The following is a 137,710-nucleotide window of genomic DNA, read 5'->3' on the forward strand; positions in this document are numbered from 1 at the left end:
AAAGCACGGGAGCCGTGCAGAATGTCCTTTCCTGGCCAGTGGGGAACCCCAGGCAGGATTAGAACCCTTGGCCTCTACCCAGGTGCTCTTCTGGCACTCTCACCTGCTTGCATTTCTTCACTCTGCCCCCTGCCAGGCCGTGAGCCTCCCCGATGAGCTGCTGCCCATCCCCCGGCCCCAAGGAGTGGGCCGCTTCTCCCAGCGCCTCGTCCCTGCTGGCCTTCTGCACCCGCAGGCTGGCTGTTCTCCTGCCCCAGTTCCTGGCAGTCCAGGTGGCGTCCCGCTGGGCATCTTCCTCGTGGGGGATCCGACCGCTTCCCCTGCAGGGACCTGCACCCGCAGCAGGGAGACTGCCCTCCTCCAGGTGGCTGCAGAAGCTCCCCGAGTCCAGGAGCCGGGAGGACTTGGGGGCCCGCAGGGAACAGGACTGCCAGAGCTTCTTCCTGCCGTGGGTCATGCTTGCCTGGGGACCCGACACTGCCAGCGTGACACAGCTGGTGGCCTGTCACAAGCGGCTCAGCCGGGCAGGCGGATGGGGCTTCCTTCCCCTTTCACTGGTGATTCACCCTCAAGTGAGGAGGAGGAGGAGGAGCTCCTCCCTCCCCCCACGGACCTGAACCCTGTGGACTTTCTCAGCAGGCCTTATCTGGTGATAGCCACGACCCAGAGGCCCTTCCGGGTGTGTCAGCAAAGGTCGGAACGTGCCCCTTCCGTGCGGCGGTGCAGGAGGGCAAAGAGCTTTCCCGGCCGTGCGATGGGGGAAAGCAGCAGTGCCCCATTTGGAAGAGCAGCGCTGCTGTGGTGTGCTGGTGGCGGGGCCTCGGCAGTGCCAGGAGATGGCGCGCAGGGTGGGATGTGCAGACCCAGTCCTCTTGGCAGAGGGGCTGAGGCGCAGGCCCCGACCCGATCTGGTCGCCACATCTCAAAAAGGACATAGTGGAAATGGAAAAGGTGCAAGAGAGCGACTAAGATGATTACGGGGCTGGGGCACCTTCCTTATGAGGAAAGGCTACGGCGTTTGGGCCTCTTCAGCCTAGAAAAGAGACGCTTGAGGGGGGACATGATTGAGACATACAAAATTATGCAGGGGATGGACAGAGTGGATGGGGAGATGCTCTTTACACTCTCACTTAATACCAGAACCAGGGGACATCCACTAAAATTGAGTGTTGGGCGGGTTAGGACAGACAAAAGAAAATATTTCTTTACTCAGCATGTGGTCGGTCTGTGGAACTCCTTGCCACAGGATGTGGTGCTGGCGTCTGGCCTGGACGCCTTTAAAAGGGGCTTGGACGAGTTCCTGGAGGAAAGTCCATCACGGGGTTCGAGCCACGATGCGTGCGCGCAACTCCTGGTTTCGGAAACGGGCCTGTCAGAGGCCAGATGCAGGCAGGGCGCCGGGATGAGGTCTCGCGTTGTCTGGTGGGCCCCCCGGGGCGCCTGGCGGGTCGTTGCGAGACGCGGAAGCCCTTGCCCGACCCGGCGGGGCTGCTCCCGCGCTCTTCGGAGGCGCCGCACGGGCTGGAGCGGCACTCGCAGCGCGGGGCGGGGCGGGGCGGGGGGCGGCGCTGCGGGGTCTCCCGGCCCCCCCGCGGGTGCGGTGCGCGCGCCTCCCGCCCCCCCCAGCGTCGGAGGGCGTCTGCGGCGCGGCCAACCAGCGTCGGGGGCGGGCCCGCGAGCACGCGGTGGGCGGGGCCGGGCGAGGGGGCGGGGCCGGCTGGAGCGCGCGGCGTCCGGCGGTGAGTAGCGGCGCGGCCCCCGAGGGCTCCCCCGCCCCGCGGGGCCTCTGCCGGAGGGCTGTGGGGCGGCCCCCCGTTCCCCCGCTCCCAGCGCCCCGCGCTGCTCAGGCCGGCTGCAGCCCAGCCCCCCCAAGGGCTCTGCCCCCAGAGTGGCCTGCGGCGCCCCCACCCGAAGGCTTCTGCACGCCCACAGACCGGCCTGCCCGGCCCGGCCTCCCCCTCCCCACACTGGGCTCCTCGGGGTCTCCCCCCCACACCCCTGCCTGCTGCCCCCCACGCAGAGTGGCCTGCCGGGCCCGGCCTCCCCCCCACACTGGGCCCCACAGGGTCTCCCTCCCCCCCCACAACCCTGCCTGGTGCCCCCCACGCAGAGTGGCCTGCCGGGCCAGCCTCCCCCCCACACTGGGCCCCACAGGGTCTCCCTCCCCCCCACACCCCTGCCTGGTGCCCCCCACGCAGAATGGCTTGCCGGGCCCGGCCTCCCCCCCACACTGGGCCCCTCAGGGTCTCCCTCCCCCCCCCACAACCCTGCCTGGTGCCCCCCACGCAGAGTGGCCTGCCGGGCCCGGCCTCCCCCCCACACTGGGCCCCTCAGGGTCTCCCTCCCCCCCCCACACCCCTGCCTGGTGCCCCCCACGCAGAGTGGCCTGCCGGGCCAGCCTCCCCCCCACACCGGGCCCCTCAGGGTCTCCTTCCCTTTCCTTCGCTGAGCCCCTGAGGGCCGGGGCCGGCCCGTGCCAGAGAGAGCAGAGGGCAGAGGTGTGTGGCGCAGCTGCTCCTCCAGCGGTGCGCAGCCTCCGCCTCCCGTGTGCGCACCTGGCACCGGACAGTCCCGCCTGGAGGCGCAGAGAGCGCTGTCTGGAAGGGCTGCCTGGCACAGGCTGCCACCCGCTGCTTCCTGGCCCAGGCCAAGGGCTCTGGCATCTGGCGTGCGCATTGTGTGGTGGGAGGCAGGTGGGTGTTGCGCCACTTGCGGTGGAAGTGGTGGGTGTGCGCTGGGCCGCCTGGCCCTAGCGTGCAGCTCTGAGCCTCTGCAGCCGGACCCCCTGCCTGGTCGTGCTGCTCCTGAGAGGCGGGGCAGAGGTGTGTTGGCAGCACCCACCCCCTTCCGCCTCCGCCGGGCCTCTTGTTTGCCTGTCTGCAAACTGTGCCCTGCTTGGCACGGCCTGGCCTGGCTGCCCTTGCTGGTTGCTTGGCCTGTTGTTTTGTCTTTCCCGGCCTCCGGGCAGCCCACATCCAGGCTCCGCCTCTTCCTCGCTGGGGGGCAGCAGTATCACCCTGCAGGAACATGCATGCTCAGTGGTGCTGAGAGCGCTTTCTGAGCCAGCTGCTGGCACGGGCCGGGCCTCTCAAGTCTCTGCACGAAGTGTGAGCCGCTCGTGGCAGCCTCCTGGATGGCTGGAGCTTGGGAGGAAGCAGTGCCTCTGGAAGAGGCCTGGGAGAGCCTGGGGAGGGGGCGCATGTGAGCCTCAGGCGAGGTGGGAGTCGGTTCACGCACCTGTGCGGCTGCACCCTGATTTAATGTGGTGTTCTGCACCTGGGAAACCTCTGTGCCTCTCCTTAAACTCTGTCACTGTCTACCTGCAGGTTTTGGCCCCCCCCATGCGTATGAAAGCACGTGGGAGCGTCTGACGGAGGAGCAGTTGGAGCAAGGAGCGAGCGAGGCCTCCAGGAGTCAGTGCTGCGGACAAGTCCTAGCAAGGTGCAGTCTGCTGGGGGGGGGGGTGCTTTCTGGAACTGCGTTGGGATTTGGGGGCTGGAGGGAGTCTTGAGTTTGGGGACAGCAGCCCCTGCCTCGCTTGCCCAGGGCTTAGCGCTCGGTCCCTGGCAGCATTTGCGGGCAGAGGCGTTGGGTGACTGCTTTGCTGACTGTGGAGAACAGGGAAGGGAAGGTGGCAAGAGGAGACTTCGCCAGCTGGTGTGCAGAGCTGGAGTGTTCCTGCCCAGCCAGCAAGCCTGGAGGCAGAGAGTAGTTTTGGGAGCTGGCCAGTGGGCAGAAATGGGGGCTTGTGCCAGGGCTGGCTGCCACCATTTGCAATCTCTGCCTGGTTGTTGCCTGCAGAGCAGTGCTAGGAAGGTGGCAGGCAGAAGCGAGGTGGGCACCTCTGGATCACAAATGTGCTTCTTTACAAAGTTGCTGCTGCCTGGATTGCGTTGGAAATATTCTGGGCACCTTTGAAAGTCTCCCGTCGGGGAGCACCACCGCCCGAGTGCCGAGTTGTTGAGCACGGGATGGATGTCCTTTCCAGGTGCAGGATTGGGCCCTGCGCCTGGCAGACGAGCTGTGCAAGGGGCTGGTTGTCGGAATGCAGCGTTCTGCAGCTTTCCACCCCGCGTCTTATTGACGACTCCAGTTTCAGAGCTGCAGCCCCAGCTTGTCAGAGTGCTTTTGTGGGGGGCAGGCTTCAGCTTGTGATTCTCATGCTTCTGGGGGGAGGAGCTGGCACGACTGTGAAGCTGAAGGGACTTTTGTGCTGAAGTCTGTTGTCCTTCCAAGCTGCCACCTCCTGGCGTTCCTCCCACTTCCCTCTTGCAGCCCTCGTGGACTTTTGTCTGCTTGGAGGCAGGCCGGATCTTTCTCAGTGTTCTATCCCCAGTCTTGGCTGGGAACTGGGAGGTTTTGTGCCAGGAATCCCTTGGAAATGGCACGCCTCCGGCCTGGCTGTGCTCTGGGAACAGCAGGGACCTGTTGCACTGCAGCGCATGGGCGATGAGCCCCCAAAGATATCTGTTCGCTGTGCCAGGCTGGCCATATCCTCATGTGAGGGAGAGGAATGAGGATTTAGCCGCCTGGGGCAGCTTTGTTAAAAGACCAGCCTAGAAAAGGCAGGGCCGTATCAGCGGTGGCCCCCAGATTTTGTCTCAGAGATGGCAGAGGGGCTGGCCGTGAGCTTCCCAGGGTTGTCGGTCTCTGGCCGGACCTCACATGATTGGATGCCATGGAGTAGCAGTGTTGGGGGGCAGTTGCAGGAAGGGGGATTGGCAGCTGTTGCTTTTTTGTCTTCCTTCTGGGCCTCTAATTTGAACTGGCCGCTGTGAGACAGGATGCGGAACCAGGAGGGTCTTTGGCCCGGTTGAGCAGCTCGTCTCCTACGTTCTTGTGAATGCGCCATGCAAAGGGTGCGTATTTGTGGCTCAGCCCAGTTTTGCTCCAGGTTTGACCCCTGCAGCATCTGCAGGTCTGACTGGGAAAGAACTTCCTCTGCCTGAGACTCTGGAGAGTGGCTGCCGGTCAGTGCAGACCAGAATCCTTCAGCAGCTGCTGCCATGTTGTTCTGGGGCTTGGGCCTGCTGGGCTTGAACAGCAGCCAGGGCTGGGGGTCCCAGAGACCCCCAATTCCACCAGAGGCTTTGGTGTCGGAGGTGTCACTTTGGCTTCCCCCCACCCCAGTCTTTACTTGAGCCCCCTCAGTTTCCCAGTCAGCCTGCTGCTTTCTGTGGTGACACCCCCTCTGCCCTCCTCCATGCCTTGCTTCCTCTTTAGAATCATGGAGGTTATCTTTCCAGCCCCCTGCTCAGTGCCGGCCACTACTGCCCAGTCCCTGACGGGTGGGGGGCATTCAGCCTCTGCTTAAAAACCTCCAGTGTGAGGGAGCCCACTGCTGCGTGGGGCAGGCTGTTCCAGGGCCGGACGGGACATGCTGCCTTATTTCTAGCCTAGGTCTGCTTCCCTGTAGTCCCAGCCCACTGGCTCTTGCCTCGCGCCTGAGAACTGCATGGCGCACATCGGTCCCTTCTTCCCTCTGCATCTCCAGATAGATGAGGGCTGCTCTTGTATTGTATCTCCTGTTAGTATTCTCTTAAGCATACCACCCCCCCCCACCTGAAATGATCTGGCCCAGGCCCCTGTCGACCCCCTCAGGGAGGGCTGTCAGTGGCTTAGTGCTGGTGCCTTGAACCAGAGGTGTGGGGGGGGGGGCAGGAGCGAAGACAAGCACAGAGCACAAAGTGTCTTGCGCAAGAACAGGGCCTGGGCGCTGGAGAAGAGGGTCGGGGCGCGGAGGGCGGTTCACCTGGCCTGCTGAAAACACAACTGTGTTGGCAGAGACCAGAGACCTTGGCGGGACCCCAAGTAGCAGTCGCTGCCGCCTGGGGCCAGGACTGTTGGGGAGCGTGCAGGAGGAGTGGAGACGTTGATCTTGCTGCTTTCCAGGCATTGCCAGGCTTGTGAGTGAAGGGTGGCCTGGCCAGTTGTGCCAGTTTGTGTGCAAGCCAGTATTCAGCAAGCAAGATTTCAGAAAAAGATGTTGTGTAATTTGCTGTGCTGTGCAAATAGGGCAGGAGTTTTTTTAGCAGCCAGAGGGCTTCTAGTTGGGAGGCCTGGATGAGGAGACATGGCCCAGTGGGCGAAGCTGAGACCTGGAGTGGCAGGTGGGCTGGAGCCTGGCCAGCATTAAAAATGGCCCTCGGCTCATTTCTGGAAAGGCAGCCCCCTGGAGGGCAGACAGCGAGTCTGAGCGCTGGGCTCGCAGCATCGGGGAGCTCCACGGGATCGCTGCCTCTTCTGCAGCTGACGGCACCTGTCGTGGCGCTTCAGCCTGGAGTTGAGTGGCTCCTGTAGTGATGGGTGCTGACAGGAAGCCTGATCCTGCTGTCATTCTGTCACTGGCTCCCTTACTCGTCTCCTTGCCTGGGATGACTGCCTTCCTCCTCGGGCAGATGCCTGCCTGAATGCGGAACAAAACCACCTCTTGGATCGCTCTGTTGCTGGCTCCTGCGCACAGTTCAAAAGCGTGTCGTCCAGACCAGGGCTGAAACTACAGGGAAGTAGATGGAGGATGGAAACGTGGAAGGACTTCTTCACTGCCTGCCTGCCTCTTGTAGCTGTGAACTCTCCCTCATTGGAGGTGTTCAGCAGAGGCTGGGCTTCAGGGCAGCTGCCAGACTGGGAGGGGGGGAGATTTTCCAAGCACGACAGGAGCTCATCTTAGTCTAACACAAGAAGTCAGCATTCAGTATTGACAGGCTGGCTTTGTAACCCACAGGGGGGACAACTGCAGGGCAGTGCAAAGAGGAGAATACAACAGAGCTCCACAGCAGGGGGGAACACACAAGCGGGAGGGTGTGTTGCTCCAGGGGCTTGAAAAACTAATTGGCTTCACGAGGAGCCAGAATAGACTTGCTTATCGGAAGCCCAGTATCGCAGAGAAGGCTCCCAGACCAATGACAAGAAACTCCTACCTGCAAGTTCCAAAATTTCTCCCATTTGGGCCTGGCCTATGCATGTAGGAGAAGTGGCAGAGCCCTGCGGTCCCAGAGGAGACTGTACCACTCACAGTCTTGGAATTCCTCCTGCTGACTGGATGGCACAAGTCCCAGATCCTTTGTGGGCGGGAAAGGGGGCAGCTTGGCTCTTGCCCTCTTGCTGGCTGGGATCCTCAGAGAGATTGGTTTTGGAAAAGGAATCTTGGCTGTGCATCAGGACCCAGCTTCTGAGTGCTTCGAGAGACGTTTTGTGCCACTTAAGAGCCCCACAAATGCATTTTTCCTGCTCTTCTTCCTCCCCTCCTGCTGGGCATGTACAAAGAGAAGCCTGTAAGATCCCCGTGTTCACTAAAAACGTGCTTTTCTCTACTTTCTCTCCTCCCCCCAATCTAGTTGTGTCTTTGTTCCCACAAAGGGGCTGAGCATCTTCTAAATTGGCTGTGCGTCGCGAGGCTCTGGGCCTGTGGATTTTAGAAGCCATTGTTGTCAGCTTTCTCGTTTAAACCGTAAGGTGGGAGCTCAGTCTTAAGCACTTTCAAGGGAGCTGACGTGAAAGCAAGCAATTAAATTGGTAGCGATAATTAATATATTATTTTGAAAGCCGTCTAGTATCCCTAAGGAGACCCCTGGAATGAGAATAGTGGCAGAGTTGCCCAAGGATGAAAATGAAAAACAAAGGCCAGAAGCCTCACCCTTTCTCAAGGCTGCTTGTTAAAATGACAATATAGAATGCAATAAAGAGCCTGAAAGGCAGCAGACAAGCAAAAACAAGTGAAACAGCCAGAATGCATAAATCGGAAGCAAGACTGGCAACTAACATGAGCATGTTTGAGGCAGGCTGCCTCTGACTGCCAGATGCAGGGGAGGGCACCAGGTTGTGTCTGTTGTCTTGTGTGCACCCTGAAGCATTTGGTGGGCCACCGTGGGATACAGGAAGCTGGACTAGATGGGCCTGTGGCCTGATCCAGTGGGGCTGTTTTTATGTTCTTAACTACAATTCCCAGGAAGCCATGCAGGTCTCTTGTTATCTGGTGTGCTCCCTGAAGCATTTGGTGGGCCGCTGTGAGATACAGGAAGCTGGACTAGGTGGGCCTGTGGCCTGATCCAGCGGGGCTGTTCTTATGTTCTTAACTACAATTCCCAGGAAGCCTTGCAGGTCTCTTGTTATCTAGTGTGCTCCCTGGGGCATTTGCTGGGCCGCTGTGAGATACAGGAAGCTGGACTAGATGGGCCTGTGGCCTGATCCAGCGGGGCTGTTCTTATGTTCTTAACTACAATTCCCAGGAAGCCTTGCAGGTCTCTTGTGATCTGGTGTGCTCCCTGGGGCATTTGCTGGGCTGCTGTGAGATACAGGAAGCTGGACTAGGTGGGCCTGTGGCCTGATCCAGCGGGGCTGTTCTTATGTTCTTGTGTTTACAGAGGCTTGTTGAGGAATGAACCTTTTTCAGCTGAGAATGAAGAAGGGAACTGTCTTCTTGGGGCAGGGAGTTCCGTAAACGGAGGTTCCCTCCTGTCACTGCAGTAGGCCTGTGCCTGGCGGGGTGTGGAGGGGGGAGCCTCATCAGAATGACCCTGAGGTCTGTGAAGCTTCAGGTGGTGGGAGAGGAGCAGGGCCCCAGCCCTTCAGGCCCTTTAAAAGTAGTGGATGCCAGCGCCCTCTGTGACCCACAGCGTAAGCAAGCAGCCAGCAAGGCTATTTGGTGACGCGGCAGATGCGTCGCAGGGTCGCAAAACCTAGCATGCCTCCGAAAGTGCTTGCAGCAGCCTGGTGCACTTGGCCCTAGTTCCTGGGCAGCCTTGCCTTGAGCATGTGGCAGCCGTCCAACCTTGATGGGACTAGTGCAAGGGGAGTCCCTGCCAGTCGAGTGCACCCAGTCCCAGGTGTGGCTCTGTAGGTGCGTTGGCTGTGAAACTGCGCTGCCACTCCCGTCTGCAGCCACTCATGTTTGCAGGTGCAGTCAGCCCTTTTCGGGATCCCTTCTGTTTCAGGGGAACCTGTGCAGGAGTTTGGGGTGTGCAGATTGGCAAATGGTCCTGGAGGCAGGTGGGGAATCTGAGAGGAAAAGATGTGGCCTGCTCTGGCCTCCAGAGGGCGATGGAGGGCCGTGTTCCAGCCCTCCGCTCCAAGAAGAGCCTTGAACAAGCTATGCAGGTGGAGGAGACGGCAACCTTCTCTTCCTCAGCAGGGAAAGGGGGAGAGAGGTGCTTGCCTGCGTGCCTGCCGTGGGCCTCTCCCTCTGCCAGCCTCGAAAGCCAACTACTCAGCTGCCAGCGGATCTCTGGGGGAGAGCAGACCACCTTGCCACTCTCTGGGAGAGGCTTCTCTAGCGCAAGGCTGTCTGGCTCCTCTCTTTCCCTTCTCCTGATAAGGACTTGCTCAAGGTGGCCGAAGGGGCAAAGCCAGCAACAATGGCAGATCCAGCCAAAGGGCAAATTAAAAACACAACTGGTTCCACAAGAGCAGCTGCCCAAAAGTGCAGCGCTTTGAGCACCCTTGCAGGGGCCGCTCTTCCCTCCATGGTTCTCACGCAAGGCCTTGCTGCAGGGGTGGCCCTGCCACAGGGGGGTTTGCTAGAGTTGTGTGCAGCTCACCGGAAGTGAGTTTAGAGGTGGGTGGATGTCAGTCGGGATGGGGGTGGTGGTGAAAAGGAGCTCTCCCAGACTCCTCAACCAACCACCCTACAAGTTCATTCGCAGGGGGCTGCGAGGCTGTTCTAGGCCTGCATCTGGAGCTTCTGGTTGCGAAGCCCCCTCCCCCCAAGGCCAGGGAGAGCTGCTGAGCTGAGCTGCCGGGGGGACGGGACGGGACGGTTATTTATTTATTGATTAGATTTGTCTTCCACCTTTCTCACCCAAGGGGGGTTGATGGTCTTGCTCAGCCCTGGGCTGTTCTAGGGGTTCTTGGGGAGGGTCTGGGGAGCAGGAACCTGGAGGCAGTAAGCTCTGGAGCTTCTCAATCCCTGGCAGTCACCGCCTGGCACCAGGACAGCAGCTCCCAGACAGGGCAGTTCATGGAGGACATCATGAACTGCAGGGTCCCAGCTCTCTAGCCAGAGAGCATTGGACAGGAACCTGGAGAGAGGGAGCTGGGAGGGGGACTGCAGCAAGGTCCTCTGCGGGCTCCCCTTTTTGTGTCCCTGGAACGGTGTCAGTCCGGTTCCGCTGGGGAGAGTGACGTTTCCTTCTTGGCCTACGCAGTCATGGTGCTCCTTAGCTGGCCAAGCCAGTTAATCTTGCTGGAGCCTTTCCCAGGTGGAATGTACCCTCGAAATGAGGACAAACCAGTCCAGCCTCCTCCTTCCTTGTGCGGAGATTACCTGGGGAGTGGGGGAGCGGGCTGGAATTTGAGAGCTGAGGTCCCTGCTAGCTGGGCTGTTATCTGCACAGGAAGCAGGGTGAGTGCAGCTCTTGGCTCGGCCTGCAGGACTCGGCTAAGGTGAGTGGCATCCGGTGTCCTGCCGTGGCTGAAGAGCCAGGGCCCCGTGGAGCTTCCATGTTGAAGGGGGGGGGGAAGACAGGGCCTTGGTTTTTTCCCCGTGCCCTGCCCTCCGCTTTCCTGGCTGGCTGCTGGTGAGCAGGACAGAGCTTGGGGCGTTATTCCTGTTCCCTGAAACCTCTTTCTGTGGAGGCCGAATGGGATGTCCCTCTGAGCGCCAGTCTTGCTGGCAGCGGCGCTCTTGCTTCTGGCCAGGGGTGCTGCTGCGGTTGGGCAGGTGTTTGTCTGGCGCTAAGCTGCAGCCCCGGCCTCCTTCTCTGCAGCCTCTGCCATGACCTAATTATATGTGGTGGGGGTTCTGGGGCAGCAGCAAGGCTGGCATTGTTGGCAAATATTTGTGTCCCACTGCCATCGCTTGCCTTGACCCCTCCAGCAGCCCGAGGGAGGCTGTCTGCTTAATGATTTGTAAGTGGGCCCTTCCTGTGCAAACGGGGCTCGGTGGATAATTAACCGTGAAGGGGGAACTGGGGAAAGTCCAGTCCCAGCATGGCAGACCTCCTGCTGGCTCAGCACGTGGAGCCTCTCTCTGCAGAGGAGCCAGCTCTGAGGAGCCGCGCAGGCCTCCTGCATGTCCTCCCAGCGGCCCATCGGACGCCTTAGGGAGCATACAGGAGACCTGCAGCCAGGTGTCTTCCCTTGCACCTGGCATGCAGGACAGCCCACCTTTAGAACTGCCAGGCTGCATGTGCCTATCATGGCTTCTCACCTGTGATGGTCCTTTCCTCCACAAATCTGCCCAGTCCCCTTTTGAAGGTGGCTTCGGGCGCCGTCGCTGCATTCCGTGGCCAAGAGTTGCACAGATGGGTCAGGAACTATTTTCTTTGTCCTCTCTTGCCACTCAGTTTTAGTGGCTGTCCCCTGCTTCTGGTGTTGGGTGAGAAGGAAAACCACCCCTCTGTCCACCCCTGCATGATTTTGAATGCCGCTAGCCTTGTTCTGTCTCCCCCCCTTTTTCCAGACTGAAGAACCTCAAACACGGTAGCCTTTCCTCCTCTGGGAAGCACCCCAGTCCACTCATCGTTTGGGTCACTCTCTTCCACACCGTTTCCAGTTCCATTATATCTTTTGTGGTCAGTTTGGTCCCCAGGCATGTCGGGGGGAAAAGGACTCAGAGAGGCCTTGGTCTGCAGCCCTGGAGAGCCTCTGGGTCTAGTCTTGAGCAGCCCACACTGGCCAGGAGAGACCATGGCTCTGCTTCTGTCCAGAGTGGCCTGTTCCAGGGAGTCGGTGCGGCGTCCCTATTCTGCCTCCTTCCACGTGCAACGGAGAAAGCACGCCTGCCCCCCTTCAAGCTGTCCCTGGCTGTGGCTGCTTCCTTGCAAGAGAGCCCTTTGGCGGGAATGGAGACCGCCACTCCTCCTCCTTAATCTCCCGACATATGTGCCGGCTTGAAAGTATCCTCCTGTGACTGCTCTGGGGACCTCTGGCTGAACCCGGCTCCCTCTCAGCCCCCGGGGAGTTTCTGAGGATGATGAGCTCTCTGCACCTTTCGCTCTCCATCCGTTCCAGCCGAGGCAGCAGCGGAGAGGCTCATGGCAGGATGCGCCTGCGGCCGGAGTGAGCGCTGAGGCCTCTGCCTGCGCTGCAGCGCGCTGCCTCTGCAGATGGAGCAGGAGCTGCTGCTTCGGGGTGGCGCTTGCATAACGGGCTTTGCAGAGCCGTCGCTGTCTTGGAGAGACGGGTGCCGCTGGAGGGCATTGTGGGGTGGGGGCCACACTGTGAGCCGTGGCTCCCTGGGGAGCTGTGGAATCCCAAAGAAAAATCTTCTGCCTTGTAAAATGTTGTAGCCTTAAGGAGGAGCTGCGGCCAACGGCCCAGGAGGTGAAGGGAGCTGCTGCTCAAAAAAGTTGGGAACCGCTGGGCAGGGGACCCTTTGTCCGGCTGGAGGGACGGCACAGCTCTCCGCATTTGCGGGGCCCGCCCAGGGTCCCCTCTTCCTCCCTCGCCTCCTGGTCAGGGCTGGCTGGGCTCCCATGGTGGGCGAGGAGCACTAAGTGCTTCAGAATGTGCCCCTGAATACCCGCCTCTTCTTCTTCCACAGGCGTTGTTGTCTGACTGGGGAAGCCTTTGCTGGAGGGTTAATTAGCAGATGGATTAAACTGGCAAACCGGCCGCATTGGCCTCAAGGCGGGAGGGATGGAGACTGCAGCCCCGGAGATGGAGCCGCCTGCAGGAGGCGCTGGGCTCAGCCCCGGCAGAATTGGAGGGAGCCGGGGTCTGGCTGGGGGGAGGGGGAGGCTTCCTCTGTGCCTGAAACCTGCCTGGTGGTCTTCCTGGCTGAGGCTCAGCTTTGATCCAGAGTAACCGTCAGCTGGTGCTTCTTCTCTGAGGCTGCCCCCAGAGGAGCCATTATAGAGCCGCGGCACTTCCAGTCAGATCTCTCTAGTTGCAACAGGGGTTCTTCTCTCTCCTGGGGGGCCACCAATCCCGGCGGCCAGTAAAGAGGCAGAGGACCAGGCGGTAGCCCAGCGGGAGGGGGGGCTAACACTGGACCGGAACAGCAATGATGATGTCTGTGGCTCTGGTGGTGGGGCTGCGTTCGCAGCTCAGGCCCCCCTGAAGAAGGCAGTGGTGCCTGTGTGGCCAAGCTCTGGCCTTCTTCCTTCTGCTCCCTCTTGCCTCCCCGCGTTTCCAGACGTAGTGCCTCAGCCGGAAGGACTGGGCGCGTTATTTAGGGAGGGGTTGGGGTACCGGGCCCAGGTCGAGCACAGGTCTTGCTGGGCTGTGCTGTGCTGAAGGCCCCCCAGCCCACCTCCTCCTCCTCCCTTGCAGTGTTTGGCTCCTGGCCTGCCGCTCACTGTGACTCGTGTTTGCCTGGCTCCTGTGTGGCCTGCGCAGCTCCGTGCAGCATCTCCACGGAAGAGCTCAGAGGTTCGCAAACCGTGAGCCGCGGTTCCTGGAGAGCTGCGGAAACCAGCCAGGAGACACGTGAAACCCTCACAGAAAACCCCCGCCCTGTTCAGTGTGTAGGACTGTGGCCCTAACGGGGTGCTGCTGCCAACAGCCCAGCTGGTCAAGGAGCCTCCAGTCAGCAGCGTTTAGGAACCGCTGGCATGGCTTCAGCGCAGTCCGACCCTGGCCGCCAGGGGGCTCCGCAGCAGGATCCTGGAGGGGGTATGTGCACGCCTCCCCACGTTCTGCCACGCAGGGCCTGCAGTGTCTCCGCGTTCTCCCGACCACCTTCGTCACGAGAGGCATTTGCACGAGGAGGAGGAGGAAATCTCCCGTGGCCTGCCTTCTGCCTCTTGCACCCCTTTGCAGCTGCCCTGTCCGGTCAGGTCCTAACAAGCTGCACGCACGGCTTGAGCCAGCAAGTGGGGCTCCGACAAGGCCAATTGAACTCCGCCGACACCGATGTGTGCTTAAGCCGCCCTAACAAGGCAGCCGAGCGTGGCTTTTATGACTGCGCTTTTCTCTTGTCTGCCTTGTGACGGGAATCTCGCGCTCTTGTGAAAAATCCAACTTGGCAGTGGTGCACTGCGAAGGAACGGCTTGTGCGTGCCCATGGCCCCCTCCCCACAGCCCTGGCCCCTGTGCGGCAGGCGGCCCGTTAACGCCGCTCCGTGGGATTTGCGACATAATTCGCTCATTAGCACGCTCCGCGCGGCCCTCGGCAGGCTTGGCTCCTCTCAGCTCCGAGCAGAGCCTTCTCTTTCTGGGTTGGCGGATTTAATAGATTGCTTGCAAGGGAGATTTGAATATTTCTTCCCCAGCCCCCTGCACCCCCTGCCTCTGCAGTCTTGACAAGCGCCTGCTTTGTTGTTCTGCCTGCTCCCCTCAGCTCAGCTCGCTGTTTAATTTTGCAGGGGCGGAAAGGGGGAGAGGAAAAGCACGTTTTCTGGTTTATTTTCCTTGCCTCGGATGTTGACAGCTGTGTTGGAGCCTGGCAGATGGAGGGGAGCCAACGGGGTTATTAGAGCTATTTATTTGTATTTCTGTGGCGCCCGGCGGAAAATCAGAGCTCCCTGCCGTGGCGCTGGAGATGTACGGCACGCAGGCCAGGCTGTGCTCCTTCCTGGGTCTGGAGGGATGCCACCAAACTGCCACTGTGGTTGCTTGTGCCCAGTCAGCCCCCCTCTTAAAGTGACATCCTCTTCTCTTTGGCAGGGGGGAGCAGCTGCCCCTCCTCGCCCCAGCATGGCTGCGTCTGTCCCAGCGGCCGCCGATGTCTCTTCTGCATCTTTTTTGCAGAAGACTGTGAACCCTTTGGGGATGGGGAACCGTTTCTGGATTTCTCTTGCTGCGTAAACCTCTTTGTGAACCACTCCTGTACGCAGGTTGGCCCTCGCTATCCTTTCCCAGACCCTCCTTTGATACGGAACCTGTGAATATTAAGATCGGCTGGGGGGGGGCTAAGAGGGCCTCTGGACGTGTGCCTCCAAAGGCCTTCCGGAGGCTTCTGAGATCTGTGTGCGGTCTCCCCGCACCTCAGAACACTTCCTGGATCCAACCAGAAGACTCCACGCTGGGTGGGACCAGTGGCCAGAATTGGGGTCAAGCTCTGTGGAGGAGGTGCGGCCCCTCCTCCCCAACTCAGCTCCCCTACGAAACTGTCTTGTCTTGCGTGGAGGCCGCTGGTCTTGGTGAGGGAGCGTCAGCCAGATCAGAGCTCCTGGAGGCCTTTCCGAGGCCTGGCTGGGGGTCAGATCCAGTCCCTCCTTGTGGCTCGCTGCAGAGTCCTGTTCTTCCAGTAGATGATGTGTGCACAGTGAGTGAAGAGGTCGAGGCTGCAATTTGTTCTGGGGGCTTCCAGGTGGCAGGTCTGGGGAGGATTGCCACTCAGAGTGGGGGGGGGGGGAATGAAGCAGCTCTGTGCCTCAGCCAATCCTAGAGCTGGTGCCACCATTCGCTTCTCTGGAGGGCGCATGGCCCAGAGGAGCTGGACTGTGATTGGGCTGGGAGACCTCTTGGCTGAAGGCTTTGTTCTTCAGCTGGGCTGCAGTCCCAGGCCCTGTTTCAGCAGATGATGAGACACCCTTGGGAGTGCCTCTGAGTATTCACAGAGAGGCTCTCCAGTCCAGACCTCTCTCCCTCCCTCTGGATATGGGGTAGGAGATCTAAGCACTGTGGAGCACAAGTCTTCTAATGTTTGAACCTGATTTTGTAGATAAGGGGAGCAGATAAATCTGGAGGGTCATTTGATTGCTTGGAGGGGAGGGGGAGGAGTGGCCTTAGGGTTAAGTCGTGGCCTGCACTCAGTAAAATGAAGTCCTTGGAGTTTCAGATAAGAGAGGATCTGACCTCCTGAGCAAGGATGCTGAGGGCCCCTGAGTCACCCCCTGGCCGGCCAGCCAGCCTCAAAGGGGTCTCCGTGGCCTAGGAGAGCTGGGGCTGCTGGGGAAAGCTTCAGGGGGCTCCCATGGCCTCTCTACGGACTTGTCTGTGTGCTTTCCGAAGTCTGCTCTGCTCGGAAGCCTGGTGCAGATAATAGGAAAGAGGTTGGCGCTTTCTCCCTCTAATGAAAGCAAGCCCTGGGCCAGTTATCTCACATGCTGCAAAGCTTGGGGGTGTGGCAGAGAGTCGGGATAAGCCATCGGATCAGCAGCTATAGCCCCGCCTGAGAGCGGCACGAAGCCCCCGCGCGGCCTCCCCTTTGGTCAGTCTTTCTGTGTGCCCCACGGACTTGCCCTGCGTTTTCCGGTTGGCCAAGAGCTGCCAAAGGTCAGCAGCGATTCCTCTCCAGGCTCTGGGAGTCTGCCAGGAGCCCAGAGCCTTTGTTGGCCTGGGGAGCCCAAGACGGGATTTTCTTTCCGGTGGAGAGACCCAAGTGGGCCGGTCCAGGTTCTTCTTGGGGTAGGTTGTGCCTGCAGACAGCGCCTTGATGTGTGGGGAGGAGCTTGAGAATCTCTCCTTGCTGGGCCAGACCCGACCCCAGGAAAAGGCACAGTCCCGTCTCCTGCCTCCACTGCAGCCTGCTGGGAAGCGCACAGCAAGGCGTGAGACAAGCAGCAGTTGGTGTTTGCAGGTAGACTGCCCCTGGACAAGGGGTTGGAGAGGCAGCTTGTGGCAGGGATTTCTGCAGGGCAGTTTCCTGGAGGTGAGGAGGCTCCTGCCTCTGCCTGTCCTGAACCCGACTGAAAGCCGGTGGCAGCAGGGTGACCACAAGCTTTAACCATGCAGGAGTGGGAAAAGAACACGTCTCCCTCTGTTTTCCCCTCTCTGTGTGGTTCGTAAAGCCAGGATATCAACCGTTTTTATCTCTCTCAGTTGTCTTCATAGTCACTTACTGCTGCCTTTGTGCCTGCTTGTTGGCCGTTGCTGCATCTTGTAATGGTGAGTTCCATAGGCTCTTCCTGCATTGCATTGAAGAAGTTCCTGGTCTTTCTTGCCTGCCGTGTTTGGCTTCTGCTGAACAGTGTTTGTGTTGCGGACAAACGGATAATTCCCTCCCGCCCCCCCGCATCCTCATTCAAAATCTTTTCCAAACCTCTGTGTCGGTTGAGTTAATTTAGAGCTGTCTCATGCAAAGTTCTCAACCAAGCTGAGGAGGTCTCTGGAGAGGACTTGGGCTGAAGAAGCCCCAGGGCGTGTGTGTGTGTTGACTGCAAGAGGTCAGGAGACTTGTTCTGTGGCTGCCTGGAGAAGGGCTCTTGCTGGAGGCAGTTGAACCAGGCAGGGTGAAGCTGCGCTCAAGATTCCTGTGGCTTTCAGGACAACTCTGCTGGGTCCGGATCAGGTGGAGGTGCTGGGAGTGCTGTGCTTGCAGGCCGTGACGGTGCAGACGGGGCTCTCCGCACACCCCCCGAAAGCGTTCAGGCCACAGCTCCCGTGTTTGGCCCTCCTCCTGGGAGCCCAGCCGGGGTCAGTGGCCAGAGATGCCTTTGGCCGCCTTCAGCTGCGTGGCGTGCTGTGCCGTGACCTGGAGTCGGCCTCACCTGGCACTCGGACCTCCTGAGCTGGCCACCTCCTGCTTGGGTTGCTGTAGTGCGCTTCTAGGTGGGCTGCCCAAAGGCAGCCTCCAGAGTGCTGGCCTGGGACCGATGCCACCGTCCCTCTCCCCCCAGTCCAGTGAGGGCTCTGGGTTCCTCGTAGTGCTGGCGAAGTCTTTTTGATTCACTTTCCAGCTCAAAAGTTCTCTGTTTTCCAGAGGAGGGTGCCAGCCCTGTCCCAGCGCCCACCGGCTGCCAATCTGGTTTCCAGGCTTGATCCAAGTTGCTTCATCCCAGTCCCACACACCTTGGGAGCAGGGTCCCCCAGACCTTCCTTGAGCACGGGCCTTCTCCCTGCAGACACCCAGGTGGTGGAGCGCCTCTGTGAGGTTGCTCGTGCCTGGCTCCCTCCCCACCTGCGCTGGGGGGTGCTGTTCAGACGGTTCTCTCCCAGCAAGCCTCGTTTTGGGACGTGTGATGTGACACTTACCTGCTGCTCCCTGTATCCTGATGCTGTGATAATGAGCAATAATGAAACACCTTTGGCTTCACAGAGAGCTGCCTCATTGTGCAGGAAGGTGGGGTGTAATTTAATCAACCAAATCAATCCAGTATCACGCTTCCCACAGCGCGCAGGCTGGTTCCTCTGCCCAGGCAGGCGTGAAGGCTGTGTGCCTCCCTGCATTGTCCCCCAGCACGTGGTGCTCTGAGATTGTGCCTCTCTACGCGTGGACTGCTGTGAAGGACTCTTCCCCCTCTCCATCTGAAACTCTACTCCAGGTTGCCTCTGCCTCCTGAGCAGCCCTCCTCAGACCCCCTCTTTGCCTGGTTCTTTGTGAGGGTCCTGGTAACCCAGTTCTCAGTCTCCAGCAGTGGCCAAGCAGGTGGAGGGGGTAGGGAGCTGAATCCTGGTCCATTTTGCCCAGCAGCACCCATGCTAGATTGCAGCAGTGGCCCTCCAGGATTTGGGGCAGGATTTTTTCCTCCCCCCTCCCCCAAGATGCTATTGTAGACTGAGCCTGTAAGGAGAGCTCTGCCCCGAGCCATAGCAACTCTCCCCTTTGGTGTGTTGTCCAGGAGCACGAGGGTCACATCCCTCTCCTGTGTCCCCAGCACTCCATGCTGAGGGGTATACAGCTTTTGTCCAGGGAGGCTCCATTTGCCTACCAGGCCCTGTTTACTGGTGAACCTGAGCTGCACCTTGTTCAGTGCTGCACCTTTTTCTTTAAATTCACCATCCCTAGGCAGAAAGTGCCTCCCCTGGGTCTGATGCTGTTCTCCTAACCCCCCCCCCCCAAACACACCATCTTCCCTCTCTTTCCCCCTCTCCAGACAGCACTTTGGTTCTCAGTTTTGAAAGTCCTAAGGTGGGTTGGGGAGTGAGGAGAAGACTCAGAGGGCACGCTTGGAGAGACGCTTATTTCGGGGGAAGAGGAACAGAGGCTGCTGCAAAGGGGGGGTGTTTGACGCAGGCTGTGGAGATACCCTTGATGATAATGGGTTGTTTGATGGTTTTTAAATAGCTTTCTCTGGAAGTTGATCAGGAGGGTTGTGAAGGGGCAACCCTGAGGGATGAGCAGTGCAGGCTTGTGGCTGTATTGAACTTCTCCCTGACAATGGGGCAAGAAGAGGGCCCTGTGGGTTTGTGGATCTGCAGCCCTCTCTGATTGGCTGCCCCTTGGTGTGATGTCATCCCCTTCCTTCTGTGATCCCTGATGGGCCCGGATCGCCTATGTGACTTGAACAGAATGTATTGTTCCCCTGGGGGCTGGGGATAAGAATAGGCCCTCAGTTTGGCTGTACTTGTCGTAAGAGGCGACTAAACAGCCACCGGGTAGATGGGACTCGTCAGCCTGGGAAGGCAGCTCATCTGAGAGAAGGAAAACTCTGATCCCAAACCTCCACTGCCTTGTGGCTACATCCAGTTATGGAAAAGGCTTCAGGAGTCAACCTGGAGGTAAAATCCGGAGCCGGAGTCCCTGAGGCAGTTCATGGCTGAACACAGTCACGTTCTGGCAACTCCTGCGACGCCGCTGGAACCAACCGTATTGGCCTCTGCCTTTCCATTGAACCATTTCAGCGACGTGGAGAGGGGGGATTTGCTGCATGGGTAACAGCCTATCCTCCATACCTACTTTACCCAGGCTTCGCGCACTGGAGAGGACACTCTGTTCCAGAACCACCATTCAAAGCGTGGCACCATAGTCTTCCGAGACTGAAGGATGCCAACAAGAGAATTGTTTTTGCATCACCTGACACGAGACGGCCCTGGAGCGTCTGTTTCCAGTGCTGTGGCTCCTCCGTGGAGCTGTTCGCTCTTGGATTCCTTTTTCTATTGTTAAGAGATAAAAAAGTCAAAAAACTGGGTTGTCTCTTGCTTGCACTTCCTTCCTCCCAGAGGCGACTGCTGGCTGGCTTTCTGCGCTCCCTTGGTTGCTCGTCCCATTCCATGGAGACTGTGACCCAGTTTCGCAGCTTGCTGGGGGAGGTGGCAAGGGGTCCCTGCCATCACTGGGCCCACCCCCTCCTCCTCCCCCCTTTCAGCAGATGTCTGGGGCAAACCAAGCAGGCTCTGTACCAGCTGGGAGGGAAGCTGCCCCCCTCTGTGATCCCTGGGTTGAGCCAACCCGGGGGGCTGCCTGTCAACATTAGAGGAGGTGGCCAAGGTGAGCCAAGTGGGGGAAAGGGCATGTTTGAGTGGCTGGTGGAGGGGGGCCTTGTGGGCACAGAGTGCGAGACACGCGAGGCTGCCTTTCCAAAGGTTGGGTTCAGCCGCTGCCTGAAATGCGTAGTTGAAAGGTCAGCTTGCAGTCTCTCCTTGTTTGGGCAGCGGGTGTCTGTTTATTTTTAATTTAGTTGAAATATTTATGCCCTGCTTTCTTATTATACAAGGCTTTCCAGAGCGCTTTACTTAAATTCTGCACAAAGTAGCAATGAGCTCCGTCGTTCAGCCAGATCCCTCCCGCCTTGCAGCCGCGGAAGGTCAGAGGGGCCAACGCATCCAGGCAGCACCCCCCAGAAGGTGGCAGAGGAGGGGTGCTCTTTGCTGTTCCGCTGACTTAGGCGACCGCCTCAGCTGGCCTCCTAGGTGGGCCGGCCCAAAAGAGCCCTGCTGACCACTGTCTTGATTCAAGCCACCTTAAGAGCCTGCCCCCAGGTGTCTGGAGCACTGCCCCCCCCTCACCCCCTTCCCAAACTACGCAGCCTCTGGCTGGGGACTGCATCTGCACAGGGTCTCCTCCCCCCCCCCCACTATTCCTTCCTGTGGCCCTGGGCCTGTGGATGGGGTGCCTTCCTGTTCCCCCCTCCCCACCTGGCCCCTGCCTGAAGGGATGACCTCGTTGGGGAAATCTTGCTTGTAGGGCAGTTCTGAAAAGCGTTCCAGTTCTCCCCCTCCCCCCCCAGTAGTGCTGAGCTCTCCTTTTCATCTCTTGGGCTTAATTAGCAGTTCTGGGTGCTGCCTCCCCCACCCTTCTTCTTTGCCTCCGGGGCACTGGGATGAGTTGCTAACAAATTGCTTCCGTGGTACTTTTCTCCCCCAGCAGCGCTTGCTGGAATGAGGGGGTGGTGGAGAGGGGGTGGGGGCCCAGGACCCCCTGGCACGTGCAAGGCAGCTCTGCGCTTCAGTGCCGTTCTTGTGGGGTGGGGGGAGTGCGAGGAGGGGGCGTGCTGCGTGTGTGGAGAGCAGGGTATCTGTAGAAAGAAAGGGGGCACGCTGGACTCTTTCCCGAGATGGTACAACCAGGAAGGAACTTTATTGGTTGATCCAGAATATTTCCATTCCGCCTTTCCTCCCGTCAAATGGGATGCTTGAGGCAGCTGACGGAGAGACTGGATTACACACTGCAGTAAAAGGCAGCAAACGGGGCTGGGGCTGGGGTGGGGGCTGCTGCAGGGTCAGAGGAAAGAACTCAGGAGGCCCCATCAGATTCCAGCGGCTCTGTCCTGAACTGGAGGAGGAGGGCGGGGCTCACCAGTTGCCAGCTGCCCCCTCCTGCAAGGGGCCGGGCAAGTTGCCTTTTCCTTTCAGAGAGAAAACTGGTGCTTAAACTGGTTGTTAAGTAGAAGGCAAGCGGCTGTTCAGGTGTGGCTAATTTGTCACTTGGTGACTAAAACCTGGGTGTGGGTTCCCAGGACCGGAAGGCAGGAGCAGGGAAGCTGGCCTGGTAGTCCTTGTGCTGGAGCAGGCGAGAAGGCTGGCTGGCTGGCAACTCTTAGTCTCCTGCTCAGTATGTCAGCCAGCCTGCCTTGCTTTGGGATGCTGCTGGGAATGCAAGTACTAGTGTTTATGCAGCAATTAGAGCCCCCTTAAAGACCCATCTTTTTGGAATAAAATGCTTCTGTTCTGAAGACTAAGTGCAGCACGTTTGAGTGACCAGGGCGTGTACTTCAAAAGAAGCTGGGTGCTGCTGGTATTGCAAGCAGACCACGTTATCCTCAAGGGTTAGGTGGATGAGGCTGGTGAAAGAGGGTGTGGGTTGCATCCTGCCAGGGCTTGGGATTTCCCCCTAATCCCCCCCCCCATATCTCTCCCTGATGATTGTGACACCTCCCTCTGGACTTGCCAGTCTCCCCCTGTGTGCTCCTTGCAGGGGAGTAGGGTGGAGAGGGTGCCTGCCTGCCTTCACTATCTGCCAACTAGCAAATGGACCCCAAAGGACCAGTGAGCGGAGATCCCTCTGTAGGAGAGTTGAATCAATGCCCAATCGGGTAGGAGGAGTTTCGGGGCATCGCGGGGTGTTCCCTTCTAGCAAACTGTCCTGTGCTCTGTTAGCGAAGGATGTGGTGTTGTGTAGTGGCTAAGGCAGAAGGAACCTCCCTGGCTCAGATCTCGCTACCTGTGCTGTGATTCCCCCGGGTGTCTTCGGCAGCCTCTCTTCCCAGCCTCAGCTGCAATTTGGACTGCTTAAGACAGACCGTACTGAACTGCTGTGAGAGTTGTGTTAAGTAGGACACAGGAAGTGCTTTGCAGACTCAGAAAGTGTGATACAGGAGTGATGTTGCGATTATGATGTTGATGAAGAAAAGTGTGCCTTGCAGTTCTATCTCTCGCCCTTGGTTGCAGGGAATGTTTGGAAGGCTTTGGACAAAGGGTGCTGACCTGTCCCTCTCTTTCCCTGCAGATGCTGCAGCTGCGTGTCTCCCAGGGTGGGGTGGCCTTCCTGGCCCTCCGGAGGCTCCTGCGATGCCCAGTTGCCCGGCAGAGCACCCAGCGGGTGGAGTACAAGCCCATCAAGAAGGTGATGGTGGCAAACAGAGGTGAGACGGGGGGGGGGGGGAGAACTGGGGGGAAGCTGACTCCTCCTTTGGTGCTGAGGGCCCCTGGGCCAAGCAGATCCTGGCTTCCCTTCCTGAGGGGCTCCTGCTGCAGTCGCAGGGGGTTCCAGGGAAGGCAGCCACTGCCTCTGGCAAGGAGCACCTCCCCTTGGTGAGCAGCCAGGGTCCACCAGCAAGGAAATGCCCACTCGGCTGGCAAGACCCTGTCCCTGCCTCCCTTCAAAGGGCCTGCCTTCAGCAGCAGCTCTGGGAAGGAGGCACCACTTTGAGGCGAGCCCCGACCCAAAAGTGGGTCCTGAGGAAGCCACCTGTTCCCTCCCTGTTGTGGAGCAGGAGAGAGCAGTTGCTGCCGAGTGCCGCCCCCTGTGCGCGGTCCCCGTCCTTCCTCAGCGCCTGGCCTCTGGCCAAGCGAAGGAGGCAAAGCGCAGGTCTCCTGAAGCAGTGGTCTTCAGCCTTTTCTGTGCCATGACCCCTCCCCTCCAAATACAGTATGACGCTGGGAACCCACTGCCGATCCCGAGCCCCGATCCGCCCGTTGCTGCCCACCCCACTTTCATTTCCTCCTTGCTTTCACAACTGCTCTGTGAGGCAGCGGCCTGAGCAGGGCCGACCTTATGAGCGAGAAGAGGCTGTGCAGGATTATTCCAAGAACTCGGTTTTGGTGAGGCAGGGCTGGGACTGGGTCTGGATCCAGAACCTCCTGCACAGGCTTGGAAAGGCTGCTGTGACACCCCTCCCCCCACGAGATTGAAGAGCAGTGTTCGAAAGCCGCTGGCCAGCGCCTGGCCTCCTGAGACGATGCCCTCAGGTGCCTTGGCAGGCCTCTTCCCTCCCGAGCGCCTCCTTCCCTCTGAAGAGGCTGATAAGCGCTGAAATATTCAATAAAGCAGCCCCTTTAATGAATCAGTGGCCAATGGATTGCTCGGGGCAGCTTTTCCTTTGAGCCGCAGTGGCTGGCTTAACACTGGACCGATCGAGTTCTGCAGCTGCCCTGTTTGCCAGGGAAGCGCTCCTGACGCCCGCCTTTTCTGCTGCAGGGGAGATCGCCATCCGGGTCTTCCGCGCCTGCACCGAGCTTGGAATCCGGACGGTGGCCGTCTACTCCGAGCAGGACACGGGCCAGATGCACCGACAGAAGGCGGACGAGGCCTACCTGATCGGTCGGGGGCTGCCCCCCGTCCAGGCCTACCTGCACATTCCCGACATCATTAAGGTCGCCAAGGTGAGCGGCAGGAGACGGGCCCGTCTTCACTGGGCACAGAAGCTCCCTTCGCCACACGGTCTCACCCCCCCTGCATCTCCAGAGGCTATCCTGGAACTCTTTCCGTCTGGGGCCACCTCCCGCTTTGCCTCCCTCTGACCTGGAAGAAATTGCAGTGACGTCACATCACCGCAATCTTTTCTGGAACCGTGCTGGGAGTTGAAGCCTTTCCCGGCACGATTCTGTGCTGCTCTGTACTGCGTTCCTCCTCTCCTTGGATGAAAGGAAGGGGGTGGCCCAGAGCAGCACCGAACCATCCCAAGAGTGGCTGCAACTCACAGTGCAGGGCTGCTCTGGGGTGAGGCTTTCCTTTCCTCCCAGAGCAGTGCAGAATCATGCCCTCAGTGGTTTTGCAACCTGCAGCCACTCTGGGTGCAATTCTGGCTGTCTCCTCCTTCATCAGGGGTTTTTTTTTTTGAAGGGAAGGAAGCCAGCAAAGCAGCTTCTCTGGCTTCTTTCTATTTGGAAAAAAAAGATAAAAAACTGGTGGGGAGTGGCTGGTGGTGCTGCCCCTGCAGGCATGGTGCCTGGGGTATTTGCTCCCCTTGCCCCCTATTTATACCACAGATCCACCCCCCACCTCTGGGCAGCCCCGGCACATCAGAACAGGTTTTCAGAAAGTCCCCACGGCTGAGTCTTCAGCGTATGGTGCTTTTGGGAGAGGTCTAGGTTGGAGGGCTGCAGGAATAGTTCTCTGCAAGCCCTCAGTGAACCTGCACAAGTAACTAGAAGACCTCTCTTGTTCTGCCCAGTCCTTGGTCTCGGCCTGAGATTGCTGAGAAGTAGGTGACGTTACGGACCTTTTCCCTGGGCACTGGCTGAGCTGCTCATTTGCAGAGTTCTGGTTGCAGCATGGAAGGGGAAGGGAAGGGGTCTGTCATGGAACATCGACTGTCCAGCGCAGCTCTTCTGAGAGATGTCAGTCTTTTCTCTCCCCCCCCCCCCCGAAAAGCTTGTTGTGAGGGAATGAAGAGGCAAATGTAGAACTCAAGGACGAGTGAAGGGCATATCAGGCTGGGGGGGCTGGAGGGACACATGCCACGAGGTCTGCGGTGCAAGAGGAGCCGTGCACTGCTGGTGAGGGGAGATGCAGGGAGGTGTGAAGGCCTGTCTGCCTCCTCTTAATCCGGAGTGAGTGGCAAAAGGACGGGAAGCAGGTCCTCGGTCTGTGTACGTTGCCTCCCTAAGCAAGCCGGTGCACCCCCTGACGTGCCTGCATCCTCACGCCTTAGTGCTCGCCTTGCCTCCAGGCTTCTTGTTTCTTGGGCACGTGCAGTTCTCTGTCCACAAATCTTCACCTTTTTGTCTGTGCATCAGTGGTTTGGTGTTGCCATGCCTTTTCTGCCCTCTCACCACACTGTGCCTGGGCCCTGCCCTGATTCGCCCCGCCCTCTGATAAGATCCCCCTTCATTCATATTCACAAGTGATTCTTGAAGGCCGAAGGCCGAGTCAGTGGGCCCATGGCGTCTGCTGGGGATCCGTCCCCAGACCGATTTTTTTTTTTGCAGATAATGGCATCTGCGGAGAGGCCCAACCCCAAAACCAGAAGTGCCTTTGAGAGGCCCTCCGGTGCAGGCTCGCGATCCACTTTGAAACAAGTCCTTGGATCTTAAACCTGGGGATGGTGAGGGTGGACGGTACACACTTTTCTGGGCCTAACGGGGCTTACTTCTGAGGAGACACGCACAGGGTTGTGCTGCAAACCACATTGGAGGTGCCTAGTTGGAAGGGGAGTCTCAGCCAGCCCTTGCGTTATTCCTCGGCTTTTCACGTTCTCGGAAAAGCGGGGAGAGTTCACTGATCTGCTAACAAGGAGCGTGCTTTGCAGGCTGGGATTGCGCTGTGCTGGCTGCGGCTGGAGCGTGGCCTCGTTAATTATGAAATATTTAGTACAAGAGCTCATTTGCCAGGCAGCCGGTGATTTAAGGGCCGTTGCTGAGAGCGGAGACCTTCCTTCGCAGCAGTGCCGCAGGTTGGCTCCTTGGCCCTGCCAAGGGCCTCACCGCTGGAAAAGGGGAAAGGCGCCCTGCCCCTTGGCAAAGCACATGCTCGGTTATGCCAGGGGGAGGGGCAGGAATTAGAATTCAGCAGCCCAGAATCGGGGATCAGCAGCTCCACATTTTCTGTTCTGGTAATCGCATGCAAATGAGGCCAGTTCTTCCTTGTTTTCTCCAGGACTGTCAAGAGGTGAAATAACTTGCAGAATCGGCGTTGCTTAGTGTTTGTGTGAAGAGCCATCAAGGCATCAAGAGTGTGCTGGGGCAGGCCCTGGCTTCCTCCCAAGGGAAGCCACAAGGGGGAGATTGAGAGTCAGCCCCCCTCCCTGTCTGCGTTCCCCTCAGCTGGTGCTTGGAGGCAGACTGCATAACCTTTGTGGCTGGCAGCCGCTGATGCTAGATTTGCTCTGCCTGGATTTGTCCTGTACCCCCCCTGGAAAGCTATCATCAAAGCTCCTAGTGGTCACCGCATGTTGTGGTAATGAATTCCACAGGCTAATCTTGTGCTGTGTGAAAAAGTCCCTCCTTTTATCCGTCCTAAATCTCCTGCCGTTCCACTTCATTGGATGATCCTGAGTTCCAGGAGTGAGGGGGGAAAAAAACCCCTCTGTCTATCACATTTCTCTCTCCACACCATGCAGAACTTGATAAGTCTCAATCATGCCCCTCCCAGTCCTTACAATCACCCCCCCTGCAAAATATGTTCAGCAAAAACCTTTCTGTCAATCACATTTCTCTCTTCACGCCATGCATAAGAACATCAGAACAGCCCCACTGGATCAGGCCATAGGCCCATCTAGTCTAGCTTCCTGTATCTCACAGCGGCCCACCAAATGCCCCAGGGAGCACACCAGATAACAAGAGACCTGCATGGCTTCCTGGGAATTGTAGTTAAGAACATAAGAGCAGCCCCACTGGATCAGGCCACAGGCCCATCTAGTCCAGCTTCCTGTATCTCACAGTGGCCCACCAAATGCCCCAGGGAGCACACCAGATAACAAGAGACCTGCATGGCTTCCTGGGAATTGTAGTTTAAGAACATAAGAGCAGCCCCACTGGATCAGGCCACAGGCCCATCTAGTCCAGCTTCCTGTATCTCACAGTGGCCCACCAAATGCCCCAGGGAGCACACTAGATAACAAGAGACCTGCAAGGCCTCCTGGGAATTGTACATAAGAATTCTCCTGGGAAAAGAACATAAGAACAGCCCCACTGGATCAGGCCATAGGCCCATCTAGTCCAGCTTCCTGTATCTCACGGCGGCCCACCAAATGCCCCAGGGAGCACACCAGATAACAAGAGACCTGCAAGGCTTCCTGGGAATTGTAGTTAAGAACATCAGAACAGCCCCACTGGAGCAGGCCATAGGCCCATCTAGTCCAGCTTCCTGTATCTCACAGCGGCCCACCAAATGCTCCAGGGAGCACACCACATGCAGAACTTGATAAGTCTCAATCATGCCCCCCCCAGTCCTTACAATCACCCCCCTGCAAAATATGTTCCTGGTTGCTGGTCCCTCCCCTGATTCCGGCCTCTGGTTTCTGCAGGAGAACGAAGTGGACGCTGTGCACCCCGGCTACGGCTTCCTCTCCGAGCGTGCGGACTTTGCCCAGGCCTGCATCGACGCTGACGTGCGCTTCATAGGGCCCACCCCCGAGGTGGTGCGCAAGATGGGCGACAAGGTCGAGGCCCGTGCCATCGCCATCTCCGCAGGTAGGGGCTCGCGATGCCACTCGGCCCCGGCTGATCGGTTGGCACGATCAGCTCCTTCTCTGCCAGCAGCAGGGCGGGGCAAAGCTGGAGAAGTTGCTGGGAGTGGCAGCAGCCAAGGAGAGACTCTTTGCCACGCCGTTTCACCTGCTGTCCAGAGATGGCCTGTTTCTAGAAACCAGGAGGTTGCACATACCTGTCGTGGCTTGTGGCTTAAGAGCCTCCATCGATCTCCAGCCCCTCCTGTGACGCTGCAGCGGCTTGCAGGCAGAGGGAGCTCCAGGCCCACGCTCTGCTGCTTGGCAGGGACACCACTTGCAGCGGCTGGAGTGGGCCCCGCCTGGCCTCCTGCCTCTCTGCTGGCGCTCTGCCCGGGTTCTTCCTTGGTGCCCTGTGCAGGGCAAGCTGCTCACAGATCAGTGGTCTCTGGGCTGCCAGCAGAACCATGCAGTTTGGTGGGCCTCTGTGTGACGGGAATGAGGTCTGAGGCCGGAGTCTGGGAGGGGGTTTTGAGTGGGGGATGTCACCAGCGTGGGCTCTTTCCCCCTGCCAGGAGTGCCTGTTGTCCCTGGGACAGACGCCCCAATCTCCTCCCTCAGTGAGGCACAGGAGTTCTCCAACACCTACGGCTTCCCCATCATCTTCAAGGCAGCGTTCGGCGGTGGAGGACGAGGGATGCGGGTTGTGCGCAGCTATGAGGTACGGCTGGGAGTGCCCCCTCCCCCTGCAACAGTGCTTTTACCCAGCACCACTGGTCCCGGCTGGTTGTCTCTGCCTCCCTGCCGGCCTGTCCCATTCTAAGCTCTGGTGCTGGAGACGAAGGGCACCGTAGACCTTAGAACGGTATCCTGGAAGCCAAAATGGCCGTGTGTCTGAATCATGTCTCTGCTCTGATGGTGCCCTGTGGGGGTGTTTGCTGAAAGCGCCCCACTTCTCTGGGGCCCTGGGAGGAAGGGGTGGAGGAGACCAGAGGGGGAGGGACGAGGGTTGAGATGATCATTGGCCCAACTGTGTGAGTGATCGGAGGCTGAGTCCAGCCCTGGGTAAGGAGGGCTCAGTTGTATGAGCAAGGCAGCCTGTCAGAAACCCCGGACAGCAAGCTGAGGCTGCAGCCTGCTGAGGAGTGCACGGGGTGGAAGACGGGAGAGGAAGCCACACATCTGGCTGTGGCTGAGAGGACAGGATCTTGGGGGGAGAGGGGATCAAAACGCAGGCCCCCCTTCTGAGCCCCCTCGGGTAGACTGTAAGAGCAGTGCTTTCATGGGGAGGGGCAACACACACACCCCCCCCCTCTGCGTTTTGGCTGAGAACACCCTCTTCCCCCCTGCAGGAACTGGAGGAGAACTACACCAGGGCCTTTTCGGAGGCGCTCTCTGCCTTTGGGAACGGGGCCCTCTTTGTGGAGAAGTTTGTGGAGAAGCCGAGGCACATCGAGGTCCAGATCCTGGGTGCGGAGCGGAAGAGGGAGTGGGCTTGTGCCTTTGCTCAGGGTGCCTTGAGTGGGGCTGGGGAGGCCTGCTGGGCAGGAGGAGGAGCGGTTTGGGGGCAGCGGGTGCGGCCGCTGCAGCCTTCCTGCCCCCAGAGAGAATTCTGCTGGTGGCGATTCCACTGCCAACTCCGCTCAAGCCGCTGCTGAGCTTGCTGCGTCTTCATTGTTTGTCAGCTTTCCCGCTGCAGAGGTTCAAGGCAGCGCAAACATTGGAAAAGCACAATAGCATCAGGAAAATGGGATCCGTGGGGGAGAGAAGGGCCTTCTGCCCTGCCTGAGGAGCGGGGGAGCAGAGCGGTAAACACGACCGCAGTGTTTCCGAGCGAGGGTTTCAGGCTGTGGGGTCTTCCTCGTTGTGTGAAATATTACCTGTTGAGGTGTGTTTAATTTTTCATTAATTGCAAGACCGTTTTCTGAGGGTTTTAATGCAGACCTTGATTGCGTCTGCAGGACGCTGCTGCGTTGGAGGAAAACACCTGCTTTCGAGGGGAAAAAACTGTACCCTTGCCCCTTAGAGGGGGGGTGCGTGTGTGTGTTGCAGCCGGGCCGTCCAGAGAGGCGGCCCCTCCTCGGACAGCGGGGAAGAAGGGCGATGCCTCTTCTGAGATGAAACCGAAGCCCACCGCAGTACCCGCGTTGGAGAGAAGTCTTGCTGGCCTAGCGCAGGGGTGTCATTTCGTGTGGTGGGCCAGATTGCACTCTTGGTGCCTGCTGAGGACTGGAAGCAGGAAGTGACATCGCTGAGCAGATGAGGGCCAGAAATAAGCACTTGGTTCCCATCTAGGAACTCAACCGCAGAAGTCAGAAGAGGAAATGTGCAAATCCCGCTCGTTTCAAGAGATGGGAGAGCCAATAATCATGTGGGCCGCCCTTTCGGCAGCACTGCTTTGCAGCTCAGCAGCTGGGGGGGTCGTGGGAAGTGGCCTTGGGAAACAGGCGGCCTGCGTGACGATGGGGTTCTCTCAGTACCTCGCAGCGCCCCCCTCAGTCCTCTTGGTCTGCCGCTTCTCCCCACAGTGTTCCTTGCCTTTGGAGGCCTCCTTCCATCTCTTCCTCCCCCTTTGCAGAAGTGGCACTGCTGAAAGGGTGGCACTGGGAGACCCCAGTTACCACGGGAGCCAGGCAGAGCTTCCAGGGGCCACATCCGGCCATGGGCCAAATGTTCCTGGGCTAGCACCTGGCTAGCAAAGTCCTTCCTTAAAACAGAGTAAACTTGCCCTGTGCCCCCCTCCAGGCGTGAAGTGCAGGTCCAGAGGAGGAGGCAACATTGAAGCACTTGCTGGACAGTTTTGGGAACTCCCTGAGACTGCAGGGATGTGCTGGGTGCTGTGCAAGACCTCCCAGAGCTTGCAAGTGACGCCTCTCGCCCTCCCTGGCAGGTGACAAGTATGGGAACGTGGTGCACCTCTACGAGCGGGACTGCTCCATTCAGCGACGACACCAGAAGGTGGTGGAGATTGCGCCGGCTGCTCACCTGGACACCCAGCTGCGCTCCAAGCTGACCAATGACGCCGTCCGGCTGGCCAAGCAGGTGAGCTCTCCTGCCTTGGGGGACCTGCATCTTGCCCAGGCCAGCTCCTTGCGGGGACTCGTGGTCCGGTGCCAGGAGGTCTGGGATTCTGCTTGGCACCTGCTGGAAGGTCAGGGAAGTGGGAAGATGGTTGCTCAGCCGCATAGGGCAGGCCTTCCACACGGAGGCATTGACAGCAGGGTCTTTCCCAGCCAGGGTCTCTGGGGAGCTGCTTCCCGTTGGAATGAGCAGGGGAGGGGCAGGTGGACGGAGGCTCTGACTCTGTCTCGGGCACCTTCTCAGGAAGGGCCTGTGGCTTGGCAGCCCTGCACCCACTGAAGGGGGCCCAGGGCGGCCTCTTCTCCAAGAGAGTTGGGGCCAGCGGTCCTTGCACAGTGCAGGACTTCACGGGCTGAGGTGGCTTTGGAAGGGGCTTAGTCGAACTCTTGGTGGGGAAGAAGATAAGAGCTCTCTTGCTGGCTGTTAGTAGTTGCAGTGGTGAAGTGGAGCCTCCAGTCTCCTTGGCTGTCTACCTCTCACTTGGGAGAGGTTGTGGCCTGCCTTTCTTTTAGCGTTTGTCTGTGTGCTCCTGTGAACGTCCCGTGGGGCAAAGGCAGGCTGACTCCTGAGTAAGCCTGCAGAGGACCAGGCAGTGAATCTTGTGTGTGTGTTGTGCGGAGTGCCCCCAACGTGGTCGTTTCTCCTTTCTGCCCCTTGCCAGATACAAGAGCCTGGTAAGGGGCTGGCTTGTGGTATTTGTCGGGGGGGGGGGGGGGCTCATTTAGTCCAGGTTCCTGAGTCCCAGAGAGGGAAAAGAACCTCCTAGTATTAGCTTGGCTGCCTTGATGAATAGTCTAAGGACTGTCCAGCCCAGTGTCCTTGACAAATAAAGGTGATTGATGGCTCTTAACTCTTGCTTGCTGCCTGCTTAAGTCATCCAGATGCCCCTTCTGCATGTGGAGGCTCTTCTGAGCAGTCCTACTTTTCCCGTGGGTCTTAAGAACATCAGAAGAGCCGCACTGGATCAGGCCACAGGCCCATCTAGTCCAGCTTCCTACATCTCACAGCGGCCCACCAAATGCCCCAGGGAGCACACCAGATAACAAGAGACCTGCAAGGATTCCTGGGAATTGTAGTTAAGAACATAAGAACAGCCCCACTGGATCAGGCCACAGGCCCATCTAGTCCAGCTTCCTACATCTCACAGCGGCCCACCAAATGCCCCAGGGAGCATGCCAGATAACAAGAGACCTGCAAGGCTTCCTGGGAATTGTAATTAAGAACATAAGAACAGCCCCACTGGATCAGGCCACAGGCCCACCTAGTCCAGCTTCCTGTATCTCACAGCGGCCCACCAAATGCCCCAGGGAGCATGCCAGATAACAAGAGACCTGCATCCTGGTGCCCTCCCTTGCATCTGACACAGCCCATTTCTTCAGTCTTGTGGTTCAGTCAGTGGACATTGGTGGAATTGGTAGTGAACCCTCTCAAACGCCGGCACCAGCTGCTTCTCGCAAGAGCTGGGCTGCCCTGCCCACTGTTCCGTCTTGGGCTGTCTCACGCGAAGCTTCAGCTGACCCCCAGACCCACACCAAAGAGGGAGATGCTGGGCGTTCGTGTCCCTGACAGGAGGGATGAGCTCCATCACGCCCCAGGGCTTCCTGGAACACGCAGGCTGATCCCAGCAGGAATGCTCTGGTCTCTCCACAGCATGCCGTTTTCCGCTGGGTGGAGGATGAATTGGTCAGCTGGGGGTAGCTCTCTGCCAAGGAGTCCTCTGTTGTCTTTTCCGTCTCTCCGGCTCTGTTATAACTCAAAGGGGGGGGGAAGGGGCTGCAGGCAGACTGGAGACGGGGGCTGATCTGTGCAGCTGAGCAAGCCCCCCCCCACGGCGGAGCTGAGCTGCTTCCAAATGTCGCAGGTGCCTCCGAGAGAGATTTAAGGACACCCCCGAAGCAGCGTGGCAGGCAGCCTCCCAGCAGCAGGCACTGCCGGACTCTCCATCAAAGTGACGGCCCCGGCCCCGGGAGTGCCGTTTTCCTGGCAGAGCCTGGGCCTGCACGCTCTGCTCAACCCCCCCCCCCGATGCTGCTGACGGGGGGAGACAAGATGAGCAGTTTGTACTGGCGAGAAACACACAGGCAGGAGCAGAAGCCGGGGCCTGGCCTCGCGCTGCCTCTGCAGCATTGGTTGTTTTCTAGACGCTCCTCAGGGGTTGTTCGGTGCCCCCACCCCTGGTGCCCGCAGGTGCCCAGGAGTTCCCTGAGCCCCATCTGGACCCTCCCTCCTGGCCCAGGAACACGTGAACCCAGCGTGGCATCCGTCGTGATCGCCCCTCCACAGGCCCCACTAGGGACTGACCGGTCCCCTTGGCACAGAATGAGGGCCGCCTTGTGGGTTCAGACTGGCTTGTCTGCTCACCACGAGGCTCCCCCGTGGGGAATGGGCTTCCCTGGCCTCTCCCTGTCTCCTTGGACGTCTTCCTTTTGGGGACCAGAGCCTTGTTTTGCGGTCTCTGTCTGTCTTGCTCCTTGGCAGCTGCTTCCTGTCTCTGTCCTGCACGGCTTGGTCCATCAGGGTCTTGCTTCCCTGTCTGCAGATTTTTTTGGCTGCTGCCGTTTTATAATTTTTGGGTTTTTTAAAAATGGTGCTTAAGCCACTTGAGGGGTATTGTGACTCTATTACTGCAACAATTTTAATAATCAACAGTGATTTAAATATGTTAATACTGAATGCAGTATTATGTAGGTTGACCCTGCTGGGAGATTTGGTCACCTCCTCCTCCTCCTCCTCACCCCAGCCTCCCTGCCTGCCCACCTCCCTCCCTCCCCAGCCAGCCGCATTCAATATAACTGAGGCAGACCTGCCTGTTGCCTTCCCATGACATTCTTTGGGCTTCCTCCCAAGTGCTGGCGGGTCTGTCTCGGAGCCCATTTTAGAGGGGTTTTTTCTGAACATATTTGCATGTGCTGTGGACAGACGGACACACGCCGTGCACACCTCTCTTGCTGACGAGGTGATGGTTCTGACTGAGCTGTTCCCAAACGGGCGCGCGGTTAGTTGGATTATGGAGAGGGAAATAACAGACAGGAGGATTCAGAGGACTTCTGAAAAGGAAAACGTTTACTCGTTTGCAAACGGGACCCCCACGCACACAGGTGGAGGACCCCGAAGAGTTACAACGATGCGGGTCTTATAGAGCATTCCGAACAGGGGAGGGGGGACAAGAACACACGCAGAGAGAGGAGAGCATCCCTGGGAAAACTAACACGTGAGCAGGCAGAAAAACAAAATCGGCCTCCGCTATCAGTTCAGGATGTTAGTTTGGGGAGGGCAATATGATGCGCACCGACAAGTTGTTTGCAGGCAGGATGTCCATTACTGAAGGTCTGGTAATCTTATCACCCCACTTTACCCGAGTCCTTTCATCTCACACCCTTATCTGCTTATTGCCCTCTTGTTCGTCCTTGGAGGCCCAGAACAGGCTTATCCCACAGCCAGCTTGTTTTCTTAGAAGGATGTCAGATTCCTGAGCAAGGGTCAGAGAGGGGCTTTAGGCCAGAGAATTTGGGCCTTGTGGGTATTTCAGTATTGTGAGCTGGGCATTTTGGGGACAGAGTTTTCTTTCTGATCTCTCAGAGAGAGAGAGAGAATCAGTGATTAGTGATAATTCAGTGTTCTGAGACTGAGCTGCATTCTGGTGGGGCATCAGGGGGCGCCCTCCCTGGGGGCCGAGTCTGTGTTCTGAAACCACTGCTGCTGCTGGCTTCCTTCTGCGACCAGCCAGGTCGAAATTCCCAGGACGCTCTTTTGTGGGCTCCGTCCTGGACCTTCCGAGCACACTTGAGACCCCACTTCTGGTGTCATTGTCCCCACGGGGTGGGAGAGGCTGGAGGGCCACGCGCTCCCCGTAAATTCTCCCTGACAGTGTCTTGAAGAAGCCTTTCAGGGGCCAGGGAGGAGCTTCCTGGTCACTTCACAGGAGCAGCTGGGGTTTCCAGCAAGAGGCAGCCGGGCTGCCCTCCTCAGTGGGGAAGAGATGGGCTCTGACTGGGGTTCCCAGCAGGCTGCAGCTGTATCCAGACAGGTCATACTGAAGGGCTGGCCAGGTGAGGAGTCTTGCCAGGGAGGCTGTTCTGGAGTTGGGTGCGCACACGGGCGGAAGATGTTCCCAGAGGCTGGCCATTGCTGTGGGCAGGGTGAGCCAGTGGCAACCTCAGGCTGGTGAGGAGGGGCCCCGGGTCTAGGAATGGTAAGAGCCCCAGCCTTTCTGCCCAAGACCCCCTTTCCCCTTCCTGCTGTGGGCTCTGGTCCATGCAGGCAGGGAGGTGGCTGTCTCCTGGGAGCCCGCCCTCCTCTGGACCGGGGCCCTCCCAGCCTCCTCCGCTTCCCTGAAGCGAGGCTTTGAGGCGCCTCTCCAGCTCTCACCGCCCACTCGGCAATTATCACCTGGCTTCCGCAGCGCACAGGGAAGTCCTGTCTGATCAATGGTGCTGAAGGTTTGCTCACGAGAGGAGCCTTGCATGGCAGAGCTCTGGCGGGGGGAGGCAGGGAGGGAGGGAGGCAGTGCCGGCCTTGGCAGCGGATCCCGTCCCACCCCACTGCCCGGCACAAGGGGGGCCCTTCTGGTCCTGGAGCTGCCGGGCTGGAGGATCGTCGGGCCTGATGCGGCCCTGCTGGCTCGCCTTGTCCAGCCTGCCGCACCGCAGAGAGCGAGGCCTGTGCTGAGATGCAGGTGCCTGGCCTTGAACTGCTGCTGCCTGGAGCCTGTTCAGTCCCAGCATCCTTTGTGTGTGCGGGGGAGGGCACCGTTTGCTGCAGAGGACTAATTGTGGGGAGACAACGATGTTATCTCGGCATCCTCGTTGGCTGGAAGGTGGTGTTGCAGCTCCTTCCCTGGGAAAATGGCAGCACTTCTGATTTAAACAGAGCTTGCTGGGAGGGGATTCCTCCCTCTTGGAGCAGCCTCGGACTGCGGCTGGCTAGAGCCCATGGGGGGCCAGGGTCTCCTCCCTTAAGCTGGGGACTTGAGTCCCGGGGCACCCAGTGCGCACCTGGCTTCTGTCTTGAGGCCCCTCGAAGCCAGCTGCGGATCAGGCCCAACCCTGCGGGCCTCGCAGTCTCCGCTTTGCCACTAGACAGGAGGCAGCAGGGGTGAGGAAAGACCCCGCCTGTCCGCAGCGGGGGGTGAGGTGCCAGGCAGGGTTTGCTGAGAACTTGGGGGTCCCCTCTGTCCATGCATGCGGCAGTCAGTGCTGCTGTTGAGCGTGGCTGGACTTGGGTCTCGCCAGCCCCGGCTGACAGAAGCAGCCCCGAAGCACGGGCCTGGGTGCCGGCTCTGCGCGACGTCAGCGTCCTCGCAATCAGCCTGTGAAGTGCTCTTGGCGCTAATTGGGTTTTTTCCCCTTTGATTAGAGTTGCTGTGATGAGTTGCTATTTACGCTAATTAGCATCCCCCCCCATCATAATCTGCTGTCCTTTTTTCAGGCCTGTTTGTCGAGTCCATCTTGAAGCCTCTGGTTTCTCCTGCAGTTTGCCGGCTTCCACCTCCAGCCCCTTGTTGTTCCCTCTTGAGAAGGGGGGGCCTCTTTCCTGCCTGCCTCTGTTCTTAACGGCCTTGTGAGCCCCCCGCCTTTCCGTCTCGCTTGCTTCCCTTCAGAGTCTCGTTCAAAGCAAAGATGAAATGGTGCCCGATTCCTCCTCCTCGCTCAGCCAGACCTTCATTTTCTTTCCTTGTGCCTCTCCGTCTTTCTGGAAGAGAGTTCCTCTTGCCCTCCCCCCATTTTAAGTGGGAGGTTCTCCTTTTTCACGTAGGGTCGTGGCCGGTTTCATTAAGGGGAAAGACGCAGGTCTTGTTGCTCTGAACTGAGGGTGCAGCCCAGGAGCCTGGTGCCTTGGTGGGAGCCTTGAGGGAGTTGGAAGGTGCCCTCTGCCGGCTGGCCTTTCTGGACCACTGGCCCGCATCCACTCCTCTGCAGGCGATGAGGGGGATCGCGATGCCAGTGCCTGGCTGCAGCCCGGCTCCCCCCTCCCGGCAGAGCCACGTCAGCAGTTCCGAGGGGAGCCGGGAGAGCATCTGTAGCCGAATGTGACCAACGGAATGTCACCCACGGAATGGATTAAGGTGCTATTTTTATACCCCCAGGCAGGTGCTGCCGTCCTCTTAAATCCCCAGGCGGTGGGAATGCTGTCTTGTGGCTCCGCAGAGGGGGAACAGAGAGGCTCACTCAGCGCTGGCCCCGGGGGCGGCAGGTTGTGCCCGCGGGCCCCTCTGCCTGTTCCCGACCCCTCTCCTTCCACAATTCTGCGGCTGGGTCAGGCCCTGTTTCTTGTCGCCACGCCCCTTGCGTCTCCCGGTAGCGGCGCTCTTAGCAGGGCCCTCTGACGACCGAAGAGCAGGCAGGACGGTCTGGGAGTGGAGGGTCCCTCAAGCGGTCCCTCTTCTGCACAGTTATCATTCTGTGACACAGAACATCGGTTTGTGGGGAGACGGAAGACCTTCTCCTCGGCACTGTGTGTTTTGTTGCCAAGGGTCATTTCAAGTCAAGTCTCACACTGGTTTAGCTCACAGAAGCAGAGGCTGGTTGCTCAGCAGTCCTTCAGCGGAGGAGGCTGCTGTTCTTTACAACTGGATCGTGCTCCTCGAGTTGCTGATGTGTGCGTTTTAAAGACGCCTGTCCCGTCAGAGCAGGCCTGCCTGCTTAATTGCCATCCACCTGTCTCTGCATCCTGGCTGGCTGTGTGTCACGAAGCCCCGCCTGCCTGCGTGTTGGGGGAATCCGATGGGTGTGTTCGTGGGGCAGCGGACTGCCTGACCGCAGTCTGAGGTTGCTGATCATTGCGCATGGTGAAGCTGACTTCTGAGTAGACAAGCTTGGACCTCTCGTGTCAGTGAAGTCTCTCTGGACTTTTTAAAGCAGCCAGTTAAGGAAGCTTTGCATGTTCGTTTGAGGCCTCTCCCCCCACCTCTCTCCAGCCTCTCTGCCTCCAGGAGTGCACGCTCAGCCTTTCTCCAGAGCTGCCAGCAGCCTTGCTGCATCAGCCCTGGGCCCGGTAGAGATCCAGAGAAGCCCTTGCACCCTCCTGTTCTCTCTCTGCAGGTGCTCCCAGCCTCTTCCCTGGGCCTCCTTCTGGGCCCTCCACCAGGAAAATGGCTGACAGATGTACGCTTGTGTCTGCTAGAGGGAGGGCAAAGTGACAGGCTCATTCTTGTGTCTCTCTGGTTAGGAAACCGGATGTGGTGCAGACAACGTGGCTGCTGGTCCTGTAGGGTCGTCCCAGTGGATTTTCCAGGGTTCTGCCTCAGAAATGGCCCGGTGGCAGGCAGTCGTGTAGAGCGGGGTTCTGGGGACTGGTGTTCTCTGGGAGCGCAGTGTGTGCAGCCCTTGTGCCATCCTGTTTTCTGCCAGCACCGGTGGAGGTCCCACTTCCTGCTCAGGTGAATTGCACCTCTGCAGTGCCTCTCTTGTCCTTCCCAACTTCTGGGATGCAGCCAGCTTTGCTTAGAAATACTCAGCCCGCTCTGCGCAGCCCTGAGGATCAGATACATGCTGACTTCCAGAGGCGGCTGCTGAGATGGGCAGCTCTGTTGGCCATGGCCACGGGTTGTGCATGGCTGCTTGCCCCACTTGCTCCTGGAGCCGCAGGCCTTCCTCTGCCTGCGGCTCCTGGGAGAGACCTTGGCCCTTCCCCTCCCCTCCCCTCCCCTCCATCAGGTGTTGGCTGTGCCTGTTAAAATTCCAGTGCCTGAAACATCTCCTGCTCCTCGCCTGAAACATCAGTAAAGACTTCCACGCTCCATTATCCCCTTTACGGCTGCCTGGCTGGACGGGCCTGGCTCCCCGACCAGGATTTAAATGTGCAGCTAATCCATATCCTGCCTCTCTTCTACTTTTAAGTCTGATCCAGAAAGTGAAGGCTCCTGCAAGAGGATTAGCAAGGCCCTCCCGCCCCACTTCCTGGCCTGGCCCCGGGGCCTCCCCAGCTGCTTTCTGCCTCCTGGACACAGACTTCTCCATCTCTTAATTAGCAAGTTGGGGGGGAGGTGGTCAGAGTGCCGTGATCTTTGCTCTGTGCCGGGCCTGGCTCGTCAGGGGCTTTTCATCCACGTTCCTTGCTCACTTCTCTTTCTCTTCTCTCCAGAGTTCCCTCCAGGGAACCTCTAGGCGTGTCTTCTGCTGGGAGCAGGCCCATAGCCAGGATTCTAGAGGTGGGGGGGCAACTATTTTTTCAAGGGGGGCAGTGATACAGGTATCTATACTGGTGGGCAAAATGAAAGGATAAGTCTGGAAAAACATCAAATACCCAAAACTCCCCCAGATGTCATGAAGATAAAATAACGTGGTGGTTGTTTTTTTTTTTTTTGAAAGATGCATCATTATCTGTAAAGCTGTAACAATCATTGGCATAGAATAAATGCATCTCTGCATGGAAAATGTCTAGCCTACACAGAAATAACATGCAACAGATCCTTACATTCACCCCCCAGTGCAATACACAGGCTGGCAACCCTGCAAAAGGAAAACATATCACTGGGATGCAGGTAGTATTGACTTGTATTGAAAGTACCTATTTTAAACCTATTTTACGCCTGTGTAGCACCTATCTAGCACCTAAAAACTATATAGCACCTATATAATGCCTATCTAAAGCCTGTGCAACACCCATCTGGCACTTATATAGCGCCTATTTAACACCTATATGGCGCCTATCTAGCACCTATTAACATCTGTCTAGTGCCTATATAACACCTAACGCCTATATAGCTCCTATCTAAGCCCTATCTAGCACCTACGTAACACCTAATGCCTATTTAGCGCCTATTTAACACCTATATAGCGCTTCTCTAGCACCTATCACCTATATAATGCCTATCTAGCGCCTGTCTAGCACCTATATAATATTTGTCAATGACACATTGCTGATGCATTGAAACGTATTAAAATAAAATTTATTTACTTTACATAAAAGCAAGAGGGAAGGTATGCTAGTCAAATACAGTAGCCATTGGAACATTATTTTTTTACAATATTCATTACTTTTAAAAAGCAAAGGACTGAAGATTTGAATGTATTGAATCTACCTGGTTGAGCTGAATCCTCGCAGCTTTGAGTTGACTCCTTCGAACCAGACGTGGATCCAGTGCCTGTTTGGGAGGGGCCATGAGCACTACCTTCAGAGCCCAGGTCAACCAGGCAGGTAGACCCGGGCTCTGGACTTGGAGCCCAGGTCTACCAGCTGGGCAGACCTCCTGTGCACAGAGAATGTGGCAAGAAGGGCTTCAAATCACCCCCAACTTGACTGACACCGGATTAGATAAAGAGGACAGGTTTGGAAAAAACGCTGGGTGGGGGGCAAACTGCTGGCTCAGGCCCCCCTAGCCCCCCCCCCAGCTACAGCCCTGGCTGGGAGATCCCAGGGATGAGGGTTTGTCTCTTGGGTGCAGGCCTCGTTCAGCCTGAGTTCTGGTCCCTGGCTGGCAGCGCTCTGTGTGTGATGGGTGGGGGGTGGAGGAGTCTGAAATCTGAAACCCAGCGTGTAATTGGCTGGGGAAGTCCTTGCCACAGGATGTGGGGATGGCACCTGAAGGCCCTGTTGCCTTCTCAAGGGGATTGGACAGAGGAAAAGTCCATCACGGGTGACAAGCCACGATGGGTCTGTGCAGCCTCCCGGCTTAGCAGTAGCCCATCTCTGAATGCCGGGTCAGGGAGTGGCAACAGGACGCGGTGTTCTTGTGGTCTTGTGTGCCCCCTGCGGGATCTGTCGGTCACGGTGAAACAGAGGACGCTGATCTGGATGGGCCCTGGCCTGGTCCGGTGGGGCTCTTCTGATGCTCTTACGTCCTGTGGGGGAACCTCTAACCATCTGCTGGAGAGTGAGGACTTGCTCAGCGCGTCCTGCTCACCGACCGTCACCTCCCGGCTCAGTCCAGTTTTGCCGGGCCACCTGTGCCCTGGGCTCCAGCCTCCACACCTGTAGTATTGCGGAGGGGGTGGCGGTTCTGACCGTGTAGGGGGTGATTGTTGGAAGGGTGGTGGAGGCCCTGTATAGGAAGCGCTGCTTGGAAGGTGCCAGCTGCATCCTGCAGAGGGGCTGCTCTTCTCTCCAGGCAGGCAGGGAGGGCGCTGCTGAAACCGCCTTTTTGCTGTCTCCTCCGTGCCCTTCTTCCTCTCACACGTCTCCTGAGCATCCCTGCTCAATATTTGATCTGGCAGCCGAGATCTTTGGTCTGTGAGCGCAGCGGAGCGGAGCCTCCACCTCTGTGTTTATGGAAGGGCGAGAGAGGGGGGTGGGCGCTGCCCCCTCCTTGTCACTTCTTGCCAGCCATGAAATAGGACCAACGTTGGGGAATTGTTTTTTGCATTCTGCCCCCCTTGCCGGCCTGCCTCTGTTTGCAGAAGCACTCTGGCTGGCTGGCTGGCTGGCTGGTGCCCCCCCCCCCGCCTTCAGTCATGACTGCTCCAGAGGAGGGGAGTTGTGTTCCTGGGAAGGAAACTGGGCCTCCTGGCGTCTGCCCAGGGAAGGGGAGGTGACCACTGCTTGCTTGACCTCGTGTGGTGGGAAGCTGTCTGTCCTCTGTGCTGGGACCTTCTTGCCTCTGGGGGTGGGGGTCCCTGGCCATGCTAGCGTGTCCCCCACAGGAGCGCAGAGCCTGGCAAAGGGTTCTGGGGCACAGTCTGCTTTGTGCTGAGCTCCACGTGACCTGGGCTCGATCCAGCAGCTGGAGACCTGCAGCTGCATTTCCTGTGGAGGGTGGCGCACCTTCTGGACCTCTTGATCCCAGAGCGGAGTTCTGGCCTGCAGACCGAGGCACAGCCGGCTCCAGGAGGGTGGCTTCGTCTGCCTTTGCCACGTTGGATCTCTGGGCCAGGGCTCTGCTGAGGGGTGACTGCATTCTGCGGTTCTGGTGTCTCATCTGTCAGTGAGAGTTTTGCTGCGACCTTTGGCTCCAGCCAGAGGAAGAGAGAGCCTGCTGTTCAGCCGACTCCTGTCCCTCCTGATCCCATGCCCCTGATGTGCTGGAAGCAAACCCCCCCCCCCCACTGATGGATAAAACGGTGCTGTTTGGGGCCTGTTCAGCTTCCTGCCCTGGAGCACTCTTTGACTCTTAGACAAAATGGTGTGCTTCCCCAGATGATGCTGTTCTCTTGCCATTCTCTCCACGGCTGTGCTTGGGGACGCAGTTCACTTTCTAGGACTTTCTGAACCATTCTTTGAACACAGCCTCGTGGGGGTGGGGGAGGTTGCAGGGTCAGACTGTGCACTTGTGTAGAGGCAGAGGGCCAGCATGTGGAGCCTGCCTTATGTCATCTAGACTGCAGCTGCTTAGGTCCTGCAGGCTCTCCCTCCAGGTGAGTCAGGCGGAGGCTGTTCCCGGCCTTTGCTTCTGGACCTGAGGGGGGCGAGGCCCTTCTGTGTGTGGCCTTCCCCAGGCTGGCACCAGACAGAGCTGCAGGACCTTGAAGAGCTCTGAACCCCCCTCTGGTGCTTCCTGGGCCTGGCTTCCCTCCCCGGCCCCCCCCCCCCACTGCTGCAAAGGGAGGGTCTGTGATGGAGCCCTGCTGTTTCCTTTCTCCACGTGTGCCTTGCACTGGGGGTGGATGGGTGGTGGAGAGCAGGAGCTGCCTGGCCTAGCTGGGTCTGACCCGCCCTCAAGTGAACGGCTCCTCACTGTCAAGGCCTGGGCCCCCCCTTCAGCAGGAGGCGCTGGTCTCCCAGCTCTCCAGGCCGTCCTTTGAAGTCTGAACCAAGACAAGCAGCGGCCTGGCAAGTCTTACTAGTGGTCTGTTTAAGTTTTCTGGGGGAGTCTGTGAGCCTCTCACCTGGTTCTGCACGTCTCAGAGCCCCTGCAGCCCTTTGAGCCTCACATGCCTGAACATGGAGGCCCCCTGGAGCTGCCTGCAGCCTGCTCTTCTGCACACCCAGTGGCTGAATGGGGGTGGTGGGCAGAGTGTGTCCTCTCGTGCAGTTGTCCCAGTCATGGGGGGGGGTGTGGTTCTTGCAGAGCAGTGTGTACTTGGAGAGTGGGGCGCGCTGGGGGCCCTGTTTGGCCACTGACTCTGGTGTGGGGAACAGGCAGCTCTGAGCCTCCGTGGCCCCTCTCCTGGGCACAGCAGGGCCTCCTCTGGCCTCCTCATGCTACTGCTCCAGCACTGGGGCTTCTGTCTGCACCAAAAGCAGCAGCACCTTCAGGACGAATGGGTTTCTTGTCCTGAGTTGGTCCCCAGGCCTGGCAGGCTGCTGGCTGGCTGCATCTGCCTGAGCTCCAGCGCGGGGTTGGGGCTGCTCACTGACCTCTGTTGTGGCCTCCCTCTGCAGGTCGGGTACGAGAATGCCGGCACGGTGGAGTTCCTTGTGGACAAGACTGGCAAGCACTACTTCATCGAGGTCAATTCTCGCCTGCAGGTGGAGCACACCGTCACGGAGGAAATCACAGAGTAAGGGACAGGCCCGCTGGAAGCGAAGGCTCCTAGTGCCCTCTGGGCCCCCCAAACCTGCTGCCCTCCTTCCTGCCTCTTCTTGAGCCCCCTCGCTTGCAGCAGCACATGTGCAGAAGTGGCACTTGTTGCCGGCTTCAGCCCTGGAGGGTGGAGGAGAGAAGGGCACAGACGGGCAGGCTTTGGTTTTTCAGTGAATGAGGTCTCCCCCGCCCCTCGCCCTGAACCTCCCTTCTTGCTTGGAGGAAGTGAGGTCGCTTGGTTCCTTGGTGCAGCAAAGGCCTGTGTGTCATGTGGGAGGGGCCGCACTAACACAGGGCTCCCACTGGACGGAGAATGTGGTGCAAGCGTGGAAGGGAGAGGCCGGCCTGGAGTGCAGCAGAACCTCTGCCTCTTGCAGCCTGGCAGCGCTCTGGTGCTACTAATGCGGACTAAGACTGCATCAGCCCCCCTCTGCAACCGCATCGCGCTGCTGACTGGCATTCGGCTGGTGATCCAGGGCAGTGTCGAGAGCCCTTTGCAGGTTGCACTGCCAGGCCTGGCCCTGAGCCTTTGTCTCCTCTTGCCTGAGTGCAGGGCCTGGTGTCTGTCTCCGACAAGCCTCCTGAAGGCTTCTGCCGTCTTCCGTGGTCCTCGCTCTTGCTCCTGGTTTGCCACTGGAGATGGAGAGGGCCCGGGCAGAGCCCCGGGTGCTCTGTCAGGACCGTCCTCCAGGCTGCTGAGGGACCACTGAGGAGCGTTCCCTTTGTGTGGGGGGCACTGGGTGCTGCTGCTCTGGAAAGCCTCTTCAGCCAGTCTCGTGCGTGCGTTTTCCAGGGCGAGGAACTTGACGTTCCGTCTTTCTCTTGAAGTGCGAGCTTAGCTTCCTGCCTGCTGAGCTCCGTTCTTTCTGCGCACTCTGGCGTGCCCCCTGCTGCCCCGACCCGGCTCCCCTGTCTGCGCGTGTGAACCGCTGCCCCACCGTCTAGGGCCGAGGCCCCTCCCGCTCTCCAGCTGTGTTCTTGGAACAGCTCCAGCTGCTTCCCCTCCGACTCCTCCGCGGAGGCTGCCTGGCTCCTGATGAGTCTCTAGCTGTGCGGGGTGCTGGAGCTTGGCCGCTTGCTGGGCGGTGAGGGACAGCTGGGGCCTCTCCGGTGCTCATTACCCGGCCCAGCCATCCAGAGCGGCCGCTGACTGGGCCGTGGCTCCTCCGCTCTCCCCCGGGGGAGCGGCTCATTTGCCGCTGGCGTCTTATCGTGAGCTCTTGATCTCTGTAAATCTGGACTCGGCGAGACCTGCCTGGACTGGGAATGAGCTGGAGCTGCCAGGGAGCCTGGCAGGAAGCTGGTTCCTGGGTGGAAGAGGCAGAGATGTGGGGGGCGCTGCGTTGGGCGTTGACGTGGCAGTGGCGGAGCCACAGTGCTGGACTGCAGGGGGGAAGAGGGGGCAGGCTCGTCACCAGAGATGTCTCCAGGGGGCAGTGAGGGGAAGGGCACCTGCCCTGGGACGGCTGGCTGCAGCAGGCAGGGCCCAGCAGATCTGCTTTGGGAAGCGGTGCTGGGTGAGGTGGTGGGTCTAGTGCCCTGGCTGGCGTAGTGGCTCCCTGACCTGCAGCTTCCCACCCTCTGGTCATTCCCAGAGGGGCCTTGCAGTGGTCCTCCCTCTGGGCCCCCAGTCCTTGGCCCCCAGCCGCTTGCCTGATGCGTGTTTGGAGGTGCAGGGCAGCGTGAAGTGCTGAAGGGTCTTCTTGGGGCCGTGCCAAAGCTGAACTAATGGGTGGAGGTGGGCAGGGGCGCTGCTGGCGACCTGCCCCCAGAAGTCTCAGCGCAAGCCAGACGGGTTGGGGATGGTAGAAGCGCAGCAGCAGCTGCCAGCACCCTGGACAGCTCCCCAGCTGCTGCTGAACGGAAAGCAGTTCTTGTGCAGTGACACCGGCCTGGGAAGGGGGAGGAGCTGAGGGGTTTTGAGACCAGACCGGCCTCTGGGTCCTGGAGGGCCAAGAGTGTGAAGGAGGTCTCCTCTCTGACACAGTCTGGGCTGAGCGGGGGCGGGGGGCAACCTCCAGTGGGAGCCAGGAGCTTTTTCTTTCCCTGCCACCTGGAGCAGAGACCAGTTGCCTTCCCGGCCGCAAAAGGCCACGTGAGTCTGTAGTGCTCTTGAAATCAGTGAGCCAGAAGTGCTGTGGGGGGCATGCCGCTTTCTGACCCCCCCTCCCTCCAAGCCTGGTTCCTGCCCGGTTTGGCCTCTTGGAAACCCTGAGGGAGAGGGTTAGGGTGCAGTGCGGACCAGAGCGCGCAGGTACTGGACTTGCTCGAGCAGCTCCCTTCCCTCTTAGCAGAACCCGTTTGTCTCCATCAGCGGGTGCAGCGGAGCAGGGACACTCCAAGCTGCCCAGCAAAAACCCAGCCACAAGAAATCCCAGGCCGGGAGCCGAGGAGTTAAATCCCTTCCAGTGACAGCAGAAAGGCATCTGTTTGTGTCCCAAAACGGCTGTGGATGGTGGATGCAGCCGAGAAGGCTGTCCCCCTCCCACCAGTTTAGGGGACTGAAACTGGCTTTTGCTGGGGAGGGCCTCGGTGGTCCTTCCGTCTCTGTTCCCGGCCTTCTGAGCTGGGGGCCTTTCCGTGAGGGTCCCAGAAACACACGACGGTGCTGCAAATCTTTCCCCCTCCCAGGCCAGCTCTGCGGGTGCTCCGTCTTGTTCTGCAAGAAACACCTCCCATGTTGGCCTTCCAAAGAACAGGAGTTGTGTTCTGGGGGTGAAGTTGGGCAACAGCTCTCTTAATAAGAGGTGGAGAGAGAGGTTGGCTGGAATGCAGCGGGGGCTGGGAGTGTTTGACCTGGAGAAGAAGAGAAGATGAATGGGCTCGGGGGTGACCACCCTCTCCGCAGGGCTGTCGTGCAGAAGAAGGGAGGGACTTGCTCCCTGCACCCCCCAAAGGCAGGACTTGAGCCCAGGGATTGAAGCAACAGGGGTTGAGACTGGGGTCTGGCATGGGCTGGTTGGGACCTTGCACTGGAGCCATGCTGGTGTGGCCGCAGAGCACCGGTGTTGCACTTTGAGAAGTCGGTTTCCACAGTGAGAGACGCCTGTAAGAGTCCACTCAGCATCTGGGAGGGGGCAGGCGCATGGCCTGATCATTGGGTTGTCTAGGAGTCAGCGCAGCCGCTGCTGTGTCTCTGCCTGAGTCTCTGGTCTTGGATGTGCTTCTGGCCTTCCTGGGATTTCACAAGGGCTGCTCTGCAAACGTCTCTGCTTTGGCGGCTTTGGATGCTTGCAGAGGAGTCTCTGCAGCTCTCCGGAGTTGGAAAGTGTTGGGAGCCAAACCGTGAGCTGTGCAGGATTTTCCTTTGTTGTATTTCACTTTTTAAATTTACGCCAAAGTACAAAAGCAGGCGTGCGACGCAGGGCACTGCGCAGCCTCAGTTGACGCAGACACAAGCAGGGGGAGAGCAAATGTCTTTGAAGGGGAGCAGTGCAGTTGCGCAAGAAAACGTTCTGATGGTTTTCCTCTGATGCTCCGTTGCTGCCGGCGTTGCGCTTTTGAGGAGTTCCCACTTTAATGACTTAATAAATATATCTAATTGTCAAACGGGACCCATTCTGCCTTGCAGGCAACAGATGAGTATTTATAATTGATCACATTCCGAGATAAAAACTTCACTGAGCCACAGCCAGAGGCCCCCCCTCTGAGGAGCTGGAGGTTCCCCCCTCCTGGTTCTGTCCTCACAACAACAACCCTGCAAGGCGGGCTAGGCTGAGAGATGGAGAGCTTCGGGCCTGCTCTGAAATGATGACAACCCTGAGCAGAGGCAGTCGTGGCTCCCCCCGCTCTTTGCTTCCTGTTCACGCAGTTAACTGCCCCCCTTCGCTCGAAGAGGTTGTCTGCACTTGCACCTCGCATGCACAAGCGGTTTCCTTTCCAGAGAGAGCCCACGGTGCACGCGGGAGGTGGCGGCCCATCAGGCTGTCGGTCTTCTGGAAAGGCCCCTCCCTCCCTCCCTCCCGCTTCTCTGCCTCTCTCTGCCTTTCCTTCTCTCTGCCGGTTCTGCTAAAGAGCCTTGAACTGGGGACTGAAACCAGTGGCAGCTGAGCAGGGAAGGGGAAGCCTGTGTGCCTGGCGACGTCTGCCTGTTGCCCACTCGGGCGGATGTGCTGCTGCTGTTCTTGGCCAAGATCCAGGGGGCTCTTCCCAGAGGCAGGGGTGGTTGTGTGGGTCTGCCCCATCCACACCCATGACATTGCAGAGGCAAAGCCCTGTCCCTGGTCACTGCCCTCAAAAAGATTCCAGTGATGGTGCTGACCCCCAGCTGTGATCGCACCGAAGTGGGGACTAGGCAGATGCACTGTGGAGGTCTGTCCGTGACTGTCTTCTGCCCCGGGGTCAGTAGCTGTGGGCCTCTCAGTACCGGTTTCAGGGGAGCGGTGGGGTGGGGTGGGGGCTGCTGTCTTTGTCCCCTGCTTTCTGGCCGCTGTGGGGAAACAGGGTGGTGGGCTCAATAGGCTCCTGGTCTGGTGTTCAGAGGTGTCTTTTTGGGAATAGGTAGGAACAAATAGCAAGTTGGTGCCGGTCCAGCCATGAGGCCCACTGAGGCAGTCGCCTCAGGGAGCAGACGGGTGGGGGTGTCCGCCTCTGCCTGCCCACTCGCCCCCTCCACTGCTGCGGCTGGTCCTGCCACCTGGATGGGTAAGGGGAGAGGGAAATGGAGGGGGGAGACGGACTCTCTTTTCCTCTTCCACTCCCTTCCCTCTTCCCTTTCCAAGCCCACGGGCAGTAGGCTGGCATAGCACTGGGACCCGTCCTGCCCTCAAGCATTGGCCAATCGGGGCCCGCTCGCAAGCAGGGCGCGGAGGCCTCCGGTCTGCCCCGGCTTGTGCCCCAGGAGCAGGCGCCCAGAGGGAGACTGGCTGTGTCCTGGAGGGCTGAGTTTAGCCATCGCTGGCGAGCGAGTGCTCTTCTGGTGGCACTCAGGGCGTCGGTGTGGCAGAGTCTTATGGGGGTCCGCCTGTAATTTTATGCAAACTCCTCACCCCCCAAACTGTGGCTGAACTGTGTGAGCTGTGCACGTATTGTGCAGCCTGGACCGGTTTGTGCATCTCTGCGTGTCCTGAGGGCTCAGCTCTGCTTCTGCTGGTTTCTGGGGAGTGACAAAATGCTGAGCTGGGCCTGGACTCCTGCAGAGGCACCACCGCCCCGTGCCCAGCAGCTGTCATCTTGCCTGTGAGCTTTCCTGCTGGTCTCTTGCGGTCCCGAAGGACTAGGAACTTGTTCTGTCCCAGCCACAGAGCTGCAGTCTTGCACAGCTGCACAGCTGCTCCGTGTGTGGGTGTGCGAGAACCCAGCCATTAATTGCGGTTCAGTGGCTTGTAGTGGACATGGGCAGAGACACAGCCGAGGCTGTCGATCTGGGAAGGTGTGTCGTCGAGGCCAGGCTTAACTTGGGCTGCCAGCGAGGCTTGGGGGGGATGCACTTGCAGTTGGCGGGGAGGAGGAACCCCCTCCATTGTCACGACAGAGGAGCTGGCCCCCTCCCTCAGTGCTGCTGCGGCCCACCTGCTGGTCGCACGTCTCTACCCATAAGGTCCTGACCCGGCTCTCCCCCCCTGCAGTGTTGACCTCGTCCACGCCCAGATCCACATCTCCGAGGGGAAAAGCCTGCCGGACCTGGGCCTGAAGCAAGACAATGTGCGGATCAACGGCTGCGCCATCCAGTGCCGCGTCACCACTGAGGATCCTGCGCGTGGCTTCCAGCCGGACACAGGCCGCATCGAGGTAGGAGGGGCCACCCACTCGCTCTCCCTGCTCCACCTGCCGCAGGTGCCTTCGTGCCTGGCCCCGCGGTGTCCTGAGAGTGCCGGGGTCGGCACTCTCGCTCGGGGGGAGCTGGGTCCGTGCAGGTTCATTTGCTCTCCCGGAGGTCACTCCAGGGCAGTGATCCAGTCCGGTCTCCAGAGGGTCTCTTCAGTATTCAGGGCCTCTCTCTTTCTTTTGAAATTGTGAAAACACCACACGGGTCACTTCTGGTGCAGACGGCCGGGTAACTGGACAAGGGTTATCTGCCAGATAACTGTCAAGCGATTAATGAGGCAGATGTCCCGACAGCCTCACGCACCAAACTCCCTTGGCCTGCGCTGATCCAAGTGCAGAGGCACACACTGGCCAGAGGAAAAATGGAGGAGAAAATGGCGCTGGTTGTTGCTCCAGCGAGCATAGCACAAGTTGAAGGCTGTGGACTGAGTTGATGGTGGACCACAGTTGACTTTCGGGGCCCGACCCTGCCAACTTCCTAGCACTGATGCAGCTGTGCCGGGGGGGGGGTGCCCTGCGTCCTGTGGTGGGGGTGGTGGCAGTCATGGAGGCCTCCTGAAGACAGGGGAACATTCCTGCGCTGACCTCAGGGCCGCACTGGGGCTGCATCAGTGCTGGAGAGCGGGGTCAGGCAGGGCCCTCAGTCTGCCCCAGAAAGGCAGCCAGGCCAGCAGGAAGGGCACGTGCACGTAGGCCCCCCTTTGCAAGGAGTATCCTGCTGGACTTGTGGGTGGTGCTCTGCTCTGGGTGACCCTGGAGGGAAGCCGTCTCGGCACCCCCTTCAGGAGTCGGTTCTTCACAGTGTTGCCGTCGTGCCATTCGTGGCCCGGCTGTCCATCCTCTCTGGTGGTCGCTCTCCCTTGTTTCCCGCCCACGTGCGGCACAGAGGAGGTGGCAGAATGGCAGCCTGGTTGGTGCTGCCTCCCCTCTTCTGCCTTTCTCTCCCGTCCCCACAGCCTTGAGGACAGGCAGGCGTGTGATGATGTGATGACGCTGGCCTGGTGCAGGTTTGCTCTGTTGGCCAGATGGGGTGGACGGACGGCCCTCGGGCACGTGAATGGAGGGGCCTCTTTGAGGTGGGGGGAGCCAACCGCTGCGGCCCCACAGGCTCCCTTCTCTGCTCAGGCCTCCGCCGTCTTGCTCAGATTCTGAGATTCCGCGCCCCCTTCCTCACCACGCGCTCTGCCAGCTCTCGGCACGGCACCCGGGGACTTGGCCCGGACGCGTTCTGAGAAAGCCAAATTGCATATTTTTTAATAAGGCCTTGGCAGTTCCTCTCACTGGGCACGTTGCAAAAGCCATTACGGAGAAGGGAGCCGAGGGGCCAGATTTAGCAGCAGAAACCCAGAGGCTCCGTGGGGCGTGAAGGGAACGGAAATGGTCGCAGCCGCTCCTTGGCCGGGAACGGTGCCCGGCTGATGAGTTAGCGCAGGCAGCCACAGAGGAAGGGGGGAGAGAGCGAAAGCTCCAGTCCCTGCCATGCAGACGGGACTGGGGCGCGGCACCAAGGGGCCCTTTTCTGACCGGACAGGGTTCTGTGGGCTCAGGAATTGGGGCGCTGTGCCCCTGGCAGCAGGCTGGCTGCCGCTGAGAGCGCTCGATGCCCCCCGCACCTCCTCGAGAGGCAGAGAGCGGAGCTGTCCAGAATGGGGGAAGTGGCAACGGAGGGAAAACAGGCAGCCTGGGAGCTGAGCAGCAATTTTGCTGAAAGCGCCAAAGGGATCCAGTAATCTTGATTCACTTTCAGAGGAGTGGGGGGCGCGGGGTGGGAGCAGAGCCTGGCATCTGGAGGGGGAGGACCAGGTCTCTGTCTTGTTATCAGCCAGCCGCCCGGCAGGGTCGAGGGGACTTCTTTGCAGATGGGGCTGCTGGGGGGCTTGTGAGTGAAAACACAAGATGAAGACAGGGCCCTGTTGGGGGTCAAGCAGCGACAGGCCTCTTCCAGCTTGGTGTAGTGGCCAGCTGTGTGCCCCAACCGGTCTGCCCCGGAGCTGCGATTCTCCTCTCCCGAGAGTCCCCCTCAGCAACTGTGCATCGCGAGACCCGCTGTCTTGCCGGGTGAACCTGAGCTGCCATCTGGGCCCCTAAACCTGCATCACCTGTGAATGGGGAGCAAGGCAGCCCCGCCCCCCACTGCTGTGGGGTGTTCATCCCCTAGGGACGGGGGGCTGGGGTCCCTGGCAGCACCTCCAGGAGAAACAATCGGGTGGCAAACGGCAGGCGGGGGGGCGGCAGCTTGTTTCTCCCAGCACACGAACTCCTCCGCTGACCTTTTCAGGGGAGGCTCTAAAGAGAAACTGTCTGTTTACCTTTGCAAAGGGCTCCCTGGGAACGTGAGGCCTGCCTGAGCCCTGCAGCCAAAGAACGGCTGCTGCTTGTGGTTCTAGTCGATGCTGGCGGTTTCTGTGTTTGGCCTGATTTCCTGCCAGGGAGGTCCTGCCACGTTCTCCCTGGTTGCCCTCGTTCCCCCTCGCAGTAGTCCTTTAGGGATCGTGGGACTGGCCCAGTTCCCTTGGGGAGCTTTGGGGGCCCGCCTCGCCCAGCACAACACTGATGCCTCTTCTCTATCTTAGTGGCCAGGAAAAGTGGGGGGCAGCTGCATGTCTGTCCTGGGCCCCTTCTGCTGCATTGCCCTTGTGGGGGTCTCTGGATTGCTGCTACCAGCCTGGGCTTGGTGGACCCCTGGCCTTAGTCATGGAAGCCGGAGCCACAAACGTCGCTCTTGTTCTCCCCACAGATAACTCTTCCCCCCAGAAGAGGCAGAAATCCCTCCCCGATTGCTGTGGGCTGCAGAGAAGGCAAGAAGGCGCCGGGAGTCCCTTGCGCTTTCCCTTCCTGTGGTTTCTCCTCCTGGCACCAGAGGACTTGACGGGGGGTGGGTTTTGTCTTAGGCTCAGGTTTGGCTGGGCCAAGACACCAGACACTGCCGTTTGTTGCTTTCTCTGGCCCGCCTTGCGTGGTCCTCACCAGTCGGCCGAGGGCCCCGGCCAGGCCCAGCGCGTGGTTTGTGGGCACCTTGCAGACTCTTAGGGGCAGTGAGGTCTTGTGGACCCTGGCGTTTGGTCCGGCACAGGCAGTAAAGGGTGTCCGTGTCCCAGAGTTGCTCTCTCACGGAGCTGGTCTGCAGGTGCCTTCGAGAACAGAAGAGGACTGAGCTGTGACAGGCAGGGGGTCTTTCAGAGAGGGGCTCTTTTGGGGTGCCGAGGCTGCCTGCCTGCTCTTGGCAGTGAGGCGCTGACTCTGGCCTCGCCTCGCAGCGTGCAGGCGGCTCTCGTGTTATTTAAAGCCCCGCGACTCCCGCTCTTCCTCCACGGACCTTCTGGCTGACCTTGTGTGATGCAAGACAGACTGCAGAAATCTGACTAATGGGGGCTGTCAGGCGGGGAGAGGCCCGGCCCTGAAAAGCGGGTGTGTGTCAGTGTTAACGGGGTCGAAGTGTGAAATGCGAACATCGTCAGGGTGGCAGGTTGGAGAGGCGGCAGAAGGGCAAAGGGCGGAGCGGGGAGGAAGGCGGAGCCGGGAGCCAGTTTATTTTAAGAGCAGCGTCATCGCCCCTTGCGTGCTGCCCCAGTTGCAGGCCGGCATCAGTGGGGCACGTTCCTGTACTGGCCGCGTTGCAGGCCTGGGCGAGGTTGTGTTTTTTTGCCAGTCCTCAGCAGGCAGCGCAAATGGGGAGTCCACCTTCACGTGGTTGGACTGTGTGGGCTGCAGGTTTTTTGAAATAAGAACAAGTTTGTAGTCCTTAAGAACTGCAAAGGTGTGCTGTGGTGGAGAGGAAGCTGCCTGCTGTCTTGGGAGGATGAAATGAAGGGTGACTGGGTGAGACTCCACCCCTTCCACGGGGCTGGTGCAGAAGGGCTTTCTGTGCACATCCACTGATGCCTGATCAGGGACTCGACCCTGGAGCCGCTCCCTGGCTGCCTCCAGGCTTTGTGCGTTGCTGGCTGGGGAATGGTCGTTCTTTCCCCCAAAGCGGTGCCGCTTCTGTCCTCGCGATCCTTGTTGTGATGGGGGTTTGCGTTAATGAGATTCTGAGGGGTCCCCGACCTTCCCCGGCGCGCCCTGCCTCTGTCCGGCCCGTCACTCGGTCACCCTGTGCCGCCTCTGGGGATCCTGCCTTAATGAGTGCGGACCCTCTCAAGGTCGCGGCTCTGCTTGTGGCTTTTCTTTCCCACTCGTCCACCCCACCAATTTGGTTGCTCACCTGAGCATAAATCTCCCCTGCCAGTCTCTCCTCCACTAATTGATATGTTGTTCTGCAATTAAGCGGGACTAATTTACAAAGGTTCCCTTTGCCTTTCTGCAGCCTAATTGTCTTGAGGGCTTTGAGTAGGTTCCATTTTGTTCTAGTCAATTTCACTCTCCCTTTCCCTGGACCCAGGAAATCAGAGGGAGGACGTTTATGGACCTGGAAAGGCCTTTGTTTACCTGGCTGGGATGACAAGCATGTTACCTGCAAGGAAAAGTGATGCCCGACGGTCAGACCAGTGGTCCCGTCAGGCTGGAGGTGATTTAAGCTCAGTTGGCACAGGCTCCTTTGTCTCAACAAGAGCCCAGTGGCAGCTCCAACCTGTTTGTTCTCTGGTGCCGTTGCACAGTTTCTGGGTGTCTCGGCCTCTGTCACACTGCAGAATGCCTCGGGGGTGGGGCTGCTGCTGCTGCACCCCCACAGTTAGCAGGCCAGTGCCCCCCTGGCCCTGGCTTAGTGAGCAGCAGGGTCTGGGCGGCACAGAGGGTGAGCCCTTGCAGGGCCTGCGCCCTTCTCTCTGAAAGAGGGGCTGAGCACAGCTGGCCAGGCTGCCTCTGCTTTTTAACGCACACCTAAAAACAAGCTGTGCGAGCAAGACAGAAACCGGTGCTCGAAAAAGCTGCTTCTCGCCAGACTGCCTGCGGGTGCCTCTCACGCTGGGTGCAGGCCACACGTTCACACCAGGGGCTGGTGCTTGCCTGCGAACGTCTCCAGGTCGTGGCAGGCAATATTTAGCCCTGGTGAGAACAGTCTCCGTGACGGTTTGGGTGATGTTTGAACCACTGCGCACTCCTGAGCTCACAGGGAGCCAGGCATCCCTGAGGTCAAGCTGGGAGCCCCCCCCCAGGAGATGCTCATCTTGGGGATGGGATCGCAGGTCAGCAGTAGGGGGACTTGGTCCTGGCAGGGTAGGGCCCCTGGGAAGAGCTGCTGCTGGGAGAGAGGCAGAGCAGGGTCTGACTGAGCAAGTGTCCGCTTCCTGTCATGTCAGTGCTCATCTCTTACGACCTGCCGGGCAGAGGCTGTGGGTGACCCTCCTTGAACTCTGGCTGGGGGGGCAGTGAAGGGGCTGCTGGCTCCGTCCATGTGCTCTGGTGGGCTAGGCCAGCAGGTGGCTTCAGCTGCATCAGTCTATCCCATGGCCCTTGCTCTGCTTCCGTCGCGATGGTGCTTTGGGGAGTTTTGGGGCTTCTCCCTCTGTACTGCAGAGACTCCCGCAGAGAGGGGGAGAGATGCTACAGGGTGCTGACTTCCAGGAGTTCTTGGCCAGGAGCACCCCGGGGTGTGGCGGAGTCTCTTGACCACGTGACTTCACCCGCCAGGAGTCCGTCCGTCTGGGCCTCCTTGCTGCTCATTACTTCGGTTTGGGCTGACGGGTGATGTGCTGTCAGCACGTTGGGGAGGCGAAAGTGCCCCTCCTGCAGACCCTCTTGTTCCCCCCCTTGCCTCGGGCCATGTGACTTTACGCTCCCCCCCACTGTGTCTTCCGGGCACTTGAAAGGTCAGGTTTGGCTGAGGAGGGGGCTGTGCAGGGCAGGGGGCTTTCTGCAGGGAGCCTGGAGCGGCAGGGGACAAGGAGGTGGATCTTTCCTTCAAAGCCAGCCGCTGCCAACCTGTGGGCATGTCGCAAGATGGGCTGCCAGGCCTTTGTGAAGCACTGTGTGTCCGTGAGAGAGAGCGAGCGAGCAACGAGTAACCACCCCTCTCTGTTAACTTTCCAGACGGGGGGGCTGCCAGTTCAGGATTCCTTAATACAGGTCAGTTGCCTGTTAATGCCTTTTAACCACTGACGGTCACTTACCTTCCTTGTGAGAAAAGCATGGACAACCCCCTCAGTTCCTGCTCGAATTGAGGCCGCTAACCTGTGTTGGTGACCACGAGTGTGTGACGGGAAAGGGCAAGTTTCTGGGCTAACAAGCAGGGCGTAATCTCATGCATGGGTGTGAACACCGGGGAGGGTGGCGTTTGCAGAGGGAGCTGCCTGGAGTGAGGCTTGGTGTGTGTTCTCCAACCCAGCCGGTCCCTGGCGGCCAGTGGGGGGGGCTGCAGGTCCCTCTGCGCAGCTGACCAGACCGCCCCCCGCCCACAGTTGGGCCCAGCCAGCCTGCAGGCCAATCCCCCCCCCCCCACAGACACACACTCCTGTGCCTGAGACTGACTGCGCACGATCCATGGCAGTTGTGGAGATCAGGCTCCAGCTGTGGGGTTTGTGGTCCAAGCCCCGGGGAGCCTGCTTGCTGCAGTCGTTGCTGTCAGCTGAGCCGGGGGGGGGCACCTGCGGCTGCTTGCAGTGACCTTCCTTCTGTTGCGGGGTCACTCTGGCCTGCCTCCGAACTCCTGCTCCCTTGGAGCCCTGGGCAGCAGCAGAGTCGGCGCCCTGGGCAGCGGCACGCAGGAACCTCTTAAAAACTCCATATCCAGCTCTTTCCTCCTCCCCGTCTTCTCCTCCAGTTAACTGGCAAGCAGCCGCTTCCTCTGCAGAGTGCGAAAATAACTTAGCACCAGCAGGCAGGGCAGGCAGGCAGCGCCTCTCTCTCTCTCTCTCTCTCTCGCTCTTGCTCTCGCTCTCTCCCTGCCTAAAATAAAACAGCTCCTGTGCGGGCTGGAGAGGGGCCTTCCTGGGAAAGGACTGGCTAGTGGCAGGCTGACCATTTTGGGGAGGGGGGTGTATGCAGAGGCTCGCCTCTGCATGTTTTACTTAGAAAGTAGTCCCAATGAGTTCAGCAGGACTTACTCCCAGGTAAACTGGCAGAGGATTGTAGCCTTACCACACCGTCTCTCAGGCAGCCCTTGGAAAAACAGCAGTTTGGGATGAGTCAGCGCCTCTAGGCAGATTTCTCAGTTGGCCTTCCACTGGGCCTGATGCTTCTGAGGTCCACTGATAGGAGTTTCAAAGGACGCGGCTCTTGCGTAGGTGGGAGGAGCCTGGGGCTCTGCTCTCTCTCTCTGTCTCTCTCCTGACTTTGTCCCTGTCCGGAATTGTCTTTGGATCCAGACCTGTTTTTGCCAAGCAGATTACGCCTGTGGCAAGGAATGTTTTTGCAACCCTCACTAGTTCTACAGGCTCCATCCCTTCTTGGTGGATCTTGCAATGCCAGTCCACGCTCTTGTAACCTCCTGGCTTGACTACTGCAATATGCTCTGCGTGGGACCACCCTTGGAGACCTTGGAAAGTGCGAATGAGTGCCAGACCCCACACCTTCTGGGGAGAGGAGGGTGGAAACACATACATTCAGACAGTGCCAGACGGCAGCTGCTTTGGGCTCCATGTAAGGTGCTGATTCTCCTGGTCAGAGCCCTCCGCAGCCCTGGCCTCACGAGTCCCACCAAGCCCTGTTGCTGTCTCTGTGCCTCCCCCACTTTTCTGGGCAGGCCCTGTTGCAGAGGGCACCACGGCATGGCTGAGAGGCAAGAAACCCCCTTCCTTGTGGGCTGGTTGTGGAGGAGGCCTTCACTGGCTGGCATTTGGCCACGCGGCGTCCCTGCTCGTGGCCATCACTCTGGCCGTTGCGGGGTTCGTTTTGCCTGGTGTGCTGCTGGGTGCTCAGGAAAGGCTGCTTGGAAGTGGTTTTAACACGTGAAAGGCGGTCAGATCCAGCAGTTAGTGCAGTCTGTGGTGTATGTATTTCCTAGGCGTGCAAAGGCTGTTGGGTGGCGCTGAGGCAGTGATGCTTCTTTCAGATTTCCGCAGCCTGCTGAGACCTTTAAGAAAATGGCACATTTCTTAGCCCTGGGTGAACTGATGCAAACCAAGGCTTGAGAGAAGAGGTTCTGAAGAGATCTCTTGGTTACATTTGCAGAACTTTGCACGCAAGAGTAGTTGTTGCTTCAAAGAAGTTTATTCTCTTTCTGGCCCCAGAAGATGATGCCTGTCTTGGGAGAGGCATTCCTGGCTGTGGAGGAGGAGGAGGAGGAGGAAGGCCTCTCCCAAATAGACACCTTCTACCTCTGGAATTTGCAAGTACTTACATTAAACAGAATGAAAAATCTTTTGATTTGGTTCCCCTGATTAAGCCAGCAGCAGGTGCTCTTGAAGACGGCTAATTGACTAAACGGTGTTGTCCTAATGGGCTCTGCTCCATGGTGGGGGGCTTGTGTGCTCTGGGCTGTGCGGAAGGCAGAGCAGAACCTGCTGGGAAATTTTTGGCGGGTTGGAGATCAGTCTGCAAGTGTCCGCGGCTCCCAGCTGCGTAGTGGTCGCAATCCAAAGGCAGGTGGGCCTGCTCTCTCTCTCTCTCTCTTATTCTCTCCTTCTCTCAATTGGGTTGTTGAAACAAGGAAAGTGGCAAAGGGATGGCAGGCAGTTCTGGGGCTGAGAACAAGGTCCTGGGCTGAGCAGGTCTCCCGCCTCTCCCTGCTCCTGACCGTGGAGGTCTCGCCTGCAGAAGCCACCTCACGTAGGCCCTGTGGCTGGTGTTTTGTTGGAAGGCCTAGCCACGGCTGGCGGTTACCTGTGAACCATGGATGTGAAACCGTGCCGGGGTTTGCAAACCGCAGCCCTGTCGTGACTGCCCCGAGCCAACTGTAGCTGAATTTCAGCAGATGCGTTCAGCTGTTCTTCTCGCAGAGTGGAAACTGCGATGCTCAGAACCGAGCTGGGAAAAACTATTTTCGCTTCATTCTAACAGTGCTTAAGAAATAACTCTTAAGTTATAACTCTTAAGTGTGCTCTTTTGGGAATCTCAGGGCCACCGCTTGATGGTGATCTTCTCATAGAATCGTGGAAGAGACCTGCAGGGTCTTCTAGCCCACGCCCCATTGGCACGGCATGGGTTGTCCATGCTGGAATGTTGGACGGGATTGGACCCCAATGCACTGATGTTGCCACTGGCGGCGCATCCAAGGCAGAGCTTCCGGCAGCAGCTGCGGACCAGCTCTCGGCTGTGCTGTTGTGAACCTGGCCACGGGGTTGATGTGCTCTTCTTGTCACGGACTTGTGGTTGATGTGGTGACAAGCCCAGCACAATGAGGGCTTTGCTCGGAGGCGGGTTCCTGGGCTGTGACCCTTGATTGGCAGCCAGGCCAGCATTCCTCAGTTCCTTCTCGTCCGCCTGTCCCTTGTGCGGTCAGCGTAACAACAAACAGTGGAGTCGATCTGAGGGTACTGGGGAGGAGGGAGTGCGTCGGCAGCTGCCTTTGGGGCGCAGGGGCTTTGCTTCACTTTGCTAACCCTTTTCGGCCACACTGGACTCTGTTCTAGAACCACTTTTCAGAGCGCGATACCAGAGTCTTCCGAGACTGAAGGATGCCAATGGTCTGGTGGCGCCAAGCCGTAGTTCGTGCTGAGCCTGGCTGAGACTCTGGGCTGCCTCGGAGCGTCGTGGACGCAAGCGGGTGGGTGCAGCCCGAGTCTGAAGAGCAGAGGCTGGGAAGTGCCACTTCTCCCTTCTCAGGGCTGTTTCTGTGCTGGAGCAGAAGCACCTGGGATGGCTCCTGTTTCGTGCCCAGGTGTCTTGGGTTGAGAAGGTGGGTGGGAAGCCAGCCCCCCTCCCTGCGTGAGCTCCCCCCACCACCTTGGAATAGAAGCACAGCACAGTACAGCGAGGAGGGTTGGAAAAAGGCCCCCGGCTCCAGGGTGCCTCGGCGCTGTCGATCAGCCGGAGCTGCTGCTAATTGCATTAGGAGGCGGCTGGAGGGGCTTCTGTCAGCACGCGCGGAGAGGAGCCCAGGACGATGTCCCTTGGCAGGCTGCGCTGGCTCAGCACTTCCAAGGTTAATTAGGGCCGGGCACACGCTCCAAAGCCGGGAGGTGGGAAGGCCCAGTGGGGGGTGGGAGCCTGTGTGCTCACCAGGCTGCTCCAGGGCCAGGGCAAGCCTGGCCGAACCCCCTCCGGGTGACCCCGGGCCAGCCTCTCTCTCCATCGATCGCTGCCGAGCTCTACCTTGCAGGACTGCTGAGCGAGTGGCGAGGGAGAACCGTCCACGCGGCCTGGGCGTTTGGGGAGGAAAGGCAGGCCGGGGCACGAACGACACTCTCATCCAGGCTTGCAGAGGGAGGGGGCACTGCTGCTGAACCCCCAGTTCCATCATGAGAAATTTCAGCGTCTGCCCTGCGTTGCTCTTCAGGTGTGTGTAGAATCTGGGCTTCCCACGGACTGCTGTAACGCTCATTCCGTGTCCCCCAGGGAACCTTGGGAACAGTAGTTTTTCACAGGCAGGTGCCGGGGAATGTTGCCGGAGGGTGCAGTCCCTCCACCTTCGTGAGGTGTCCAGTGTGGCTTTGGGCACAGCAGGCCAAGGACCCTGTGGCCCTTTCCCTTCCCCACGCCCCAGGGTGAGCGTCTCAGAGGCCTCGGCAGAGCGGCTGCCCTTGGAGGCGGTCCAACGGGCCTGTGCCAGAATTCATGTTTTGTGGGGCTGAACGTGCAAGCAGCAGCTGCCAGGAGCCGGGGGACCTGAGGGGGGTGGGTTTGGCCTCCTGGTTTTCCAGTTGCTCAGCTCCACTCTGACCAGCACACCCCACTCCCCGTCCCTGGGAGTGCAGCTCCAAGGTCTGGATGCATCCCCGCTTCTCCCTGACCCCAACGTGCCCCACTGACCGCCTTCTCTGCCCACTCGTGCCCTGAGCAGCCAAGGTTGTTTCTGGGCATTAGGAGGGAGGAAAAGCTCATTAGGAGCTCTGCCTGCCTCCAATTAATTCCGGGCTAATGGCTTGCCGTGCAGCCCCCCCAGAGATGTGCTGAATTCGGAAAGCTCCGTCTTCTCTGACTTTCCCCCTCGCGTGGCTGCAGCAGGTCTGTTGTGTGCCTTCCCAGGCCAGCAGTTGTGGCCCAGCAGGGCTTGGCTGGGGGTGATCAGAGAGGGAACCCGGGAGCTTAGCGTCCTTTTAATTATAATAATTTCCGTGCTCGCAAATGGTGCCCTCTGGGGCCGATGGGCGGCTGGGCCTTGCTGGCTTGCTCAGAACAGGGCTAATTGCCGTTCAAGTTACCAAGCAGAAAACTGGCACCTTGGAATGAGATGTGCCCTGAGGGGGGGGGAAGGGGGGCTAATGCCAGGCTGAAGCGTTTGCAAACAGTGGTGGGGAACCTGGTGACTGTTTGCGCCTCTGGACGTAACCAGGGTCAGGCACTGCTGGGCTGCTCTTGGCTTGCAGACCCCTCCCTCGGCAGTCCGTCCCACTGTTGAGCCCTCTTCCTGCTGGGAATTTCTTCTGCTGCTACGCAGTCAGGATCTCCCCCTCGTCAGAGCTGCACCTGAGGACTCGGAAGGGGGTCGGTGCTCCAGTGGGAGCCGGCGAGCAAATGTCCCACCTCAGCCGGGGGCGACAAACGATGCGTCCCGCGATTACCCGGCAGGCTCTGCTTCCCCCCTCGTGCCAACGATTTCTTCCACGCATCCGACTTAATTAGCTATTTCCCATTTCTGCCAGAAGCCTCGTAAATAATGAGCTGCTGCCAGCTCCCTTCAGCTTGTGCAGCGGGGCTGTGTGTGGCGCAATCAGCCCTTGGCTGGCCGGGACTCTCGCCTCCAGCCTTCGCCCAGTCAGCCAGGTATGCCTGCCCGCTTACCCCTTGCCTGGCTCCAGCTCCCGAGCCCATCAGTTCTCTGCATGGAAATGTCTTCCAGTCCCACTAAGGTTCTGAGTTGCTGCCCCGGGAATGGGTGCATCTGCGTGCTGGTGGCTGGACTGTGATCCGATCCAGGCAGAGAAGATCCCTGGTCTGTGCTCTCCTAAGCGTGTCTTTCCCAGCCCGGTGTTCTGCGCCGCTCTGGTCCTCCTACATAGCCATGGCGTGCCCCCTCCCCACTGCTGGAGGCCTTCCTCCTGGCTTACGGCATTGGTGGGGGGGGAGAGAGTGTTGACTGCAGAGGAAGAGTCCCAGGTGGTGAACGCCTGTACCCTCGGGTGGGCCACTCCCCCAACCTCCCTCCTCATCTTTTTCCGGAGAGTGTAACCGAGCCCCGCTGCTCTTTCACCAAAGAGAACGTGGCTGCCGTCCTGCCTTCCTGTGTCGCCAGGGCCGTGGGCATTGCAGTGTCTCTTTGGATCTGTCTCCCTGTCCCAGCGATTTCTGACTGCTACTCTGCTGGCACCATGTGAAGCCCTGTTGCAGGGTGGGGGGGGGCTTGGGTCACAGGCAAGTGAGCCCTGCCACTCCTGTGTGACCTACTTGGACCCTGGCCTGTGCAGCCCTTGCCCAGCCTGCTGCTCTGGATGTCTTCTGACCTCTGCCTTGGTCGAGGAAGGTCGCTGAGCCAGGTGGGGAGGGGGTGGCGAAGGAAGGGGCAGCAGAGCCCCTGGTGATGGATGGGCTGTTGAGGAGGAGGGCAGGACTGCGATGGCCACGGGCGCTGCAGAGCTGCGCAAGGCCCTTGGAAAGCTGCGGTGCTCATTTTTCCAAAGTAGCAGATGCTCAAGGACGCCCGCAGAGGCTGCGCTCTCTGTCTTGGGAGTCCTGACACCAGCTGCACTGGGACTGCTTTGACCATGAGCCGCCACGGAGTTGAAGTCCATAATTACCTGTCTCAAATATGAATTTCTCCTGCTGGTAATGCTTGGTGGCCTTGCGGAATGAACTCCGCTTCCTCCCAGAGTTCCTCTCTGGCTCACACACAGGGAGCCACGGGGATGTGCTGTTTCCCAGGGTTCCCTGTTGGCCATACCAAGGGCTCGGGCACTTGGGGAAACCGGTTCCCAGGGTGCGTGGGAGGCAGCCGGAGCAGTGCTTGAGGCTTTGCAGAGAGAGCTTTAAAAGACCCGCCCACCCACTGGGTCTGTGGGAAAGGTCTAGGGAAGGCATCTGGACCGCTGTAGGCTCCTTACGAAGGCGTCACTGCATTTTGGAATTGGGCTTGGGGGGACGGGACAAAAAGATCTGTCTAAGCAACCTGGAGGGAAGAACAGGCTGGTCTGCTGTCCAGATCAGGCCCCTGGAGCTTGAGGTGAGCCCCGCCTAGTCCACAGTGATTAGCCACTTGCCAGCCCGCCCTACTGGCGTGTCCCTCTGAGGTCGGCGCCCCGGACGGCACGGTCTCTGCAACTTGGTGCCCTGGAGAGGCCTCGTGGCCGACTGCAGTGGGCAGGCCTGTCATCTGGTCCTCTCCTAAATTCTTCTGGTCCAGTGACTGTCAGCAGCACACCGTGTGCCAGCGGGTTCCGCTGTCTGTTGGATGTGGAAGGATGTTGTTTGCCTCTCTCTCTGTCACTGGATTGTTCCACGTTCTGGCAGTGGGAGAGAGAAACAAGGGGCCCGGTTCAGGTTCTCCGCTTTGGGGTGTGTGCCGCTCTCAGAAACCGCTTTTGGGGCTGATGCCCCACTGCCCTGGCTCAGGCTGGGCCTTGTCAGACTTGTCAACTGAAAACGTGATGTGTGTGTGTGTGTGGGGGGGGGTTCCTTTGGAGCATATGCAGAGCTGTGGGGTGGGGGCTGCTTTCTGCCCAGGAAACCTGCATTTCTGGTTCTGCAGCGTGCAAATTAGCTGGATTTGCTGGATATGCGCTTTGCAAATTGTGCTTCCAGGTTTCCAGGCGGCTCATCCTGCAGGAGCCCGAAGAGGAAGCAAGAGGGCTCTGCGCTGTGCCTCAGGGGCGCTTCTCCCCCAGTTTGCAAAGGAGCCTCCCAGGGTTCCAGTCTGCAGAAGACACCCCCCCCTGCACCCACCCTCTGCGCAGTCCCAGTGTCTCTCGCACTGTGCGTGTTTGGCACCTGGCAGACGTGGAAGCCTGGAGCTCTGCATCGGTCCTGCCTTTCCCCGGGGCTGCTGCGTGGTCTGTGGCAGGGTGCCCCATAGATTTGCCGTTGTTCGTCATCTCTGGGCAGGGGCAGGTCCCAGTCCTGAGCAGACATCACGCCGTGTGGGCAGCCGGGGAACGGTAATTCTTTGGTCAGGAGGGGGGGGACCAGGGACCTCCGGCGGAATTCTGGCTGCCCTTGCACCGAACAGTATCTCCCAGGAGGCAAACGGCACGGAACCTGCGCAGGCGGGGCTGCTCTTGCTTCTCTGTCTGTGAAATGGGCAAGGGGGCTCATCTCACAGTTGTGTAGGCGGCCTTGTGGTGGCAGCTGGTGCAAGGCAGTGTTGCGGTCCACCCCCCTCCCGCTCCAGGCCTGTTCCTGTCAGAGGTGCTACTGAGCGCTGAGCTGCTCTCCGGGCGGCCGTTGTGCTTCCAGCGTTCCCAGAGGGGGCCCAGGGCAGGCCTTTTCCGAGGCCTCTTGTTGCGTTGGGGCTTATTCATTCCGGTGGCCAGCCCAGAAGTCACTTAGTGGCAGAGCGCCTTGGGAGGAGAGGGGGGCAGGGCACACCTCCCCTCCTGGGCAAGGAGGCCTCCGTGATCCGTGGGGAAGGAGGCTGCTCAGCCGGGTGCCAGGCCTGGCGTGGAAGCAGCAGGACTGCGGAAATGCACCAGCCTCTCCGCGCTTGGACGTGTTCCTGCTGCTCAGGCCGGCCTGCACTATAAAAAGCAGGCACTATATTTGGAGAAAGCCTGGCTGCCTCTGCGCCCTTCCTCCCTATTCCTCCTTCACGCTCCATCCGGCAAAGCTGTGCCAGCAACTGGGTGAGGGGCAGTCCCAGTCTTGTTAGGAGAGCCCAGTGGGGCCAGTCCCAAGTGGGTTCAGCTCCCACCGCCCCCCAGGAAGCTGCCAAGGAGCGACAGAAGGCTTCTGCGTCTGTGTGTGTGAGGACTCCCGTTAGCCGTCAGAACCAGTAACCACCCCTGGGGAGACCTCTCTTCCTCCTCCTCCTCCTCCTCCTCCTCTGTGAATGTGGGACTTTCCTGCCTAAGCCAGTTGCCACTTTCCCCCTCTTGTGGCAAGGAGTTCCATCAGTCAACAGCTGAGTTGTTGAGGTCTCTAAGGAGACCTTTCTGCTTGTCCTGAATCTCCTGCTGAGCCCTGCGAGGCACAGCTTTTCGGGGGTATCTTGCAGCCATGGGGGGTACATGCTGATCTCTCCCCCCCCCCCAACGGCTGAGCAGCAGATGAAATCTGGTCATGGTCTGAACCCCAGCCCTGAGATCTAAACCCTGACCCCCAACTGAGTTATCTTGGTCCAACCCCCAACAAGGTGCCTGTTGCCCCCCCCCCCCCCCGTGGACGGCCCCTTCGCTCTCCCTGCACACCTGGGAAAAGTGCCAGACCGGATCGCGGGGAGGTCTGCTCTTTCCTCCGTGCCGTCCTTGTGACTGGCCTAGAGGTGTCTGCTTAACCTCCCTCGGAAAACAGAGCCCGGGCCCTCCCTGGCCTGACTGTTCCCAGCTCCATCTGCGTTTCAGAACCTCTGCGCCTGGGAGGGACTCGGTTGCTGGGCCCCAGCCAAGAAGTAGTGGTGTTAGTGCCCCCCCAGCCCCATCTGGCTTCTGCCTCAGAGCCCCGGCCAGGGCTCCCCTCGCGCCTGCTGCTGCGTCTTGCTGGGAGATATATGACGGGGCCTGACATTTATCCCTGCCTGGCAGGCAGGCAGGCAGGCCTTGTTTGTTCAGCGCTCAGGAGTGGCTGGCTGCCGTGTAACTGCTCCTGGGCAGCGCGCCCTCCCTGTAGAGTGAGCCACAGGACTCCTCTTCACCCTGTCTCCTCTCCAGAGTTCGGTGGAGGCACAACCCAGCCCCCAGTAGGGAGCTGGTTTTTGCTGGGACTGGTAGGCAGCTGGTAGCATTGAGCTGGGTGAACAGCCGGCTGCTGTTTCTGCAGGTTTGCTTTAAACCAGGCGCCTGGGAACAAATAACCTCTGGCCAGTGAGTGATACAGGCAGGTGGGCGGAAAAGGAAGACCACCAAGAAGTGCGGTGGAGGGGAGTGACTTCCTTCCACAAGAGTCCAAGGAAGGGGCGTCTTCCCATCCAGGGAGGCCTTTGGGTGCCTCCCTTCAAGTGCGAGTCTCTCCTGTTCCTGTGGAGAGGACCCTCTGAGCGCGTCAGGTGGCAGCTGCAGCGTGGAATGGGGTGTGGACTTCTGGTTGTGGCTAAGGCTGATCCCTTAGCAAGCAGAGGTCTGTCAGTCAGAGCAGCTAAGTGGAGCCTCCTTGTCCAGGGGCAGTGTACCACCTGATGCTCCGTGCCATGCTTGGGAGCATCCCAGCGGCTTCTGCCTGGTGGTTCCTGGGCCTGTCCTGGCAGGGCTTCCCTTCTGCTTGTCTGCAGTTCTGCCCCCTCTGCAGGCAGAAAGCCCTGCTGCTCCCACATCGTCCCCTTTGCAGCTGGGAAGGGAGCCACCGCCTAATGGACGGCGGCCCCTAAAAGCTTCCCTCGCTCTTCCTGTGCAGATGTGCCCGCGTGCCGTGAAAGGCCTCTCTCCTCTCCGGAGTCATGATTAATTCAGCGGACAGCCGGTCTCCTCCGTGGCGCTTCTGCCTGCCGCTCTTGTGACCGTGTGGGGGGGAGGAAGAGGAGGAGGATGCGGGTGGAGAGGGTGCGCACACGCACTCTCACATACGCCGCCGGAGCTCTTGGAGGGCTGGTAGGTGCAGGGATTGGCTCTGCTGAGTCCAGGAGGCTGGTGGGCTCACCCAGGCGGCTTCCCTTCAGGGAAAGGGACTCTCAGGAGAAGGGCTCTTGGACGTGGGATGAGGCGTCCTCGGGGCCAGTCCCAGCCCCCACTGCTGGCTCCGAATCAGCTGCAGTTTCCAAATGCTGTTCAGGGGCATCCCCACAGTTGAAGTACCCAGGCTGTTCCCAGTGCATGGATAACTGTGGCCTACCCTCTCTGCAGGAGGGGACGCAACTGGCGGCCAGAGGCGCTGTCAGCTGCAGGTGCCCTCTGAGCACCCGGGAGCACCCTGGATGGAACAGTGCCCCCCTACCCAGCTGCAAACACCTGGCCGCCTCTCCCCCGCCCTGGCCACCCCTCAAAGGCCTTGATGGAGGCTCGTTCCCAGCTCCCCCCCTAGATCCTTCTGGCACGGATCCCCACTGCTTTCCTCCTTCCGGGTCCACCTGGGCAGAAATGGTGCCGCTCTTGTGCTTTGTGGAGAACCTGAGGACACCGTCAGTGCGGCCGAACTGTGACTGCTTTGGTCGGGAGCCAGCAGGGCAGCTTGTCTGCCGATCAGCTCTTCCCGCGACGTGGCTAATTCCGGTGGATGGGAAGCTGCCGAGGCGTCCCTGGCCGGGGCCCGTCTGCAGTTCAACAGCTCACCTGGGCTCTTCGGCGCGCCAGCTGCTCGTGCGCTCCGTGTCCTGCCAGATGTCTCGCCCCCCCCCCCCTTGGGCCGGAGTTTTGTCTTCAGTGCCAGGGCTGTCAGCGGTTTGCTGCCCACCAGGTGGCCTCTCTGCCCCCCCGCCCCGGCTTTTTCTAATCTGCTCCGTATTTTTACACCAAGACGGAGAGAGTGCTCGGGAAATGGAGTTGGCTGTTTACGGTCACCCTCCCAAGACGAAAGGGGAGTGAGCTTGGCCAGGCAGGCTGGCACTGCTGTTCAAGGACTCTGCTCCATCGCGGTGCAGGGGCAGCAGGGAGGCGAGTGGATCGGCACGCGGGAGGCATTTCTAGTGGAGATGGCGCCTGCCCCACCCGCTCATCCCCTGGGCAAGGCAACTAGGACGCTCCCCCACCCCCTTCAAAGAGTGGGGGGAGAGGTTTGTTAACCATTGTCTACCAGCCATGACTGAGGCATCCCCACAAGCACGAACACCCCCCCCCACACACACACGTTGCATTGCAAAAAGGCAATTTGTACACTCAGCAGAAGTCACAGATTGCACGAGGTGCAGACTGCTGTTTTCCGGGATGCTGGACAGGCCATGTCAGGAAGAGTTGGTGGGCCAAAGAGCCCCAGGGGGAGGGGCTGCTTGCAGATGGGGGTGTCTCATGCTCGGTCCTGATGTCCCCTTGCGTCCTTGCGCTCCTTGCGGAGGAGCTTTCTGGAGGGGACACTGGGGCCCGTCCAGCGCTGCCTGGAACGAGAAGCCCTGTTTGCTCTGGAAGGGCCGTGCGCGCTTAATCCTGGCTTGCCAGGAGCCCCGCGAAAGAGCATTTGTACACCAGCGCCGGGGCCTGCCCCAGTTTGTGTGGCTGATTTATCGGCTTCATTAGCCGGAGGGGAAGGATTGACACTGCTGGGGTGATTCATTCGGGCTGCCAGCGAGCCGTTTACCAGCCTCTGATAACAAATTCCTCCTTCTGTTTAAATAAGGAAGTGGAGAGATCCACAAAGGTGTTCCAGGCCCTGCGCAGCCTCCGGAGAGCCATCGCTTCCCGGCTCCTGACGGCGCTCCTTGGGCTGCATCTCAATCAGAGTGTTGTCGTCCTGGCAGCTCCAGCTCCCCAGATTGATCAGGGTCTCGGAGGGAAGGGGGGCGTTTGGAGCTGGTGCCGCTGCTGCCTCCCCACCCAGCAGCCTGAGCGGGCTGGACGAGAGCGTCTGCTCTGTGTGTGGCGTTCTGAGGGCAGCTGAGCCCTACAAAGTCCAGCCCAGCCTTCTGTTCTGCTGGGGCCCCAGAAGGCAGTGCTCTGTTCTGGCTCTGAATTCGTGTGGCGCAGAGCGGGAGGGCTGGGCTGGGCTGAACAGCAGAGATGGTGGCCCCTGTGGAGCTGCTGCGCTCAGAGCCTGAAACCCCAGGACTGAGACCCCCAGAGTCAGCTTCTCCTGGGGCACTGGATCCCTGCATGCCAGGGCCTGACGCCTCCCGCTCACCTGGCAGGAATGGGCAGGTGGGGGACAGGGAGGGCTTAGCCAAGAAGGGCTTTGAGGCTGTCTGCTCTTGCGGGTGGTCGAAGCAGTCTCCACGGGGCTCTGTCCAGGGTCCTGAAATGGTCTTGCCTCTGCCCTGCCTTGTTGCCCTCTCCTGATGCCCTTCCTCTGCAGCCGCCTCAGGTTGCTTGCTGGACCCACCTCCACCTGCCCTGCCCACGTGCTGGTCCCTCCTGGTGAAGGTGCAAGAGGGACTCGCGTCTCAGGCAGCTGCATCTCCCTGCCTAAGCAGCCCCTCCTCGGAAGGCCTCCCTCCCACACGCAGGTCGAGCCCAGAGCTTGGAACCCTCAGTTTCTGCAGAGCCACTGCTGGGGCAGGGAGCAAGCCCAGGCTCCTCTTTCCAGCTGTGTGGGCAGCGGAGTCAGGCCGCTGTGGTCAGTTTCAATTAGTGTCTCTTGTCGGTTTCACTTGTGCGCTCTCTGATGCCCTGAGCACCCTCTGCCTGGTTCTGGCTGGAAAGGCCCTTCCAGGGAGCAGTGACCAGACAGAGTCCTGGTGATGGCAGGAAATTGGCGGGGCCGCAGAGAAAACAAGCGCACATGCCCATGCTGAAAGCGGACAAGGCCTCTGTCCTCCACATCCCTGCCATGCTCAATCTGCAGGAAACGAATACATGTGACGTGGCCCCAGCGGAGGCATCTGGTGTGCAGCCCACAGCGTGCTGGGGGGGGGGGAGGTGACTGCTCACACACAACCCCGGATACTGCTTTGATTGCAAGCCAGCAAAGCACACCACATAATGGAATCGGTTCACTATACGTGGCGTACGTGGCTATGTCTTGTTGGGTTTTTTTTGTTTAAATGAAAGCAAGCTTCTAGTTCTCAGCAAGGAGAGCGGAAACACCTGCTGTTTTTAAAACAAGAAAACCAAACTGGGCGGTTCAGAATCAGCTCAGCTCCACCCCGCCATTAAGAGTCAATCCAGAGAAAGGGTTCAGGCTAGAAAAACCTTCTAGTCGAGATTTCCACGAGTGGTCACAAGTCTGAACTGACCTTGGTGCCCAAGCACTTGTGGGTGCTCCTTCTCCCCTGGGCAGGGTGCGATGCTCCGCCAGCACGCAGCACAGAGGTGGGGTGCTCCTTTGGGTTGGGGGCGCCCTCTGTGTCCCGGGGGGTGTCTGTCCACCAGCCGGGTGCGGGAATTAAGACTGCTTCCCGCCTTGCTGCTCCGGAACTGTCAGGAAGGGATCCTGGTTTCAAGCCCTTCCCCGCTGCCCTCACCTGGCCGCTGCCATTGCCTTTGGGACATTCTTCTCGCCTGCTCTGAGCTGACTCCACACCAACAGGGCCGCTGCTGTTCTGGCCTGATCCTGGAGGAGGGAAGCCCCTGGGTCAGCTCAGAACCAGGACAGGGAAACCGTTCTGTGGTCCTTGAAGAAGGCGCAGGATGTCGCAGCCATAACTAGAGGTGTTTGTTTCCAGCGAGTAAGGTAGGATTTTAGCTCAAGTCTTACTGATTGCAATGCGCTTACTCTGAATAAAGTAAATGACACCGTTTTCAAACACCCCTAGCCGTAACGTTTGCCTTTTAGGATTGAGTTAGGAGTTGTTGAGTTTCCCACGTTTGAGCCGAGGTTTGAACCCTAAGGTTCTGCCAGTCCCGAGTGAGCCCAGGAACAGCTGCTTCCCTGGGCCCAGCCACAGGCTGAACGTGGCCTCTGGCCGTGGGGGTTTCCTGACCTTTGGGCCGCTTCTCTCCCCCCCCCAGGTGTTCCGGAGTGGTGAGGGGATGGGGATCCGCCTGGACAGCGCCTCTGCCTTCCAAGGGGCCATCATCTCGCCGCACTACGACTCCCTGCTGGTGAAGGTCATCGCCCACGGCAAGGACCACCCGACAGCCGCATCCAAGATGAGCCGGGCCCTGGCCGAGTTCCGGATTCGAGGCGTCAAGGTAGGACACCTGCGCCTGCCAGGGGGCTGCTTCCGCGTAGGTTGGCGGCGCTTTTGCCAAAGAGGCCGATCTGTGTGTGCATTTCTGCACTTCTGGTTCCCCTCTGCTCTCTCCACGCCCTGCTGTTCACCCTGTTCTGAGGCCTGCTCCGTGCGTGTTTTCTGGACTGAACCCCCTCCTGAGGGTGCCTCTCCTGGCAGAGAAAGTGCTCCGAGAAGAACACGCCTTCCTGGCTGCCTCTCCTGTAACGGAGCGTTGGGAGCTGTGGATCTGGCACACGCTGCGGCTCTGTGGCTGAGGCCGCAGCCCTGCCCACGCTCTCCCGGGAGGAGCCCCCTCCCCCACTGACACTTACTTCTGAGTAGATATGGGTGGAGTGGTGCTGAGAGGGAATCTTGGCCCTGCCGAGCCAGCCCATCTCCTGCCCTGACCCCCACTCCCTGCCACCTGACGCTCCCCTGCGGGGTTCTGGCAAGGACTGTCACAGGCAGTGGATGCAAAGCACTTTGCCTGCGGAAGGGTGTCTCCCGGGGCCTGACGGTCGGCATTCGCAGGTCCGTTATTGGTCCCTGGGGAGACTGAAGGTTCTCCCTTGGCTGTGAAAGGGGCTGGGGGGGCATGGCTGTTAGCAGTGCAGAATTTGGAACTGTGTGTGCCTGCTGGTGAATGGCTTCGTTGGTGCACCAGCCCTGCCGCTCTCTGGGTCTCAGGGACGTCAGGGGTTTGGCCTCGGTTCCTCGTGGCTGTCGGAGGATGACTTGCTTGAGAGCCTCGCTGTTGCACACCTGCAGGCGAAACTCCGCCATGCCTCAGAATGTGCCAGCAGGTGCTAACCTGTTGCTCCCCCTGCCCCCCCGCCATTGCTAGAACTGGGGATCCCAAGCTCAGTACGTCGGCTCCTCATCCGAACTGCAGCCTGGCCCGTCTCTCCCGGCAGCGAAGGGCTCCCAGGCGCTGCAGAGGCTCCTCTTCCCCACTCCTGGCCACTGACTCCCCTGAACAGGAAGGGCTGCCAGGCTGGCTTCGCTCTGACCCCCCACCTCCCCCCACTGGCTGGCTGGCTGGCTCCCGGCTCCGGCGTCACCCCAGCACACGGCCTGCGTCTCTCCTCTCCTCGAAGAGGCCGTGCTGGCTGCCAGCGGCCGTGAGAAGGGAGGCGGTAAAGCCTTTCTGGCAGGAAGGAGCCACGCGCCTCCGCTCCTGCCAGAGAGCATTAAGGCAGCGGGGGGGGGGGGCTGTGCTGAGCTCTCCTTGCGTCAGACGGGGACCCCTGGGCAAGAGAAGTCATTTGAGGCTCTTGTCAGCCGCTGTCGGGCCAGGGGGGAGAAGGGAGAAGCAGCGGTGGCAGCTGCAGCCTGGGTCTGCGGAGGCCCACAATTTCTGGTGCATTTCTGCCCATGAGTGTGCCTTGGATTCCTCGTCCCATGTTTGGGTGGGGGTTGAGTCTCCCTTCCCAGCCTTCTGCTGCTGGTGTCTGCTCAGGTCTCTGGCTTGGGACTTCCCCTGCTGCCCCCCCCAGAGGCCTGCCAGACACTGCTGGCTTTGGGGAGCTGTTGCCAGTGTCAGGGTGTCAGTGTGACCCTGTGGGCCTGGGTCGGGGGTCTCACCCTGGCACTCCCTGCTGCCGGCATCCTGCCATTTCCCCACCTCCTTGCTCTGAGGACTTGCCTCCTGGGAGGTGCATCTGCCCCCCCCCCACCCCGGCCATCTTTCTCCTTTTGGAATTTCACTGGGTTCCTCCCCGGGTAATGTCCCCAGTATTCTGTGGCGCTTGAGCGTGACCAGGAAACAAAGCTCATGGTGAGGTTGTGCGTGTGACGGGGAGCAGGCTTTGCTGCTCATGGCTAGGGGGCCAGTTGAGCTCCATCCTGAGCCTGTCTCACCCCTCCCCGACCTTCTCCCTTACGATTGCGGGGGAAGCAGGGCCGTAGCTGGGGGGAGCCAGGGGGGCTTTGCCCCCCAAGCCAGCAGTTTGCCCCCCCCGTATCTAATCTGAATCTAATTTCATGCAGAATGTGTTCTATCTTTGTTCTATCCAAAGGTACAGCCAAAAAAACAGTGGGGGCGGAGTGATGGCACATCACCACGCCCACCACCTGGAGTGTTGCCCCGCCCACTGCATGGGGGTGATGCACGAGCATCCCGCACCGGGTGACGCGAACCCTAGTGACGCCACTGCATGCATTGTGGCGTATGGGTGTGTGTAGCCTCTGGAAGAAGAGGAAGCTCTTTCCTCACTCCACCGCAGTGCCTGGCCGGCTTCCTCTGGAGTGGGGATGTTTTCAGCAGGCACCAGTGGCGGCGGCAGGCTGGCTCTCTCTCTCTTTCTGCAGATGAGCTCAGAATGGAGGCCACGGGCACCAGATGTTGCGGCGGGAGGGAGGGAGGGAGGGAGGGGTGTCAACTGAAATAGATGGAAAGCTGATTATTCACTGCTGACTTTAACGAGGAAGAAGACAGATAAGGGGGGGAGAGTCTCAGCCCCTTCTGGCACCTGTATTGAGCAGGATTCCAGATAACTGAAACGGATGCCCCTGCCGGGAGCGGCTGCTCTTACAGGAGAGCTCCTGCCTCTCCTGGAAGGACGGGGAGATCTTGGCCTGCCTTTCCCGAAGGTCGTGGGGGGAGCGGGGCCTTGGCCTGCAAGACCTTTCAGAGTTCCGCTTCTGCTGCTGTCCTGTGAGAAGTTCCTTGCTTGGCTGGCCCTTTGAGGATCTGTGACTGGCTCGAGGTGGCTTGTTTTGCCAGGCTGGCAGGGGGTGGGGTGCCCTGCTGGGACAGGTGCCTAGAGGAAGGAGGGCTGTTGGCAAGCGTTGTACAATGGCATCGGCATGTGCAGGGTGCAGAGAATGCCACGGCAGCCAGGTGAGGGCAGGACGCTGGGTTTGGCGAACCCTCCTGAGCTTCCGCACCGGATGTCCTTGTGGAGCCAGAGCGGCCTGTCCGTGTCTGGCAAGCGCGGCAGTCCAGCAGAGCCTCCCTGTTCAAGGGCAGTCGCCACTGAGCGTCCACTGCTGGGAGCTGCAGCCGGCTGTCCTGCCTGGGACGTGCGTCCAGCTTGTTGGCGGGTATTTGTGCAGCTCTGCCCAACTCTCCAGATCCCTCTTGGATGCTGATTGTGAGTGACACGGCGAGTGCCCCTGCTGTGGACCGCTCAGGTGGGCGCACGCGTGTCCAGCTGGCAGCCCGGTGCTCCTGGGCGCTCGGTGGCGTTGAGCCAGGCGGCTCTGACAAGGCCTCCTGTGTCCCCTCCCGTGTCAGGTCATGTCCGTTCTGAGCCAGCTGCCTCGCAGGCGGGCTGTTGAATATGCAGCGCCTGCACCTCTGTCCCCCTTCCACCAAGATGAGTGCGTTGGGAACGGCAACACAGAACCGCAAAACCGCCTCTCCGCCTGAGCTGCAGCAGCAGCAGCAGCAGAGATGTCCCCGGGCTTGGCAGCCTCCCAGGCGCAGCATCCAGAGCGGGTCATCCTGGCTGGTCTCCTGGGCCCTCCAGGCCTGCAGAAGGGGAACCGAACTGTCGCTTGAAATTTGCACTCTCTCTCTCTCTCTCTCTGACCCTGTGGATCAAAAGAGGGACTGAGCCAGGGGAGTGGAGAGGGGTGGGGGGTCTGTGTGTCTCTGCCTGCGTGGACAGATTGTGTGTGTTGGTGGGTGGGGGTGCCCTCCAGAAGCAGGCGCAGTCCTGGCTGGGGCGCATGCGGCTGCTCTGCGCCCGGGCTCTGTAGTGCAGCGTCCAAGGGGGCCCGAGTGTTTCTTTGCAGCCTCACACCCACGCACAGTTTGTGATGGATGGAGGGCCTGGCAGCCTGGCCGAGCCCCGGGCCTCTTGTTTTCAGAGCAAGGCCTCCGGCCACAGGCGCAAAGCCTCAGAGTGCAAGTGCCATGGCTTGACCTCTTCCATAATAGATGGGGGGGGGGTTGGCTCTGGTTTCGTTTGCAATGGATAGGAAGAGGTTTGCAAGGATGGACTTGCTGTGAGGTGAGCGTGAAGCGTCTCCCTGCCAGCCTGGCCGTTGGGGCCTCCCGGCCCAAGGCTTTGAGCACTGATCTGCTCAGCACCTCGCGGCAGCAGCCGAGAGGGGAGAGGGCCTCCTTGCTGTGGCCCCGGGGCCCGTCCCTGGCAGATCTCGGAGCTGGGGAGGGCCTCCAGTGGCAAGCGTAGCGTACGAGTGTCTCGCACAGGAGAAGACAGGCCTTCGGCGGTCTCGTGGGGCTTTGCCGCAAGCCTCTCGAAGGGAGGCCAGAAGCCAGCTGGTGGCTGGCACAGGTGGCAAAGCGGAGTCGGAAGTGCACGCCCCAGAGGGTGCCCTGCCTGCTCCTTCTGCCCGGCCAAAGCACCCAGGCCATCGTCAGGGGTGTTGGGTAGGACAGGGGCAGGGTGGGGAGAAAGGTGGCCAGGCCTGCCTGCGCAGTGCCCTTTCCAGGTGCTCCCCCTCCAGCTTCTTCCTGATACGCATCTCAGGTGCTTTGCGAGGGTCTGAATGGGGACAGTTGTCTGCGGGGGGGGAGCGGGTCTGGAGTTCAGTCCCTGTGCTCTTTGGGGTCTGGATGGCTGCCGGAGGTGCGTGACTGGAGTGACAGAGGGAGGGAGGAGGTGAACGCAGAGAGCGACCAACATCCGACAGCCGCCCTCTTGCCTGCCTGCTCTGTCCCTGTGCCCCCACCCGCTGCACGTGGGCCAGAGGGGAAGGCAAGGCAGGCGCTGTCAGGAGGGGCGAAGGGATGACAGATGCCCAGGCTCATGGGGTGGGACGCCCCGATACGGAAACATGTGGGCCTACCAGGAGGCAGTAATTGAGCACTAATCGGCCAGACGCCCTCAGCCAGCCGAGCTCGGCGGTGATGGATGGCGCCTCGTTAGTCTGAAAAGGGGCGGGCAAACGAAGACCGTTGAGTGGAACACTGCGCAGCACCGGACACGTTGCCACCTTCTCCCCCGGCTGTGCTCCTGCGCCTGGACCTTGATGAAATGCAGCGGGGGAAATGTCTCCCCCCCCAGCACACTTGGCTCCCTGCTAGGAGGAGCTCTGCTTGCCCCGTGTTTGGGGGTGTCAGCAAGCGCAGGAGCAGAGCCAGGCGAGGCCACAGCGTGAGGCAGAACTCCTGAGCTGGAGTTCTGGGGTCTCTCCCTCCTCTGTCCTGGAACTCACCTGTGTGTCCGAGGACACGTCTGGGCACGCTGGGCCCACGTGAGGCAGTGGCCTGGCTTGGCCTGTGAGGACGCGTGTGAGCCAAGATGCCCCAGGAAGCGCTTGAGCAGCAGCAGGGCCTCGCAGGGAGCCGGCCGGGCTGCCCGTGTTTCGGGGAGGCTTCTTTGCCGTGACGCTTTGAGTGAAGGGATTGGAGAGCTTCTGCAGAGGCGCCTCCTTCGTCCAGGAGTGTCCTGCCCCTTGTGCCTGGCGCCTGTTGGGGGTCCAGCAGCCCCGGTTTGGGGGAGCGGTCTGGGCAGCCTCTGTTTCCCCTCCTGTCTGTTGGCTGTTTGGGTCAAGGGGCCTCCTGTCACGTTCAGTGTCATGTTCAGACCCCCCCCATAGCGCTCCCTTTCACGCACATCTCCAGCCACTGCCGGAGCCTTGCGGGAAATGTGATGAGGCCGATCGATCGAGTCGAGCATTTCTCTCTTCTCCAAACAGGGGCCTTTGGTGAGCTTCCGATCCCAGGAAATGCCCCCCAACCCCCCCCCACTGCTCCAGGCTGCTGGCGCACAGCAGGCCGCCTCCCTCCCACCAGCGTGGCCGTCTGCCAAAGGGCATCTGCCCGGGTGCCGAGGCACAAGCACCAGCAAGCCCCAGCCCTGCCTCGGCACTGACGTGGCCGCTCCGCACACGGAAAATAATCGGGGCAGATTTGTGAGCAGCAAAAAGAGGAGGAGAAGGAAACCCACCTCTTTGCCGACTGGCAAACTAGACAAATGGCACAAAACTGGTTCAGGGAAGGGGGCCCACAGGCTGCAGGGACTCACAGACCCTCCCCCCCCCGTTCATGCCTTGACAGTGTGAGAGAAGCGGGGTGGGTGGGTCTGGAGCCTGAAGTGGGGCTCCTGGGGGCAGTTGGGGCAGGGGGTGTCAGCAAAGGACACCCTTGGCGTCAGTCTCCCCTGCCTCACTTTGCCTCTCAGCAACCCTGGGGGCAGGGCAGAGCAAGGGCTAGCCTGGGCTTGGGTTGCCCTGAGCAAGAGTGAGCTCCTGCAGCCTTCTTCCAGGGGGGTGTGCAACAGGTGGAGGCTGAGGAGAAGCGAGTGACTCCAGTCGCCTTTCCAGACTGAGGCCCCAGCAAGAGCAGCTCGTACTCAGGAGGGACTCTTAGTGTTGCTCCTGTGAGGTGAGTGATGGGGAGATCCCCATTCCAGAGCTGGGGAAGACTGAGGCCAAGAGGGGGCAGGGCTTGCCTCGGGCCACCTGGTGAGGATTCCTGGCGCAGGCAGGATCTGATCCAGCTTCATCTCTCGGCCGCAGTGTGGCTCGTCCGTCGGTGGTTGCAACGAGACTCTGCTGTGCCCCCCATTTGCAGACACCGGAGGGGAAGGCTGTGTGCTTGGTCCACCCTTGGCCACCATGGCTGAATGGGAGGTGGGCCCAGACCCCTCCAAGAGGACCCTGCCTGCCGCCCCCCCCGCCACAGTGGCCCACAGAGACTGGCAGCCGCAGAGCTCTTCATCAGCCCTTAATTAGGCCGGGAGGGGGGAAGCCACATCTTAATGATTCATCTGGCCAATTTTCCGTCCCTTTGAAGTCTCCACCAAGGAAGAGCTGAACGGCTTCCTTGCAAGGGCCCAGCTGCAGCAGGGGGTGGAGGCCTGTGCCCGATAATTGCAAGGGAGGGTGCCCCTGGCCCCATCGGCCTTCTCCCAAGGGGACTCTCGGAAGAGGTGGGGGGAGGGCAAATTGGGTTCCATTTCCTCCCAGGAGCACAGGCGCTGCCAGAACATGCTGTTGGTAACTGTTTATCGGGGTCCGATTTGAAGCTTCCCCCTTCCTGCCACTGACGGGGGTTTCCTTGCAAGAGTTGCTCTTCAAGACCCTGGCCGACCCAGCAGATAGCAAGAAATGGCCAGGCCCGTCAGCAGGGCCGTGAGGCTGTCCAGGCTCCAGCCCAGGGGCCGTCAGGGGCAAGGGCCCAGCCAGCAACATTCTGGAGTGCTGGAGCAGGTGGAGGCACAGCCCTGTCCAAGAGGTGAACGGGGGGAGGTGCTGTGTGAGCCTGTTCCCCGGCCGCGCAGCCCCCCCACGCCACCTTCCGCCTCCTCAGGTTGGGCAGGCCCCCCTCTGCTGTCCTGAGCCTCAGTGAGTCGTGCCCAGTTGCTCCCTCCGCCAGTCTGTCTCCTGCTGCCCTGGCCGGGGACACCCAAGTCGGGCTCCACTCTCCTTCCCTCCGCAGACTGGGGACTTGGAAGCTAGTGAGGCTGCCATCCTATCCACACTTACCTGGGAGTAAGCTCCATTGACTATAATGGGATTTACTTCAGAGCAGTCACGCCTAGCATTGGGCTCTGAGGCTGCCATCTTATCTACACTTACCTGGGAGTGAGCTCCATTGACTGTAATGGGACTTACTTCTGAGTAGACGTGCCTAGGATTGGGCTCTGAGGGCCCAGTCCTGCCCAGCTTCCCAGCACTGATGCAGCCATGCCAACAGGGCATATGCTGCATCTTGTGGTGGGAGGGCAGTCACAGAGGCCTCCTCAAAGTAGAACATTTCTTCCCTTTCCTTAGTGGCTGCATTGGCACTGGAAAGTTGGATCGGATTGGGCCCTGAGTGTCTGGTCTCCTCCACCCCTCCCAGGGTGACCAGATGCAATGGAGGCCAGAGGCCCTTTACCTTGAACCATTGCATGGAAGAGGGAATTGGGGCAGGGGCAGCTTTTTAAACCTTCCCATGTTGAGCTGCACCTGCCACCTCTGGACAGTGGTTCAAGGTAGAGGCACTCTGGCCTCCACTGCATCTGGCCACCTCCCCACCCCTTCGGTCTCCAGCAGGCTCATTTCCAGTCAACCCCCTCCCATGGCCCCCATCGCCACTTTCACACACCTCTCCGTGGTCCCATTTTCCTGCCCCCTTTTCTTTCTGTCACTCTCAGCCGATGCTTTCCTCCCCCCTCCGCACCCCACCAGTCCGTCAGTCAGTCCGTGAATTAGCAGCAACCAGGAGCAGGTCCAACAAGGGCTGGGAGGGGAAGGCAGCATTGGTGTGAGAGAGATGCCAGGCTGCTGGAGGTGTTGAACGAGAGTAAGCGGAAGGCTCGGAAAGCCCTCCTCTGGGATGTTCCCTCCCAGTTGCCCCCGGAAAGGAGCAGAGAAGGGAAGTGGGGGGGGGCGCAAGGGGAGGGCTGCCAACGGCTGTTCTGCTCCCTCTTCCTGGATTGCTGGGCTTCCGCCTGGAGAGGGGTCACTTGTAACCCTCTGTGCAGTTTGCACAGGGAGCAAGGCCCAGCGGGGACTGGGCTGACGCTGCTGCTGCTGCTAGATGGGTGAGGGATGCGGCTGGGAGGCTCCCTTTGAGGAATGGTGGCTGATGGGCGTGACTGGAGTGTGTGTGTGTGTCATTCTTAGTCCTTATTTCCCCCTTACATTTTTTGTCCTCTCTCAAAGTGGGGAATATTAATATTAAGGGGGAGCCCCCTTGCAGGGTGGAGATGGGTTGAGGGGGCCGGTCTCTTCTCTCTCACTGTGTGTTTCGTTTACTTGCAGTCTCCTGTCAAGTAGCCTCAGCCAAGCCATAGCTGTTGGTGCTTAAAGCTCGCAGGCAGGGCCAGACAGGGCTGCCTGCGTGTTTGAAGCAAGGCAGGAGTCAAGCTGTAGTTGCAACAGGAGGTGGATTCTTGACACCCAAGAAAGTCTTCCCTTTGGGAGGTGGGGATTGCAGCAGGAGAGGACCCAGCAGTGATTTCCTGCCTTGTTTCTGTGGTGCATTCTTACTCCCACTTGGCATGTAGTGGTTTCCACCGGTCAAATGCAGGCGATGCAGCGGGTCTCACTCCCAGGAAAGTGTGCGCAGGATCACAGCCCAAGTCTGGGGGGAGGTTTGGGCTGACTGGAGATCCAGGGCCGCTCAGACCTGTTGGATTGACCTTCCTGATAATGTTGCCATGATAGGACACAGGAGCCAGTCTTACTAGGTGGTCTGAGGAGCGCAGCTTCAACAGCCCAACTCCGAGCTGTGCAGGTTTGTGCTGTCAGCTGTAGTGGGGTGAAAGATTGAAGTGCTGGAGGGGACCCCAAATTCCTGAAAGCTTCGGGGCCCAGCCGTGGGTTAATACAACCCCGCCTTGGAGTTGGGGAAATCCTATCCTGGGAAGTCACCCTTGGCTGGCAGAGGGGCGTTGGGGTCTTGTGGCCTGGGCCCACACAGCGGCCAAAAGGCGTCTTCCGCATAGTGCTTGCCGACCAGAGGAAGCGGATCTGCCTGGGTTGGGGTCTTGGCAGGGGGGAGCAACACTGCTGGGGAGCTGGAGGCACCAGAGCCGTGGAGAGCACAGGCGCCCCTCGGGGACTCCTCAGCCTGAGCCAGCGGGATCCTCCCTGGCCTGGACCTGCTGCAGGCTCTCAGAGGTGCTTTGACTGCCCTCCAGAATGGCCGGTGGGCGTCTTGTGGCTGCTGGTTTGCAGGTTCAGAGCTGCTTGAAGGAGCAGCCGTGGGGGCGTCTCAGCCTTTCACCCCGAGCTGTTTTCCTGATGCACATTCCTTCGCCCTGAGCTGCGGGGGGGGGGGGGGGTTTAGGGGTGCTTGTGGTCATGCCAGTGGCCTTGTTTCCCCCAGTGGGGCTACTGGAAGCTTTGGGAAACGGCTCGGGAGCAGGGAACGGAGCATACCTCCCCAGGCATCACTGCTCCACAACTTGTGTGTCCCCCCTTTGCCCACAACTGCTTTCAGACAGGACCTGCACATGGTCCTCGGGTGCTGAATGAGTAGCAATCCAGGAGGCATTCAGGGCGATGCTGTGTGAATGCGCTGGGGACATGCAGGCACCACAGCCAACCCCCCCCCCCCGCTTCTGTTGGCTCCATTCGGGAAGAGGAACAGTCTTGTGCCTCTCTCCACCCTCCATGCGCTTCTGCTCATGCCTCGGGGCAGAGGGTTGGTCACTTTTTTAACGCGACCTTGTTCAGCACCTTGTTTGCTGACGGCAAGAGGCGAAGGACAGTCGGCCACGTGCCATTTGCGCACTTTTTCCATCCTGTGGAGCACTTCTGCACTGCTCCTCTCCACCCTTGAGCCTGGGTTGGCAGAGTGGCGTGTAAGAGCCTGGCCTGGGCAGCTCCCCCTGGTATATGCCCCCTGCACTATGGCCACCACGGCTGCCTCAGTTCCCCCTCTGGGGTGGCATGCCCACATCTCCTGCTCCTGGCCGTTGAGGCAGAGCGGACTTGACAGCGATCGGTGAATGGCCGGCCTGTATGGCTGACGGCGTCCGCAGTCACGGTTGACTGTTGGGAAGCATTACGTTCAAAGCAGGGTGGGGGTTGGAGGAGGGGAGGGCTCTGGAGGAGGGGAGGACTCGCCCTCTCCCTTCCCCAGCCCCTCCGAGAGAGTCGGAACACATCACCGTCAGGGTGCGCAGCTGGAATGTGGCAAGTGGATGCGAGCCCCCCTCCCCCCAAAAGGGAGCTAGGAAGACAGAGATTATTTTTAAACATCTGCTGCCAGCAGCTGGCCCAGTGGTTGTCAGTTGTCTGGGCACGCGCACTGCCCACGTGACAGCCCTGGCCCCAGCCGGCTGCGGCCCTTCTCGTGGAGCGAGGAGCCCCTGGTTCTGGAATGGGCCTGCTGCTGCTGGGTCCTGCCTGAAGTTAGGGCGAGGGACGTATCCTGTCCAGGACGGTTTGAAGAGGGAGGGGGAGCAGGGGGAGGCTGTGCCCTGTCATCCAGGATCAGAGTTGGTGCTCGTCGAGCTGCGCAGCCTGCAGCTGCCTCCAGGCAGGGCCGACCTGGCTCCCCCTCTCAGGCCCCCTTGGCAGTCCCCCCTCCCGGTGTCCTCAGGGTCTGCAGGGGACCAGACTGCTGGTCTGCAACCTGGCAAAACTGCTCCTCTGCAGGCCAGAGCTGGTGCTCTGTGGTTGGACCAGGCAGGCCAGAAACCCTGGCAGGGCTCAAGAGACAGACCCGCTGGCTGGCAGCCTGCGCACCCACTGCTGCAGCCACCCCATTTGCCCTCCCCCTTATAAAGGCCTGCTCCTCCAGACAGGAATCCAGCCTTGCATCTCTAGCCCAGCTCAGGAAGGGGCGAGGGGAGACCTGTCACCTCTGTTGGAGGACTTGGGCATCATTCCCTCCACTATCTCTCCCCGCCCCCCCAAAACCCCCAGGGCGTAACCTCTTAATCCTCAGCAGTGAATCATAAATCTATTCAAATTAAATTTGCAGTGACTTCAATCTGTAAGCTCCTTGGGGCAGAGGCCATCTTACAGGCAGCCGCACACAGGGATGATGCCATGTAAACCTCAGGCAACAGTGATTGCCTTTTGGCTTGTGTGTGATCAGAGCGGTTCTGAGGCTTGCGGATCTCAGGCGTTGAGCTGCGTCAAAGTCCCCTCCAGCCCAGCGCCCCCCCACAGCCCTCTCCGCTCTTGGGCTGGGTGGACTTCTCTCCCCCTGCAGTCAGAGGGCGGGGGAGGGGAGCATGTCTTTGCACAGCCTCCCCCTCATTCCTCGGCCCCGCCCCTTTTCTGGGGGGGTTCTGCTAGAAGAGGCCTGCAGGGGCCGCCTGCTTTCCTTGCAAGGCCGTCTTGCCCATACTCAGGAGGCCAGGACAGGGTCTACTGGGCTGTCCCGCTTGTCATCCCCCCCCGCAGACGTGTGCACACCCAGCAGCAGAAATTATGCAAAAATAAACACAGCTGCAAATGCCCCCCTTTATACAGATTGCAGAATTCCGGCTCTTCCTTGATACAGAACTGGGGGTTGCCTTGGTGCGCAACCCTGATCCTCCTCTCCCACGTCCCCTCCCCACACGCCCCCAGCCTGCCTCGTGGAACCGCTTTCCTGCAGAGCCGTCAGTGGGTGCAGTGCTGTCCGTCCACTTTCGCGTCCTTCCTCTTTGGGGCGCGTGGCGCTCCCTCCTTCCCTGCCAGGGCCGGGGATCCCTCCTGGGCCTGACTCTGCCTGGGCACTCAGCCCCGGGCCAAACGCTGCAGGGTGAGAAGCAAAACGGGGTCCTGATCCTGCGCCTGGAGTGGCGCTCCCTGCTCTGTAGCAGAGAGTCCAGGCCCAAGCTGGCCGGTCCCAGAGGCGCGGGCGCCGAGCCAGGGGGGCCCCTGCAATGTGCCCAGGGGGCAGCCCCCCTCCCGTCTGCGCAGCCCTCCTTTCTCTGCGGCCTTCCTGGGCCGCTCCGGGTGTCGGCTCCCGCCTGGCGCTTGTTCCCGGTGAGGCTACACCACGCTCTCCTCCAACTCGTCTGCGTCGAGGAAGGGCCCCGGCCTCTCGGGGGCCGCGCACTGCACCAGCATCCCGTGCACCGACTGGCTGCGCTTGGTCCAGATCAGGCTGAGGCGCTTGGCGTAGCCGTAGCAGGCACTGGAGGAGACCATGTCGCCCATGTCCAGGGAGCTGCTGCGCTTGGTCTTGGTGGAGGTGGGGGCCCCCCAGGCCGCCGCCCCCTCCCCTGTCCTGTGTCCTGCTGGCCCTCCCGGACGGGCAGCCTTGCTGGCCCGTGCCGCCCGGTGGTGCTTTGGGCCCCGCTCCTTGGGGGGCGTCCGCTGGGGAAGCAGGCCGTTGGGGTGCCCGCCGCCGTTGGTTTGGGAGCAGACGTGGGTGACCTTGGGCAGGCCGCTGTGGGCGGAGCCGCAGACCTTGTACTTGACCATCATGACCACCGTGAAGACCAGCAGGGTGGCCACAATGACGCCCCCCACGATCACCGTCAGGGTCCCGCCCAGGAAGTGGGCGTGTAGCGAATGGCAGTCCGGGTAGGCCTCCCTCGTGGCAAACTGGGCACAGCCCAGCAGGTGCGTGGCTGCCAAAGACGTGGCCACGTCGTCAAAGATGGCCAGTACGCAGAGGTCGTACTCCACGCTGGGCACCAGGTGCTTGAGCACAAAATGGCGGCTGCTGGCCGGGACGATCCTGCCGGGGGACAGAGAGGCCAGGTCAGTGAGGGGGTCTCTCGGGCCACCCTGCCCCCTTCTGTGGTGGGCGGGTTTGACCTTCTCTTGCCCTGGCCGATCCCAGGGCCAGCCACAGGTTGTCGTTTGTGTTTCCTAGGGCAGGCGAGGGAGCAGAGGGGGCCCTGCGTCTGCCCTGGACAGCAGATTCTGGCACGGAGGGGAACACTCCTTGGGAGTGGCACACCTCTGCATTTGCCACCCTCCGAGGCGCTTTCTCTCAGCCCTACATTTCCCCAGGTCTCGGCCAGTGGGGGGCAGAGGACAGCCATCCCCTCCCTGGAACTCTGCGCCACCCAAGCCAGGGCAGGCCTGCTCCTCAGGCAGAAGTGGCACTGCTTCTGAGTAGGTCAGGAGGGGGCGGGGAGGGGTTTGGGTTCAGTGGTGCTTCGAAGACCACAAACAAGAAACAAACAAGGGGAGAGGTGCTGGAGAGACCTGCGATCTTGAGAGGAGGCCTCATCTCACTGCAGGCACTTAGAGCAAACGTGCCCTAGAGCTCCATAACCACACCCCCCCCCCAGCTGCAAACCAGACCAGGGCCCTGGCATTGAAGGAGGAGAATAGTTCCCCTCCCTTCTCCTGGCTTTCCAGGCTAAACCCTCCTGCCCCGCCCCTAAAGACTGGATCAAGAAATCTCTTAATTAGTCTCTAAAACTAGTTTTGAGCCAACCATTTAAATCTCGTTTCCCAGCCTGGAACTGGCCTTTTTCCCAAGCAGGCATCTGAGTGGGTTCCTGTGCCACTGAACATGCAGGGCCCTGCTGTGACCCGGAAGCCTGGCCCTTCTGCATTCATGGCGGGGGGGGGGGCACATGGCAGCCTTGCCAGTCTGGGAGGCGGGAAGGAGGCCCGCAGGCTCCTTTATGGTTCAGTTCCCCATCTCTGAAGGCAGGGCTTAGCTCCAGTCTGGGCTCCTGAGGAATCTGCACTGCGTCTACACTCAGAGTGCTTTCCAGATGGCTTAGACCTCTGCATGGAGAAGCTGCACCCTTGAACTGGCGAAGCAGAACACAATGCAGACCCCTCCCCACTCTGCATATGGACATTGTCCTGCTGTGGAGGAGGGGGCAAGGTGCTTTGCAGTTGCAAGAGGAGAGCACCTTGTGCCCACCCCAGTTCCTCAGATGTTGCTTGCTTCCCCCCTTAGAGGCCAGAACTTTGCCTGGCAACTGCTCCTGAGCGAGATGAAGGGCTCCTTAACCCCTTCATCCTAGGAGAGCCATCCTGCTCTCGGCCTCAGTCGCTCGTACAGCGACTCCTGAGGAAGAGGGGTTGGAGAGGCCTGTGCCAAGGGGAAAGCCCGCCAAAGCCTCCCACTGAGGAGAAGGAGGTTGGAGATGGCCCAGAACGGGGGCAATGCGTCCTCAGCAGAGCCACAGCCAGCCGAGAAGGGGAGAGCTGGCTAAAGAGCCGTTGGCAGAAGCAGCAGCTCAGGTGCGTAGCCAAAGCCCCTGTGGATCAGGCCTTGCCTGGAGTCACATCCCCTCCCCGCCGGCTCCTTACCTGTAGATGAGCGCGTCGTCCACGGTGCAGTTGTACTGGATCTGGTACAGCCACGCGGCATAGGCAGATTTGTCCGCTGCCCAGCGCACCAGCGCCGAGGTGGCTGTCACATCCGACACCTCCACCCTCCTCTCGGCGGCAGCCCCCTCGGTGGCGTTGGCCGAGGTCTTGGCCGAGGAGGCGATGTCGGAGGAGCCGGGGGGGTCCTGCTGCGGCACCGTGGCGCTCCCGTTTCCCCGGTGGGGCAGGGGGATGATCTTGAGGTCCACGAGGGCGGTGGACTCCCCAGCGGCGTTGATGGCGATGCAGGTGTAGGCCCCGTCGTCCCGGATGGTAGTCACCAGGAGGTCCAGAGTGCCGTTGCGGAAGGAGACCGTCCGGGACGAGTTGGCGACGATCTTGTCGTCGGGGGAGACCCAGTGGATGACGGGCTCCGGGTCCCCAATGGCCCGGCACCGGAGTGTGGCCCGCTGACCCTCCAGAATCCAGAGCCGGTGGGTGTGGCGCGTGATGAGGGGCGGCTCGCAGGTGAACTCCTCCTCGGGCACGGACCAGAAGTAGCGCCCTGCCACCTGCGGGGGGGAGGCACAGGTCTCCAGGTCGTCCTCCCGGGCCAGGCGCCGCAGCCAGAGCAGCTCGCAGTTGCAGTGCAGGGGGTTTCCGCTGAAGCTGAGCACCACAGTGGCCGTGTAGGGGGTGGGGCTGATGACCCCCAGCTGTGAGCGGGCGAAGAGCGGGTCTGGGGGCAGCGTGTGGAGGCGGTTGGAGGTCATGTCCAGGCGGGAGAGCTTGTAGAGCTCGGCGAAGGCCCCCTCCATCACAAAGTCAATGAGGTTGTGGTCCAGGTTGAGGGTGTGCAGGCAGAGCATGCCCTGGATGCCCTCCCAGGGCACGGCCTGCAGGTTGTTGTAGGAGAGGTCCAGGTCCTCCAGGCTCAGCAGGAAGTCGTCAAAGGCGGCTGCCGAGACGGCCACCAGCTGGTTGTTGTTCAGGATCAGGTGCTGGAGGTTCAGCAAGCCCCGCAGGGCCTCCTCCCCGATCGCGGTCAGCCGGTTGCCGTCCAGGTGCAGCGAGCGCAGGCTCTCCAGGTCCCCGAAGGCGAAGGGCCGGATGGTGTCGATGGTGTTGCGCGAGAGCGTCAGGTCCACCAGGCCAGTCATGTTCAGGAAGTCGGGGCTTCCACCGCCCGGATGAAGTTGTCGGCCAGGCGCAGCTCCACCGTCCGCCGGTCGATGTTGGGCGGGATGAAGAGCAGGCCCTTGTTGGCGCAGAGGGTGCTGAGCGACTCGGACAGGTTCTGGCACACGCAGTGGAAGGGGCAGGCTTCCACCTGGGCCTGTGCGCGCCCCATCAACAGCAGCTGGACCAGCAGCAGCAGCAGCCTTTCCATGGTAGCCGGCTGGGCGGGAGGCTCTGGGGGAGAAACAGAGAGAAGGGGGTGAGGAAGAGGAGGCTGGCAGCCACGGCAAAGCTCGGGATGGGGGCACACCGCCTTGCTCCTGTTCCCTCTCTTGATCGTTCCTGTGTAATTAATCTGTGGAACTCCTTGCCAGAGTATGTGGGGATGGCACCTGAAGGCCTAGATCAGGGGTGTCAAACATAAGGCCTGGGGCTGGATGCGGCCCGCAGAAGCTTTTTATCCGGCCCTCAGCTGCTGAGCGGTGCTGAGGTGTTACTGCTAAAAGGGCAGCCCCACGGAAATTGGGCTCTCCCATATCCTGAAATATGACTTGTGTGTTTTCTCTCTGTCATTTGAAGTTAATGAATTCCTAAGTGAGAAAAAGTGCTACTTTTTGGCCATGACCTGTTTAATGACATCACTTCCGGCCCTCGGCAGGCATCATGAATGCCGTTCGGCCCTCGGTTTGGAATGAGTTTGACACCCCTGGCCTAGATGCCTTCCAGAAGGAACTGGACGGATTCATGGAGGAAAAGCCCATCGCAGGTTACGGGGCCCGGTGGGCAAACGCAGCCTCCTGGCTCTAGAAGTGGGCTGTCTCGGACCCGTCAGCAGCAGGACGAAGGTGTCTTGTGTGCTCCCTGAGGCACCTGGTGGGCCACTGCGAGATGCAGGGAGCAGGAGGGCCCGTGGGGCTGTGCCACTGGGCCAGGCCTGCCTGTCAGCAACTGGGAGCGAGTCGCTTGGGCAGGGCCCATCCTGGTTCTGTGGGGGAGAGGCCAGTGACGGCTCCCCCAGCAGCAGCCTGGACTGGCCTGTTTGGTCAGGACCACTCAGACTCCCTGTGTTTAGTTCTTCCTTGGCGAGCCTGAATCCGGCCTTTTGTCTGCTTCTCCATTTGTGTCTTGTTTGAACTTTCAAACTCTGCTGGGAATATTTTTGCCGAGTCTGAAAATACAGCAGGCCCCACCTGCCTGCACTGCTTGGCCTCGCGTGTCAAGCGCTGCCTGCGTTTCCCGAGGACGCCGCCATGCTTTTGCTCCCTCCTTCCCTCCCTCCCTGACCTGGGCCTGTTCTGCCAAGCGCTCGACTTTCCCAGCCTCCTCCACTCAGCCCTCCTGCTGCTCCCAGCTGTGACACCCATGGGGCGCCAGAACACTGCTGGGCAGCTGAGAGGTGGCACCAGGGAGCCCTGTTCAGGGACGGGGGCGGGGGGGCCCTGGCAGACGGGCCAGGAAGGAACCTTCCAGCGGTTTGTCCCAGGCTTCCCCGGAACCCAGCCTCAAGCCAGGTTTCAGTGGCATGTGTGTGAAATAATACCCAGATCATGTGTACCTGATCACGTGCAGAGTGCTTTTTGTGGGGTTCCAAGTCAAAGCGCATAGCTCCTAAAGCAGAAGTCAAAATGTGAGCCCCCCGTCCACACTGCATTGCAAGGAGCCCCCCCCCCACACCTCAATTCTGGAGCTGGGAGGCTTTGGCTTGGAGGAGGGGGCGGTCTGTGGGGTCTCCCTGGTCACTGTGTAGAGACCTTTGGGTGACACTTTGCAAGGCAAAATGGGGAGGGGGCTGCACGCTCTGGTCCCCTCCCTCCCTCCACACTAACTGCCCCCCTCCGTTTTGTGCTTTGCAAGAACTGTCGTGCCAAAGCTGTTCAGCGAGCCCTTTGGGGCTCAGCTCCCCACGTCTAGAGCCTCTGGCACGCAGCTGTGAATGTGGAGGGGCTGTGGGGCGGCACCCAGCCTGCCCCCCCCGCCTCAAACTGTCCAGCAAACGTTTTCCCATCATCTGTGGGCAATTCCTGTGCTTGCAAGTGCAAGACTCAGATTTGTCCTGGCACAGATTTTAAGACCAGGTGATGATGGCAGAGGCAGTGACCAGTCCCGAGGAGTGGGGGGGGGGGGCTCTCTTTCTGTGAGAGTTGTTGGGATGTTACAGGCTCACCCCAGACTTTGCATGTGTCTGTGTTGGTGACAGCAAAGGGCCAAGCCGGGGGAGGGGGGTGTGGTGGAAGGTCTCCATGGTCTGGATGCCCAGAAGTTCTTAGAGGTGGCTCTCCCAGTGAAACGGGGGCAGGGAGACAGAGTTCCTGGCTCCTATCCCCCCCACCAGCCCTCCAGGGGGCTGAATCACTGGGAAGTTATTCCCAGCCCCTTCCTGCATCCCAGAATGCTGCATCCCAGTGTGTTTGTGTGGGTGGGGGGGGGGATAGGAGCTTGTTTATAACTTGCCCTACACAACATGGTCCCGTCTGTGTGGGGCGGTGGGAGATGGAGGCAGATTGCGCCCGGGCAGCACCGCTGGTGCAAGGCCCGCACTGGTCCCGAGGGTGTTGGGAAGAGAGGCGTGCGAAAGGATCCCGTGGCAGCAAGCAAACCCCTTCCAGGGTCGCTCCTGGATCCCAGCCGCCTCTGGGACTCCTGGGGGGCTTGTAGAGGAGGCAGCGTGGAGGGAGCCTTTGTACCCAACCCAGAGCCCTAGCTAGCCAGCCTGCTCTGGGCTAGCCAGCCAGCCAGGGTGACCTTGCCCATCCCCAACTCTCTGTGAGAACAAGGGGGCAAGGGAAGCGGCCTGTCCAGATGTGGACTGCAGACTCCTTGCGGGCAGGGGCCTGATTTGTGGTGTGTTTCTCTGCCAAGAACAGTGCTGGGCATGGATGGCTTTGAGGCAAATTGCGATCAGACGGGATGTGACCACACGTTTTGCAGAGGGGGAGTGTGAGCCCCAAGAGCTGGATTTGAACCCGGTCCTGCATCTTGCCTCTGCACCAGCCCAGTCAGTGGCGTGGCCAAGCCCTGAGGCGAAATGCCCTTTCACCTAGAAGACCAGGTGGGGGCACCTGCAGGTGGAATTCCCTCCCCTTGGAACTGAGAGCAGCTTCCTCTTCAGGAAAGCCTTCCAGGCACCATCAGGGCTGTTTTTACAAATCTTTTGCTGCCTGCTTTCAGTCTGCTGCTGCTGCTGCTGCTGCTGTGTGTTTTGTCTTGTTTTGATTGTTTTTAAGTGCTTTGTATTTTTAATGTCGATCTGTTGCCTTGTATTTGAACCTGATTGTGAGCGCCTTGGGTGCCCTTCGGGGAGAAAGGCGGGATATAAATCGAATAGCCCTTCAGGGAGGGGGCTGAGCCCCGTTGGGTAGGGCCTGGTTTTTTGCGGAGGAGCGAGTGCCTCTTCCGGGGCTCTGGTGTTTGGGGCTCCCGTGCGTTGAGAGGCCCCTCTAAGAAAAGAGATCCCCCAGACACCTATTCTTGCTCCTCTTCGTGGGGCTCCCCTACAGCAACGGCCCCCCCCTGCCGGCAGCTGTGTTGTGCCTTGCAGAGCCTTGGACTGGGGGGGCCTTTGTCAGCTCCCTGAGGCCGCTGCGTGGTCCCCCCTTTGGGGAGGGCACCCCCTGTGCTCGGCTGGAGACCTCGGGGTGGCTCGCTGCCTTCTCTCCCTGGCACGGAACAGGGAGGGGGGGGGTCCAGGCGAAGCCCCCTAGACAGGGATTTCTAAGGGCTGTGGGGGTGCAGTGAGTGGCAGGAGGGACGGAGGGGCTGGCAGCGGCCAGGCGCCTGGGCTGTGGGGGGCCAGCCCTGGGGGGCGCTGGAAGGCTGAGCATCTCGCGTGGGGGCGGGGGGGGGGAGATCAGTGGCGCCTGGCTCTGCAGAGCCCGTTGCGGGCGGAGCCTCCGGCCCCCCTTGTGCTGCCCCGCTCCGGGCTGGGCTTCTGCAGCAGCAGCCGATGGGGGGGGGCTCGGGGCTTCCGTGCAGTGGGGGGGGCGCCCCGCGAGGCCCCCTGGCGGCCGCGTCCGGCTCTGCGTCCGGCCCGCGCCCCTCGCTGCAGGCAGGGGGCGTAGATGGGGGAGGGGCGCGCGGTCTCCAGCCGGCTTTTCGGGACGCGACGGAGCTGCCGGGTCATTTGCAGCCCCCTCCCCAGCCCGAGACCCCCCGCCCCGCTCACCTGCTGCAGCTCCGCGATGGGGCGGCTCCTGCTCAGCCCCGGCCGCCCTCGCCCCGGCGCTCGCTCTCCGCCGCCTCCTGCCTCCGCCCGGCTGGGGAGGGCGGGCGCCCGCGGCCGTCCTTGGCGGCGCCCGCAGCGCCCATGGGGGGGCCCCGGCCGGCCCGGAGGGGCCGCCCTGCAGTCGCGGGCATGCCGGGCTCAGCCCTCGGGGCTGCTGCGGGCCCCCATCCGCGGCCGAGCCCTCCTGCTGCTGCTGCTGCTGCTGCTCCGGTGCCCGCGGGCGCGGCCGGCCCTCCCGCTGCCGGGCCGGGCCGGGGGCGCGCGCAGGCCCCCCGGGGACGCGCTCCGGCTCCCGCCGCTGCGAGGGGGGCGATCGGCGCAGCCCCCAGCCCGGCTCGGCCCCTCCGCCGCCGCCGCCGCGCCGTCTTCGCCCTTCGCGGCCGCGCTGGCTGCTGCGCCCGCCTGGCTCCGCCTCTCCTGCTCCGCGCTGGCTGCTGGCTGGCTGGCCGGCCGGCCGGGGGCGGGCGGGCGGAGGCGGCGGGCGGCAGGGCGCGCAGAGCTGTCCGGGCTGAAACCGCCCCCTGCCCGGCTCAGCGGGCGGGGCTCCCCTGGGACCGGCGCCCCAAAAGCCCTGCAGGGGACGGAGGTGGCTGGCTGGCTGGCTGGCTGGCCGCTCGGGGGAGGAAGAGGAGGGAGCAAGACTGGCAGCACCTCCCAGCAGCCTCCTAGTCTCTCTTCAAGCCCAGCTGCTGCTTCTGGCCCCTGCTGCCTGCTGGCCAGGGCTTGGCCTGAGACCAGGGGCTCTCACAGGACGCTGCAGCGGGCCAGGCTTGCTGGGGGGGGGGGGTGTCCCAGCCAGCCGGCCTCAGGTTTGTGTTTCACAGCTTCTTCCAGCCAGAGAGTTCTCCACAGCCCGGTGGCTGCGTCTAGAGGGGCGCCCTGTGCACCCCTATGCTGGCCGGCGCTGGTCTCCTCCCGCTCCTGGGTCCTCTTTGCAAGAATGCACCTGAGTGCCAGGTGCAAGGGGCTGGCAACAGGGTGCAGGTCTACTGTGGTCCTGCGTGCTCCCTGAGGCGGCTTCTGGTGGGTCACTGTGGGATGCAGGGAACTGGACGTGGCAGGCCCTGGGCCTGATCCAGCAGGGCTCTTCTTAGGCGGAAACGCAGATCACGTGCAAAAGCATATCGCGGTGCGCAGTGTCGTGGCGGCTCTCTCCGTGTCAGCATCGACAGTGAACCGATTTATCCTGGAGGGAAGAGACTTGACTGAAGGAGGAAAGAAGCAGATCTGGTAGAGGGCAGGCCGAGGAGGGGCACCAGGGAGGCAGGCAGGGCCACCTAATGGTTGCAGCAAATGGCTTTCCGAACCTGGAGAAGGCCTCTGTCCTGCCACCCCCCTGCCTATCACCCCGCAGTGGGCACTGAGCAGTAGACTGCCCCTGAACGTGCAGGATCCAGCCTTCTGCCCTGGCCAGCTGCCACTGGCAAAGCCCCCCTTCTGATCCCCCGCCTGCTCTCCTCATGGCCAGCTGGTTTCTGCCAAACCTGGAGGGTTCGGTTCTGCCTGATTCAGGGAGTTGACTTCTCAGGCAGTAGAGGCTTGCTGAGAGGGAGGTCTCAGAGGAGGCCCCTTCAGTGCCAGCCTGTTGGGGGCTCACCCCCTCCCTTGATGGCTTTCTGGAGCAAAGAAAGGGGGCAGGACAGGCAGGGGATTGGGGGCAGTTGGGGATTGGGGGCGAGGGGGCTGGGCCGGAAGGAGCTTATTGCGTGTGCTGGTACAGCAGGTCTCTGTAGCACGTGTGTGGCTGTCTGTGTGGCTGTGGGCAGGAGGTCTGGTCTAGAGGGTAGAGCCTCCGTCTGCCTGAAGATAACATCCACAAGGTCGCCAGTTCGAGGCCACCGGCACCGTGCGACCTTGGAGCGGCTGACAAGCTGAGGCCGAGCAATTCCATCTGCTCTGAGCGTGGGAGGATGGAGGCCAGAGTGTGAAGCCAGATCGGAATGAAACACCTTGAATGTAGTCGTTCTTGAAAGAAAGAACCTTCTTTGAAATGGTAAAAATCCCTATTTAATAAGGGATTTAATAAAGCCTGCCTCTGTAAACCGCCTTGAATAAAGTCTTGAATAAAGACCAAGAAAGGCGGTATATAAATACTTGTTATTATTATTATTATTATTATTGTGTGTGAGTGCACAGTCATGCCTCCCCTTGAGTGACAGCTGAGATGTGGCCGTAGCCAGCTTGCAGGCCCCCTGAGTTCTTGGGGAAGAGAGGGGAGACCAGAGAGTGGGCCCAGATCCCGGTCTCCACCTTCTCCTCCTCCCAGGTTCTGAGCTCCAGCCGCTCAGAGGGAGTTGGGGCAGATGGATGGTTGTCCAGGGTTCTGCCTCCAGCAGTTGTAGGAGTGAGAGGAAGGCAGGGCTGGAGCAGCCTTCAGTCTTACCAGTTCAACACCGGGCACTCTGCCGCTCTCTGGTTCAAGACATGAGCCGCTCCAGGTGGTGAATGGCAATACATGAAGACCTTCCGTGGGAGATGCAGGAGCTGCGAACTCCAGACCGCGTGTGGCGAGAGGCCAGAGCTTCGGGGCGCGCTCAGGCAAAAGGAAGGGGGTCTCGTTCTGCAGACAGCGCATTGCCTTGTCACTCCTCTCACTCCCCTTCACACAAAGGGGTTTTTTTGGCGCCCTGCAGAATCATTTGAATTGCACAGGTGACAAGCAGCCAGGTGATTAATCCGTGAATAATCCTCTCCTTGGCTGACAGCTGTGGAGAGGCACTCTCCTTTCTTGGCCCTAGAGAAATGGGGGGTGCAGAGACAGTAGAGGCCCTGGGCATGTGTCCCCCCCCCCCCAGACCCAGCCCACCTGGCCTTGGAGAGCACCCGCTCCCTCCTGCAAGGGGCTTCCTGTCTGTTGGTGAGGAGTGGCTGCCCTCTGCTGGAGACAACTGGGTGTGCAAAGCCTTTGTGGGGAAAAGAAGCCCCACTTGGCAACAGCGGCAATGTGCAGAGCCAGCCCTTTTGTTTTGCCACCCGTGCACTGCCTGCCCATGGCTCCTCCAGGGCATCTGGCTGGCGCGAAAGTGGAGTCCTGGGGGAGACGGACCCATGTGATGTGGGACTGATCCAGCAGGGGGCACTTGTGCAGAGGAGCGCTTGCTTTTGTCCCCCCACCTGCAGCGCAAAGCTGCTTTTCGTCATGATGGGGCTGATCCATTTCAAACTGGCTGCTGGCCCAGGGCTGGCAGAGAGGCTGCTGTGGGCGCCCTGGGCGGGGAGAGCAGCTTCCTCTGCCTGTTCCTCTGGACCTCTCAGCAGCTTCTGTCTCGTGGCCCAAGATGCCCCTCAGGACTGGGGCCAGGCCCCTCTCTCTTTCCAGAAGATGAGGCTTTCGTCCTTCCGCTCTGCCCTGGTGCTGTTCGGCACCTCCACAGAGCCTGAGGTTGCTCAGAGGTGGGAAGGAACGTGTGCATACTTAGGTTGTCCAGACTGACTCTCAGCCCCGCCCCCCAATAGAGCTGCTACTGGCTTGATGAGGGGGGTTCAGGCTGTTCTGGATGAGTTCACTCCCCCCCCCGATAAGCAACATTTCTTAGTCAGAAAGCATAACTGAACACTGCTGTAGAAAGTGTGCCTTTCACCAGCAGCAGCCACAGCGCGCGCATGCGCGCACGCGCAAGCACGCACGCACGCACACACACACACACACACACACACACAGAGTCTGGCCCCTGCTGTTCATGCTCTGGTCATATCAAACTTGATTGCTGCAGTGCACTGCTCTTGGACTGCACTTGAAGACTGGGCTGAGCCTTCAGTTAGTGCAAAAAAGGGCAACCTCTCTGTTGCTGGTCAGGTCTCCCTTCTCTGTTGGCCTTGAAGCAGCTCTTCTGCCTCTAGACCTTCCTGTTTACTTCCAGGAGGGATGTGCAGTGGCTGCCTAAAGGACCGGCTGTGCCCCTGGCAACCTGCCCCCCTGGCTATTGAGAGCCACACACAAGCCCTTGGAAGCAGGGAGGGGTGTTGCAACTGGAGACGGAGCCTTTGGGGCGGTGGCACCCGGCCTGCAGACCACCCCTCCCAAGGAGCTCTGCCTGAGGCCTTCAGGGCTCCTGGGCCCAGCTGTCTGGCCGTAGCACTGTTCAGCCACCTGTGCTTTCCGGCTTCCTCAGTGAGCTGTGAGTGTCCTTCTGGCTGCCGAGCACTTTGTCTGCCCCTCAGCCGCTCTCCCTCTTCCTTGCAGACCAACATCCCCTTCCTGCAGAATGTCCTTGGCAATGATCAGTTTCTCCGGGGCACGGTGGACACCCAGTTCATTGATGAGAACCCTGATCTTTTTAACCTGCGAGCTAGTCAGAACCGGGCCCAGAAGCTTCTCCACTATTTGGGTAGGTGGGGAAGGCGCCTGAGGTGGGGAGATGTGGGGTGTGTGTGTGTGCGCTGGTCCCTTTCATGCCTGTTCCCCCATAGTTCTGGAAATTGCAGAACCGGGGGGGGGGGGGCTGGGCCTCCCACCCCATCTCTGGGGCCTGGAAGACGCATGCCTGCTGGCTCCGACCCTGGAGCCTGGGGTGCAAGACACTCTCTCTTCTGGCTCCACACGCCAAGGATGGGCTTATGGGGACTCTGGAGTGGAAGAAGCCCCCCACCTCCAAGTCTCATCCGTTCAACTGGGGAACTCCTCTCTTTCCAGGTCACGTCATGGTGAACGGCCCCATCACGCCGATTCCAGTGAACGCCCGGCCCTCGCCCATCGACCCTGTTGTCCCCTCGGTTCCTTTGCGTGAGTTGGGGGCCCCAGGGCGTTGGGAGGGAGGGGAGGCAGGGGGCCGCCATGTAGCTGCAGCCAGGACTGCTCCTGCCATCCAGCTGGATGTGGAGGAGCGGATCTCGCCAGGCATTAGGCAGCAGCCAGGTGGGCTCTGGGCCACGTCCGTTCAGTTACAGCTCTTCGCAGGCAGCCGACTGCTTCCGCACGACTGATCCCCGCAGTGCTTTGGGTCGGATGCAGAGCCAGACCCCTTCTCTGCATGGAGCCCCCGTGACGTGACGCCAGCAGAGGTTGTCAGAGCAGCCGAGGAGTGGGCCGGCCATCGGGTGCCATCTGGAGAACGTATCACCCAGCTGGGGGGGAGGTGGTGTTTTCCTGCCTTTGCCATGCATCACCCTGATGCATCATTGCAGCCTCTCCCTTCCCTGGACGTGCGCCAGAGCCCCAGGCTCTCTCAGCCGGTGTTGGTGACTGGCTGGCTGCAGACCCACCGCTTTCCTCAGGCTGCTCGGAGGCGGCTTTGCGAGGACTTGGCTCGGCTGCCGTACTGTCTGCGCAAGATTCCCCCTCCCACTGCGATCCCTGGCCAGAGCGGGGTTTTGTTTTCGCCATGATTCAGGCAGAGTCTTTCTCAAACAGGGTTCCCACTTCTGTGCTTTGCATCCTCCTCGGAACCAGTGGCGAGTCCCAGGGGAGGGGGAAGCCCCGCAATGAGACCGGCACTGATGGGGAGGGCTAGCCAGAACTTCCTGAACGGTGGCGTGAGGGCGCCCTGGACTTGGGCTCATCTGCTGGGCTGCACAGGGGCATGCTGTGCACTCTCAAGGGCACTGAAATAGACCAAGGGCTTTTTTCTTTCGCTGTTGGCCAGGAAAGTTCTTTCGCCACCTCCTGGTGGGAAACCCACACAGAAGTACTTCGGAAGACTTGTAGGGGGAAGGCCCAGGCTGGTCCCCAAGTGTGTGTGTGTGTGTGTGTGTGTGTGTGTGTAATCCCAGGTTCAGCTGCCTCTTCTGCTGCCTCATCCTTCTGAGAGCAGCACAGAGCTGGCCTGTCAGACTTGGGGGCACAAAATGGACCCCTCTGGGTAGTTGTGGGAGGGCATAGGACAGCCAGGATTGTCTCCCCTGTTTGCTGCTTTCCCCTCCAACACATATGTGGCCCAAACACACACGTGAGGGGATGGAGAGCGAGGCCCTGTTTGGGCCTTGTTAACACCTGCTAAATATTTGGGTCAGACCAGAGACCTCCGTGCTGGAGGGAGGCGTGGGGGGGGGGCTAACAGCTCCCTGATTTAGGGGGTGCCTGCTCCTTGCGATCGATGCGTGAGGCTCAGTTCAGTCACACCAGACACCCCAGCCCAGCCCTGGTATCGCTATTACTTCATTTTCCTTGTCAGTGGCTAATCCTCAGCCTAAGCTTTGCATTAAGAGAATGGAATAAGGATGTTTAAACCTCATTACATTTCCCCTGAGCCAGTGGGCAAATCTGGTTTTGTGAGTGTGTCTTTGAGAGGTGCCAGCCCTGCGCGCAGCCCTGCACAGTTTACAGAATGGTGCCCCCTCCCAGGTGCCCTTGGGAAGGGAAAAGAGGGCGGGGCCTCGGTGGGCAGTGGGGCTTCATCACAGTTCAGAGGCTCTTGCCCCAAGGCCGCCCCCTGAATGGACTCACGAGTGGCAACATCTGAGTTTAGATCTTGCTTCGGTGTTTATTTGACAGCCTTCCGCCCCCCCCCCCCCAGTTCAGGAGTTGAACTGGTCCCTCTGCTGAGAGTGTTCGGCAAATGGCCACTGACTGGCCTCTTTGGAAAGCCCCCTCAGCCCCTGGCCCTCCTCGGCACCGCTGGGGGCACTTGAGTCTTCCTCTGTGAGGAAGGCCCTTCTTGGGTATACCCCGCAGCTTCTGCCCCCCGCCCCCTTGTCACTGTCTTCATCCCGAGGACATTGCTGGTGTTGGGAGGGAAGGAGGGAGGGAGGGACAGTGGAGCCTCCTCTCCGCCCTCCGCTGCGATAGTTTCCAGGCCTCTGGCACGACATTCCCTCCTCTCCGTTCTCTTGCACCAGGTGAGCCCCCCTCAGGCTTCCGGGACGTCCTTCTCCGGGAAGGACCCTCCGGCTTTGCCAAGGCTATCCGGCACCACAAGGGCCTGCTGCTGATGGACACCACCTTCCGGGACGCCCACCAGTCCCTGCTGGCCACCCGCGTCCGCACCCACGACCTGAAGAAGGTCGCGCCCTTCGTGGCTCACAACTTCAGCAACCTCTTCAGCATCGAGAACTGGGGAGGTGAGCGCGAGTCCGGTGGGCCCCGGACTGCCGCTCTGCTTCTGCTGCAAGAGAAGGAGACCCAGCCAGCTGAGGGGAGGGCGCTTGGGCTGCCGCTGCCCCCTCAGGGCCCTGAGGACCGGGTGGGTGCCAGGGAGGAGTTCCCCTCACAGCCCCCTCTAGCCACGTAGTCTGCCTGCTCTTGGTGTCCCACAACTGACAACCAGGATGGCCGCCAGCCCCGGGTTTCAGGACTGAAAAGGCGTTGGCCGCTCTTGGCCTGGCTGCCGATTCCCACACCACGAGGTGCCACAGCTCCTTCCAGGCTTACTGTAGCGGTCCAGGACTCTGCACATGCTCTGCAGTCTCTCTTCTGTGTTTCTTTAGGGGCGGGTGGGAGGCTGAGCTTGGCAGTCACAGCAAGCCTGGGGGGTGATCCCTGGCAGAGCTGTTCTGCTCACTCTGGCCTCTGCCCCCGTCTCCCCATTCAGGCGCCACCTTCGATGTGGCCATGCGCTTCCTGTACGAGTGTCCCTGGCGCCGGCTTCAGGAGCTGCGCGAGCTCATCCCCAACATCCCCTTCCAGATGCTGCTGAGGGGGGCCAACGCCGTGGGCTACACCAACTACCCAGATAACTCGGTCTTCAAGTAAGTGGGTGGAAGACCCGTTGGCAGACCCCGTTGGCCTCTCGCTGGGCTCCTGAAGATTCTTGTCTGCAGCAGCACCAGTGCTGCGGCTCTCCTCTGCGCTCAGTCCTCCTTGCCCTGCCCCGCCTCCGTGGGGGCTCGAAGCGTAACTCTTACCCAAAGGAGTTGTGGTCCGGAAGCCACGTCTTGGCTCTCCACAATCACAGCCTGTTTGTGGCTTCCACTGACTGAGTTGTTGCCACCCAGCCCTGCATGGGTCTTCCCCCCCCCCACTAGTTCCTGGCAGTCTGTGGTCCCCTCAGCACAGCAGTGCTTGTCTGGTCTCACTACAGCTGTTGGAGGGGGTTCCGGCCCCCTGACCAACGAGCCTACTCCGGCCGCTCACCCCAGCGTGGCCTCCGCTGGGAGTTCCAGGAGGCAAAGGAAGTCTGGGGCCCACAGGTGTTTCCCTGCCAGCCTTGCCTTTTCCAGGCCGGCCACTCTGCTCCTGCCCCCGCGCTTGCTCAGGAGTTGCCTTATGTGATTCTGTCCTCGGACAAGGATTCACGAGCCAGCCAGTCACATCGCCAAGCCAAGCCAGGGCGAGGGAAGGGGGGGCGCTCTTGTTTGCAAGGCAGTCGTTCTCAAAGTGTCTTCCCAGAGGGAGACATTTCTTCTTCCACTGAAACCCCACCCTTTCTGATTCAGTCATACCTCGGACCACGATGGAGAGCACCTGCCCTGGATCTTTGGGTGGGTGGGTAGGGACCCCTTCCTGCTGCCCCCCCCACGGCAAAGCAGGATCCCTCACTTTGTCTCCCTCCCCTCTGCCAGGTTCTGCCAGGTGGCCAAGGAGAATGGCATGGACGTCTTCCGGGTCTTCGACTCCCTCAATTACCTGCCCAACATGATGCTGGGGATGGAGGCGGCAGGCCAGGCTGGGGGCGTCGTGGAGGCTGCCATCTCCTACACCGGGGACGTGGCCGACCCCACCCGCACCAAGTACACCTTGGAGTACTACCTCGACCTGGCCGAGGAGCTAGTCAAGGCCGGGACCCACATCCTGGCCATCAAGGTAAAAGGGGGAGCGGGGGCTTGAGGGTGTTGGTGGCCAGGCTTCTGAAAACATACACCCATGCGGGGTGGGAGAAGCAGGCAGATTCAGGGCTCCTGTGTCAAAAACACCCTGCCTTTTGGTGGCAGACTGAGGCAGCCGTTGAGGTGCGCAGAAGTTCCCTGAAAAAGGGTCTGGGACTGAAATGGGTTCTGAACTGCGACTTGCTCTGCCCACGGACTCACTTCTGAGAGGGGGGGGAATCCTGCCACTCACCACACACAATGCAGTGGAGAGGACCCTAAAGGAGGCGGAGAAGGAGGGAGGAAGAGGGGCCAGGCAGGTGGCTCTGCCAGAGAAACTTGGGGGAAGAAGGTGTCGGGGTGCAGTGGAAAAAGAGAGGGGAAGGGAGCAGGGACTTGATGGTTCAGACCACAAGGAAGGGCTACGGACGAGGGGGGGGTCTGAGAACAGGCTGCAAAAGCTCTTGGGGGGGAGGAAAAGCTGATTTTTCCAACCTAACAGACATTCTTGACTGAAACCACAAGCTCTCTAGAGGGAGGGAGGCCCCAGGTGTCCAGTATGACCTCAAGAGGTGTCCTTAGACTGGCCAGGGGGGGAGGCGCCTGGCTGAGGACTCACTCCCTCTGTGCCCCCTGTCTTGGTTCCTGTCTTCTTTGTGGCCCCTCCCACTTAATTCACTTGTGCCCCTCCCCTCCCGCCAGCCCCCTCCTGCCTCAGCAGCCCCCGTTCTCCGTTGCAGGACATGGCTGGCGTCCTGAAGCCCCGGGCCTCCTCCCTGCTGGTGGGAGCACTGCGTGAGCGCTTCCCCAGCGTCCCGCTGCACATCCACACCCACGACACCTCGGGCGCTGGTGTGGCCTCCATGCTGGCCTGCGCCGCTGCCGGGGCCGACATTGTGGACGTCGCAGTGGATGCCATGTCCGGGATGACCTCCCAGCCGAGCATGGGGGCCATGGTGGCCTGCGCCCGCGGGACGGAGCACGACACAGGTGCGGACCCTGGCCCGGTCAGAGGGCAGTGAGATCCAGGAAGAGGGGGCTGCAGGGGGTGCAGGAGGGTGATAGCGCCTCTCAGAATGGAAAGTGGTCAAATCCTGTGGTGCCAGGATGGACTGTGCCCCTTCAGAGTGCGGGAACTGGCACGACTGCTCCCCAGTCCAAGAATTTCCACAAACCGAATAAGCAGGTCAGGTTTGGAGAGGGTCTCCGCTCCTGGGCATCAGGAGGGCGGTGAAGACCCACCTGCGAGCCACAGCCTGGAGCGACTGGCACGGTTGCTCTCCCCCCACCCCATTCTGCCACATGCCTGAGTCCAGGCCAGTCTCGCCTCCACCAGGAGCCCAGGGTGCAGAAAGGGCCTGGCAGGCTGGGCATGTGGGTTGCAAGCCACTGAGGAAGAGGGAGCAAGGCCCAATGGTTAGAGGTGCCAGCAGGTTGTCCTGTGGCTGCCCCAACTCTGAAAAAGAGCCTCCTGGAAAAGGAGGCCTCCTGGGATCAAGCAGTGAGGGGAGGGGCACGGCTCCTTGTACGGGGCCGCCTCTCACCTGCTCCCCATTCCCTGCGCTGCCCCCTGCAGGGATCCAGATGGAGAAGGTTTTTGACTACAGCGAATACTGGGAGGTGGCCCGAGGCCTGTACGCCGCCTTTGACTGCACGGCCACCATGAAGTCCGGCAACGCCGACGTCTACGAGAACGAGATCCCTGGGGGGCAGTACACCAACCTGCACTTCCAGGCTCACAGCATGGGGCTGGGCCACAAGTTCAAGGAGGTGAAGAAGGCCTACGTGGAGGCCAACAAGCTCCTGGGCGACCTCATCAAGGTGAGACTGCTCCGCCCGGCTCGGTTTGGCCCTGCTGTCCCCTCCAGCTACCTCTCCCCTCCCTCCGAGCCCCACACTGGCAGCCCAGAGAGGACGCAGCCCCTCCAGAGGCTACCGTGTAAACCTTTCAGCCGTGACCAAGTCTTCCTGTGGGGCTCTGGCAGCGCTCGTGCTGTTCCCAGCCGGGAGGTCCAGTGTTGGGAGTTGGCCCCACTGCTCACTTCTTCTCCCCTCCAGGTGACCCCTTCCTCGAAGATTGTGGGCGACCTGGCGCAGTTCATGGTCCAGAACAACCTGAAGCGGGAGGACGTGGAGGCCCAGGCCGACGAGCTCTCCTTCCCGCTCTCGGTGGTGGGCTTCCTCCAGGGATCCATCGGCATCCCCTACGGGGGCTTCCCTGAGCCCTTCCGCTCCAAGGTAAGGGTGGAATTTGGAGAGCAGAGGAGGGTTGGCTGGCCAGCGGAAGTCTCTGTACGCTTCCCGGGGCGGGAGCAGGGATTCCCTAGGGGTTCCGTCTGGTTCCTGCGGGGTTTCCAAGACCCTCGGCCAAGCTCTCCTGACCTCTCGTGACTGTCCCAGGTGCTGAAGGACCTGCCCCGCATAGAGGGTCGCCCAGGGGCCTCGCTGCCCCCCATGGACTTTGTGAAGCTGGAGAAGGAGCTGTGTCAGAAGCACCAGGAGGAGGAGATCACTACGGAGGACGTCCTCTCGGCCGCCATGTACCCCAAGGTCTTTGACGAGTTCAAAGACTTCACGGCCAACTTTGGGCCCGTCGAGTGCCTGAACACCCGCCTCTTCTTGGAGGGGCCCAAGATCGCCGAGGAGTTTGAGGTGCGCATGAGAGGGTGGGAGGGGTCCCCTCTGGAGGGCACGGAGCAGGCTAAGGCCTCAGCCATGGGGAGAGTCTCTTTTGCTTCTCCACCACAGCAGAACTGGGAGGGTCATTGAATAAATGGGTGGAGGCTAAGAGGAGCCAGAACCCCTCTGGTTAGGTGCAGCAAACCTCCGACCCAGGAGCCAGCAGCGTCTCCCAGACAGGGCGGGCAAAGGACCCTTCTCTTTCCAGGAGGGCTGCTTGAGGTCTGTGTGGACGGGGCTGAGTCGGGGCTGCCCCTCCTCCGTGACTGTGGGATGGGGGCTCTTGCGGGCGAGGGTGATGCTGCCCCGCCCAGCCTGGGCAGAGAACTGGCCGCCGATGGCCTCCCCTCCTCCCGCAGGTGGAGCTGGAACGGGGCAAGACGCTGCACATCAAGGCCCTGGCGCTGGGAGACATCAACCGGGCTGGCCAGCGGGAGGTCTTCTTTGAGCTGAACGGGCAGCTGCGTTCCATCCTGGTCAAGGACACCAAGGCCATGAAGGTGAGCGGCGGGAGGGGCCTGTGTGTGGAGACGGGCTGCTGGTCTGAGTGAGGTCCCAGAGGGGCTCCCCCTGCTTTGGGGAGGGCCAATGCAGCTCAGCATTTGCAGGCGTCGCTCTTGGCCCTTCTCAAAACATCTCAGAACTGACAGTGTGAACAATATAAATGGGCCGAAGTCACCAGCCTTAGTGGGCAGCCGTCCACTGCAGGGATGAAAGGAAGCAGGGCTTGGAAAGGCCGCTCTTGCTCAGGGAAGGGCTGCCCTGTATCAGATCGGGGGGAGGGAGCAGCGGGAATGCCTTCTGTGGCTCCTCCCTCGCCGAGGAGCAGGCTCCCCACAGAGTCAAGCTGGGTGTGGAAGCAGCCGGCCTCTCACTGCCCTTGACCATGGAGGTTCTGCTAGCTGTCAGGTCTCACAGCTGCTGACCTACTTCTGGGCTGCGTTTGTTTCAGTCTGTGAGCCCAGCTGCAGGATGTCAGAGGAAGGTGTAGCTTTGCCTGTTCCACTTCAGAATGGGGGGGCGGGGGGGCACAGCTGAATGCTGCCGCCTGGCACAACAGAGCTTGACACCAAACACTCCACGCCCACCAGGGAGAACTGCCTCGTCCCCAGCGCTCCCATCTGAGCTCTCTACTCCCCCCCCCCCCAGGAAATGCACTTCCACCCCAAGGCCCTGAAGGATGTCAAGGGCCAGATTGGGGCCCCCATGCCTGGGAAGGTGATCGACATCAAGGTGAAGGAGGGGGCCCCCATCGCCAAGGGGCAGCCGCTCTGCGTCCTCAGTGCCATGAAGATGGAGACGGTGGTGAACTCGCCCCTGACAGGCACCATCAGGAAGATCCACGTCAAGCCAGACATGAGTTTGGAAGGAGACGACCTCATCCTGGAGATTGAGTAGCCCCCACGCCCCAGCACCACTGCCTCTGCAGCCCACCCAAGCCGCCTCCTTGGAAAGCGGTGCTGCGGCAGAGGAAACGGGCCCAAGGGGAGTGACCCTTCCCCGCTGCTGCACACCCCTGGGAGAGTTGGCAGGAAGGGCACCCTTTTCCCTGCCTTCTCCCACTGTTGTCGCTTCAGTCTTTTCCCAGCCCCAGTTGCCAGCAGGCTTCTTTGGGGCAGGTGGTGGTGGAGGCTTTTTCCCCAGGCTGGGCAGAGGGGAGGGGCCCTGTCCCCAGACCCCTGATGGAGTGCCATTGCAGCTTCCCCGGTGCCTTAAGGCCTCCTTCCCTCCCTCACCCAACTCCCATCCTGACCCACTTCTGTCCTTTTCTGCTCTTCAACCCCAGTTACTGCTTTTGGCCCAACCAGACTCGAATTAGTGCTGCAGGCCAACCATCAAGGTCCCCTTGGAGCCCCAGTCGGGGCGGGAGCCAGGCCCCTTCTCTCCCCCATTTGTTGTGGGGGTTGGCAGGCAGGCTGCACGAGGATGACCTGGACCGTGTGTTGTTTACGAGGTTGTTAACCAAGAGCTGGGAGGGGGCGAGGGCTGCCAGCCTCCCCCCTTCTGCCCACTGGTGAGGGAGCAAAACGCAGTCTGCGGCTGCAGCCGGTTCCACGGCACAGACTCGGCGAGTGGCTGGAGTGAGCCAGGAGGAGCCTTAGCATCGAGGGAATCATGGATGATGATCCGACGGGACTTGCGTGCGAGACGTGGGACCCACAGAAACGTCACTGGAAAGGGGGAAGGAATGGAAATACAGCTTGATCTCAGCAGAGCCCTGCCTCAGCGCCTTCCTTCTGTTGGGTCTTGGGCCTTCTTTTACGCCCAGGGGTGCCTCACCCTTGACAGACATGCATCCTCCTTCCCCTTGCAGGGTTAGGACCCCTCAGTCCCCACTCTGTCCAATCCCTCAAAGCCCTTCCTTCCCCACTCAAGAGGTCTCCTGCACAGGACAGAGTCACGCCTCCCTTTCCATGGAGAATTGGGGTTGGTTTGGTGGCCCAGCTGATCTTTTTCCTTGGGTGTGTAGCAGGATTCCTGGTGCCTGCCCAGAACTGACCCCTGGCTTTTCCAGAACTAGAAAGTTTAAGCAGTGGGTCTGCTTTGTCATTCCAGACATCAGCTTCAGCCTCACTTCCAAGGGCAAGTGGTTATTCCCCCCTCCCCACTCCAGTAATTCCTCTGCTTCCACTTTCCCCTTCTCCCCCCCCCACGCACTCTGCTCCACCAAAATGGGCAAACAGCGACATTGAAGGCATCTTCTTAACACGCCAATTATTCTGAAGCTATTATTATCTTTTTAAACAGGGGGGGGGGGGAATAGCGCCTGCTCTGCAGTGGGGGCTGGAGACACAGCTCAGCCGGCTCTTTACAGCTGCAATTTGCTGCCAACACAGTGTTTGTGTGTGATGTCCGGGGTGGGGCGTCGCTCTCGCTGGGTGGCTGTGTGGGTGTTGTGGGTCACGAGCGAGGCAGAAAGAGCATCGCTCTTGGGGGGAGCACGTGTGGGTGGGCCTCCCCCAGTCATGGGGCATGGCTGGTTTCTGCATGCCATAGGAAGCCTCCCCCCAGGTATCCACGGAAGTCTTGGGACTTTGGGGGGGAACAATCCACTTGGCTCCCCAGAGCACCCCGCCAGGCTGCATATGTTGCCTCCAGATGCCACCTGCGAGGTGGTTTCCCTGCCTGTGGATCTGCAGGGAAGGGGAACCTTCAACCAGGAGTTGGCAAACGTTTTCCAGCCACCGCTGCCCTGGCCCCGTTAATGCCCCCCGGGGCCCCCCACTCCACCCTCTAGAAAGCAGGGCTTTTCAGAGGAGCGATTTGCAGGGCCCACTGAAGAAGGCAGAAAATTCAGAACAGCGCAGGGCTCTGGGGAGCCCCCACCCCTCACCTTGCCCCGGAGGAGGTGGGGGTGGCAAGGCCGCCCCGGAGCCTGCCCACCCACCCACCCACCCACCTGCCCGGAACCGGACCGCCCACAGCCTCTCACAGCAGAACCCGCAGGCCAAGCAGGCGAGGTGGGGACGGGCAGAGGCACTGGGTGGAATAATCCCAGGCAGAGGTAGGTGCGGGGGGGGGGGCCCTGCTCAGACTGGGTGGCGCGGCTCCAACAGGCTCACGACCACCAGAGGGCGCCCTTCCCTGCTCCTCTCCCATCCTGGCTGCAGTTGCCAGCCACGTCCACTGGAGGGTAGGCCCTAATGGCAGGGATTGCCATAGAGAGGAGAGGGCTAGAGCGGCACGCACAGCCGAATGGCAGGGTTTCCATAGGGAGGAGGGGGCTAGAGCGGCACCTCACCTCAGGCGTGCTTGGGCTAGAGTGTCCCATTGGGCCTGGTGGCTGCCGTTTCCAGGGAGAGGGGGCGGGGCCGGAGCCTCCCATTGGGCCCGGTGGCTGCAGTTCCCATGGAGAGGGGGGGCGGGCTGAGCCTCCCATTGGGCCCCGTGGTGCGTTTCCATGGCGAGGAGAGCGGCGTTTGCGCAGCATCCAATCAGCGGAGAAGCAGAACAGGTCGGGAGGATTCAGAGGACTTCTGGAAGGAGAAGCTTTTATTCGCTTGCAAAGGGGACCCCCAAACACACAGGTGGAGGACCCCGAAGAGTGACAACGATGCGGGTCTTATAGAGCAGGGGTGCCCAAACCCCGGCCCGGGGCCCACTTGCGGCCCTCGAGGCCTCTCAATGCGGCCCTCAGGGAGCCCCCAGTCTCCAATGAGCCTCTGGCCCTCTGGAGATTTGTTGAAGCCCGCACTGGTCCAACGCAACTTCCCTCAGTGTGAGGGCGACTGTTTGACCTCTCGCGTGAGCTGTGGGATGAGAGCTCCCTCCACTGCTTGCTCTTTCACATCTGTGATGCAGCAGTGGCAGTGAAGGAAAGGCCGGCCTTGCTTTGTGCAAGGCCTTTTATGGGCCTTGAGCTATTGCAAGACCTTCATTCATTCATATAACTTCATCTTTAATATATTCATCTATGGAAACTTATGTAAATTTATTCAAATTTTAAATGTAAATTAATTCTTTTTCCCCCCCAGCCCCCGACACAGTGTCAGAGAGCTGATGTGGCCCTCCTGCCTAAAACTTTGGACACCCCTGTTATAGAGCATTCCGAACAGGGGAGGGGGGACAAGAACACACGCAGAGAGAGGAGAGCATCGCTGGGAAAACTAACACGTGAGCAGGCAGGAAAACAACATCCCGCTGTCAGTTCAGGATGTTTGTTTGGGGAGCGCAATATGATGGGGAGCGCAATATGATGCAAACAAGTTGTTTGCAGGCAGGAGGTCCACTACTGGAGGCCTGGCAATCTATCACCCCTCTTCACCTGAGTCCTTTCCTCTCACACCCTTATCTGCTTCTTGCCCTCTTGTTCGTCCTTGGAGGCCCAGAACAGGCCTATCCCGCAGCCGGCTTGTCTTCTGAGAAGGAGGTCAGATTCCTGAGTAAGGGTCAGGGAGGGGCTTTAGGCCAGAGAATTTGGGCCTTGTGGGTGTTTCAGTATTGCGCGCTGGGCATTTTGGGGACACAGGCCTGGCCGAAGGGGATTCTCCGCCCTTCGAGGGACTCCTTAAGCGTTTGTGCCCTGGACTGAAGGAGGAAGAAGAGGTGAGAAGAGCCTCCGGACCAACCAGCACTCGGCTCTGGTCAGGTTTCAGGGGGATGGGCAAAAATCCTGGACTCCCCGGCTTTTCCTTGTCCAGGGGGTTGCAGGAATGGAACCCCTGTGGATAATGAGAGCTGCCGATATTACACATGTAAATGCCCTTTTTGTGTGTTTTTTTTTGGGGGGGGGGTTTGCTTGTGCTGCAGGGCAATTCCTATTTTTGCCTCAAGGGTGGGAACCGGTGCCTTAGAGCAGAAAGGAATTAATGGTGCACAGGACGAGGGGGGCTCATAGTACTTGCTTGCACAGCACCCAGCAATTGAGCAGTCTGCCCTGAGGGGGAGAGGGACACACAGGTGCCCAGGCCAGTGGGGGCTTCCATCACCTGCTCCTATAGAGGTGGGCATCGGCCTGAGCAGGTGGAGACTGTTTCAAATGTTGTTTTCCCTTTCAGTCCTAGAAAGGCTGCACATAAATTACACACGGGGAGGACAGAGAGACGCTCTTCTCCCTCTCGCACAACACCAGAACCAGTATTTCTTTACTCAGTGTGTAGTTCCCGTGGAACTCCTTGCCACAGGATGTGGTGATGGGGTTTGGACCAATTTCTGGAGGCCAAATCCATCGCGGGTGACAAGCCAGGATGTGTCCCTGCAACCTCCTGAGTTCAGAAATGGGCTACCTCAGAATGCCAGGTGCGGGGAGGGCCCCAGGCTGCGGGGCTCTTGCTGTCTTGTGTGCTCCCTGCTGGAGGCGCCCCCCATCCCAAACCCTGCGGCCCTGTCTAGCTGGCTTTTCTGGAGGGGGAGGCCCGGAGAGGGGCGGGTCTGGATGGGGGAGGAACGTGGCCGGGGAGTCAGCCCAGATCTGGGGGGACAGGGGGCTTCCCATCTCCACCACTGGCTGAGCTGTCAACTTCTGTAAGAAATGGGGGGGCACAACAAGGGCCAAAGGGGGCTGGAAGGAGCCCCGGGACTTGGCAGACGAAGAGGGGGGAAGGGGGCTGCGGCTTGAGAAGGGGAGGGCGCACGGAGAGCTTTCCAGGTCCCCAGAACTGGGGCAGAGGGCACCTTTTCCGGGCGAGTGTTGCCCCCCAGGGACAGGGACGAGCTCCCCGCGTTGCCCCCCCCGATGCTGGGGGGGTGAGCCGCCTCGGGCTAGGTGGTCCTCAAGCAATAGCTGCCCGCCCCAGTAGGGGGGGGGGAACAGCTTGAGCCTCCCAGGTACGCGGTTTCCTCGAAGGGAGCGATGCTGACAGGCGAGACCCACCTGCGGAGGCGGGAGAAAGACGTGGTTCGGCCTGGCACGGAGGAGGGCTGAAAACCTCTCCCTCCCGCTGCCTGTCAAAGGAGCCCTCGACGGGGCGCTGCAGCCTGCAGGCAGCTGCTCCAGCAGGAGATGGGAGGGAGGGAGGTCATGGAATTGACTCGCGAGTATACCTGCCTAGGCTTGGACTGCAGGAAGTTGCGGAGCTCAAAGGCGACCCAGGGAAGGAGGAATCGGAACTACACTTTCCTGAGAGTAAGGCCCATGGAACAAAAGAGGACTGACTTCTGAGTAGACTGGTTAGGCTTGTGCCCTTTAACAACGAACCGAGCTGAGAAAGCGGTTCAGCTGCGGATCCTGCCTCTGCCTCTGCCTCTGCAGGCGGCGCCGTGAACTGGCCCTGCAGCGGACTCCGGTCTCTTCCCACTGCCCAGAGGCCTGCGGGTGCAGTGCCACGTCCAGCCACTGGGTGGGGCTCACGGCTGGCAAGAGCTCCACGGGCACAGCTGGTGGCTGCGGGAGACCAGGAGCTTCGGCAGGTGCGGGGAGGGCGGGGCTGAGCGGGAGGGTTTGGCGCCTGTGGGACTCTCTGCTGTTGGGGAGGAGGCTGCTCTGGGAGGAGGAGGCGCCCTGCTTTTCCTCCCTGCCTGCCTGTCTTCTGCTGCTGTAATCTCCCCGCACGTGCTGCTCACCTGGGCAGAGCTTGTTGCTGGAGTGGGTCCCTGCAGGGCTTGGGGGAGGAGCCAGTGCTCGGGAGGGAGGGGCCTGCTGTGGGCAGCTCTCATAAGCCCTGCAGACCCAGAGCTGTGAGCCTGCAAACGGGACAGCTCTGGAACAGGAGACCAGGGAGGTCCACGTGGATGCTGAGAAGGAAGGGTAAGTGTGAAAGAAATTGATCTTTTTATGGGGGGTTGGCTGCTGCTGCTGTGGGAATGTGGGGCAGACTGTCTGCTTGTGGGGGGGGGGTTGGAAGGGGGAGACTGAGTTCTCATTGACTTTCCCCCCTCCTTTTCTCTTTGGACCTGCTTGTGCTGCTCACCTGGGTGGAGCTGGTTGCTGAAGAGAGCCTTGATCAGATTTGGGGCTGGTTCTGGGCCACCTCTTGGAGACAGTCCCATGGCTGAAGCTGGAAGTGGGGTGGGTGACCCCTGCCTGGCCCTGAAGAAACAGCCTTCTCCCCTCTGGCTTTGTCTCTAGGAGGGGTTGTGTTCTTGGGGTCTGTGGGGGCTCCCATCTGGGGGAGAGGGTTGTCCCTGGCGTTGCTGTGCACCTGTCAGCCTGGCCTTGGCAATGAGCCCAGGGACACCTGCCTGGCATGATCCAATTCCAGTTGGTGACTTTCAGCATGGATACCCACTGTGGAGCACTCACTCCCTTCCCACCCTCTGTTCAGGCCACTGGAAGTTTGTAAATCTGGCTCCAGTAGAAAAAGGACTGACCTGAGGGGATTGTGTAGTCTTTGTGTAGGGCCTTCTCGGTAGTGGCACCAACATTATGGAACTCCCTTCCCCTTGACTTGAGAATGGCTCCCTCTCTTGAGAGTTTCCGGTGAGGCCTGAAGACACTGCTGTATACACAAGCCTTCTGATTCTTTAGCCTTTTTAACATTTTTTACACATTTTGTAGTTTTTACAGGCCTGATTCCTCTGTAACTTGCTCTTTTGTACTCTTTTTATTCTGTTTTTTAATCTGACTACTGTTTTTTTAAGGTCGCTGTTAATGTGTTTTTAATGTTTTTATCTGCTATTTGTCTTTATGTTTTTAAATGTGTTCTTTATATGTTGTTAGCCACCCTGGGTCCCTTTAGGAAGAAGGGCGGGATATAAATAAAGTTTATTATTATTATTATTATTATTATTATTATTATTATTATTCTTCCCAGGGACAGCTGAAGGTCTGTGTTCCCGGATGGGAAGGACACAGTAGACCACATCTGGCCAAGGGGACCCTCCAATCCTTTGTTTCATGGAATCCAGTGCTGGCTTCCTTGTGTCTCCAGGGACTGCTGAAGCACAGCTTGCACTGAGGTGGGGGGGATCGAAGTCCCTGAGGGGATTCTTAGAGCAAACCCCTCCCTGCTTTGCCAGGGGCTGCTTCAGTTCTTTGTGCCCTGGTGTGACTTGTTCTCCTTTTCAGAGTGCAAAGTGCTAAGTTCCTCAGCCAGTGGAGCCTCATTTGCCTGAGTGCTGAGTGTCTTGGTCAAGTGCAGCCTGTGAGTCTGTCTGAGTGCTGAGTTTCTCGGTCAAGTGGGCCTGTAAATCTGAGCAAGTGCTCAGTGCTGAGCATCTCAGACCAGTGGAGCTGGAGCTTACCTGTCTGAGTGCTGAGCGTCTCAGACCAGTGCAGTGTGGAGCTTGACTGTCTGAGTGCTGAGTGTCTCCTGCCAGTGTTGCCTGTAAATCTTGCTGAGTGCTGTGCGCTGAGCGTCTCAGTCAGTGGGGTTTTGTGAATCTGTGTGAGTGCCGAGTGCTGGGCACAAAGCGTCTCAGACCAGTAGAGCTCTGTCAAGTGGAGCTGGCTGTCTGAGTGCTGTGCTGAGGCTCTGAGCCTGGGGTGCTGCGTGTCTCAGGTCAGTGGAGTCTTGTAAATCTGGCTGGAAGCCAGTAGAGCTTCAGTGTCTGAGTGCTGAGCGGTGATTATTTCAACACCAGTGGAGCTTTGTAAATCTTGCTCGGTGTGGAATGCTGAGTGTCTCAGACCAGGTGAATGTGCGAATCTGGCCGAGTGCTGAGTGTCTCAGAACAGTGGAGGTTCCAATTCGGCTCAGGTACTGAGTGCTGAGCGCTGCGTGAAATGAGAAGCTAAGGCCAAGAAGCTGGTAAATCAGGCTCCAGTAGAAACCAGTCCTGGCCTGAGGGGATTCTTAGTTCAAACCACTCCATACCTCACCATGGGTTGCTTAAGTTCTTTGTGCCCTGGTGGGACGTTGGAAAATGTGGAGCTCAGGCCACTGGCAGCTGGTAAATGTGTCTCCAGTCAGATGTAGTCCTGCTCTGAGAAAGCTAGTTAACGAAGCCCCTTCCGAATTGCCCGGGCACAGCTTAATTTCTTTCTGCCCTGAGTGGAAGGAGCAAATGGGATTGTTGGGATGTCCCTCCCTAAATTCAGCTCTGAAGTTGGGAAGAAAGAAGAACAGTCCTGCCCAGCCACTGGCTCCTGTACTGTGCAGCATGGATGGCCAGACCCAGGAAGTGCAGCCCCCTGCCCGCCTTTCAAGGGACACCTGAAACTGTGTGGGTCCTGAAGTAAAGAGGGAACACCTGGTGCAAGAACCAGATAGAGCTCTTACCTGCAGCTCCTACTTAAAGCAGGTTCCATGAGAATTCCATGAGGTTATCTCCGGCGCCAGACGTGACCTGGATTCCATGAGGTTCTCTGCTCTGGCCACTTGCAGAGCCTGTTCCATTCCTTTGCCTCTTTTTCTGCTGCCCTGAGTCACTTGGAGACTCTTCTCCACCTGACACTTTTTCTGCAATTCTGAGTCACGAGGAGACCCTTTCCCCCTCTGCCTCCTTCCTCCTGTGAATCTCATGGAGACCCTTTTCCACTCCCCCTCCTTCCTCGCTTGTTTCTCTGCTGTTGTGAATCTTATTCTGCCTCTTTTCCACTGTCCCCCTTCCTCTCTTTCTCCTCTCTGGATCTGTTGCTGACTCTTTTCTTTGTCTTCTCCCTGTTGAGAACATCCTGGATGACAGACCGCCGCGGGGGGATCCCAAGAAGACCCAGACCAACCTCGGTGCAGGCATATTGAGGACCAAGGTTTGCGGCTGGCTTTGGAAGACTCTGCAGCACACGGGAGCGAACTGTAAGTGATTTCCACCAAAAATGCAGAGACGGAACCACCTGGGGACAGTTCAGGACTCGCGCTCCGGAAGGTGAAGTGAAACATTTGGCTCTGTCTTTGGGAAAGGGCTTCGGTCCTGCTTTTCAGAATTTTCCCTTCTCTACTTCTTCCCTCTGCTTGTGTAACTGGTTTGGACGGCCCCCCCATCTTCTCATCCTCTTCTCTCTGTCTCTGGAACTGGGCGGGCCAGATGCCATGCCTCTTTCGCTCTCACCCGTCCCTTGGTCCTTTTTGACGATCCTTTGTTCCGCTTTGGAGGGTCTCTTCCTCCTGCCCATCATCTCGCTTACTTTAAGCTGGTCTGTGCTGGTTTGCATGATTGTTTCCTCCTCACCCTGGTCTCTGTTTCTAGCCAGAGGGCGGGAGTTTGAGGTCAGATCTCAGCAGTGCAACTGGGACTTCTCCTTCGCCGGAGCCCCCAGGAGAATGGGGGTAGATGACTCAGAAGGTCCCATCCGTATCCAGCATTTAAGAACGAAGGTCCGAGATTTGACCGGGCGGGCAGCGTGTGGGAGCGCAGCCGCCGGAGGCTTCAAACGGTGCAGGGCGAGCAACCTGTCGCTGTGCAAGAGGTCAGCTGACTGGGAAGAGCTCTAGGATGAGGCGATGTGCACCCTCTGTCTGCTTGCACGCCTCGGATTGACGTTTGTCACACTCCCCTTTGGAGTTGCATCGCTGAGGAATCCTCCAGCTGTTCCCACTCGGCCGACCTCGTCCTCGGCCACAGATTTCTCTCCCCACCAGAGTGAAGCCTCCGGAATCTGCACCCCCACAGGGCGCCTGCCCGTTCTAACCCCGGACCTTCACTCTTCACTTCTGGACATTGATGGGACCTTCTGACTCATCCCCCCCCCCGTCCTCCTGTTAATTCCAGCATGTGCTCCACAAGCTCCGGCGAAGGAGACCTCCCAACTGTACCGACTTGGCCTGTGCCGTGAGACGCAGGCACTGATGCTTTTCCTCCTGTCCCGCACCAATCCCCTGCCCTCTGGCTGCGACACACGGGTTCCGCTCCTCCGCACTGTTTCCGCTCGCAGCGGGCTCTCCCTGTTGGTGTGATCCCCCTTGGCACGCTCACGAATGGCTCTCGAACCTCCTTTTTCCCTCCTCCAGGCTAAGCACACCACCCTCTCTGCAGTGCTCCTTGCTTTCTGGACCCCACCATCCTCGCTGTCCTCCCTCAGCTCCCAACGCTCCATAGAGTGAAAATGGTTTGCACTGGTTTGCAAGCTCATTGCCTCCATTCCCCCACATCTGGTGTTCTGGAGCTGCGTCTTTCCCTCCGGGGTTTAAATGGTTCTGGCCAAGATGTCACGGGGTCTTTTGGCTTGAGCCGTTCCCTTCTGTTCTGAATCACGTGGAGAGATTCTTTTCCACTGTCCCTCTTCCTCGCCTTCTCTCCCTTTCTGGATCCGTTGCTGACTCTTTTCTTTGTCTTCTCCCTGTTGAGAACATCCTGGATGACAGACCACTGCAGGGGGCTCCCGAGAAGACCCGGACCAACCTCGGTGCAGGCATATTGAGGACCAAGGTTTGCGGCTGGCTTTGGAACAATCTGCACCACTCGGGAGCGAACTGTAAGTGATTTCCAGCAAAAATGCAGACACGGAACCACCTGGGGACAGTTCAGGACTCAAGTTCCGGAAGGTGAAGTGAAACATTTGGCTCTGTCTTTGGGAAAGGGCTTCAGTCCCGCTTCTCAGACCAGTTCCTCCTCTGCTTCTTCCCTCTGCTTGTGAAACTGGTTTGGACGGGTCCCCCCATCTTCTCGTCCTCTTCTCTCTGTCTCTGGAACTGGGCAGGCCAGATGCTGTGCCTCTTTTGCTCTCACTCGTCCCTTGGTCCTTTGTTCCGCTTTGGAAGGTCTCTTGCTCTAGCCCTTCATCTTGCTTACTTTAAGCTGGTCTGTTCTGGTTTGAATGATTGTTTCCTCCTCACCCTGTTCCCTGTTTCTAGCCAGAGGGTGGGAGTTTGAGGTCGTACCAGAGGAAAAGGGTCACCTCTCTTTCGCCGGAGCCCCCAGGAGGATGGGAATAGATGACTCGGAAGGTCCTATCCGTGTCCAGCATTTAAGAGCAAAGGTCCGGGATTCGACCGGGCGGGTGCCGCGTGGGAGCGCAGCTGCCGGACGCCTCAAATGGTGCAGGGCGAGAAACCTGTTGCTGTGCAAGAGGTCAGCTGACTGGGAAGAGCTCTAGGATGAGGCGATGTGCACCCTCTGTCTGCTTGCACGCCTCGGCTTGACGTTTGTCACACTCCCCTCTGGAGTCGCATCGCCGAGGAAACCTTCCGCTCTTCCCACTCGGCTGACCTCATCCTCGGCCACACATTTCTCTCCCTGCCAGAGTGGAAGTCTCCGGAAGCTGCACCCCCATGCAGCGCCCAACCGTTCTAACCCGGGACCTTCACTCGTTGCTTCTAGACACTGACGGAACCTTCCGACTCATCCACCCCCATCCTCCTGTTAATTCCAGTGTCTGCTCCACGAGCTCCTGCGAAGGAGACCTCTCGACCACACCGACTCGGCCTGCGCCCGTGAGACCCGGGCACTGATGGTTTTCCTCCTGTCCCGCGCCAATCCCCTGCCCTCTGGCTGCGACACATGGTTTCTGCTCCTCCGCACTGGTTTCTGCTCACAGCAGGCTCTCCCTGTTGGTGTGACCCCCCCTTGGCACGCTCACGGGTGGTGCTCGGACTTCTCCTCCTGTCCAGGCTAAACACAGCACCCTCTCTGCTGCTCCCTGTCCTCTTGCAGGACTCCTTGGTTTCCGCACACCACCATCCTCACTGACCTCCCACCGCTCCGCAAATTGAAAATGGTTTGCACTGGTTTGCAAGCTCTTTGCCTCCATTCCCCCACCTCTCGTTTTCTGGAGGTGCTTCTTTCTGTTTTGCACGATCGTTTTCTCCTCTTCCTCTTCCCTCTGTTCTCTCCCCTTCACCCTCTTCTCCCCCATCTCTGTTTTTTGGGGGGTGCAGTGGTTGGTTTGGGAGCTGAGTAGATTTGGCTGGTGAGCTGGATGGGGACTCACTGCTGTCTCTGCCCGTCTGCTTGTCCCACAGGTACCTCCGCAACGCCAGGCAAGCACCGAAGGGCTCTGTGCCTGTGGTAGCCTCGCAACGGTCTTTCTCCCTGTTGACAACACCCAGATGCCAGACTGCTGTGGGGACCTGTGAGAAGACCCGGAATGCCCATGACGCAGGATCTTCAGAGACAATAGCATGCGACTGACCTGAGTCATTTGAAGACTCTGCACCTCACGAGAGACCATGGTAAGTTGTTTCAACGGACGTGATGGAAAAAAGAGGGAGAACGACACGCGCTCCAGAAGGTGAGGAGGGCTTTGTCCCTCTGTTTTTGTGAAAGGGCCTCAGCCCGCTTTCAAAGATCTTTTCCTCTTCCCGGTGTTTTAGAGAGTATTTTTGATGGGATCCCACAATCCTTTCCTTCCCTCTGTATCTGAAAGAGGATTTCAGTGGTTTCTACCATCGTGTCTTCCACCTGCCCTTCCCTCCGATTGTCAAAGTGGTCCTGACTGGTTTCCACAATCTGTTCCTTGATTGGATCTTCCCCCTCTTTTGGAAAGGGTTTTGCACGAGTCTCCATGATGCTTCAGTCCTTTCACTCTTTCCTCGCTCTTTGAAACTGGTGCTGAACTGGTCTGTAAGGTCTTTCCCCCCATGCCGAGGCTTTGGGTGGGGCCGGTTGAGCAACCTGTCACTGCGGAAGAGGTCAGCAGTGTGGGAAGAGCTGTTGGAGTTACCAGTGATGCGGTTTCAGAGGGGAGTGTGACAAAAGACAGCCTGAGGCGTGCAAGCAGACAGAAGGTGCACACTCCCCTTTGGAGCCACATCGCTGATCAAATCCAGAGCTCTTCCCGCACCGCTGACCTCTTGCACAGCGATAGTCTACTCCCGCCACCCCATTTCAAACCTTCGTCAGCTGCACACCCGTTTGCTGATCTTCCCATCACCGACTTTCCTTGACAACTTTTTCTAATCTGGTGGCGACTCTTTCCTCGTTCTATCCTTCCTCGCTTATTTCTCAGTTTTTCAGACCCTCCTGCTGCCTCTTTTCCACCCCCTCCCTCCTGGCCTCTCTTCCTGCGTCACGTGGAGTCACTTTTCCTCTCCCTCTCCTCTTCCTCTGCTGTCCTGAACCTCGTTGTGCCTCTTTTCAGCCTTCCCTCCTTCCTCGCCTCAAGCCTATTGGCTTCAGCTGTTCCCTCTGGGGTTGAAATGGTTCTGGCCGAGATGTCACGGGGTCTTTTGGCTCGAGCCGTTCCCTCCTTTTCTGAATCACGTGGAGAGATTCTTTTCCGCTCAGCTTCTGAAACTGGTTTGGATGGGTCCCCCATCTTCTCGTCTGCTTGTCTGTGTCTCTGGAAGTGGGCAGGACGGTTTTTCCAGATATGGTGCCTCTTTCGCTCTCACCCATCCCTCTGTCCTTTTTGACGATCCTTTGTTCCGCTTTGGAGGGTCTTTCCTCCTGCCCTTCCCTCTGGTTGTCAAAGTGGCCCTGACTGGTTTCCACGATCTGTTCCCCAACTCGCTCCTCCCCCTCTTTTGGAAATGGGTTTGCACAAGTCTTCACGGTGCTTCACTCCGTTCACTCTTCATCACTCTTTGAAACTAGCACTGACTGGTTTGTAAGGTCTTTTCCCCACGTCGAGGTTTCGGGTGGGGCCGGGATTGATATCTGTCACTGTGGAAGAGGTCAGCAGTGCGGGCAAAGCTCTTAGATTCGCCAGTGATGTGACTGCAGAGGGGAGTGTCGCAAAAGACAATGCGAGGTGTGCAAGCAGACAGAAGGTGCACACTCCCCTTTGAGGCCACATCGCCAGTTAATCCCAGAGCTCTCCCCACACCACTGACCTCTTGCACAGCAACAGGTTTCTCACCCTGCCCCATTGGAAGCCTTCGGCAGCTGCACACCTGCTTCCCAGTGTTTGTCTCCATTTCTCCATCACCATGCCAGATCTTTGTCTCTGTTTCTCCATCTCTGATTTTCTGAACGTGCTTTTGCAAGAGCATTTCCTCCTTTCCCTCTGTTCTCTGACCCTCACCCTCTTCTCCTGCATCTCAGTTTGGGGGGGACGGGACTTTTTGTTTGGGAACTGAGTGGACTCAGCTGGTGAGCTGGAGGGGGACTCAGTGATAGTTCTGCCCCTCTGTCTGTTTCTGCAGGTGCCTTTACAAAGCCAGGCAAACCAGATTAGTTTGTAATTCTGACTCCAGTATAAAAAGGACTGGCCTGAGGGGATTGTGTAGTCTTTCCCGGGGACAGCTGAAGGTCTGTGTTCCCTGATGGGAAGGGCCCAGGGGGCCCCTACAATTCTGGGTTTCATGGAATCAAGTGCTGGCTTCCGTGTGTTTCCAGGGACTGCTGAAGCACTGTGTGCACGGAGGCTGGGGAAGCGTAATGAGGGCTGATCATAGTCCCTGAGGGAATTCCCTCCCCCCGCTTTGCCAGGGGCTGCTTCAGTTCATTGTGCCCTGGTGAGACTTGTTTTCCAGTGCTGAGTGTCTCAACCAGTGGAGCCTCATCTGCCTGAGTGCTGAGTGTCTCGGTCAAGTGCAGCCCGTGAGTCTGACTGAGTGCTGAGTGCCGGGTGTCTCGGTCAAGTGGGCCTGTAAATCTGAGTGAGTGCTGAGTGCTCAGTGCTGAGCATCTCAGACCAGTGGAGCTGGAGCGCGGAGCTTGACTGTCTGAGTGCTGAGCGGTGAGTGCTGAGTGTCACAGACCAGTGGAGTGCGGAGCTTGACTGTCTGAGTGCTCAGTGTCTCCTGCCAGTGTTGCCTGTAAATCTAGCTGAGCGCTGAGTACTGGAAGCCAAGTACTGAGTGCTGAGCGTCTCAGTCAAGTGGGGTTTTGTGAATCTGTGAGTGCCGAGTGCTGAGTGTCTCAGAACAGTAGAGGCTCTAAATCTGGCTCAGGTACTGAGTGCTGAGCACTGCATGAAATGAGAAGCTAAGGCCAGAGAAGCTGGTAAATCTGGCTCCAGCAGAACAAAAGGACTAGGCTGAGGGGATTCTTAGTGCGAACCACTCTATACCTCACCATGGGCTGCTCAAGTTCTTTGTGCCGTGGTTGGAAAATGTGGAGCTCAGGCCATAGGCAGCTGGTAAATGTGTCTCCAGTCAAATGTAGTCCTACTCTGAGAAAGATAGTTAACAAAGCCCCTTCCGAATTGCCCGGGCACAGCTTAATTTCTTCCTGCCCTGAGCGGAAGGAGCAAATGGGATTGTTGGGATGTCCCTCCCTAAATTCAGCTCTGAAGTTGGGAAGAAAGAAGAACAGCAGTGCCCAGCCACTGGTTCCTGTATGGTGCAGCATGGACAGTAAGTGCAGCCCCCTGCCCGCCTTTCAAGGGACACCTGAAACTGTGGGCCCGGAAGGAAAAGGAACATCTGGTGCAGGAACTAAATGGAGCTCTTACCAGCAGCTCCTACTTAACCTCATGGAATTCTCATGGAACCTGCTTTGTCTGCCTCGCGCCGTTCCCTCCGGCACCGAACGTGACCTGGACTGAATTCCATGAGGTTCTGTGCGTCACCTGGAGACCCTGTTCCAGTCCTTTGCCTCTTTTTCTGCTGCCCTGAGTTGTTACGTGAAAAACCCTATTTCCCTTCCGAGTTCTGTTTTTATATCTAGTTATGTATTTTGGACTATACAGACCAAGCAAGCAGGCCACTCCTCCCCCAGCACATGTTTCTAAGGGCCATGGCCAAGCTACAAACACATGAATTACACAAACCCCCAATTCCTTGCAGGTCAATGTATAACCTAATCACTGTGTCTCCTGATTATGCAAAACAAGCCTACACCTGAGGATTATGCAAAACAAGCCTGCACCAGAGGAAAAGGTCTATTGTTCTGTTGTTGTACTCTTAAGCACCTTATGCAGATTGCATCCCTCCCCCCAGAAGGTCAGCCTGGCTGGTAAGCTGCCTTCTTTCCGGTTCATCACATACTCCACTTGTACCATTGTGTGTTACTGAGCATGCCCACAGCTCTGGGATACTTCCGGTCAGTTTAGATTGACTTCCAGGTCAGACAACTCTTATAAGAGAGAACGCAGAGCTCAGGTCTCTCTCTCTGACTGCCCACCTGCTAGAGGGGCCATACACAGGACTGTCTTCATCCAACTGCTCCCCCCCACAGGTAAATATATCGTGCGTCTAAACTTCCCCCCTTCTTCCCTACCTATTCCTCCCTTCTCCCCCCATCTTTAGTCAGCAACTGGGTTTAGCAGATTAAGGAACCCCTAAAATACCTTCCTACACCCTAACCATTTCTGTTTCCTTTTCGGATGCACACAAATACATAGCACATGCATCCACCAAGAGTTAGGTACACCAGACAAGTACTAGAAATCGATTCTAGTATGTGTATTATGTTAGCTATGTGTGTTTTTGCAATAAAAATATAATCCTTTGATTGAAAGTTACCTTTCTCCCAGTCTCCTCATTAAGCTAATCAACAGATTTCTTTGCTCTACGCTGTCTTGTATCCAGCCTATGGTCCCAAAGGTTTCCAGAAGGCTAATATAAATAATTCCCCTAAACAAAACAGCCTTTTTGGTAACATTATTATTGGTGGAGAATGCGGGCAGGCATGTGTTGGTGATGCCAGTGTGACAGAGCTAACACAGGATCAGACAGTAGTTCTGCAAAGATCCTTTTGGATATGCTAGGAAAAACCTTGCTGAATGTTAAAGGAAAAAGCATAGGGAGTAGGAACATAGACTTGAGAAAAGCTAGACTCACAGATTTGTGATTTTTGGAGTTGGGTGGACTACCTGAATGCAGACCAGGAAAATTTTACATCCTTGGCTCTGGTTAACAGTCTGCAAGAAGCAGACCCTCCAGTACTCACTTTTTGCTCTTGATCCTGCTAAAAGGAGTCAGCTGTTTGCTCCTTATGAGTAAGCAAGCCTCAATAAAAATTCCTTCCCAGTCACTTGGAGACTCTTCTCCACCTGACTCTTTGTCTGCGGTTCTGAGTCACAAGGAGACACTTTCCCCCTCTGCCTGCTTCCTCCCGTGAATCTTATGGAGACCCTTTTCCACTCCACTTCCATCTTCGCTTGTTTCTCTGCTGTTGTGAATCTCCTTCCTCCTCTTTTCCACTGTCCCTCTTCCTCGCCTTCTCCTCTCCCTTCTTGGATCCATTGCTGACTTTTTTTTTGTCTTCTCCCTGTTTACAACACCCGGGGAGCCAGACCACCGCTCCTAAGAAGGATGCTCCTAAGAAGACTCGGACCACCCCTGGTGCAGGCATATCGAAGACCAAGGTTTGTGGCTGCCTTTCGAAGACTCTGCAACACACAGGAGCAAACTGTAAGTTTTCCCAGCAAAAATGCAGAAGTGTAACCAACTGGGGACAGTTCAGGACTCGCACTCCGGAAGGTGAAGTGAAACATTTTGCTCTGTCTTTGTGAAAGGGCTTCAGTCCCACTTCTCAGACCTTTTCCTCCTCTGCTTCTTCTCTCTGCTTGTGAAACTGGTTTGGACTGGTCTCCCCATCTTCTTGTTCTCTTCTCTCTGCCTCTGGAACTGGGTGGGTCAGATGCTGTGCCTCTTTCACTCTCACCCGCCACTCGCTCCCTTTTGACGATCCTTTGTTCCGTTTGGAGGGTCTTTCCTCCTGCCCATCCTCTTGCTTACTTTAAACGGGTCTGTGATGGTTTGCATGATGGTTTCCTCCTCAACCTGGTCTCTGTTTCTAGCCAGAGGGTGGAAGTTTGAGGTTGGACCAGAGGAAAAGGTTCATCCTGTGGACCTCATCGGCGCAGCTGGGACCTCTCCTTCACCAGAGCTCCCAGGAGGATGGGGGTAGATGACTCGGAAGGTCCCGTCCATGTCTAGAATTTAAGAGCGAAGGTCCAGGATTTGACCGGGCGAGTGCCATGTGGGAGCGCAGCTGCCGGAGGCTTCAAATGGTGCACGGCGAGAACCCTGTCGCTGTGCAAGAGGTCAGCTGACTGGGAAGAGCTCTAGGATGAGGCGATGTGCACCCTCTGTCTGCTTGCACGCCTCGGACCGACGTTTGTCACACTCCCCTTTGGAGTCGCATCGCTGAGGAATCCTATAGCTCTTCCCACTCCGCTGACCTTGTGCTCGGCCACACGTTTCTCTCCCTGTCGAAGTCGAAACCTCTGGGAGCTGTACCCCCATGCGGCGCCTGCCCGTTCTAACTCTGGACCTTCACTCTTCGCTTCCAGACACTGACGGGATCTTCCGACTCATCCACCCCCGTCCTCCTGTTAATTCCAGCGTCTGCTCCATGAGTTCCAGCGAAGGAGACCTCCTGACTGCACCGACTCAGCCTGTGCCCATGAGACTCGAGCACTGATGCTTTTCCTCCTGTCCTGCACCAACCCCCCGCCCTCTGGCTGCGACACACGGGTTCCGCTCCTCCGCACTGGTTTCCGCTCACAGCGGGCTCTCCCTGTTGGTGTGATCCCCCTTGGCACACTCACGGGTGGCGCTTGGACTTCTGCTCCTGTCCAGGATAACCACACCACCCTCTCTGCTGCTCCCTGTTCTCTTGCAGGTCTCCTTGGTTTCTGCACCCCACCATCCTTGCTGGCCTCCCACCGCTCTGTAGATTGAAAATGGTTTGCACTGGTTTGCAAGCTCTTTTCCTCCATTCCCCCACCTCTTGTTTTCTGGAGGTTCTGTTTTGCACGATCGTTTCCTCCTCTCCCTCCTCCCTCCATTCTCTCCTCTTGACCCTCTTCTCCCCCAACTCTGTTCTTTGGGGGATGCAGTGGTTGGTTGGGAGCTGAGTGGACTCGGCCGGTGAGCTACAGGATGACACACTGCCATCTCTGCCCATCTGCTTGTCCCACAGGTACCTCTGCAATGCCTAGCTTGCCCAAGGTCAGTTGCCGAAGGGCTCTGTGCTGGTGGTAGCCTCAGGAACGGTCTCTGTTGACAACACCCAGATGCCAGACTGCTGCGGGGACCAGTGAGAAGACCGGAATGCCTGTGACGCAGGATATTCAGAGACAATAGCATGCGGCTGACCTGAGTCGTTTGAAGACTCTGCACCACGCAAGAGACAATTGTAAGTCATTTCAATGGACGTGATAGCGATAAGACAGAACGACACGTGCTCCGGAAGGTGAGGAGAGATTTGTCCCTCTGTTTTTGTGAAAAGGCCTCGGCCCCCTTTTCCTCCTCTTCCTCTTCCTGGTGTTTGGGAGAGTGCTTTTGATGGGATCCCACAATCCCTTCCTTCCCCCTGTATCTGAAAGAGGATTTCAGTGGTTTCCACCATCGTGTCTTCCACCGGCCCTTCCCTCCGACTGTCAAAGTGGTCCTGACTGGTTTCCACGGTCTGTTCCTCAACTCGATCCTCCCCCTCTTTTGGAAAGGGGTTTGCACGAGTCTCCACATTGCTTCGCTCCTTTCACTCTTGCCTCACTCCTTGAAACTGGCGCTGAACTGGTCTGTAGGGTCTTTTCCCCCACGCCGAGGCTTTGGGTGGGGCCGGGTGAGCAACCAGTCTCTGTGGAAGAAGTCAGCGGTGTGGGAAGGGCTCTTGGAGTTACCAGTGATGCGGCTGCAGAGGGGAGTGTGACAAAAGCCAGCCTGAGGCGTGCAAGCAGACAGAAGGTGCACACTCCCCTTTGGGGCCACATCGCCGATTATTCCCAGAGCTCTTCCCCCACCGCTGACCTCTTCCACAGCGACAGAGTTTCCTCACGCCACCCCATTTCAAACCTTCATCAGCTGCACACCCGTTTGCTGATCTTCCCTTCACCGACTTTCCTTGACAACTTTCCAAATCTGGTGGCGACTTTTCCTCCTCGTTCCTTCCTCGCTTATTTCTCTGTTTCCCTCTGGGAAAGGGCTTTGGTCGCACTTCTCAGACTTTTTCCTCCTCTGCTTCTTCCCTCCGCTTGTGAATCTGGTTTGGACAGGTCCCCCCGTCTTCTCGTCCTCTTCTCTCTGTCTCTGGAACTGGGCGGGCCAGATGCCGTGCCTCTTTGCTCTCACTCATCCCTCGGTCCTTTGTACCACTTTGGAGGGTCTCTTCCTCCTACCCATCCTCTCGCTTACTTTAAGCTGGTCTGTGCTGGTTAGTATGGTTGTTTCCTTCTCACCCTGTTCTCTGTTTCTAGCCAGAGGGCGGAAGTTTGAGGTCAGTCGAGAGGAAAAGGATCCCCTCTCCTCCGCCTGACCCCCAGGAGGATGAGGTGGATGACACGGAAGGTCCCATCCGTGTCAAGCATTTAAGAGCGACGGTCTGGGATTCGACCGGGCGGGCAGCGCCTGGCAGCGCAGATGCTGAAGGCTTCCAACTGTGCAGGGCGAGAAACCTGTTGCTGTGCAAGCGTTCAGCTGACTGGGAGGAGCTCTAGGATGAGGCGATGTGCACCCTCTGTCTGCTTGCACGTCTCGGATTGACGTTTGTCACACTCCCCTTTGGAGTCGCATCACTGAGGAATCTTTCAGCTCTTCCGACTCGGCTGACCTTGTCCTCGGCCACACGTTTCTCTCCCCCACCCATGTCGAAGCCTCCAGAAGCTGTGCCCCCACACGGTGCCCAGCCGTTCTAACCCCGGACCCTCACTCTTTGCTTCTAGACACTGACGGGACCTTCGGACTCATCCACCCCATCCTCCGGTTAATTCCAGTGTGTGGTCTGTGAGCTCCGGCGAAGGAGACCTCTTGACCGCACTGACTTGGCCTGTGCCCGTGAGACTTAGGCACTGATGCTTTTCCTCCTGTCCCGTGCCAATCCCCTGCCCTCTGGCTTCGGCACACGGTTTCTGCTCCTCTGCACTGGTTTCCGCTCACAGCGGGCTCTCCCTGTTGGTGTGATCCCCCTTGGCACGCTCACGGGTGGCTCTTGAACCTCCTTTTTCTCTCCTCCTGTCCAGGCTAAGCACACCACCATCTCTGCTGCTCCCTGTCCTTTCGCAGGACTCCTTGATTTATGCGCCCCACCATCCTCGCTGACCTCCCTCATCTCCCACCTCCGTAGATTGAAAATGGTTTGCACTGGTTTGCAAGCTCTTTGCCTCCATTCCCCCAACTCTGGTTTTCTGGGGGTGCTTCTTTCTGTTTTGCACGATCGTTTCCTCCTCTCCCTCTTCCCTCCGATCTCTCCCCCTCACCCTCTTCTCCTGCATCTGTTTTTGGGGGCGCAGTGGTTTGTTTAGGAGCTGAGTAGACTTGGCTGGTGAGTTGGATGGGGACTCACTGCTGTCTCTGCCCGTCTGCTTGTCCCGCAGGTACCTCCGGAATGCCAGGCTTGCCCAGACTCCGTCGTCGAAAGGATCTGTGCCCGTGGCAGCCTTGGAACACTCTTTCTCCCTGTTGACAACACCCAGATGCCAGACTGCTGCGGGGACCCATGAGAAGACCCGGACTCCCTCTCCCTCTCCTCTTCCTCTGCTGTCCTGAACCTCGTGGTGCCTCTTTTCAGCCTTCCCTCCTTCCTCGCCTCAAGCCTATTGGCTCGAGCCATTCCCTCCGGGGTTTAAATGGTCCTGACCGAGATGTCACGGGGTCTTTTGGCTCGAGCCGTTTCCTTCTGTTCTGAATCACGTGGAGATTCTTTCCCCCTCTGCCTCCTTCCTTGCTTTCTTCTCTCCCTTTCTGGATCCATTGCTGACACTTTTTGTCTTCAACCTGTTGACAACGCCCTGGATGCCAGCCCACCATGGGGGGCTCCCGAGAAGACCTGGACCAACATTGGTGCAGGCATATCGAAGACCAAGGTTTGCGGCTGGCTGTGGAAGACTCTGCACCACACAGGAGTGAACTGTAAGTGATTTCCACCAAAAATGCTGAGATGGAGCCTCCTGGGGACAGTTGAGGACTCGTGCTCCGGAAGGTGAAGTGAAACATTTTGCTCTGTCTTTGTGAAAGGGCTTCAGTCCCACTTCTTAGAACTGTTCCTCCTCTGCTTCTTCCCTCAGATTGCAAAAAGGGTTTGGACGGGTCCCGCCATCTTCTCGTCCTCTTCTCTCTGTCTCTGGAAGTGGGCAGGACGATTCTGCCAGATGCGGTGCCTCTTTCGCTCTCACCCTCCACTCGGTCCTTTTTGATGATTCTTTGTTCCGCTTTGGGGGTCTCTTCCTCCTGCCCATCATCTCGCTTACTTTAAGCTGGTCTGTGCTGGTTTGCATGATTGTTTCCTCCTCGCCCTGGTCTCTGTTTCTAGCCAGAGGGCGGAAGTTCGAGGTCGGACGAGAGATAAAAGGTCACCTCTCCATCGCCAGAGCCCCCAGGAGGATGGGGGTAGATGACTCATAAGGTCCCATCCGTGTCAAGCATTTAAGAGCGAATGTCCGGGATTCGACAGGCGAGCAGCGTGTTGGAGCGCAGCTGCCGGAGGCTTCAAATGGTGCAGGGTGAAAAACCTGTCTCTGTGCAAGAGGTCAGCTGACTGGGAAGAGCTCTAGGATGAGGCAGCGATATCGCTCCACAGGGAAGTGTGCACCCTCTGTCTGCTTGCACGCCTCGGATTGACATTTGTCACACTCCCCTTTGGAGTTGCATCGCTGAGGAATCCTTCAGCTCTTCCCACTCGGCTGACCTCGTCGTCGGCCACAGATTTCTCTCCCTGCCAGAGTCGAAGCCTCTGGGAGCTGCACCCCCAGGTGGCGCCCACCCGTTCTAACCCCAGACCGTCACTCTTTGCTTCTAGACACCAACGGGACCTTCCGACTCATCCACCCCCATCCTCCTGTTAATTCAAGCGTGTGCTCCACGAGCTCCGGCGAAGGAGACCACCCGACCGCACCGACTTGGCCTGCGCCCGTGAGACCCAGGCACTGATGCTTTTCCTCCTGTCCCGCACCAATCCCCCGCCCTCTGGCTGCGACACACGGGTTCCGCTCCTCCGCACTGTTTCCGCTCGCAGCGGGCTCTCCCTGTTGGTGTGATCCCCCTTGGCATGCTCACGAATGGCTCTCGAACCTCCTTTTTCCCTCCTCCAGGCTAAGCACACCACCCTCTCTGCAGTGCTCCTTGCTTTCTGGACCCCACCATCCTCGCTGTCCTCCCTCAGCTCCCAACGCTCCATAGAGTGAAAATGGTTTGCACTGGTTTGCAAGCTCATTGCCTCCATTCCCCCACGTCTGGTGTTCTGGAGCTGCGTCTTTCCCTCCGGGGTTTAAATGGTTCTGGCCAAGATGTCACGGGGTCTTTTGGCTTGAGCCGTTCCCTTCTGTTCTGAATCACGTGGAGAGATTCTTTTCCACTGTCCCTCTTCCTCGCCTTCTCTCCCTTTCTGGATCCGTTGCTGACTCTTTTCTTTGTCTTCTCCCTGTTGAGAACATCCTGGATGACAGACCACTGCAGGGGGCTCCCGAGAAGACCCGGACCAACCTCGGTGCAGGCATATTGAGGACCAAGGTTTGCGGCTGGCTTTGGAACAATCTGCACCACTCGGGAGCGAACTGTAAGTGATTTCCAGCAAAAATGCAGACACGGAACCACCTGGGGACAGTTCAGGACTCAAGTTCCGGAAGGTGAAGTGAAACATTTGGCTCTGTCTTTGGGAAAGGGCTTCAGTCCCGCTTCTCAGACCAGTTCCTCCTCTGCTTCTTCCCTCCGCTTGTGAAACTGTTTTGGACGGGTCCCCCCATCTTCTCGTCCTCTTCTCTCTGTCTCTGGAACTGGGCGGGCCAGATGCCGTGTCTCTTTCACTCTCACTCGTCCCTCGGACCTTTGTTCTGCTTTGGAGGGTCTCTTCCTCGTGCCCATCATCTTGTTTACTTTAAACTGGTCTGTGCTGGTTTGCATGATTGTTTCCTCCTCACCCTGGTCTCTGTTTCGAGTCAGAGGGTGGGAGTTTGAGGTTGGAAGAGAGGAAAAGGGTCATCCTGTGGATCTCACTGGTGCAGCTGGGACCTCGCCTTTGTCGGGGCCCCCAGGAGGATGGCGATAGATGACTCAGAAAGTCCCATCCATGTCTAGCATTTAAGAGCGAAGGTCTGGGATTTGACCGGGCGGATGCTGCATTGGAGCGCAGCTGCCGGAGGCTTCAAACGGTGCACAGCGAGAACCCTGTCGCTGTGCAAGCGGTCAGCTGACTGGGAGGAGCTCTAGGATGAGGCGATGTGCACCCTCTGTCTGCTTGCACGCCTCGGATTGACATTTGTCACACTCCCATTTGGAGTCGCATCGCTGAGGAATCCTTCAGCTCTTCCCCCTCGGCTGACCTCGTCCTCGGCCACAGATTTCTCTTCCCCACCCATGTCAAAACCTCTGGGAGCTGTACCCCCATGCGGCGCCCACCCGTTCTAACTCTGGACCTTCACTCTTCGCTTCTAGACACTGACGGGATCTTCAGACTCATCCACCCCCGTGCTCCTGTTAATTCCAGCACATGCTCCACGAGCTCCGGCGAAGGAGACCTCCCGACCGCACTGACTTGGCCTGCGCCCGTGAGACCCAGGCACTGATGCTTTTCCTCCTGTCCCGCACCAATCCCCCGCCCTCTGGCTTCGGCACACGGTTTCTGCTCCTCTGCACTGGTTTCCGCTCACAGCGGGCTCTCCCTGTTGGTGTGATCCCCCTTGGCACGCTCACGGGTGGCTCTTGAACCTCCTTTTCCTCTCCTCCTGTCCCGGCTAAGCACACCACCCTCTCTGCTGCTCCCTGTCCTTTCGCAGGACTCCTTGATTTATGCGCCCCACCATCCTCGCTGACCTCCCTCACCTCCCACCTCCGTAGATTGAAAATGGTTTGCACTGGTTTGCAAGCTCTTTCCCTCCATTCCCCCACCTCTGGTTTTCTGGAGGTGCTTCTTTGTGTTTTGCACGATTGTTTCCTCCTCTCCCTCTTCACTCCATTCTCTCCCCTTCACCTCTTCTCCACCATCTCTGTTCTTTGGGGGACGCAGTGGTTGGTTTGAGGGGGACTCACTGCCGTCTCTGCCCGTGTGCTCGTCCCGCAGGTACCTCCGCAACGCCTGCCTTGCCCAGAGTCAATTGCCGATGGACTCTGTGCCAGTGGTAGCCTTGGAACGGTCTCCGTTGACAACACCCAGATGCCAGACTGCTGCGGGGACCCGTGAGAGGAACCAGACTGCCCGTGACGCAGGATATTCAGAGACAATAGCATGTGGCTGTCCTGAGTCGTTTGAAGACGCTGCACCACAAGAGAGACAATTGTAAGTTGTTTCAATGGACGTGTTGGAGAAAAGACGGAGAATGACATGCGCTCTGGAAGGTGAAGAGAGATTTCTCCCTCCGTTTTTGTGAAGGGGCCTTGGTCCCCGTTCAAAGATCTTTTCCTCCTCTTCCTCTTCCCAGTGTTTTGGAGAGTACTTTTGATGGGATCCCACAATCCCTTCCTTCCCCCTGTATCTGAAAGAGGGTTTCAGTGGTTTCCACCATCGTGTCTTCCACCGGCCCTTCCCTCCGACTGTCAAAGTGGTCCTGACTGGTTTCCACTGTCTGTTCCTCAACTCGATCCTCCCCCTCTTTTGGAAAGGGGTTTGCACGAGTCTCCACATTGCTTCGCTCCTTTCACTCTTGCCTCACTCCTTGAAACTGGCGCTGAACTGGTCTGTAGGGTCTTTTCCCCCACGCCGAGGCTTTGGGTGGGGCCGGGTGAGCAACCAGTCTCTGTGGAAGCGGTCAGCGGTGTGGGAAGGGCTCTTGGAGTTACCAGTGATGCGGCTGCAGAGGGGAGTGTGACAAAAGCCAGTCTGAGGCGTGCAAGCAGACAGAAGGTGCACACTCCCCTTTGGGGCCACATCGCCAATTATTCCCAGAGCTCTTCCCGCACCGCTGACCTCTTCCCCAGTGACAGAGTTTCCTCACGCCACCCCATTTCAAACCTTCATCAGCTGCACACCTGTTTGCTGATCTTCCCATCACCAACTTTCCTTGACAACGTTTCCGAATCTGGTGGCGACTCTTTTCCTCGTTCTTTCCTTCCTCGCTTATTTCTCGGTTGTTCGGACCCTCCTGCTGCCTCTTTTCCACCCTCCTGGCCTCGTTTCCCCTGTCATGCATCACGTGGAGACACTTTTCCACTCCCTCTCTTTCTCTGCTGTCCTGAACCTCCTGGTGCCTCTTTTCAGCCTTCCCTCCTTCCTTGCCTCAAGCCCATTGGCTCCAGCCATTCCCTCCGGGGTTGAAATGGTTCTGGCTGAGATGTCAAGGGGTCTTTTGGCTCGAGCTGTTCCCTTCTGTTCTGAATCACTCTTTTCCCCTCTGCCTCCTTCCTCGCTTTCTTCTCTCCCTTTCTGGATCTGTTGCTGACTCTTTTCTTTGTCTTCTCCCTGTTGACAACACCCTGGATGCTATACCACCGTGGGGTGGCTCCTGAGAAGACCCGGACCACTCCTCGTGCAGGCATATCGAAGGTCAAGGTTTGCGGCTTGCTTTGGAACAATCTGCACCACTCAGGAGTGAACTGTAAGTGATTTCCAGCAAAGATGCAGAGACGGAACCTCCTGGGGACAGTTCAGGACTCGCGCTCCGGAAGGTGAAGTGAAACATTTCGCTCTGTGTTTGTGAAAGGGCTTCAGTCCCACTTCTCAGAGCTGTTTCTTCTCTGCCTCTTCCCTCTGCTTTTGTAACTGGTTTGGACGGGTCCCCCATCTTCTCATCCTTTTCTTTCTTTCTCTGCAACTGGACAGGCCAGATGCCATGCCTCTTTTGCTCTCACTCGTCCCTCGGTCCTTTTTGACGATCCTTTGTTCTGCTCTGGAGGGTCTTTTGTCCTTTCCTCTGATTGTCAAAGTGGCCCTGACTGGTTTCCACGATCTGTTCTCCGACCCGCTCCTCCCCCTCTTTTGGAAATGGGTTTGCACCAGTCTCCAGGATGCTTCACTCCTTTCACACTTCCTCACTGTTTTAAACTGCTGCTGACCGGTTTGTAAGGTCTTTTCCCCCACGCCTAGGTTTCGGGTGGGGCCGGGATTGATATCTGTTGCTGTGGAAGAGGTCAGCGGTGCGGGCAGAGCTCTTAGATTCACCAGTGATGCGGCTGCAGAGGGGAGTGTGACAAAAGACAATCCGAGGCGTGCAAGCAGACAGAAGGTGCACGCTCCCCTTCGGAGCCACATTGCCAGTTAATCCCAGAGCTCTCCCCACACCACTGACCTCTTGCACAGTGACAGGTTTCTCACCCTGCCCCATTGGAAGCCTTTGGCAGCTGCACACCCGCTTCCCAGTGTTTGCTTCCTCTGTCCGACTTAGCCAGGTGGGTGGACTCTTTCGCACAATCTTTTCTTCCTTCCCTCCTTTGATAATTGTGTTTCCTCCTGTCCCTGTTGGTGTCGCTTCTGTTTTGAAAGTGGTTTTGAATGGTGTTCAGGAGCTTTTTTCCCCTCCCTCTGTGTTTTTGGATGTGGTTTGGACTTATTTGCCAGATCTTTGTCTCCATTTCTCCATCTCTGATGTTCTGAACTTGCTTCAGTCTGTTTTGCAGGAGCATTTCCTCCTCTCCCTCTTCCCTCTGTTCTCTGACCCTCACCCTCTTCTCCCGCATCTCAATTTTTTTTTGGGGGGGGGGGAGCTGTTTGTTTGGGAGCTGAGTGGACTCAGCTGGTGAGCTGGAAGGGGACTCACTGCTAGTTCTGCCTCTCTAACTGTTTCTGCAGGTACCTTCACAAAGCCAGGAAAACCAGGTTAGTTTGTGAATCTGGCTCCAGTCGAAAAAAGGACTGGCCTGTGTAGTCTTTCCCAGGTACAGCTGAAGGTCTGTGTTCCCTGATGGGAAGGACGCAGTAGAGCACATCTGGCCACGGGGACCTTATAAGTGTTGGAGTTTGGAGCAACTCCGTCTGCTGTCTAGAGGTGGCAGGATACTGTCCTGAAAGGGTTAAACCATGGCCCAGTGACCCTACACTTTACCTGTCCCCTTTTGGTGACCTATGTGGGGGTGTGGCCCAGACCCTATAACATTCCCTTCTGCTCCAAGCACGCTCTCTCTTGCTCTCTTGCCTCTCTTCCTCACTGACCACTGACCTGTTGAGATGGCACCCAGCAGGGCTCTCCTGGCGCCGCCATCTTGACCACATGGCATGCAGGGCGAGGCAGCTTTAGGGCCTTGCTATCTCAAGTTTAGTGAACCTCTGGTCCTAATTAGATGCTGTAAACATGCTTCCATGGAACTGTGAGTAAATGACTCTCTTGCAACTTCAACCAGCCATTGTCGTTTGTCTTTATTGATTAGCAGTCACCCGGATGTGGGAGCTCCCCTGGGTTGATTCCCAGCAAGAGGGGGTGTCTGCTGCTGAAGCTACTCTGCTTCCCCCCAAAGAGGAAACAACTTTTAAAGATTCCTCCAACAATAAGGGCTGAGGAATAACGCTGGCAACAGGCTTGGTTCCTCACAGACAGGCGTCCCCTGAATGGGGCTGGCTCTGCAGGGAAGCCCCCATGGGCAGCTGGCCCTGCTGGACTAGGGGAGAGCCTTGGCCCCACTTGGTCTGGTCTCAGCTGAGGGGACAAGAGGTTCCACTGCTGGAATCATAACCTTACTTTCCTGGGAGTAAGTCCCGTTGAGCACAATAGGACTTACCTCTGAGCAGATCTGGTCAGGATTGTGCCCTTTAACAAGGACAGTGGAATGCAGCAGCCTGAGAAAGAAGAAGTTCAGCTGCAGATCCCGCCTGGAACTGCCCACAAGCCGCTTCTGCCTCTCCAGGCTGGCTCTGCATTGGACTCCTGTCCCTTCGCCCAGCTCTTCCCACTGCCCAGAGGCCTGCGGGTGCAGTGCCACGTCCAGCCACTAGATGGGGCTCACGGCCGGCAAGAGCTCCTCGGGCACAGCTGGTGGCTGCAGGAGACCAGGAGCTTCAGCAGGTGCTGGGAGGACAGGGCTGAGTGGGAGGGATGGGTGCCTGTGCGACTCTCTGCTGCTGGGCAGGAGGCTGCTTTGTATGGGGGGGGTTGGCAGGAGGAGGAGGCTCCCTGCCTGTTTTCTGCTGCTGTAATCTCCCCACATGTGCTGCTCACCTGGGCAGAGCTTGTTGCTTAAGTAGGTCCGTGGGGGGCTTGGGGGAAAAGCCAGTGCTTGGGAGGGAGGGGCCTGCTGTGGGCAGCTCTCACAAGCCCTGCAGACCCAGAGCTGTGAGCCTGCAAACAGGACAGCCCTGCAGCAAGAGTCCAGGGAGGCCCACGTGGATGCTGAGGAGGAAGGGGTAACTGTGAAGGAAAGCTACTCTTTCTATCTGGGAGGGGGGGGGTTTGGCTGCGGCTGCTGCTGCTTCTGGTGTGGGAATGTGGGGCAGACTGCTTCTGGGGGGGTTGGAAGGGGGAGACTGAGTTATCATTGACTTCCCCCCCTCCTTTTCTAGTCTCTCTTTCCACAGGGTCCCTCACCACAGGCTACTGAGAAAACTGCAGTCGGAGAATGAGAGGGCAGGTCCTCTCCTGGACTGAGACCTGGTTGAAGACCAGGGAACAGGGCATGGCTGTCAATGGGTAATTTTTACAGTGGAGAGCGGTGAAAAGCGGTGTGCCCCGAGGGTCTGTCCTGGCTGATGGGTTCTGAGCTGTCTGTGACAGATCAGGAGAGAGATCTTGGGGTGGGGACGGAGAGCTCGCTGGGAGCTCTCTTTTGGCAAAACTTAACTTAAGTTTTGCCAAAAGATAGCGAACCATTTATGCTTAACTATGAACAGAACGACCCAGGACGGCCCAATTTCCTGCTGCATCTCACTAAGTCTGTCTTTGAACGTTTGATTCATTTTCCCCCTGGGCATCTAGCAACCCCCCTTTCCTCATGCAGCCTGGACTTGAAATGTAAGGAATGCAATTACAGTTGGCAGAACTGCTATCACCAAAGAGTATTAGATCAGCAGTCTGCAGGGGCTCATCTTTCACAGACCTCTTCCATTACTTGCAGGCAATTATATTCAACGGGTTTCAGGGATATGGGCAGCCAGGAGGCTGGGTTCAAGGCAGTCGTGGTGCCACCTCGGGCTTTCTGGCGGGCCCATAGATAGCAGTGTGGTGCCTCAAGGCCAGCTTCTGAGTTGCCACTGCTCTCAAACAAGGGGGCCGCCCTCTGCAGGGTTTGTCCAGCAACAGTTCTATCTCTTTTCTCATGCACATACAACTGGAAAGGCTTTGTTAAATCTGGCAGCCCAAGGGCATGTTGATTATGTCCTAGGGGTCTTCCTCTACTTCTTCCTCTTCCTCTTCGTTCCCTTCACACCTTCTGATCCCTCTGTCATGTCTAGCACCTTCCACTGACCTTCCAGTAATGGCTGTGGTTAGCAAAGAGGCCTTCCTCTCGGCTTCCTTCTCATGCAGACTTCTCCTTTTCTGTGGTCTATTAGCAAAGACCCTAGTTGCTGTCTCTACTAGGAAGTCAGTGCTCTAGACAAGGCACCCTTCCTGCTTTTGCAGCTTGTGCCTAATGTCTTCTGCTGACTGTTGGATGACCGTCTGATTAATTGTTCTGGCATTATCTGGGTCTTCAGGATCAATGGGGGTGCATCGTCTACACGCAGAGCAGATTCGCTCTAGAAACTGTCCAGGGCTTTCGTTCTCCCCTTGGAGGACTTGGGAGACCTCGGCCAAATTGGTGGACTTTTGACCTGCTCTCTTCATGCCCTCCATAACCACCTCCCTCATTTTTTGCAGGGCTGCCATGTGCTCAGTGTTATACGGATCCCAATAAGGGTTCATAGTGGGACAGATCCTGTTAGCCTCAGCTTGTTCATTCCTTGCTGCTTGCCTTGCTCCTTCCACTGACCACTTCCTGGCTCTTTAAACAGCCTGCTTCTTTCTTCCCCAGTGAACAAGGTCCTAGCCAGCTGCAGCATATCTGCCCAGGTAGGGAGGTGAGTTCTCATAATGGATCCCAATTTGTTGGCCCAGGGTCTTCAGAGAATGGAATGGTGTGTACCTTCCAATTCATTAAGTCAGTGGCTGTAAAGGGCACATAGGAATATGTCACCACCCCAGCTTGGGCACCCCCTTGATCATCCTGTATTGGTGGGGCCTGCACCTGTCAAAGCAGGGCCAGGAGGTGGGTGTTGGGCTTGCGGGTGAACCTGTGAGCCGCAGGACTGTGAATGACTGTGGTGGCGGTAGTGCACTGGCTTGAGGACCCTGCCTGTTCATTCGCTTCCTCCTTTCCTTCAGGGCTTCTTTGGGGTGGAGTAGCCTCTCGGGTCCTAGGCTGATTTTGGTGCTCAAGGGCTGGCAGGTGTCTCTGGGGTGGCAAGCGCTGGGAGGTGGACAGACCACTAATGCAGAAGGAGGGGGGTGCATGCTCTTGTAGAGGTTCAGCTTTGTTCTTTTGGCTCTGTCTGTAACGGGCTATGACAATGCCCTTGGGATGTGGGTTACATTTCTGCAACCAGGGTGGTCTCTTTTGGCATACATCTAGCCAGCATGAGAAGTAGGGAAATTGATTGGGGCATCCAGAATCACCTGTGACTTTTACATAGACCCTGGATTATTCTGATGTCAGAACTCCCCTGTGATGGCCAATTTTGCTCCAGAAGTGGCCAATGTATCTGACAACATGTTTTCAAAACTTTGGGGCAGAGTTTATAACCAAAACCTCCAAACCCCTGCTGAAAATTTCGCATCATGCAGTCTAGGGGACTGCAGGATGACTGTTGCCCCCCCATAGCAGACAAACAAGACAGACACAAAACAATAGGGTCATTCACACCAGACAAACGTCCTTACCCTTTGGCTAGAGGGGCAGGGGTTCTGTGCACTAACCAGGCGCCCCAAGTTTGCCACCTCTGCCTGGCTAGAGGAGTGGGTTTCGTGCACTATCCTGGTGTGCTGGGTATGTGCACTATCCTGACACCCTAGGCCTGTCTCCTCAGCCCCTACCTTTTACCCTAGAGAGAGACTAAGGATATGCGCTGTGCCTGGCACCCAATAGTTTCCTCTGGGGGGCTGGTCAGGCTCCCCCCTCCTCTCATAAAAGACGGGCCTCCCTTAGGCCTACCGTATCAAGACATTTTTCTTTCTCTTGCATCTGGTTTCCACCTCTGCTGTGCGCAGCTTCTTCTTGCCTGGAACACAATCACCCCCTTGAGGAGATTCTGCCTTGCCAACCACCGCCACAAATGAGGTCCTGTGCCACACCCCAAGCCCAGGACTGGGCTTGTGGTGCCTGGGTAGGGCATGGGAGCCGGGCACTGCGGCGATCCATGACACAGGTCCAAGGAATCCAAGTCACGGCACCAAAATGTTGCAGGGTTCAAGAAAGCAACACTCAGTACTCAAGGGTGATTGTTTGCAGGCTTTATTTCATTGCGAGCAATGGGCATCTCAAGGGACTCATGTCCAAAGCATTGAGAACAATTTCCCAAAATTAACCGAACCCTTTATACCATTCTGGGTCCTTTGTTTGAAAATCTGAACTTCCCATTGGCTGAAGTTTGATATCATAGATGGGGCTAACTCTTAATAGGCTATAGATAAATAAAATAACTTTATTTTATTTTTTTAAAAAAATATTTATTACAGATAATAAAATAATAATACAGATAATATTAAGGAAAATGAGTTATACTTAGGGCTGGTACAACACAGGTTACACATGAGAGTATTGGCCCTAGATTACAACATGCATCGTTCAATTAAAAAAAAACAAAACAAAAATCATCAGTATAAAGGCTACCATATTTATCAGTATAAAAATTTGAATTTATCGAAACACTCAATATTGTTTAACTAAGATTATCTATCCAGTCATAAAAAGACTTCCAATATTTTCTTACTCTATCTAAATCTTTCTTTCATTCTTTCTGTTAAAATTTATGAAATAATAGACAAAATTTATATTTCTGCTAAGTTTTCTTTAGTTGGCACATCTGTAGATTTCCATTTTTGTGCAAACAATATTCTTGCCGCTTTAGCAATATGTACAATAAGGTATTTCTTAAATTGGTCTTTAATTTCTGATGTCACATTTAGGAAGAATATTTCTGGTTTGAATGGTAATACACAATGCAATAACTCTTGCAACAATTTATGTATCATTTTCAAGTATTTCACATGTCCACCACATATGATAAAAGGTTCCTTCACCCTCTTTACATTTCCAACACTTATTTGATAACCCAGAATACATATTTGCTAATTTCTCTGGAGTTAGATACCATCTATAAAATATTTTATATAAATTCTCTTTAAAAGACACTGCTTTAGTTATCTTAATATTTATATTCCAAATTTGGTTCCAGTCATCCATCGATATATTACATCCAAAAATTTTTGCCCAACACACCATTGCATCTTTAACTCTCTCATCCTCCATTCTTATCTCAAGGAGAAAATTATAAGTTTTGATAAAATATTTTTGATGAGGGGAAGCATATAAAAAAATGTATAACTTCTTCATAAAAACCTATATTTGGTCTTCTCATAATCTCGTTCTTATTTGCATTTTGTTCCACCAGTCCAATTTTAGTCCTTTCTCTTCTATTATTATGATTATTATTATTATTTATTTATTATTTTATTAATTTATACCCCGCCTTTTTGCCCAATGGGCACACAAGGCAGCTTACACAGACTTTAAAAATACAACATTAAAAACAATTTACAATAACTAAAAAATCTAAAAACAAACAAACCCTGTGGATTTTCATATAAAAAGCAAGAAGCAAGAATGCCAGCCAGCCTGTCTCAGGCTTACTTAGGATCTCTCCTTTAATATTCAGCAGATCGCTGTATGATTTATTTTGGTCTTTTTTAATCCAGTTCGAATTAGTTGCTAATTCAAGCGGTTTTATCCATCTGGGTAATGTAGAATATATCTTGTATTTTATCTGATCCCATATCCAAATTAAAGATCTTCTTACAATGTGTTGTTTAAAATATCCATGCTGTTTGACTTTATCATAAAACAGGAATGCGTGCCAGCCTATTTGTAAATCATGTGCTTCTAGTGTTAAAATTTTTGAATTTGGTATGAGTTCCCAACCTTCTATCCAGTTTAAGGCTGCTGCTTGATAATATAATTCCCAGTCTGGTAATCCAAATCCTGCTCTTTTTTTATCCTCTTAAGAACATAAGAACATAAGAACAGCCCCACTGGATCAGGCCACAGGCCCATCTAGTCCAGCTTCCTGTATCTCACAGCAGCCCACCAAATGCCCCAGGGAGCACACCAGATAACAAGAGACCTCATCCGGGTGCCCTCCCTTGCATCTGGCATTCTGACATAGCCCATTTCTAAAATCAGGAGGTTGCGCATACACATCATGGCTTGTACCCTGTAATGGATTTTTCCTCCAGAAACTTGTCCAATCCCCTTTTAAAGGCGTCTAGGCTAGACGCCAGCACGACATCCTGTGGCAAGGAGTTCCACAGACCTACCACACGCTGAGTAAAGAAATATTTTCTTTTGTCTGTCCTAACCCACCCAACACTCAATTTGAGTGGATGTCCCCTGGTTCTGGTATTATGTGAGAGTGTAAAGAGCATCTCCCTATCCACTCTGTCCATCCCCTGCATAATTTTGTTTGTCTCAATCATGTCCCCCCTCAGGCGTCTCTTTTCTAGGTTGAAGAGGCCCAAACGCCGTAGCCTTTCCTCATAAGGAAGGTGCCCCAGCCCCGTAATCATCTTAGTCGCTCTCTTTTGCACCTTTTCCATTTCCACTATGCCTTTTTTGAGATGCGGCGACCAGAACTGGACACAATACTCCAGGTGTGGCCTTACCATAGATTTGTACAATGGCATTATAATACTAGCCGTTTTGTTCTCAGTACCCTTCCTAATGATCCCAAGCATAGAACTGGCCTTCTTCACTGCCGCCGCACATTGGGTCGACACTTTCATCGACCTGTCCACCACCACCCCAAGATCTCTCTCCTGATCTGTCACAGACAGCTCAGAACCCATCAGCCTATATCTAAAGTTTTGATTTTTTGCCCCAATGTGCATGACTTTACACTTACTGACATTGAAGCGCATCTGCCGTTTTGCTGCCCATTCTGCCAGTCTGGAGAGATCCTTCTGGAGCTCCTCACAATCACTTCTAGTCTTTACCACTTGGAAAATTTTGGTGTTGTCTGCAAACTTAGCCACTTCACTGCGCAACCCTGTCTCCAGGTCATTTATGAAGAGGTTGAAAAGCACCGGTCCCAGGACAGATCCTTGGGGCACACCGCTTTTCACCTCTCTCCATTGTGAAAATTGCCCATTGACACCCACTCTCTGCTTCCTGGCTTCCAACCAGTTCTCAATCCACGAGAGGACCTGTCCTCTAATTCCCTGACTGTGGAGTTTTTTCAGTAGCCTTTGGTGAGGGACCATGTCAAACGCCTTCTGAAAGTCCAGATATATAATGTCCATGGGTTCTCCCGCATCCACATGCCTGTTGACCTTTTCAAAGAATTCTATAAGGTTTGTGAGGCAAGACTTACCCTTACAGAAGCCATGCTGACTCTCCCTCAGCAAGGCCTGTTCGTCTATGTGTTTTGAGATCCTATCTTTGATGAGGCATTCCACCATCTTACCCGGTATGGATGTTAGGCTGACCGGCCTATAGTTTCCCGGGTCCCCCCTCTTTCCCTTTTTAAAAATAGGCGTGACATTTGCTATCCTCCAATCTTCTGGCACCGTGGCCGTTTTGAGGGACAAGTTGCATACCTTAGTCAAGAGATCTGCAACTTCATTCTTCAATTCCTTAATAACCCTTGGGTGGATGCCATCAGGG

The 137,710-nt window shown here is 58.5% G+C and overlaps 2 protein-coding genes across 3 annotated transcripts; one reads left to right on the top strand and one right to left on the bottom strand.

Annotated features, from left to right (window-relative positions):
• Window positions 1-1,667: 1,667 nt before the first annotated feature.
• On the top strand, window positions 1,668-103,131 carry PC (pyruvate carboxylase). Of its 2 annotated transcripts, XM_066610231.1 has the most exons (23): window positions 1,668-1,739; window positions 3,327-3,441; window positions 22,433-22,568; window positions 23,624-23,808; window positions 27,393-27,558; window positions 28,109-28,254; window positions 28,886-29,003; window positions 30,424-30,575; window positions 42,873-42,991; window positions 48,582-48,744; window positions 54,751-54,786; window positions 69,369-69,551; window positions 93,742-93,886; window positions 94,192-94,281; window positions 96,333-96,554; window positions 97,025-97,181; window positions 97,995-98,235; window positions 98,978-99,227; window positions 99,814-100,058; window positions 100,296-100,475; window positions 100,638-100,889; window positions 101,276-101,416; window positions 102,066-103,131. In XM_066610231.1, the coding sequence occupies exons 3-23, from the start codon at window positions 22,433-22,435 to the stop codon at window positions 102,312-102,314; spliced, it is 3,576 nt and encodes a 1,191-aa protein (XP_066466328.1). In that variant the 5' UTR covers window positions 1,668-1,739; window positions 3,327-3,441; the 3' UTR covers window positions 102,315-103,131. The 2 variants fall into 2 exon arrangements, with proteins under 2 accessions (XP_066466328.1, XP_066466329.1); XM_066610232.1 differs by lacking the exon at window positions 54,751-54,786.
• On the bottom strand, window positions 81,434-89,581 carry LRFN4 (leucine rich repeat and fibronectin type III domain containing 4). Its single transcript, XM_066610240.1, is given in 4 exon segments — window positions 81,434-82,613; window positions 84,158-85,331; window positions 85,334-85,570; window positions 89,499-89,581. Coding segments are annotated over 3 exon segments (2,082 nt in total). The 5' UTR covers window positions 85,548-85,570; window positions 89,499-89,581; the 3' UTR covers window positions 81,434-81,919.
• Window positions 103,132-137,710: the final 34,579 nt, after the last annotated feature.

This window comes from Tiliqua scincoides, chromosome 15 (assembly GCF_035046505.1).
Source record: "Tiliqua scincoides isolate rTilSci1 chromosome 15, rTilSci1.hap2, whole genome shotgun sequence".
Classification (NCBI taxonomy): domain Eukaryota; kingdom Metazoa; phylum Chordata; class Lepidosauria; order Squamata; family Scincidae; genus Tiliqua; species Tiliqua scincoides.

What these genes read in the sequence shown, in the direction of transcription:
- PC (XM_066610231.1), top strand. Translation starts at nt 22,433, where the DNA reads ATGCTGCAGCTGCGTGTCTCCCAGGGTGGGGTGGCCTTCCTGGCCCTC. An exon ending in GGGTTGTGCGCAGCTATGAG is followed by an intron (nt 28,255 to 28,885) that starts GTACGGCTGGGA and finishes TCCCCCCTGCAG; the next exon opens with GAACTGGAGGAGAACTACAC. An exon ending in TTCAGGATTCCTTAATACAG is followed by an intron (nt 54,787 to 69,368) that starts GTCAGTTGCCTG and finishes TCCCCCCCCCAG; the next exon opens with GTGTTCCGGAGTGGTGAGGG.